Source organism: Amblyomma mixtum, chromosome 1, assembly GCF_055824585.1.
Source record: "Amblyomma mixtum isolate Tamu chromosome 1, ASM5582458v1, whole genome shotgun sequence".
Classification (NCBI taxonomy): domain Eukaryota; kingdom Metazoa; phylum Arthropoda; class Arachnida; order Ixodida; family Ixodidae; genus Amblyomma; species Amblyomma mixtum.
The window spans coordinates 255,209,111-255,353,289 of NC_143012.1; the positions used below are offsets into that span (position 1 = coordinate 255,209,111).

General features: G+C 48.9%; 2 protein-coding genes and 1 non-coding gene across 5 annotated transcripts; 1 reads left to right on the plus strand and 2 right to left on the minus strand.

Annotated features, from left to right (window-relative positions):
* Positions 1–1,741: 1,741 nt before the first annotated feature.
* On the minus strand, positions 1,742–100,038 carry LOC149371500 (ankyrin repeat and BTB/POZ domain-containing protein 2). Of its 3 annotated transcripts, none has more exons than XM_089565745.1 (21): positions 98,775–100,038; positions 36,177–36,445; positions 34,127–34,501; positions 32,742–32,945; positions 31,883–32,124; positions 30,418–30,871; positions 29,744–30,165; positions 22,424–22,621; positions 21,862–22,042; positions 21,116–21,268; positions 19,266–19,569; positions 18,647–18,748; positions 18,384–18,477; positions 16,839–17,122; positions 16,194–16,356; positions 13,208–13,386; positions 12,921–13,026; positions 11,008–11,195; positions 9,004–9,072; positions 7,136–7,556; positions 1,742–6,490 (listed from the first exon to the last, which is right to left on the minus strand). In XM_089565745.1, exons 2-20 carry the CDS (start codon positions 36,323–36,325, stop codon positions 7,185–7,187), a joined length of 4,239 nt encoding a protein of 1,412 aa, XP_089421871.1. In that variant the 5' UTR covers positions 36,326–36,445; positions 98,775–100,038; the 3' UTR covers positions 1,742–6,490; positions 7,136–7,184. The 3 variants fall into 3 exon arrangements, with proteins under 3 accessions (XP_089421871.1, XP_089421872.1, XP_089421873.1); XM_089565746.1 differs by lacking the exon at positions 98,775–100,038 and adding an exon at positions 85,528–85,948; XM_089565747.1 differs by lacking the exon at positions 98,775–100,038 and adding an exon at positions 85,472–85,948.
* On the minus strand, positions 90,892–90,964 carry TRNAR-CCU (transfer RNA arginine (anticodon CCU)). Its single transcript has one exon. It is a non-coding gene; the product is annotated as a tRNA-Arg (tRNA).
* A 1,546-nt stretch (positions 100,039–101,584) lies between the features above and the next one.
* On the plus strand, positions 101,585–103,734 carry LOC149371502 (uncharacterized). Its single transcript, XM_089585191.1, has 2 exons — positions 101,585–102,095; positions 102,189–103,734. The coding sequence occupies exon 2, from the start codon at positions 102,208–102,210 to the stop codon at positions 103,687–103,689; it is 1,482 nt and encodes a 493-aa protein (XP_089441317.1). The 5' UTR covers positions 101,585–102,095; positions 102,189–102,207; the 3' UTR covers positions 103,690–103,734.
* The last annotated feature ends 40,445 nt before the right edge of the window (positions 103,735–144,179 follow it).

The following is a 144,179-nucleotide window of genomic DNA, read 5'->3' on the forward strand; positions in this document are numbered from 1 at the left end:
TTGAAGTTGGCTTGTATCGACAGAATACCAGCTCCTGATTACAAAAACGCCACTCATACTGACAACAAAGCTCTTGTAACGTAGAAAAGAGCAAGAACCAAAATACAGGTATCGCCGCCACAGGCCAAACTCGCAAGTACAAGCGTGGTGACGTCATAGGACAAAGCAGTGTTGCTAGAACCAATGGTTCTAGCAACTCTAGGACCCGAGAAGCCACAAATCCCTGAGGCGCAGCCAATGCATGCGCAAATCTCCTTGACGTCGCCAGATGGCGCCACGTGCCCGCCAGCTACGCGCGCTCCTGAAGCATCGGGACCAATCAGCGCCTGTTTTCCGGCGGTAGGCGGGCTCCCGGTATTCCGCTAGCGGTAACAAGGTACACGGTATGCTAAAGGTGTCTATTTGCGAGAACTTCGTTGACGACTTCGAGAACGAGACCCATCGTAACACTGGCAAAACGCCAGTGCAAACGTAATCGAAGCGACTGTAGCGATGGCCGCAATAGCAGATAGATGCCTTCAACGTGCGGCCGACGGTAGCTTCATTTTCGGCTGCTGCTAGGCCGCACTGCTGGCTGCCAGAAATCACGGAGTCTGCGGTACATCATGCGCACGTCATGTATCGCGTCACTTAGTCCTGTGTCGTCATAGGAGAATCCCAAGTTTGAATCAGAGCGGCGGGAAAAACTTTTTCAACTTCGAATCCAAATTTCTTAGAAATAAATGCATCTTTCGCTGCCGGCCAAGTGGCAACAAAGCCATGACATGCCGAACTATCGGATTTTACTATAAAAAAAATATTAATAGTGCTCTCCTCAGTGTCCCTTTAAGACCAATCTATGGAGGGTGAGGAGGAGGCTCAACTTCTCGCCTGGTTGCCTTGGTAGTCTGAACTAGGCAGCGTAAGTTGCCAATTATACTGCTCAAAATAAGACCCTGTGGCCTGGGAACGTTTGACCAACCATGTACGCACCGCTGATATTGAGGCAAACCGCTGTAGGCACAACTGTTCTCACCGAGTGTCACCGAATTTGTCACTAAAACTCATGTTACAATCGGCAATCGTCCTGCAGTTTTGCCATGACCATCCTGCATTGCAATTTTGATATGACCTTTTTTTGATCTTTCCGTAGTCTTCCATGAACTTTGCGCAGTCTACGTGTTAGTGTATTTTTTGAGTAGCTGCGTTGAACATTTACTTTATTAAGAAGTATCAGTGTAATCAGGTGTTCTTTTTTCTAAAATGGAAAATGACCATCAGATCACTATGACAGTAATGCTGCAGGACAGAGAAAAAGGAAAAGCTATTCTAAATAGGGGAAAAGGAAGTGATAAAAAGGGGTGAGAGAAGTGAAATGAGGCGTGTAGGATAAGGGTGCAACAACAACAGCAAAAACTGCTACCCAAGGGGCCAGCTCACAAAGGTGCTTGCTCGGTTGCCTCCAGCCAATGACAAGGGGGATAGAGCTCGGGCTAACAACCATCCTTACATGTAAACATATTTGTGAATGAGGGCACTGATTAGGTGACGTGAGATGCTGCTTCTGTAATGCAGAGACAGACTTACCTCTGCTCCTGAGCAACACCTGACTCTCAGACGTCTGCTTATACAAATGATTTGGGAAGGGAGCAGAAGTGATATATGGTGGTGTGCTCTGGCAGTAAGTGCGGATTTGATTCGCAACAGCCTTGTGTGCTGCAAAGTAAAAGCTGCCCACTGAGTATGATAAGGAAAGTCGCAATGTGCATGCTGCAAAATTATTTTATTCTTCATTCACAGATGACAGCACTGGTGTTATTCCTGGTGCTTGAATAACGAGTCAGTGACAAAAGAAAAATATACAGAGCCAATGTGCTCCATACATGGCATTCATGGTTATTTCACTTGCTGTTCATTTCAGTGACCTAGCGGACAACTGAAATGCCGTTTGTTGCATGTACCAGTTAAAGATGACACAAGACATGCACCACGAACACACTCAACAACAGACTCAATGTGTGACAACACAGAACCACGTGCACAACAGATAGAACCCTAAAATCAACGCTTTACAGAATCCCCAAATTAACAATTACACGATTATATTCGTGTTGTCCTATCGCGCCTTAGACGCTTATTGTGATACCGTTTGTGTCCAGGCCTGTTACAACACTTAAGGGAAACAAACAGAAACAATGAACTTTTGGCAACAGTGTCTTCATGAAACATGCAAGCCCTTTAACTGTTATCCGTTGGTTGTTCCCATGTCAACTATAGTGCACTGCAGTTCTTCAAAGACATGGGCATGCGACGCATTTGCTTCTTGCAATGCAACACAGAATTCTGCCTTCGGTGGGATTAGACCGTGTCTTATGTACACTATTCGCACATGCTGCGAGTTGTTTGTGCGCATAAAAATAATACAAAAAAAGGCGCGAAAGACACGCACTGAGGTAGCTTGTGAAGGAGGCATTAAAAATGGCAACTACAAGAATGCTAAGGAGCATCCAACGCGAGCAACACAAAGAGGCTTAGGCAGTGTGAGTATTTCTCGTTTGCCTCTATCTTTTTCACATTATTTTGCTCGCATGGCAGCACATGTGGTGATATGCATAATGTGGACAATATGTTAATTAAGAAAGTCTTCTTGGCCACGTGGATGAAAGCATGGATTCGTTCATTGCTGCTGGCTCCAACACGTTAAGTACTGTTGTTATTTTCATGAGGGAACGGACAGGTTACAAATTGAGTTCAAACTCGCAGTTTCCAGAAAGTCTGCTTTTATCACAGTCCCCTATGTGGGGCACAGTGTTGCTGATTACAAGTTCTTTACAATGCATCTGAGCACTTTGTTGCAATGACCAACATAACTCACAAATAAGAATGTTGTGCTGCACATTGATATAGTATTGTACTTTTTCTTTACCGGCAGATTGATACAAAATTAAGTTCACAACAGCTAAGCTTTCAAGACAACTTGTCCACACTCTCCTCAAGAATGCTCAGTTAGAATAGCTGACTGACAAGTTTAATAATTTATTTGCGCATGAAAACATCACTAGATGCTACAAATAAAAGAGAGCAGCTAAGATACTAGCATTATGTAATGAAAGCTGAGTGAATGCTAAATCGGAACATGTGCTACATAATTTAAAAATGCTTATGCCCTCCCCTCCTATTTTTCGCAGTGAATATGTATGCTCAAGTAAAGCAACATGACTTGAATGTGAGAAGCTACACTCTAAACACTCAGAAGCATAGCTATGTTTGGCACAACACCGCAAGTAAATAAATCAAGTGTGGCTATATTACAGCCAAGCAGGCTTAGAATGTATGGCCCCAGATTTCGCTGACTAAAGCTTTGGGAAAGTGTTAAACCTTGGAATGAAAAAAGTGTTTGTCAAAAAATTGATTTTTTCTGTCTGGTCCGACCAATATAGCGTAAATAAAAAACATATTATTGGTCCCATAAGGCTTTCTTGTGCACATAACGTGATCTGGAATGGACAAAAAGTAAATTAAAACTACACACGCTACAAAAGCCAGGCAAAGAGGGAATGGCACTGAGAGAGCACAAGCTTATAAAATGGTAGAAATGTGTGCCATAAATTCAGCATTTGTAATGGGTCGTGGCTTCCATTGACTCAAGAATGAAGTTTGCATCCTCTAGATAGAGAAAAAAACCACAGAAAGACCAGGTTAAACTTCCATCCTTTCATCCTCTATGCTAACAGAAGCAGTGCAAAATATTCATAATATGTGCTTCCGCATAGTGTCGATAAAGTCATTGAAATTTACACTTAGTTTGCAAGTGAGTAACCAGTTACCAGAAAAAAAAAAATAGTTTTTTGGCGACCAATTATAGTCGAATAGTGACACCAGAATTTCCTGTGTTGTGCACATAAATTCACAACAAAAACTGTTTGATTAAAGTGACTTACACACACATCAGCGAGTACACATTTGTGAAAACCTGTGCAAAACATCACAGCAGAGAACCAAGTCAAAAAACCACAACAACACTCTCCCCCTTTCCTATAGATGATTTTTCCAAAAGCACATACCACGGAAAGCTTGAAACAGCCATTTAGTACTCCTTATCTACCAATTCCTTCCCTGACTCCATCCTCTTTTGCTTGCAAAATAGGCAGCTATGTTGCAAGTGCACAAACCTAACCATGGTTTTAGAGAAGCGAAAACTAAATACGGTGCTATCCGCAGCTGTGAAAAAAAGATTAGTTAGAAGTGAACAATTTTGCATGGTTATTAAACAGAGGTGCAAAAATACGAAAAAGCCAGAGTAATCTGGCACCCAAGACTGTAAACGCCACCATGCATCACTATAGGAAGGTGGTCAAATGATACCCGGCACCAGTTTAGCCTTCTCTCTGGTCCCCGGCTGACCAAGAATAAGGGTCACTTTCGGCAATTATAATATGAACAATGCCTTCTGCTTGTTGGAGTACAGAACAGACAATCCGTTACAACCCCTCAACAGAACAAAAACAGAATACGCCTAGCACGGCACACAGCAGAAACAAAGGTCGACATACAAAACAGCGACAAACGAGTATTCGGTCAGGCCTGGGAGTTAATGCGCATGCACATTTTTTAATTATTTATTTTTCTGCGCGTTGTCCTCTTAACTGTATGTACAAACATGAAGCATGGATTAGAATAATTTAGATTAACGATGGCTATTCACCACTGCTGAACACACCATGCATGCCTGCGGCAACACGATATCCACTGCAACCATGCTACACACTGTTTCACAGGTTAGTATGTGCCACAGGTGTTGCAAGCAGCGACAACACTGTGGTAATCTTTACATGGGGAAAACACGATCAAGTATGCAACCAGGGCATCGGAAGCTTCACTGAGCCTGGGACCCAGCAGTGCTAGGCACACTTCTTCTCCCTGGCAGCAAGAAACACTAAGACATTTACATGTAGGAGCCTAAACATCTCTCAACTGGGCTGGCATACGCAGTTACCGTTCTGTATTTTTCTTTACAGTCCTTCAACAGCCAGAATTGTTCAGTGGCTGCTCACTTACTGCACAACACTCAAATGAGACCAAGAAAATATTCAGGTCTCCCAGTATAGGATTCAAGGAAGGGGCATAAGAACAGGGTTGTGGCACTCAATATGTCATGGCCAAGCTACTGACTGAAGCAGCCCAAGTTGAAGGAGGGTAAAAAGAGACGCAAACACGACATTTTACCACCAGGACATGCCACTTCATTACTTAAGAGACATGCAAAGGCTGCGTGATTCAGTTGCAGGGGAGACCTATGCCACATTTTCGAGTGAACACATACTACAGCTTGGCACTATTTCATCAGTTGATTGTTAACCACGGCATTTTCATTGGTCCCAAAGTTTTCTAGTAGTTAACCTATATGTTAAAACAAAACTTGCACCCTGCACACACACTAAGGCAGCGACGCAAGCATTCCCCGATTCGCTCAGTTATCAGTGCAGCTTTACTGCTTCTATAGTCTGGTGGAGTACAAAGGGGCAAATGCTGCTCGAAGGAGGCCCTCCAACCAATGGCGTCAACCAATTCTCATGACGTCATGATTAATCACCTTAGAGAGTGAGGGAAAGGCAATTAACCATGGCTTAATCAGATTAACTGTGTTGTTATGAAAATTGGCCAACCCCATTCGCTGGAGGGTTCTTTTAAAGGCCATCTGCCGCTTTGTTCTCGAGTTGCATCTGACTATAGTGGTTATTTGCTCGGCCTCAGATTTAACATGCAGGTTTCAATTATGCCGAAATGCGCTCTTAGGATGTGGCTCTGTTTTGCTGGATCATCGTGCAGAGTAGCTCGTACACATGAGTAGCCCATTTCTGGTATGTGGCACAAAAGCACTGCCTTAGAGGATTAGTGGGTTCATGAGTTCACTCTATTCGTAAAGACAGTTTCGGTAATAGCCAGGTAAAGAAATGCATGGCGCTACCTATGTAACTGCAGTTCCCGACATGAAAATGATCTCTGGACACACTTTGCATGTTCAGCATTGTTATCAGACGAAACAGAAAAGCACGCAACTTCAATCGGCGTGAAGGATGTCAAGAGGCAGGTGCAGTTGACGATCTTTCTCCATATTAAGGTGCAAGTTAGGTCTTGAGGCTGTCAACATAACCATTAGCCGTAGCATGTCAGCACCACATTGCCAGTCAGTACAGCATTGTTGTATAACGTGGCATGAAGTTGAAGCACTGGGATGAGCACACGGGTTCATCTCTACTTGTGATGCCACTCAAGCTCTTAAGGCACACAGGACAGAAAATGTTACACTCTGGTGCAGACACACACTTTTGTCTACATTTGCCAGGTCAACTGAAGGTCCTAGCGATGCTGTCTGTTGAAGCCAAGATGAGGAACATCACTGTTGCCGCGATGTGCAGGGATGTTATCCCAGTGTTTTGATCTGTGCAACAATGCAGCTTGCGCAGATATGGAGTTATCAGGCATGCAGACTTCCCGTCACAGCTTCTTTCTGCAATCATATCAAGAAAATGCATCTGTCCTTCATTGATGCAGCTAGTACTACGTATTTGTAGCGTGCAGGTAAAAGCGTGAAATGCATAAGCTAATTATAGAACAATGACACCCCGATACCGGCCCAATCAGCACTGACAACAGGATCAAACTAATAGCGTGGCAGCGTGATCAACATAGTGTGCAGATATTTTAGTTGTAGCCTTCAGAGTTTGCGCAGGACAAGGACATTCGCCAGCAACACTACACATCATCCTATGCTTGAGCTAAATGAAACAGATACATGTACTGCATATTTTTCTAAATTTATTTATCAGTGCTCTGCAGTCTCAGTTTCATACTTAGCACTTCCTCTTACAACATTGTTGAAGCCTGCGGACCTATTTAGTGTGTTCTTGATACTAGTGTCCACTTCACTGCACCTTACAGGTTTCACTTATCACTGCCAACGACAGTGGAGCTATCTCTCCAAATTTCTAGAAATCGCAAATAGATTGCCCAACTTCCATTTAACTCGTGTTGTGTCTTCTCTTCTACTTTGGTCCTTGTTTTTGGCGCTAACTTCATCATGAATTCCATTTAACCTTTGCTTTTGCCACAGAACATCTCATTAGAGCCTTAAAAAAAAATCCATGGTTCCCACCTAATTCGTCTTGTCCCTTGTTGAGGATGTGCGGAGGCTGGTACAGCCCCTATTTGTTGGGGCCAACAAGCCTCATCTTGGCGTCGTGGCCTGTGGAAGCTCGCTTGCCAGCCAGGGACTTTGTCATGGCCACCCGCTGCTTTACCCGTGCCTGAAGTGTGAGCAACAGGCCACTGAGAACATCGTGGTTGTGCAGGCGCTTGCCGAACAGCAGTTTGCGCACGCCATCGTCGTAGCTAAGGAGCGCGACGAGGTTCTGCAGCAGGAATCCCTGGCAGTACTCCAGGAGCTGGACAGCATTGTAGACCTTTGCGTGCACATACGTGGCGACCACGTTGTCCAGATCCACACATTTGGAGCAGCGCGCCTCGCAGAAGCGCACGAGACCGTCCAGTTGGAAGAATGTGGCAGCCGTCAGAAGCTGGGCATGAAAGCACTCATTAGGATGTAAATACATGTGATAAATTATGCCTGATACGGGCCCAAGTTCCAGGCTTATTACAATAAGAACACAGCAGTGTAAAAGGTCATAAGTTTGCCTGATGAACCAATTTATCTGCCTAAAGGGCCATAGACACTAATTTTAGTTGCATGTTTTCTGCTTTCGCATGATTCATTAGAGCCATTAAAACACGTGGCTCACCATAAGCTGTTCTACTACAACCACACAGTAATTTATAACTGAATTTCTCCTTGATGTTTTTTTCAGTTTCATCAACCGGACAATGGCTGTGATGTGTAGTTGGTGTTTAGGTCCCCTGAGCCACGAAAACACTGATATGTAGTTTTAATTCACTACAACATTTAAGCCAGCTGCTTCAAGAGCTGGCATGATAATAAACTAGTTCATATAAGCAGCTATATGGTTGTTTTTTTCATGCCCGACATGACCTAAACACCAAGGACACGTCACAACCATCGTTCAGCCGATGAAAACAAAACCGAAACAGCATCAAGAAGAAATTCAAATGTAAGTTATTTAGCAGTCTTAGGTGGACACCACAAGGTGATCCAAGCAAACTAATGTCTAACACATCTTTTGAAAGAAGAAAACACGCAAGCAGAAATTCGGTGTCTATACTCCTTCAAGTTTTCGTTAGGCCGATCCTTGTACAGTGCCAGCTAATTTCAATTTTGATCCAGTGGAGCTCTGATATCGACAATTTGGCAGTTGCCGCACTTTAGCTGCTATACTGCTCTCCTCTTTTTGCTAGCCTTAGACTGCCCATGTACAATCCTTGTAGTGACCACCATAGCTTGCATTTTCAATGACGCAGTCAATATGCAGAGAAAGGTTGTTGCAGAAATGCAGACTTTGATGGACAGCACAACATGAACAATGAGCGGGAGAGAAGCATCAGATCGCTGGCAGACTTTCCTACAAGACGACTTGTCTTCATCTTAAACCAGGCAAAATCTTTCCTCCCCCCCTTTATCCGCTTTGTGTTGTCAAGAATCCCATCTTATCTGCCCTCTCTTTACTGTAGGGTATGATGGAGTAATATACAAGACAACATTACTCTTTGCCCTCAGGAAGTCTTTACAGCAACAAATATAGATGATCTCACAAAGGTAACATTCCGTGACATTAGGGACAATGAAGGATATATGCATGAAGAAAAATTCAGGACATCTGGTGCAAAGTTCTGGTGCACAAAAAATAGCCGAAGCTTGGATTGAAAAAAATAGCGCAGCCTTCTCAGCTTGTGCAATTTCTAGTCTCATTTATACTCTCCGATGATGCCCGGAATGGTGCATATATGCTTCCATAATAGCAACAATAGCACTATAGAATGTGACATATAATCAGGCTGGCGAAGCGTTGAGCCAGACCACATTAAGTAATTAAACGATACTCTTGTACGTACCTCCAGCACATCATTTTGGTCAATGTCAAAGTCTTCACAGCCGCCTTTGTACAGGTATTGCATGACAAGCTGCAGATGGAAAAGAAAATGTGTGTAAGTGCCACAGGCCGACTACGCCTAAAGCTGGAGCCGTCTTCTGTGTGTCAGTAAAAATACTTCTAAAGGACCATCGACGATTTACTTTTTGTCTCTTTGCACTGCTACAAACAGTTACTGTCGTGCTTGGGCATTTTTCCCTTCACTGCTTCTCTTAATTTCCTCATTTCCCACCACTGGTCTAGGTAATGCACAGATGTCATGCAGCAAAACATCTACACAGGGCAACTGCATGCCTTCTGGAATGGGTGCGATGTACTTCTCTTTGCTGTGCTCTTTCCAGTGCAGACCTTTGCCTCATCTAAAAAGGATTGATAACAGAATTTTAAGGACCCAGTAAATTTGGGGTCAATAAAAAGTTTGTATTCAAGGTGTCCAATTCTCTACTGTGCTTTCATTAGAAAGGCACTAGAAGTTTTCTGATGGAGAGTTTTTCAACCAGTAGATGTCCTTGTTTTTATTCATTTCGATGTAGGAAACAATGATTAATGAGTGTGATAGCGACTGCGTGCCAGCAAAAATCAGCAACCGAAAAACTAATCTGGCCCCCGCTGCTAGACAGTAAACAGATACCTGTACAGCACTGCAAAAGCAAATGGCATCTTTATGCATTCATATCAGCTATGGTACACTAACGTATGTCTCCCTGACTACAGTTTTGTGGTTGCTGATAAAGCGACAGACGCAAAAGTCAGATGCAAAAGATGCAGGCATACAGCCAGAAAAATCCTGAATTGCTCAAGACCACAGTGATACTCTGAAGTTTCTCTTTGAAATGTTGAAGAGGCTCGCTTACAGTAGTGACAGTTGAACCTGTACATCTGCTGAAGCACTGGCTACAGCGTACAAACCTGACAACTTAAAACAATTCAACTCATTGATGCAAAGTGAAGAAAGTGCCCCTTTTAAACAAATTTCTTTTTTTACATCGAAAGACGCGTCTGAGAGGGTGCAAACCATGCTAAAATATTACAAACGTTTTTGAAAAAAAGGCATCTCTGCGCATTTAATAACAATGAAACATATTTAACCGAAATTTCATCACAGGATGGAATACACCAATACAGTTGAGCCCATTTGAAATGGCCGCAATTAAATGAACACTCACTTATTACAAACGAGGGCAAAGCTATTGCCGAAATATGAATTGAACGGCGGTGCATTTAAGGCACAATGAACAACTCTAGCCGCACCACTCAGTTATAATGAACGAGCATCAAAAGCGAAGCTGCTGTCCAAGGTCGGAGATCAACCAGCAGGAGTGAATTGAGAAATTCGAATGCCTTATTGGCCCCGCTGGTCAAGCAGTATGGCCTAGTCGGCTCTCCACATTCAGTGCTGCTATCACATGCAGCGCTAAGAGCAAAGAAAGTAGCTAAGATTTGTGGGCGCATGCACTGGTATACCTTCGTCCCTGCTTGGGCCGGTGAACAACAGATGATGCTGTCGAAAACCCACGTGCTCAGACACATACGGATTTGCAGCAAAACGTTGATGCATGGCTAGTCAGATGTCTCCTAGCGTGACTTTGTTAGTGTGGACATCGACATCACAGTGGTGTGATCTAACGAAGCCATTGTACTCGGAGTTCAAGCACTCCCCAACCACTAGGAATCTGATAAAAAGGGCAGACTTGCCACCAGCTGCCGTTAACGCTCCAATTGCGACTAGTGACATAGTGTCCCTAAAGCAGATTATTTGCAGCAAATGTCTCGGTACGAGAACATGATCGTGCTCATGAGCTTAGAAAGTGTAGAGACTGGGCTTCAGCACAGCATATATAGGCGCACGTCTGTTCTAGCTTGACGGCAAACCATCGGCTGGTTGAACCCCAACCATAGATGCCGGTGCGTTGAGGCACTGCGGTTGTTAAAGCCCAGCTGTGGCAGTGGAGGTCCAATGGTATACCTGGAAGATGTCATATCGGATGTCGTTGATCTGGACGACAGGAGTGGTGCCCTCGGCTGACTTGGAAGCCAGCATAGACTTGAAGCGTGGCGAAGCGTTCACCAGAATGATTTTGTGCGCATAGAAGGCACGCCCTTCAACACGGAACTGCACGTCCGACATCTCTGGGTTGTTCACGTACTTGGGATCTGTTCACGGAAGGAGACAAGCGTTGCTGTCATAAGCTCCTTAGCTATGTCTGGTTAATGCCGTTAGTTCCAATCTCAACTAGCTCGAACCAAAATCACACTGTTAGCTATTAGGTGAGTTATGACAAGCTATCTATTGTCTAGTTTTGTGTGCTGCAGAGCTGAAAAAAAAGAAGCAAAACTGAAACATGAATCCTGACTCTGATGCTTCTTTGTTAACCTGTACACTTCTTTTAGTGATGCATGCCTGCAAATCCATTGCATATCAAGGCATAAGATGTTTCCAGATCCATTACCGCATCCAATGCAGAGTGCAGGCAGTAACCTGACATACGTACCCACCTTTCTTAAGTGCGATATAAGTCATATGATCCTAGACAGATGTTGAATGGCACACTAAGCTGAGTGTTTCAAGCCTTCTTCCCCGATTGCAAGGTTCGCCGCCTAGTGCACTCTGAGCTTAACTGAGTGCGCCAAGCACAACTTGTACTAATGACTATGCGGGAAACCTGGCGTTCCTCTGTGCTCACTGCCGTACCCCCAGCGCCGACATGGCACGGGCCCGGACCGCCTACAATTCCTCTGAGCTCTCGAGAAACGAACTGAAGCAGCACTGACGTCGGGTTGCGATGCCGGGCAACCCGGCGTGCGTCGGCGCTTTACGAGCTATGCGCGCTGATGCCTCGGCCGCAGGATACTGTAGCAGCTGCTTTGAGACTGCGTGCACAGTATGGAGTGTCAGTGCAGAAATGATCACGTTTTAAAGGCCACCGCGGCCATCTTCACGGTACAGCGTGGTAGTCATATAGCAGTTTTTTTTTCTTTCAAAGCAGTAGCAGTGGAGCCTCCGCATCGTCCCATGTGAGGAAGCTCCATTGCACTAACTGTGAACAACGCGTGACGAGCGCGCAGTTTCGGAGAACAGGAAGAACGGAAGCGAGGGAAACACGCATTGGCGCTGGAATGGCGATACACCTAAAAAAGAAACATAAAAGTCCAGTGGCACGTCAACCAGCACCAGGAAAGCGAAACCGAAACTATACAGCCAATCTATTTTTCGGCATCGGCGCCCTATGCGCCTGTCAGAGGTGCGCGATATTGACTCTGGGTACGTGGGCGGCCAGTATATTCTAGGCACTATAACTGCACCATGCAATCCGCCTTTTTGACAAGATGGCGTCCTCTGGGAAGTGGCGAAAATTCATCTGCTACTGATCGAAAACAAACGCACGTGGGAGGCGCAGGCACGATCTAATTCCACAAGTAGTCAGCTGCGCCAGCGAAGTGGCGTGTGCTTGACAGCTGCCGCCATCTGTCGCATGCGCCTGTCACTAACACGAACTGCACATGCGCAGTAGGAGCAGGCGGTTTCATTTACAACCAGTGGAGCTGGAGGAGAAGAGGTGTGAAGGCTCAGAGCGGCCTTGTGAAAAATGCGGATTCAGGCTCAGCGATGGCTATTTGCATGATCGCTTGCAGTTTCTGTTACACCTTGACACAGCCCTCAACCGGGAGCACCAGCCCGATTTCACTAGTGTGACCCCCCCCCCCCCCCCTGCCCTTCTGGGTCCGAATTAACGAGCATCCGGCATAATATTCATATATGGGCGTTGGCAGGAACAATGGCGGCAGTCCGAATTATCTGGATTTTCGAACTAACAGGGTCAAACTAACGAGGTTTTACTGCAGTCAGGCTATAACCCGCAAATGGACAAAATTGCTTACCTATTCTGGCACCGCCAGAAAGGGACACATCTCGAATTTCCTTGATGCTATCTTCACCATAGCAGACTGAGAAGATGTCCGCCAAAAGGAGTGTGGTGCCTTCATTCTGAGCAGAAAACAGAAATGATGACGCTTACAAACAACAAAACAACAAAGTTTGGTGCGAGTGTTGTAAACGGGGCACAACAATACATTATATGCATAACGTTGCTTCGAAAACCTTTGGAGCAGACAAATTTAATCTGTTCCACAAAAGGCTTTCCAGTGACCACGGTGGACAGACTGACCTTGCTATGCCTAAAGATGGAGAAGAGAAGGGGTAGGCAGTCCTCCACAAACTGTGTGCTGCAATCCTCAGGCCAAACATGCAGGAAGTCTTGCAGCAATTCGTCGATCGTGTTCTCAAGCTGCTGTTCATGAGCCATCGTCAACGTCTGCATCCAGCAGTGTAATGTCCAAGGAACACCTGTCAAGCAACACAGAAGCAAGAACACTCAGTTCGTTTGGTTCGTTAGTGAAGAAATGTTATTGGTTTTGTTTCTTCCTTCAGTGCATTATTAAAACAGGCAAACGAGTGAGAAAGGCCATCTGACAGTGGCCAAAATAGTTATTTCTAAAATCCAGCCATCACAAAGCGTTGATGTTGTACGACAGCTTGGTCACTCTACATAAATACTTATACCCATTAGAGAGATACCTGGATAGATGTCACGTCCGATGCCTATATTGTATACCTTGGCACATTTTGTGCCTTTCTCCGCCTGGTATCTCCCCACTTCTCTCACCAGCAGCCCCCCTCCCTGACGCTGACCGATAGTTTGGGTGCAAGGATTTCCTCTAGGAGGCGTGGGTGGAAGCCGCACTGCTTCGCAGTTACGATGCGCGCAGCAGACTTCCCCGGCAACCGTACACTCGCCTTACCATGACATCTGAACCATGACCGTAGGACGACAACTGAACACATGAATGAAAGCCATGAGCACGCGGCTGTAGTGGTTTCCGGCACGTCTCTACCACGACACTGCGACAGCGCACTCCGAAGGCCACCATCACATACCCGTAACTCGCGTCCTCACAGCTGCTACGTGAACGCCACGTGATAACAGAGAAAATGTGCCACAAGCGAGGTTGCGGCTTCGCCACTGGTATATGTTTCCTCTTTTTGAATGAACCATATTTTAACGCGACAGCGTTAAAGGCCCCGTTACGCAGAAAATTCGGCATTGGCATTGTGAGCGAAAAATCTCGAGCATGGCTCTGGCAGGTGGTGCCCAGAGAGCAACTGAGGAGGCAGGTGGGCCACCTAAGTCACGTGACCTTGCAACATCATCACAACATGCCCACCGGATAGTGAGCAAACTGCCAACCATGGCAAGTGGTAGCATGAATTAATGATTGGTCGCTCGGGAAGAGCAACCTGGGCCACACAAGGCTCACCATTAGGAGCAGCTGCCAACATAGGGCTCTGGCGCATCAACTGCTGCACCACAAGAGGTGCATGAGGACTCAAGAGGCATCTATGAATGTAAAGCAGCGAATGAGCTGTACATATATAGGAATTAATCCGTTACGCTATCGCGTCGTAAGTGTCTCCTCCAATATTTTTTTTCCCCGGGAGGGATTGATGTCTGCGTTCCAAAATCGAATGCATGAAACGAAACACATCATATCCTAGCGGTGTCAAGCGGGGCACTTGTCCATGGTTTTACAATGCGTTCGAAAAGGCCTGTCGCGTGCCGGTACGCCTCCATTGCAGGTATCCACGCAGAGCAGCGCATCAGACCCTCGTTCCGGTCTGGTTCCCTTTAGTCGAACTCCGTGCAATTCGAGCAAAATTTCAGTCCCTAGTTTTGAGCTGGAATCATGGAGGTTCGACGAAGATGGAAATACGACGACCAATAAACAGTGGCAAATAATTAGCAGTGCAGTTGCCTGAAAGCGATTTTATCACGTCCTTTAGACCGGTTTTGTATGCGGGCTTCCATATAGCAGGCGATGCGGCCTTTTGTATTATATAAGGGAACAAAGAAGCAGAAAGTCCATGCTCTCGTGATACGCTCATACCCAGAAATTCTGGACCAGCGCATTTTTCAATGAGAATTCGTTTACGAACGCATTTTTTATTCATATGTCGTAACATTCCACTACAGTAATCATTATATCCACAGATCTCCCCTTGGCAGGCTTGCATTTTTTTTTCTGTTAACGTTTTTGCTATCGTCGATAATGTTCCCCAATGGTTTTCTACGGCAGGTTTAACTACTTGATGCGAGCGATGGACAAACTTTAAAGGGACACTGAGGAGAAATTGAAGTTGGCTTGTATCGACAGAATACCAGCTCCTGATTACAAAAACGCCACTCATACTGACAACAAAGCTCTTGTGACGTAGAAAAGAGCAAGAACCAAAATACAGGTATTGCCGCCACAGGCCAAACTCGCAAGTACAAGCGTCATGACGTCATATAACAAAACAGTGTTGCTAGAACCATGAAGCACAAATCACTGAGGCGCAGCCAATGCATGCGCAAATCTCCTTGACGTCGCCAGATGGCGCCACGTGCCGGGCAGCTACGCGCTCGCCTGAAGCATCGGGACCAATCAGCGCCTGCTCGCCGGCGTTAGGCGGGCTCCCGGTATTCCGCTAGCGGTATCAAGGTACACGGTATGCTAAAGGTGTCTATTTGCGAGAACTTCGTTGACGACTTCGAGAACGAGATCCATCGTAACGCTCGCAAAACGCCGGTGCAAACGTAAGCGAAGCGACTGTAGCGACGGCCGCAATAGCCGATAGATGCCTTCAACGTGCGGCCGGCGGTAGCTTTCTTTTCGGCTGCTGCTAGGCCGCACTGCTGGCTGCCAGAAATCACGGAGTCTGCATCACGTCATGTCACGTCATGTTTGACGTCACTTAGTCCTCTGTCGTCATAGCCGAATCCCAAGTTTGAATCACAGCGGCGGGAAAAACCTTTTCAACTTCGAATCCAAATTTCTTAGAAATAAATGCATTTTTCGCTGCCGGCCAAGTGACAACAAAGCCATGACATGACGAACTATCGGATTTTGCTATAAAAAATATATTAATAGTGCTCTCCTCAGTGTCCCTTTAAAAGAAAGATTTTGCTACGAAACAGAATAATATACTATTGCCTTCAACATTTCCATAGCAGTACTTTACAGTGGTCCATATTGTCTCTCAGTTAAAATATGATGTCCGAGAATCCTGGACATGTCAGCGCTTCAAGAAAGACTAGATCAAAGATGTGTGCGCACCTATGCTCCGGAGATCCAAGGTGACTTCGAGGTACCCGTTCTCTGCACTCTGGTACATGGCTTCCTGTAGAGCCTTTATGTGAGCTTTGCTCAAGGGCTGGCCTGCCTTTCGCTGCTGCGACTGCTGCCCACTTCCTTCAAGTCCTTCGTCTGGGTTTGAAACCTAGCAGCAACAAGGAGAAAGACAAACAGGGTAAGTTATCGCCTTTGCGAGCTTACTCTGGATGTTTTCAAACGCAGTAACAAACCGTACTGTCTTTATGAAACGCACGTTCTACGGACGGATCACCTGGATTCCGAATTATTCTAAGGTGAATTAAAATGTTTCTTTCCCTAACAAATATAAAATTTCTGCTCAGAACAGGCTACTACGACCACTTAAATATAAATTTGTGACAGGTCCTCACAGAAGGACCCACTGCAGGCATGGCCTGGGGATGCGAGCTAAAGTACACTTCCAGGAGACAGTAATCACTGGTGAACTGGTTGTTACTGTTTCTTTTATTCTAGCTAGCAATCGTGATGGCACCAAAAAATGCGCAATGCTACTGAGTGGCCACGCACAGAATAGCAGGGACTTCTACAGAACATATTTTCTCCCAGGTTCCATGCAAGAGCTGCTTTGCAAAAATAGCACGTCCAGACCTTGCTGCTCTTGATGGTCCTGCGGTCAGTGGTTCCGGGTGTTGCTCCTTCAGCCAAGATCTCATGCAACGACAGCACATCCCCTTGGTCGTCGGCCTCCGGCAGTGCCCGATGCGCCAGCAGCCGCCGAAGGGCGCTGCGACGACCGTGTGCCGCTGCCACCGCCGCCGCGCCATAGCATCCGCGCGGGTGCGCGCCGCCGTAGCTCTGAGCGTCCAGGAATGGTGTGGCGCAGAATGGCTTGGCGCCATACGACAGCAATACTCCGATTAGCTCCAGATGGCCTGCACGGAGGGATCACAAAAATTGGGGGATACTTAAGCTTCGCCTTTAAGAGCTGAACGCGATAGCGCTATCAGGTCCCGTTCGCATCGCCTACTCAGCACTCACAAAATGACCTATAATTCCTAATTCGCATATTCATGATTACTCGTGAACACATCAGTACATGTCTCTAAGACAGTTCACCAAGTCAAAGGCGACAATGCATTCACTAAGTCCACCTTTATTCAGCTTAAACCAACGAACCTTTGTGGCTCATGGCTAGCTGCCCGTTTCGCAATCCGAAGATCCTGGGCTCGATTCCCACCCAAATTAATCCAACTTTCTATTCAGCCCAATTTCCTGTGGTTACAGGAACCTTCCGAATAAATTTGGCGTCAATCCGATCATTATATTTAACTGGTTCCTGAACTTCATTAAATCTTTGCTTTCAACGGGATTGTTCGCTCGCGGCCGACGGCGACTACGGCAATGGCTTTTATGCGACACAGGACCCTTAACACTATCGCGTTAAAATTATCTGCGGCTGCTTCAGATCCCCGAGGAGCAATAAGACTTTCGCCGCTTGAGCGTCTGAATGACCTTCGTGCCATTGACTATAGTCCCATTATTTTAATGCGTTAGCATTAGAACTACTATCAGCGCGAAAAGTGTCCGACGTTGGCGGCGTGTGAAGGCTCAAGGGAGAGGAGGCAAAAAGGACATAGGAGTGAGAAAGAGGGCAGGAGGAAAGTGGAGGGAGGGTGTCAGTGAGAGGCGACAGGTGGCGAGTGGGAAACCGCGGTCGCCAATCAAAATCGACGGCTTAGGAGAGTGGCGCGAGGGAGTATGGCGTGGTACACGGTGATCAACGGATCACGCCACCCGCCACCTTAAGGGGGGAAACACTAATTCTAAGCAGAGTCTACCACATAAATCTCATTGATTGTATGCGGCATTGTGCTCTTCCTTTTTTGAACAAGTGTGCATTTATTCGTTCTCAAAGGTGAATTTCTTTTAGAAGGCAAGAGCTAGCTTTCATATGAATTGTGCGCAAGATTTATTCGTTTTTTTTTTCTTGTTTCTTTCATTCTGCAGTAATTCCAGACTAAGAGGATGGCAGTGACAGAGAAAAAAAAAGAAACCTGGTATCTTCTGGAACCTTTAGTGGTCAAGTGAAGGCTACCATCACGTGCCTTCTTTTTCAAAAAAAATGAGGACAGGTAGGAAACTGGTAAGCGCGAACTGTGCTTGGTCAAGTAAAAACGAAAGACAATTACTTACTGAATGCAACGGCCAACTGAAGTGGTGTTTCCGTCACCTTCTCTTCATTCGGCGCTTCACTACCCTCCACGTTGGCCCCCTTCTCCAGAAGGATCTACGCAGAGGATTACATGAATCAACATTGTGCGAGAACTGCACGTTTAAAAAGTAAAGCACAAGGACACAGTGTGATATAAGTACCAAACAGAATCCTCGAATGGCGTCTTGAAAAACTTACAAGTATCGGCCAAACGACAGCATGTGGAGACGAATGAGCCACTCACCCTGACAGTGGACACCATTCCCTGCGTGGTAGCGAATGTGAGCGCTGTCCAGCCCTGCACCTCCGGGATGGCCAGTGGACACTGAGGCGTGCAGAGTGGCGCCTGCACAAAAGTGATTTACCTTGAGCTGCACACGAAGTAATTGCAGAAAAAAAAAGCCCTACCAAAAACTTGCGATGCATCTCTCCATCGTCTGCAGCTTCTTTCATGTTGCTCTGAGCTTAGCGTAAAGCTTGGAGCAAGTACAGCCTTTATGAAAAGTTCATAGGCTAAGGGATTTGCCTCGCCATGCATTACCTGCGTTTTTAATATCTAAAGATGAGAGGAACTCTCATCACCCCTCTGAAAGTATGCTACCAGAGCCTCACTACACGGCTTAGAAGCGAACCCCTTGGACTCCTTACTTTTGACAACGACTGTACCTTCGAGCACTCTATGACAAGTACCCAAATGTTCAACGATCCGCTTACTGCACTAGCAAGGCAAACTGTTCTCACTTAGATTTTCCACGGCATCTAGACGCCGCAGCGAAGAGGTTGGCGAAGTTCAGCTTGCGAGTATGGGCGATACTGAACGCCGCGAATGAAAGAGGCAGCATTAAACGAGAAAGTGCAAGCACCTCGGCGTGTATGTCAGCTCCTGCTTGGACGAGCAGCCTGGCGGCGGCTTCGTCTCCTCTGGCGCAGGCGAGCATGAGCGGCGTCAATCCGCGCTGGTCCCTCGTGTCCAGTCGCGTCGATGCCGGAAGCAGCGCCAGCGCCTGGGATATGACGCCTGCCCCTGCGCCTGGTTGGCCGCACAGTGACAGCAGCCTGAACGCCAACTCGGTTTGAAGCTGACGAGCCCAGTCTTGGGACTGGATGTCGTCCACGCCTGTTATGGAAGTCGGCCGCCGCAGTAGAAGGCGTTCCTCGTGCAGCTCTCTGCAAGGATGGGCGACACGATATTGCCACGTGCCTCACGTTCGCCGTTCAAGCACGGACCGGTCAGGTTGTTGGGATCGAGCTTCTTGAGCGACCCTAGTGCGCGCCCACTCCTGCCGTTTCGTTCGTTAGGGAGACCCCCTGCGGGGTGTCCGCGAGTGGAATGCAAGAGGCCGCATACTTGTCCTCCCTTCTAAGGGAAACTCTTTCAAGAACTGCAGTAAATTACCCTCCCTTCCGTTCTTCCCGCTTCGATCTCGCATCCTCATTGACTCAATCCGAGTGACATTTGGGAGCGGAGAGGGGGGGGGGGGGGGGGGGGGTGCGTTGTTTCGGCGAGAGGTCCGTCGCGCGTCGGTCGTCACTGCACAATGGCTGGTATATAATGACGGAGAACCAGCCAAATCAGGCCCTCCTGAACCTGGAGCGAGTCAGCGCCGCACCGGTGGGCAACACGACTCCGTCCGGGCCTTAACTCGAGCATGCATACTAGGTGTGCGTGTGTTAAACCACCCGCATTTTTGCTTCCCCGACAAAGGCCAGATCGCCGGGAGCCAACTCTACACACCTTTCGGCTGCCCAAGTCGGTGGATATCTCTCTGTTCATTTCCCTCTCGCGGCATCACGCCGAAACAACGCCCCCCCAAATGTCACTCGGAGTGACCCAATGTGGACACGAGGTCGAAGCGCGAAGAACGGAAGGGAGGGTGATTTACTGCTGTTCTCGAAAGAGCTTCCCTTTGAAAGGAGTACAAGCAATGTGGCCCCCTGTATTCCGTTCGCGGACAAACCACAGACGGAGGAGCGGGCACGCACTCGTGTCGCTCAAGAAGCTCAATCCCCACAAATTGCATCCTAGTGTTTTGAACAAAAGCAGCTTAAATACACAAGATGTTTAAAATGTTATGAAAATTAACTACCCCTAATGACAGTACTATCTCAGTGCATGTTTTAATGCAATAGCAAAAGCATAAGCCGGGAAAAACTGTATCGTCAGTCATAAAATTCGCCCATTAGTTGGATGGAAGCGACGTTAGGCTGGAAGGAAGCGACATCACTAGAACGGATAATTCCCACTGGCTGTAGGGAAGTGACAATCCCAGACAGGAAGTGACGTAACTTCCAGTAAAGGCATCAGTAGCTTCTAATGCTATCGCGTTGCCAACGCATATGATAATTAGGAGTCCTCGTGAATTTTTTTGTCGTGGGTCAATGAAAGGGTTTCGAAACTTTGTCCTTAGCACCTACACACCCTTTCTACCTGGAAGTCACACTACAAACGAGCAAGCCATTGTACTTGCTATTCACTCTAATCGCGCTCAATCAATCATACTTGACTTCCAGCAAGAGGATTCCTGTTTAGAAGAGTGCCTGTGGCCGTTGGTAGAATAAGCATCGTTCACCTCTTGTAGGGAGTGTGAATACTCTTTTCCCAAGATGTATCCACAGATTATATTCAGTAAATCGACGTAACTGGCAAATCCAATGCCTCTCTGAGAGAAAAATGTGAAGGGACTGAAAAGCGTGCTGACGAATGGGGGCTCACCCGATGGCGCGCACGGGGCAGTCAACACCAGGCAGCAGTAGGCGGGCAGCCTGCATAACGTCGTCCTGGTCCACTAGGGACGAACGTCGGTACTCGGCGTGTGCGTGTGCCACCCGCACCCACTCCACCAGGGGAGGAAGCACCTGATATGGCCTGGACGACAAAAGAAAAGCACGCCCTCGACATCACCTGCCTGCGCTAGCAAACTTGCGGTGCAAAGCTCTTAAACATGACTCTTGGAGAACAAGCAACAACTGCGGAGCAGTCAGAAATCAGAAGCTTGTGTAGCCTCTCCATGGAAAAGAACTCTTGCCTCACCCTTCTCAAGAAAATAAGAATGGGGGCTCTCGCCTCCTACATTAAAATTCTCGCCACTAACAAGAAGTCATCGTTAGGACTGATGCTATGGCGAGTTGGTATGCCATGTTCAAGAAGAACAGCGCGAAATGCGCGAAGAACAGTGTCTGTCTGTGTATATCTTCCTTTAGTCCTTGTCTATTTCGTGCTGTTCTTCTTGAAGGAGTTATCGGATAAAATCCACAAATATAGCCTGAAATCCTTGTGTAAGTGCACTAAACTTTCACTTTGGATTCTAGAATTGCAGTAACGTTTAAAGTGCTGCCTAAAGATTACTTATATCACTGCAGCAAGAATTGGGAAAGGGGGATCATGCCGTTAGCTCTATGCGACGAGACCTCGGGACACACACAGGTGTAAATGGGTATCTCACAAGAGGAGCACGTTACCTCTCGTAGATCAGCTCGGGCCCCGCCGAGCGCCTGGACGATCCGTGTTCAGCGTGCTCGAGTTGCGAACAGCGCATGTAGTGGTATAGCGCGTGCACGGCTCCAGGACCCCAGCTGAGCGGGGCCCGCTGGGATCCGGTGCGGCTCCGGTACAGCTGGGTCACTGCTCCTAGCAGCTCACCTGCACACCACCGCGAGAAGAACGCAGGTTCCACAATGTCAGAGTGGTAGGCCTTTCTTGGGTGGCAGCCACGACCAGAATTTCAGAATGTACGACGAGAGCACTAGAGAGTAGCACGAAGTATACAAGGCGCCTTACGCAACCAGCATGCCGCTTGAAGTTTCTAAATTTGTGGCACATTGAAATGACGGAGCGAAGCGTTAATTAGTCACATCTTTCTAAGCTATGGCTATACAGCATGCCTGGTTGCACGCTCTGCGCCATCCATTTTTAGCTTTATGGATAGTGAACGGCACCTTAACATTCGCTCGCGGCCGTGCGGCGGAGCTTAAGGACATGCCCCATTCAGTGCTCTTCTTCCTGGATTGCCCGCAAACTCACTCAGCTCCGCGATGCTCCCGACGCATGTGGTGAGGAAGCTCTGTTCGTGGGCATCGGTGGTGGCCGAAGAGGCGGCCCGGTGGTGGTCATCCTTGGGTGGCTGCTGGCCCGGCTGCTGGTGCTGAGGCTGCTGCGCCTCCGGACCTTGGCCGCGACCGCTGGACGGCTGCTGTGGCCAGCGGGGCATCGACATAGCGCCTGCGCGGAAGCACAGACGCAACAACGCGTGAGCTGTCCGGCTCCTTTGTGGCCCATGAATGTCGGCGGATTCTGACAGCGGATAGGAAAGGGAACGCGGCAGTACCACAGCCCTGCCGTATACGGCAAGGCTTGAACAAACAAACAGTTGTCTTTTAGCATGCTCTTATAAATAGCGTTATATTTCATTGTTCGTATTGCGTGGTGTTCCCCCCTATGTAAAGCCGACGTGGGCCTTTAGGGTAAATGAAAACAATTGCAGCCAAACTTGTCGCCGCCTAAACGCACATAGCATGAACTTTTTGCACAAGAAGCGTGCCGGAAGTCTGTGCAGTCTAAGTTAAGGGACACGCGGCTCCAAGACTGAACGCGTTTTATTGCAACGGAAGATGCCACATATGTGATATCATCCAAAACATCCGGGGTTTATTCCAGAAGCGGAAATCTCAAGTCACCGCCGAAGTACACATAGATCTTTTCTACAGCAATACGACAGTAAAGTTCAGGTTCTCTTCCTTCCTCGCACCAGAGGTGCCCCGCCAGAGACGGTTTGTTTAACTGGAAGACTGAAGCTCTTCTTCGCACCAGGGGTGCCCCGTCAGAGACGGTCTTGCGATGAGTTACAATGCAGGGGTAAGGCGAATACTTGAAGTTTATGTACAGATATTTACATCATATACAAGTTAAGGCACTGGAGACAAATTAAACGGCAAAAAGAGAAAACAACAAAAAGTGGAACTGGCTAACACTAGGGGAGGCCCCTACTCGGCGTAGCCGAAGATGCATAGCACCTGACCTTAGCCCAGAACCCTTTTTCCGGCTCCGGGGCCCGGTTTTAAAGCCCTAAAGGCTCGGCCCACATTTGGCAGCTTCCAGTCATCTTACACTCTTCATATGATTGGTTCATAGAGAGCATCGCCAGCCCTCCAGCTTTCCAGCTTACCGTAGGGTAAATCACCCTCTCCAAATCAAAATAAAAGCAAAACAAACACAAACGCACAGCCGTGCCAGCCAGTGCCAGCATGTGCGGGGTAGAACATTCTATCCCTCCAAAATAAAAGTAAAAACAAACACAAAACACTCGTGCGAGCACGTGACGTCGGTTTCCCCAATGACCCCCCGACCTTGGCGTCGTCTCGGAATTGGGGATTATCAGGCTTAAGCGGGCAATTACCGCTGTAACTGCCACTGCGAGCTTGGACCTGCGTTCCAAGGCGACTTAGCCTTCCCAAGGCTGTTTAGTCGGCGCCTCTCCGGTACCCGTAGCGTCACCCAACGCGGGCCTTCGCTGCTCGCGGCTAGCGGCGCTGTCGCCGGCTATTCCTCATTTCTGTTGCCCCCCCCTCGTCAACGGCGCCCTGACGCCGTTCCGTCCGGCAGTGCTTAATCCTCAGGAATTCTTCAGACTTTTCGAACCAGACGTTCGTCGCGAGCTTGTGTCTCGGCTGGTGTCCGTTGGGACGAGGGGATTAAGAAAAGGAAGGGGGGTGGGGGGGGGGGGGGTCGTCGTGTGGCCGCTCTTCAGCCCCAAGCTGCCACCGCTCTTTTGCCTAGCCGTCGCGAATCGGCCCCAAAGGGCGATGGACGCCCCGAGCGACCCCGGCGCCTTCGCATCGTTCCACGAAAGGTGACACAAAAGGTCGAGCGCACCCCTCCGTCCCCTCCCGCCGGTGGGGGCGGAGGTCCATTGAAGACGGCAGCGGCAGGGTGCTGAGAAAGAATTAGCGGTAGTAATGACCCCGCACGCACTACCGATCCCTTACAACGACCATCAAGCAATTGGTGCCTTTCGCTTGGACATTCGATCGACAAGAGGGCACAGCGACGAATTACCTCACGGCGCTCGAAAGCACGCGCAGTGGTGGCTGAGTGGTTAAGGCGCTCGTCTACTGAGCCGGAGTACCCGGGTTCGAGCCCGACCGCGGCGACCGCGTTTCGATGGATCTGAAACGCAAAATGCACCCGTGTGCTTTGCTATGTCAGTGCACATTAAAGATCGCCAGGTGGTCGAAATTATTCCGGAGACCTCCACTACGGCACCTCTTTCTCTATCTCTTCTTTCACTCCTACCTTCCTTCCTACTTCGTGGTTCAGGTGTCCACCGAGATATGTGAGACAGCTACTGCGTCATTTCCTGTCCTCAAAAACCAATTTTCAATTATCAGTTCTCTAAAGCCTGACACGCAAAACCTTCTACATAGTAAAGCAAAAGAAAAGGATACATTGGCGATGGGCGACTTGTTCTGCATAGGACTTGGCGTCCGGCTGATAACTGGCTAGCCTAGTGCCGTGCCCTTATGAGGGAACCTGCTATAGATCACACGGAATTAAGTGCCGCGCTGTCCTCTGGTTGGATATCTGAAACAACTTAAACGCCCCAAGAGCCCACTGGGGCCGACACAGCACATATGCTCTCCTCTGTTTCAGTAACTGTTGGCTTCCTTCGTATGGGATGGATGAGTTCACTTGAGCAGGAAAAAAAAAAAACTATTTACCGCAACGAAGAAGTCTTAATCAGCTCCTTCTATGCTAAGTACAAAGACAGCTTCTTTATTTCTAAAGAAGTAGGCGCTATTTATCCTCCACAGCTTGCTCCTTCTGGGAGAGAGCAGTTAGTGCACACGCTGTGGAGATAGCAGTCACGCCGCACTTCGCCATTACGTATTCAGTGACCGGCCGTCTTCAGTAGGCGTGGCCCGAACTCGAGTATAACGTGCATGCTTTGTACGCTTGGGAGTGCCCCCGACTACAAGATGCAAATTCCTGCCCGTCGAGTTGAATGCGTAATAAAGTCGCGCAGAATCAGATAGTAGCGACGGGCGGAGCTGAGAGCGGGTTGGTGTCTGCTATCAAGATACCAGCTCCACCACAGCCACGCGGCTCCGAGCCGAGGAGAGCCAAACGTAATCCCCTCAAGCCGTAATTTCTTACCCGCCACTAACAAGCTGCTGCAGCAGCCCTACTTCGCTGTTAGACAGTACGTGTGGTCACCGCAGGGTATCGCCGTGTTTGACGACGGAGAACACGAAACAACGTATACAAAAAGCTGCGCCGCCAGCACGAACGTATACTCATTCGGTCTGGTGCGGAGGGTGCCGTGTAGTACTTCGAGAAATGCGTGCCGCCCCAGCACAGAGCACAACACGAAGAGAATACCGTCTTACGATGAGAAGAGGAAGTTTAAAGAATAAAAAGAAGGAATAAAAACGAAAATAATGCGGTTGAAAAAGAAGAGAAGAAAACTCGAACGTACACATGTTCGCGCTCGTGTATCGCAGCAAATTAGAATTCAGGAGACGAGAGAGCCACTTCTCTCAAGCCCGAAACCAGTTCGCCCTCCAGTCGGGTCCAGATGAAACGCACTCCATACACATATATAGGGGATATAGCCGATGGAGGAGGAGGCCAGATAACACAGGAAAGCCACACCAGACGACGAGTAATGCGAAGTATACAGCAAAGAGAAACAGAAGAAAATTTTGGCCAGATAGAAGCGAACGGGCCGGGTACAAAAAGAGCAGCGCCCTTTCCCTCTCCCCGAAAGGAAACGAGGCAGAGACGCGCCTAAAAGAGAGTGGTGCACCCTTAGCGCCGGCCGTGAAGATTACTCGAGCATGCCGGCGGCGCGGCGGCGGCGGCGGCGGCTTTGGAGACTCCTCAGTCGTAAAGATCAGTTCATGCTGCTGGGCACGTATCTTTATATATACACTACTACGCTGCAGATATGTACGCTTCTTTTTCTAGCCAACCAAGCTCCGGCAGTGAAACCGACCAGAAGCGGGCGCGTGTCGCCGACCCTGTCGGAAGCGGGCGGCGGAGTGGAGAAGGGTGCGGGGGTGGAAAGGGTAAGCTGCGCAGTATTTGATGGCGTGCGCGACGGTCTGGCGACGAACCCGACCACGCTCAAGGCCTTTCGATTTATTTATCTAACGTTCTTTTCCTACTTTGTTTCACTTTTGCTTTTAATTCGACGCCGTCGGCCAATTGATACGGCTACAAGGAAAGGGCTTAGATAAGAGGTTGTTGCGCAATGCAGGACATTGAATCGACGCCCGAGTGGCTCCTCTGAACGAAAAAACAACGCCAGAAATAAACACACAAGCAGAGCAGCGCGTCGCGCTCGTTTATGTGGCTCCAATGGCAGGATATGCGCCGGAAATTAAAGGCAGGAGAAAAGCGTAGACGGCGTGCCACAGGGAAAGGGGTTGTCTTCATATATGCACACGAGTATTCAAGACTAAGGTACGACGCTGAGCAGTTTACATCACCTTTATGATGACACTCGTGCGACAAGCTGCAACGAAGGAGGGAGGAAGAACAATTTGGCGTCGCCATCTTGGGTCAATTCAATGTACTGTCTATGCCTGGACATTTCTGTTGCGCGTCATCTGCCACGCGCTGGCCCGATATTGCGTACCTTGCGGGTTCGCAGTTTACATTTCAGTCGGCACCAATCTAAAAACTCCCGCGTGAGCGTTGTTGAAAAACACACACATTGCTATACTGCCAACGTCGATAGAGCGCGCATCTGCTGCGAAATTACTTGTGCACGGCTTCGAATCTGCGTGTAGGCATTTCACGTGCAAATTTGGCTATGGTTCAATGCTTCTTCCGGACGAGAAGGCCACAATGGGCGAAACGGCAAAGAGCGCGCTGACAAACCCGGAGTGGACGAGATTTCTCAGAGTTCTTTTTGGGGTGTTCAGCGGCAAATTTACGAGATAGAACTGCGGCTGGGACAGCCGATCTGCTAATCAAGCCGCAGGCGTTTGTGAGTATAGGAGATTGTGGTCAGGCCTTCAACCATGTCCTTCAGCCCTTAACAGCTCAACGCTGTGCCTTTTGACTTTAGTAACTTACAGAGCTCTTCAATTTCTATGCGCCATGGCGCACAAAACTTGAAGAGATCTGTATAGGAAGAGATCCGTAGGCATATATGTGTGCACACACATGCGTCAAAAGCAGAGCGGGATGTAGGAACGGATGCTACCTTTTTCACGAAACGAGCAGGTTAACAAGGTGCGCACCTTCTGGAAGACGTACGTAAACTTATAGCACACGAAGACAGCTGTTCCCTCGATCGCCATCTTTCCCAAGTGACCAAGTTACAACCCTCTAGCGTATCGCCTCTTAAAACTTCGGCGTCATCAAGGAGACACGCCTCACTCAATGAAGCCTATAGTGCCCTCAAAGACGGTCACCTTTCTGCAGTTATGATATATGAAGGGGCTAGCAGACGAGCGATGACTAAGCGGTCTTATAGCCGTGTAGCTCATGACTAACTTGCCTACGAATCTATGCATATCTGGCATATCCACACAGCCATTGCCGTCGCTTCGGCGCACGCGGTGGTTGCTACGCGCGTACAATGAACTAAAGGTAGGGGTAATGGAAAACCGGGAGCTTCGGCACATAGGCGGCTAGAAGCCGACAGTGTCACTGGCATTTATCGTATCTGATGTGCTATTACCGAGCAGCTGACACTACGGCGCTGTCACCACTACCGCAACGTCTGTTTCGATGGTCGCGAAACTTCGTGGTCGTTTGCTCGTTTGCGGCTGGGAGTTCGAATTGCCGGGTAATTAGCGATTATCGACTATTAATCGATTATTAATTAGCGAAGATCGACTGCAATGCTTGGTTTCTTATGAAGCGCTGTTGTCTTCAGTGGACTTTTTCAGTTAGAAGAATATGCAGTAATTTGAGCACTAGATATAGCGTTCCTCGCTGCTGCTCAGGAATAGCACATCAGCGTAATTATACATGCATGTTCGGACCACCCTCGGCTGTCGGCACTTCCGGCTGCAAGCCGCAGCAAGTGCTTTCTTGCACCGTTTATTTTCACCTATATTTCTTTTAACTCCTCTGTATTCGCAAGCGGCAGTGATAGTAACCCAGCTGGTGCCAGTCGACCAGGCTCGTGCACTTCTTTATTTCGTTAAAGGAGACCCAACCTCTCGAATACACATCTGCAGAAAGGCGGAACGGGAAATAAAGCAGGAGGCGGGGCGGACATTGAGGGTCGGGTGTACACCAAGACCACCGCATCGATAAAAGCATAACTTTCCAGCTGCATCGCCATACCTGCATCAGCCAATCGCATTTCCGTCCATCTTTTTTTTCCTGCGCGATGTGCTCGGGGCGCATCCGGGCTTTAACCGCGATTTCTGCGCAGGAGGAGGGCGCGCTGGTGGCGCCGCTAGTATATACTAGTGGCGGCACCTGGTGATGCATCGCGGACGGAGACACAAATTACAGTGATTTGTGCCTCTCTCCCCGCCGGCGCGGCGGCGCAGCTCGCGCTCTCGGCAGCGGCGTCGTCGCCCGGCGCCCCCGTAGGGGCGACGTCCGCGGGCGCCTCCGCGCAGCACGTGCGCGACCGCTATCGCAACCGCGGCGGGAAGTCGGAGCGTGAAGTGACCCCCCCCTTGAGGCTGGCCGCACTGAATGTCGCAAGGACACTCCGGCGCGACACCTAGAGATCACGTTCAAACCGGCGGGCTACAAAGCGGGATATGAAGAAGCAACGAGCAGACTCGCGCCTTGTCTCGTGAATCTCTTTTCTCCAACATAAACGTCTATCAGAACAATAAAGTTTACTATCTCTCTCTCTGTTCAAATGGGCACCATGCGTACCTCGAGTGTGTGCTTGCCGGTCAGCGGCGATCCCACACTGGTTAGTGTTCCGCCGCTCACGTGCACATTCAGCTCCCATAGCGAGATCGGACCCAAAATGATTCCAGTCACAGAGTAATCCAAGCCACTGCAGCGCCAGTTCCAAAGAGAACATCTTGAAAGACAGCTGTGAAGGATACTTCATCTGAGAAAAATAGCTTCTGCGTCATAGCATCGCGTAGCTCGTGAGCTAAAGCTTCGGATTTTGCTGCTGGCCAATGAGAACCTTATCGAGGTATAGGCAGAGAAGATTACTGAAAGATTACTGCCTTGGGCGGTTGCAGTCCACACGAACCGGGCATAAGTGGGCGTCCACTAGGTTAGGTAAGGGAGACCTCGGTCACCTATCACTGTTAGTTTCCAGGGGACGAAGGTTATGGGAGCTTTCTTTTTTTTCTCGCGAATAAGTGTCGCCAAGAGAGCCAAGTGATTCCGAAGGCGGCCTACCTGTGGCAGTCCTTCCCGCGTTGAGGTGAGCGAAGGGCTGGAAGAGTCCCCAGAGCTCCCCGCTGCTGGCGATGGCCGCCTCGAGCGCAGCTGCCGTCAGTGTGGCACCGGGTTCCAGGCAACGCAGGACGAGCTCCTCCAGGAGGTTCTCGGCGGCCGCCGTCAGATAGAGGGCGCCGTACTCGTGTACGCAGGGCGCCAGACGGGCGTCGCAGGCCCAGCGCTGGAACCTGCCCACGGGCAGCTGAAGACCTGCGCGGGCGCTCTTGCCGAGCCGCAGCTGGTCGCATGACGAAGAAGTGTACATGGCTGCCGCCCGGTGGCAGGCGCTCACGCAACTCTCGGCCAGCGCGGGAGACAGAACGATGCACAGGGCACCGCTCACCTGCCGCTTGCCGCACACGCCCAGCGGACGGGACAGCCTGCGCAAGCGGAAGAGTGCGTGCTTTAAGGTCTACATTGGAGGCCGCTGGTCTTGGCAGATTCAAATGGTCAAGCGGTTCTGTGCAAAGCGGAAAGCTGTGTTTCAACTGAGCACCAAGGCGCATTAACGGTTATGCACCAGACCCTAAGTGTGCGCGAAGGGGTTCAACAAGCCGCATCAAAGGACAACGGTGCCCAGTTCCTTAATCTGTTGATTTGGTAAGGAGCTCGTGGCCCGTGCGGGAGCGTACCTCTGGGCTTCCCTAGCAACTCGCACCAGGGGCCTCTGCAGGAGGAACGAAAGGCGCGGAACCACCTCCATGGAGATCTTGCGGCGCTGCTCGCGCAGCCGACCACTCTGGAGCACGCGCAGGACGTCGTGGTTGGTCCAGGGTGGCCGCTGCATCTCCACAAGCCGCGACTGCAGGTTGTCCACCCAGACGAACTCCTCGGCACTCGTGATGTTGGTGGCGATGGTTTCGAGGCTCGAGTGCCGCATGAGCCGCCGGACGCCGCTGCCGCCACCCGGCTCGGCGTCCGACGAGTACGTCGACGTCGAGTAGCCGCCACAGCCTCCGCCACCGCTGCTTCCTTGCTGCGTCCGAGCGGCTAGCTGCTCAACTGCCTGCCGGATGTCGTCCAGGTTTGCGGAGGAATTGTCGTGGAGTTCGTAGCCCCCGCTACTACTCCGGTACCCACGGCGGCCTGTACAGAGAAGTAGGCAAGCATAAGCCTGGCATCGTGGAGACATCGCCGTGGAACGTCCAGCAGCTGTGGTCGACAGCAGCACTTTTAGACGTAGGTAGAAGAAAAAAAAGGCGGACCATATGGTAGGCGTGCAGCCCAGATGAAGCTCGACGCAGCATTCATTCTTAGCTTTATCCCTCGTCCATCCTCTTTTGTACATTCAGGTGAACGCAGTCATGTTTGCGAGGCTAGGACCATTTAATCCATTAAGGTACATTGGCAGTTGCGAGTCGCGGACGCTGTGCAGCCGTTGTGATAGAAAAGCGGCAGTCGCAATGATTGTCGCACGCAGCTCGATTTTCCAGTCTTGTAACCCCTGGTCGCAAACTGCTAAACCTATCAGCGACGCCTTGGAATAGAAACTTCCTGTACACATCTGGCTTTAGCTAGTGCGCTAGTTAAACATCGGCATTGTCGAGCCGCTCTTCGGCTGAAAATAGATGCCAGTCGCACGGCCTTCGCGACTCGATGCGCCTTTAGAGTGCCTCCATGGTTCTCTCTGGAAGAAAGGGGGTTCAGCGCACAAGTTTGAGATAATATCGAAACAAATCACGGCGCTGTTCCATTGGAAATGGCGAAATGGCCTGCATCAAACAAGAGTATCCGCCATTATGCGCCATACTTCACATTACTCAAGAGCCAATGGTTCCACAAGGTCACATTGGTCTGCACGTCAAGTGGCTTCGTTCAAGTAACATTGAAACAAGACGGCTACAAAGAGAAAGCCGCCTAGTCCTGTCCGCTATATCTGGAGACCGCGTGAGAGTGTTATACCAGCCGCGACCACTTCGCAAGCTCCGCGGCCGTCTAAGCGACCTTCACTTCAAATAGCAGCTGAAGAGAGGAACTTATTTTACGGCATACTACGCCTCTGATGATGTTTACCCTGAAGAAAGCCCTTATTCCTATGCCTGTCTATATATCTGCTGAACTACTTAAAACAAGTAGAACGTGGCCACCAGAGCTTACCGTGCGATGAGGACGACGACGATGGCTGGGACCGGCGGCAGAGACGTGACGCGGACACCGAGGTGATGGGGACCCGGTCGTCTTCGGGCACCGCTTTGAGATGTCCAGGCACATTGTGCAGGGATTTAGTTAGTGGCGTGGCTGACGGAGTCGCACGCGCGAAGTCCAGGTACGTCGGCGGTGACGTCGAACTCGCGTACGACGACTGACCGCCGTCGCTCATACTGGCGTGGCCTGACGACCTGGTAGAGCAAAAGCGCAGCACGCAGCGTTAGCCCTTGCCGCGTACTGGCCGTACAAGCACGTATATAACGGACATTGAAGGCGTCACAAACAGGTTAATAAAACCCTAGGTGGCCCACCTTGTTATTTTGCGCTCTGCTCGCTAGCATCCGATGAAAACGAAACCAATATGCAGAAGAGCGTCGGCACACTTTCCCACTATCAACGGGTTTAAGCCCTATTATGCGAGGTACCTCATCAGGCATGTGCTTTGTGAAAACTCAGCAAAAATGTCATCACAGAAAACTAAACGTAACCTCCGGCTCAGTCAGAATACTCTTCGTTTACACATGCAACGACAGTCGTTGTTCCTTAATTGTTCATAACGCTTTGATTCCAGAGCTATCGTTCCTGAAGTTGTCACGTTTACGATTTCTCTATTCACATTCATGCAAGCCACTGAAAGACGACTCAGAGCATGCATTTATTTTTTATTCAACAGGTGTTATCCCATGTGGGCATAGGTGACACCATACGGGTAATTCCTGCAAAATAATCGCAACACAGTGAAGATGCACAGCACCCTGGCTGCCTTTCGTGCACAGTTTCACTACGTCTCCTCACATGCAGAACTCACCTGTTCTCATCGGAAGACGAGCCACCGGCGTAGAGGTCGTGGCGGCGTGTCCCTAGCCTTGGGTCTTCCGGGTTAAGCGGGAAGCTGAGGATGTTGCGGCGGCGGGACTTGAGTCGCGCAAGAGGCTTGCGCCTCGACACGACGGGGTCGCCGTCGGACGAGCTCTTGCTCAACGAACCACAGTCCGTGTTTGACGCTGAGTCACTGCAGTACATCGTCAGGCAGATCAGAACGAACGCCTAGCTATGTGGTATTACGTTTTGAAGAACATGTAGTTTTTTTTTTTTTTATCGTGTAAGTAAACTAATACGGCCTCCTAATTCACCGCTCCTGAAGTCAGGAGATTCAGAAGCTCTGGGCATGGAGCGCCAGCAGTACACGGAACGCCCCCAATCGGTAAATACACGTACTTACTTCCCTAAGGCCATCAGGTAAGACCTGTATAACAGACATCAGCGTATGCAAAAGGCCTCATGTGATGCACATGCATATGCTGTCCATTTACACGTTCCACCCTCTAGGAAGTATGCTAGAAGATATGGGGCTTCACGTTGCGTGTACCGAGATACCATCTACTCTGGGAACCTTGCGCCATGCAATATAACATCACTGTGAAGCAGACGTCTTGAAAACTCCAACGCACTTTTATAAAGAGTTCGTTCAGTTCTTGACTCAGTTCTTGGCGCAACACTGACAGGGAGAGATCTATGCCTGTACGAGGAGTAGTCATGGTTGCAAGGTATATGCATCGCCATGGTTGCAAGGTATATGCTAGCATAAACGTTGGTTAGCATCTAAAACTGTTCATATTGTAGCTTTCTAGGAAACTCAACAACCCTTTTCGCTGTCGCATATTTCTTACACCACAGATGCGCTGAAGTCGTTTTATTTGTTGTGCTGGACAGCTCGCACTCGCGGAGAGCCATGGCAGTAAGGGCCATCGCTCAGGAGTCACAACACTGGTACCCTTAGCAGAATACCCATAAATTTCAGTTGATATAGTCAGCGCCCGTGTGTGTCTTTCATTGTTTCTCTCCCTTGTCTTATCCCTGGCGCTGTATATTCACCATGCAGGATTAGTACCCTTAGCAGAACACCCATAAAATTCAGTTGATAGTCAGCGCCCGTGTGTGTCTTTCAATGCTTCTCTCCCTTGTCTCGTTCCTTTCCATTTCATTTCATTTATTTACCTTAAAGGCCCCTTTCGGGGTATTACATAAGGGGTGGGGTAATCAAAAATTGTTACAGTTTTTCACGATGCCATATGAAGTTCAATGTATATTCGCCATGAAGAATTAATTATCCCGTCAACTCGCTCTTGAAGGCATCTCGTCCAAGTGCCAGGCGCACTCTGACGTAGGACGCCGTGTCAAAAGCGCGCTCACCGGTACACGGAGAAGTTGGGGTCGGGCGAGAAGCCCTCGTCCTGCTGCTGGTCCTCCTGTTCGCGCGCCATGCTCGCGTCGGCCAGCGACAGCTTGTGGGCCGGTGAGGCACGGGTGGCCGCCGACAGGGCCAGGGAGCCCGGAGAGGCCCTGCTGCTGGCGCCGCTGCTGCTGCTTAACGCTGGGGTCTCACGCACGGGCGTCGCCCGACTCGACCCGGGTGGCCCGGGCGAAGAAGACGAGGCCGCGGCAGAGAGGCACGGCCGCGGGGACGCCTCGTGGGAGGCGCGTCCCGACGGACTCGGCCACAGGTCGCGCACCGACAGCTTGGTTAGCGAGGGCGCCGAGCCTCCCACTAGGTCACGGTGCGTAGCCCTGCGCGTCGAGGACAGCGCGAAGGGTTTTGCTTGTGGATGTGTGGACAAAGACGGCAAGCAAAACATCTCTTGTCGCAGTTGAAACTGCGCCGCCACGGTGGCTCGGTGGTTATGGTGCTCGGCTGTTGACCCGAAAGACGCGGGTTCGACCCCGGCCGCTGCGATCGAATTTCGATGGAGGCGAAATGCTAGAAGACCGTGTACTGTGCGATGTCAGTTCACGTTAAAGAACCCCAGGTGGTCAAGATTTCCGGAGCCCTTCACTACGGCGTCCCTCATAGCCTGAGTCGCTTTGGGACGTCAAACCCCATAAACCGAACAAACCAACCAGCAGTTGAAACTCCTTCAGAAATGCCGGCCAGGATGGACGACAGCGCTGTTGTGAGTACTGTTCTTATCTTTAGAAATGATGAAACTCGAAACAAGGCTCCCGCATTTTTCAGCACGAAAGTTAATTCATTCAGTAAACAAATCGGGAATTAAGCGCTCAGCTTTCTAAAGGGTTCACCCTTGCTACATTTTAAATGATGTCCAGCGTACGGTGTACTGTACCTTATTACCAATATTCATTTGGGTCATGAGTGATATCAGACTTTTCGGCTTTTATTTTTTTTAAATTTGGTGGACTCTCAGTGTTTATTAAAAAAACGTACATTCCGTTTCTTTTGTTTTTCTGAGAGTATTATTTTCTATGGATGAATTACTGTTATTTTCGGGGATAAAATATCGCACTCCTGTGCTGTCAAAAGTCACTTCAGTTTACCTTGGGTGTTTTGAAAGCCCGAACACTCCACTAATTAACGCACACAGTCATTAAATGCTCGCAGATAACACAAAGGTGTGCTTGTAAAAGGAAATGTCGCCAATAAAAGAAAGAACGGTAGTGAAATTATGCAACCGTTACACAGACACTCAAGTGGAAGTTGCTTGCTAAAGTGTCGGGCATAGTTGGTTGTGCATGATGCCACGTACCATATTATCGTTGGATTGTTGGTTTAGGTTGAGCGAGAGAGCGGGGCATCATGTGGTCTACGAATTGGCGACAGCAATGAAACTGCCGAACTTTCACGGTGACGATACCATGACACTTTTTCGTGACGCTCGTGCATGGTTTCGAGTGTCCCGATATGCAGCGGAGTAACTGCCGTAAGCGGGTAAGGACAATGAACAGTGCTAAGCTAGCAGACGACCCTTGGCGATTAAGCAGAGATTAAGCACTCTGCAGAAGCGTGCTAGGTAACGTGCGCGAAACGCACAACTGCGCTACTTAATTCGAAATGACCGTTGCATGCGCTCATGCGTTCGAATGTAATATGCACTCTCTACTATCGAAAAACAGCGATATTGCAAGGACGAATACATGAATAAACCGGAAGTTCGTATTAACGAGGTTCCACAGTGTCTTTCATATCGTTACCGTTCGAGATCGTTCCGTTGCTTCCCGCACTGTTACGAGTCTCCTATGCCATGGCTGCAAATTTTCGCGATTTAGGCAGGACGCAGCGTCTGGGGAGCAGCACTCTTATAAACCCCCTCTATCAGATACAGCAGCGCTATTCCCACGTCCGACTTGGATGCCTACAAACATTCCCGACTACTGACTAGGTATGGCTGTGTTTAGAAACACATGGCCGATGTAGACGTGACCAAAGTGTGCAATGATGCATGTATACCTGAGCGAGGCGCCCTCCGCGGGCATCCTGGTGTCGTGCGGGCGGTTCAGGTCTCCCAGGCGCCGGGGCTTGGGCCGGATGATCTCGAGGCCGTGCTGCCGGCACTGGTCGGCGTCCCGGAACTCGGGTACCGCGGGCACCGACGCCATGGCCCGCGGCTCCGCTCGCTCGCGCGCCGCCCCGCTAGCTCATGGCGCGCCACGCTGTTCGCGCGGCCGCCCGCGACCAAGACGACAGGGGGGATCACCTCTCACCGCTGGCTACACTCCCTGCAAAAACGAACGAATGAATGAATGAATGAATGAAATAATTAATTCATTAATCTATCAGGTTCTCAAAGTCTGGATTCGACGGGTGCAGGCTTATGGTTTGACCATTAGTTTGACTATGCATGTTTTTAGGCGCATTGCTGAGCATGCATTTGCAATGAAAGCGCGAAGGACTCATTCAGGTCACCCAAAGAGTGAGGTCCACTTTGATTCCAAGAAACCCGGGCACATCGTTCATCATCATCATCAACATCACCAGCCTGACTACTGCAGGGCAAAGGCCTCTCCCATGTCTCTCCAATTAACCCTGTCCTTTGCTATTTGCAGCCGCCGTATCCCCGAAATCTTCTTAACCTCATCCTCCCACCTAACTTTCTGCCACCCCCTGCTACGCTTGCCTTCTCTTTTAATCCACTCCGTTACCCTTCAGGACCGGCGGTTATCTTGTCTTCGCATTACATGCCCGGCATGCCTAAGCCCATTTCTTCCTCTTAATTTCTTCCTCGTCATTAGCCCGCGTTTCTTCCCTCACCTACCCCGCCCGTTCCCTATTAACGCTACACCTATCATTATTGCTTTCCATAGCTCGCTGCGTTGTCCTTAACTTAAGCTGTCTCTACGTTTCTGCCCCATACGTGAGTACCAGTAAGATACAGCCGTTGTATACTTTTCCCTTGAGGAATATTGGTAAACTGCCATTCATGATCTGAGGGAACCTGCCATATGTGCTCCACCCCATTCTTATTCTTCTAGTTATTTCCCTCTCGTGATCCGAATCAGCGGTCACTACCTGCCCTAAGTAGACATATTCCCTTACTACTTCCAGCCCCTCGTCGTCAATTGCAAACTGCTGTTTTCTTGCTAGAATGTTGAGCATTACTTCACTTCGGTTTTCTGCATGTTAATTTTTACACCCACCGTTCTGCTCTACCTGTCTAACTCATTGAGCATGCTTTGCAGCTCATGTACTGAGTGGCACATCGTTATTGAGATATAAAACCATCTGTAGTCTCCGACACACACAGAAGAAAGGTCACCAGCCGAAAGGAAAGAAAGCAGCATGAATTATGCAAACATTGGTATACTGCGTGCTTCCTTTTGAATCAACCGGCAGCCACAGGCGCTCCTCTGCAGCGAAAAAAAAAAGAAAGGGTCGCGTTGGCTATTGTGATGTTTTTACCGTGAACACAGGGTTGTGCACGAAACGTGCAACTATTTCGGAGCATGATAACGGCTACTAAAGGTGTCTGCACTGCCATCGACAAAAGTAAAGAACAACTTTTTTTTTATATAAGTATACCGCTCAGGTGCGGTCGACCTTTCGCTCGTTCAGGGCTGGCAGACAGCATTTGTATGCGCGGCTGTCGTAGTCGCTGGCTTAAGCTGAGTCGTGATGGCGGCATTAAATAGCTTATTATTTATAAACACTGCAGTTCATTCAGTGTGTTGTCGTTCACAGGCACTAGGAGGCGCGCAAAGCACTGCTTCCAAGAAGATGACACATTTGCAGTGTGTGGTAAATCTGCAGAAACAATTGAACAACTTATACCAGAATGTGGCAGTATCCAACCGGACGTCAATGCAGGCACAGTCACCTTCCCTGAGGCTGTAGGAATTGAACATAACAATGGTCGTGTCAATGAATCTGCGATAGAAGTTAGTAAAAGGCGATTGGGACATTGGTTGCTGGACAGCAGGGAGATGACGTAAGGTTACAAATGCAGGATTAAAAATAGTACTTGAAGAAAATGGCGAATTTAGAGACCAGTTTATTGCATCGATAACACCGTGAAGGGAACAAAAATTGGCAGGGAGGTTACCACTGGTTAACGCGAGATTCAGCGGCAACTGTAGAGGTATTTATTCTTTACGACATGTTGTGGTAGAGAATTTGCGAGGGACCTCACATCTGTATAGTTCTAGGGCGCTCTTTCTAGTTTTCCACACATAGTCGTTTTTCGTCTGTCTGCTCTCCAGTCCGCCGCTCTAGAAGCGCAGCGCCCCCGATGATCCTCTACTCGGGCGGCGCGTTTCGCAGAAACTGTTGCAGATTGACCGTGCTACATTCCTCTGCTCTCGCCGTACCCCCCTTCCTCCTTCCTCCTTATATACCGGCCTCCTAAAAGCAACTTCTCAAATTTTGCTTGCTTTCTTGATGAATATCTCCAATGGGTCTCAGATAACAACCTTAACCTAGTATTAGGTGGTAACATTAACATAGATTTTCTTTCACATTCTGCTAACAAACTAGAAGTTGAGTCTATACTGCAATGCAACGGTTTTATTAACGTCATAAATGAACCAACATGATTACAGGCTGCAACGTCAATTGATGTGTTTTTTACTAATTCTCCAGCTGATCATCTTAAATCAGGAATAATTAATGTCCATATCAGTGACCATCTTCCAATATACCTGATTGTTGAGCGTGAAACATCTAGGAAACAATGCGTACCTTCTGCGATAGAATACCGGCGCATTAATAATGAAACACTGAATTTCTTTCGAGGCGCACTTGCAAATGTTGACTGGAACGTTGTGCGAAACAAAAATGCTCCAGAGGATGCCTACAATGCCTTCATCGCCATATTCAGGACTATATATGAGCAAAGCTTTCCTTTTGTCACTTTCAAAAGACCTCGAAAAGCCAGAAAACCATGGATAACTGCAGAATGCCTTAAAATGATAAAAAAAGAAGACGCACCTTTACAACCGCTTCATTCAAACAAAGTTAACCGATGATCTTGTATGATTTAAAACATATCGCAACCAAGTTACGTCTACTCTTCGTCAGGCAAAAAAACAGTACATGGAAAAACTATTCAACCAAGACTTACTAAAAAGGAGCGATCTTGTGTGGCAAAACATTAAAAGAATTTTAAACCGAGGTTCTGCTGCCACTGATGTACTTGAACTTTTTGTTGATAATGAGCCAGTGAGTGGGAAAAAGCTAGCAGATAATTTTAATAATCATTTTGTGTCTCAGGCGGATGGGAATGACGATCTCACGGATGTGAAGTGTCTTGACGTACGGATTGTTTCCAGTGCATTCCTATCGCCAACAGATGTATTGAAATTAAAAATTGCCTCTTGGCTTTACGCAACAGCAAGGCACTTGACATTGATGGTTTCAGAATTTCCCCAGTAAAGTATGTAGCGGATGTAATTAGCCCAGTGTTAGAATATATCTTTAATTGTTGCATTGAACATGCAGTATTCCCCAAAAGAATGCAGATTGCCAGAGTCACGGTTATACATAAAGGCGGAGACAAAAACATTCTGTCAAATTATCGACCAATATCCATTCTTCCTGTTTTTTCAAAGTGTTTTGAAAAAATCCTGTTTAGACGAATATCTGGTTTCTGTGACAAACATAACATAATAACGCCCAGTCAGCATGGTTTCAGAAAACACTTCTCGACGGAAACCGCGCTTCTAACTCAGAAAGAACTAATCTTAGAGTCCTTTGAACAGAAACTTCTCACTCTTGGCATTTTCATTGATTTTTCCGAAGCATTTGACCGCATGAATCACAGAATAATGATAGCTAAGCTCGAGCACTATGGTTTTCGCGGAAAGTTTCTTCAAATAACTCAGTCTTATTTAGGTTCTCGAGTACAACAGGTAAACATACACAATGACTCCTCAGATTTTAGGCATATCACTTCAGGCGTTCCGCAAGGCAGTATCTTGGGACCACTCCTATTCCTCCTTTATGTTAATGACGTCGTCTGCATTAGTAAGCTGCCAACTTTCATTATTTACGCAGGTGACACCACTTTATTTTTTAGAGCCTCACATTTACAAGATCTTCAGCAACAAGCATCACATTGTCTACACTCGCTTTTAGAATGGTCTAAATGTAATTTGTTAAGCATTAACACCCAGAAAACAAAAGCTGTGCTCTTCAGACCACGCAGTAAGCCTATTAACGGATCGCCACTTTCTTTAAGATTGGGCTCGTCACTCATCCAGATTGTTCCAGTCATCAAAAGTTTAGGTGTGATTTTTCATGAGAACTTATTATGGAATGATCATGTCAAAATGGTAATAAACAAACAGTCCAAGGTTGTCGGTATTTTATGTCGACTAAGGTACTTTATGCCGAAGCGTATTAAGCAAATGCTGTATAACGCACTTTTTTCTTCTGTTCTTAACTATTGCTTTTTGGTCTGGGGCACTACGTCTTTTACCAACATTAATCGTTTGCACCTTCTTCAAAAAAAAGCTGTTCGTAGCATTGTGAATGCTCCGCGACTAGAGCATATATAGTGGCCCGATATTTCACGCACTCGGCATCACCCCCCTTCCCCAGTTGTATGAAACGTTGCTCTTAAGACGGTAGGAAACAAGTGTTGTTAAAAACAATTGCTTTATGTTACAGCTGTCTGGACTGAAATACAAAGAGTCTAAATACTCTACTCGAACAGTTTTGAATTGGTTTGTACCTAAGACCCGCACAATTACGGGTATCAAATGCTGAACTTCACTCTCCCACATTTATTAAATAAGAAATCCTTATAAATGTATAGCTAAATAGTGCCAACAACTGTTATATGTCTTGTGTGTTTGTACGTTTTTTTTTTGTTTTTTTTCTCTGAAAGTGTCCTCGTATTGTTTCTTTCGTTTGTTTTGTTAACGTGAACAAGTGTATCACTGCCAAGCTTCTGTAGGGTGCGCCGGCCTCGTCAAGCCTTGCCACTGGCTTTTTGCCGGTGCACCCAACATCGCCATGATGTTAAATAAATATATTCTGATTCTGATTCTGATGATAACCACGTTCCGGACGGTTACCGCGGTACTCCTTCCTACACTCTCGCCATAACGCCCTCCTCTAACCGTACCCTCCTTCTCATCTAGGGTAACTGCCCTCCGGTTGCTTCCAATGGCAGCCACACACTAGTTGCGCCTTCTTACGGTCTCGCCATACCCTCCTCCTTCCACGGTAATCATCCACCGGATGGGAATTTCTCCGCTCTAGCCATACTCTCCTTCTTCCACGGTAACCACCTTCCGGACGGTTACCATTGTTATACCATCCTCTGATTACGCCTTCCTACGCTCTCGGCATAAAGCCTCCTTGTAACCCTTCTCGTGCTTTCAGGCTAACTGCCTTCTGGGTGGTTTCCATAGCAACCGCCGACCAGTTGCGCCTTCTTGCGCTCTCGCCGTACCCACCATCTTCCAGGGTAGCCATCCTCCGATTGGGGATTCCATCTTTCTACCGATCTCCGGAAATTTCGACCACCTGGGGTCCTTCAACGGGCACTGACATCGCACAGTACACGGGCCTCCAGAATTTCGCCTCCATAGAAATTCGACTGCCGCGGCCGGGATCGAATTCCCTGCGTCTTTCGGGTCAGCAGCCGAGCGCCATAGTCACTGAGACACTGCGGCGGCTCGAATGAATCACTTCCTCCTAATGATGGGACAAGGCGTATTGAACGCATCTCTAATAAATGGCTAAAAGAACTTTGAATTCTTCAATGGCAGTCACGGCCCATTATTAGGGATATGCTACGAAATGCATATGACTCGTTAATTTGGTCAGCCCTGGAATGCGCCTCACTAACATGGAATCCTCTTCGTTCTAACCCTTGTGGTTATTTACCGAGTCATAAAGCTGTACATTTTATCACGTTAGTGTTTTTGGCTCTAAAATAAAGCGCTTAATCTCCGCTCATGCTCACGCGCTCACAATTAAACGGTTTATCATCCTTTTACACTCGCTATCACAACGCCGCATTCGCTGGCATCCATATTAATAATGGTTGAGGGTCCTCAACTAGACCACGTCCCCATATAGGTGCAACCAATTCTTGCGCGAACTCGAATTTTTGCACGAATTTCGAAACGCACCTCTTGCATTAGATGACCGAGCGGAATGCGTTACCACTTAGCATAGCCATTTCTTCGGAACCATTCTCAGTTCATTGGGGCACTGACAATGTTTTCAGCAAGTGCGAACGGTTAATCCTTAATCATTAAGTTTTGCAGTGCATCGCTTTACAATCTCATATATATCCGTAGTTTTTAGTAAAGGTTTAGCGATACCCCACTTTCTTATGTCTTTGTATACTCGTATATTTCTTATTCTTTGTAATTTTGTACTGTTTTTGCTATCTGCACATTGTTTCTTCTCTGTTATTTGTTTTTGCCTTTCCCGCTATACAACGCCCACTTTAGGCTCACCAAGTATTAAAAAACACAAATATAAAAGGCAGATGCGCGCGCCACTGCCGTAGGCCAATCGACAGGAATTCGAACTGCTCGCTACCTCTGCTAACGCGAACTGTAAGCGGTTGAATTCAAAAACTGAAGCCACATAAATCAATGGAGTCAAAAAAAGAGCCGCTGACAGCTGAAGGTCGCGGGAGGTCACGCAAAAATACATTGTTGCTTTATGTTCCTCCTACTGGTTCGACCGACCACCCCTGTTGCGGCTTCCACGGCGCCCTGCGAAATTACACGGACGCGGCTTTGTCTCATTTTTTGAGCAGCGTTTAGAAAAGAGGGGTCAGCCCGCCCTTTACATGCCTGGCCGTCCAGCAGTGCTGTACTTTGAATGAAAAACAAAAACAAAAGAAAACATAGTCCGCACGCAAGGCTGGCGCCAGAAGGAGGGGCCCCGTGAGGGGTCGCGCCCTTCCCCGGAATTCGCGAGGTCATCCGTCAGGAGAGCACAAACCGGCCAGAGTAAAACAACCGGTCGAGCGCACGGGGAGGGCCTCCCTGCCAATCATGTTCAACTTTGGGCGCATATTTTGTGCTCGGGATCCCACGGGTGCTCCTCACGCGTTATCGTAGGCCAGTGATGACTATGGCGATGATCGGTGTTGTTTTACTGATTCAAACGGGCGAATACGACGCAAGTATTCTGGCCTACCGTAATCATATTCCAGATTAGAGGAGGTACCGTGTTCTTATTAGGTTACCCTGCTTCGATCTTACAAATTCCATTCAGATTCATTCCGATTATTCCATCCTAGATTTGACTAAGTATTCTATCCTAATGGACGCGCGGACGGACGAACGGACGCATGGATGGACCGACTGACTGACTGACTGACTGACTGACTGACTGACTGACTGACTGACTGACTGACTGGCTGGCTGGTTGATTGATTGATTGATTGATTGATTGATTGATTGATTGATTGATTGATTGATTGATTGATTGATTGATTGATTGATTTCGTTAGCACTTGCTTTGGACGAGGTGGTCGCGAACGCCCTGTTGTCCATAGTCGACTACAAATCAAGAACGAAGAGGCAAATATCCCTCAAAAAAAGCCCTCCAGTCAACGGCGTCGACCGCTTGTCATGACTTAGTGCTCAATCTGTGGTCAGTCCCAACAATAGGTTAATCCCGAGTAAAGCTAGTGTGACAAGGGATTAATCAAGTATCTACCGTGACAATACGAAGATCTGTCGACGCCACTGGCTAAAGAGTCCCGCCCATTGGCCCTTTCTTTCTTGAGTTTCCGAGGAGAGTAAATTTTGGTGCCCTTGTTAATTATTTCGTACTTTGTTTTAAACCTCCGGTCTTATTCTCATTTTTCATCCTAAGCTATTTCCTACCTAGGGTCTTGGTAGCATTATTTTTATTTTTGTGATGTGTCGCGCAGTTCTTCCACTCTCCTTTCAGGCCACGTATAAGTACTAAGTACTGGAGAAGTACTGGAGTGCTGATGTTGCAAGTGTGCGCTCCTCCGGGCGGAAAGCGAACGAACATTGCAGGAAGGTGGAGAAAAAAATACGAAGTTTAGGCCGCGCGTTGCATTATCAACATCTATTGTTGCGCGTAAAGCTTTTTTGTTGACATAGATAAAGCGCTTACACCGCTATACGAGCAAAGGTCGGGGCAGATGTCGCTTTCCTAGGGCATAACAAGGCCTTCCATATTTTGTTGTTTATTTGACAAGTAAACCACTACTGCCAGGTCTGCACTAACTGAGGTGTGTTCTAGAGTTCCAAGAACAAAGCGCAGTAGTAAGCAGAGCGTATGCTTACCAATCTTACGCGACCTTTTTACTGCAAATTTTTAGCTACATTTATGTTGATAAGCACAAAGATTACAATTATCTCCTTGTACAGTCCAGTGCTTCCTTGAGGTTGCGGATCCCTATCGTGTAATACTTTCCAATCGACTTGCATGTAACACGCGTAACTTACACAACTGGAAGTTTCCTATTGTTGCGGATATTAAAAATGAAATTACTCTTTTCTATTTGCACGCTCTGCTAATGGACAGCTATGATTAATGAACAAACCGGTCACGCCTGATCGCGCAGATGATATAAATTGCCTGCTTTAGGGCGAAAAACATGAGTAAACCACTCTGCGAAAATAATGAGATTGAGTGTATTCGTGTGCCACCGGTTTTCACGGACATCTTTTTTTTTTTTTTCCTAGGGCAAACAGTTCCAGCTTGAACTCCAGCCGCAGCCGCGCTAAAGCGCGCTCGAACAAAGTATAAATGGCGGGCTAGGCCTTCGAATAACCGTGTGTTGGCGTTCATACGTCAAATTTGTAAGGCACGCTTGTGTGATCATTACATCCCCGTTGTTTTCAAAGCAACCGCGACTGGTTTTATTTGTGTCTTCGCTACGGACATTGAAGTGCTATTGTTTCCATATTACCCTGTCTAAAATAAGTACATTTAAAACAGCACGGAAAATTTACCACTGTTTATCCGGCGCGAACCCTAGCCAGCTGCAATATATGCGGCTCACATTAAAGCCTCAACCGTTCTAATTTTCATATCGGAAATGCATGCGTCATTCGTCCGCCAGGTTTAATGAGGAGGCTCAAATCTGGCGGTCTACTTAATAAGCCTCATTTCTATTATGCTCTTAAACGCTCTTCGAAACAGAACTGGCAATTAACGGGCTTAAGGAAGGGCTGAGGAGCTCAGCGTGTTCACGGCGGAGCGAAGCGCAAGGCCCATTACCGGAGCACAGTCTCCTGGTCAGTGCCGGCGCGCTACATGCGGAAACGTCACTATTTATTTTTTGTTTCATATAAATCTCTCCAGACCAGCGGTATAGACATCGCATAACGACCGCAGAAAAGAGGAGCCATCGCGAAAGACAGGAAGCATCATATAAAAATGCACCCGTGTGGAACTGGCAGGCGCGGTTCCAGGCCAATGCGCCGAGCTCAGGTCGAGGTCCCAAGGATATACATTTTAAAGACAAAGTTGATCATGTAGTTTCTCGCTACATGATGTTCTGTGCTCTGCCGCTTGGGAGCTCTATTGAACGCTGAGAAAGCGCAGAAGCACTTTGGGCTTTTTCGTGGGCAAACTTGTCAACGTCACTAGTCATTACAAACAAGAGGCATCTAGGGGGTGGGAGGAGGGGGGGGGGGGGGGATTGTATCGTGTGTAGCGCTTAGAGGGGATGCAGCTAGCTACAAAAGGGGCTAGGAGTTATCCATACTCCTGCAGAGCGAGTTTTTGCATATCTTGTCACTTTATCTGCTTTCCTAGTTTCCTGCTTTACAGTCACCGTTCTCCGAAAACTTTTGGTGTATTTATTTTTCCATCAATTCTCCTATCCATAAAAAACTGCGCTTGTTTGTCTGCCTATTCTTAATTCAAGCAGGGCATGAGGATATGAGGTATGGGCAATAGCATCGCGTGCTATTGACCCTATTGACGCCATCCGTCTAGCGAGAACGAAGACTGGCTTTGACACTTGCAAGCGACGCGTGACGTTTCATACGTTTGTGTTCAGTCCGGTTCTCCTACCACATAAGTGCAGTTTACCGTCAGCTTAAGTGAAGTGTAGCAGTCATCGTTGTCTCGATTAACGCTGGCTCTCGTCAGTGCTAAATACCATAATAAAGGAAGGCAGCGAGTGTTTTGAGTCATACCGCCAGAAAAACCAGGAATGCGCTCCCATTCAACTTTCCCATTCAACATTCTCCTGCTGTCTGTACGATGTGCTGAATGGATTCCTTCAGCTGACAGGGGAGAGACGCCATAGTTGTTTTGAATTACGGCGTCTAGTCCACTAGCTGTGTAGTCATAGCGTAGGCACGAATGGAAACTGTCGCAGTTTTTAGTTGTTGAAAACTTACTGCATGCGCTTTTCGGTAAATTGTTAGAAACGTAGGAAATGTTCGACGTCAAAACTGCCTTGAAACGTATCCAGGACAAAACCTCATCCCTGCTCTTTTTTCCACTGCATGGGTTCAGCAGAGTGTACCGCATGTTGTGAGCCTAATCCACATAGTATGTTGTTTATCTCTTTCTTTGTTTAGCTATTTGTTTCCCGAACCTCGAGACGCCGGTAGGAGTAGGAGCATCTTTCCGCGAACTTCTAACACCTCTGCTTACACCTAACCTAACCTTAAGACTTACTCTACCTAACTTAAAGCTAATATAACGTAACTCAATCTAGCTAGCCTAAAACCTAACCTAACCTAATTTGCCGGAATCGGCGGTGTTGAAAAAAGCAAAACAATGGAAAGCCTCGGTGCGGTAAACTTGTGTCCGTAGCCCTATGGAAACAACCCCAGAAGCCAGAGACGAAGACCGTAGTTTATAGAGAATCCCGCGAGACAACGTAAACGCACCATGGACGTTCTGGAAACAGAAGTAAATTTAGAATGAGGTGTCTGTAAACACGCTCCAAAAGGAAACCATCAACAAAACAGAGGTTTGCGGAAAATAATAACAATAAATACAAGCTGCAGATGGGAAACAGAAACGCGCGCGGAGACCGATACCTCAAGAATCTTCTCGAGAGATCTCCCTCTTCCGACATTCCTCGCCGGAACTGCTCTGTGCGACCTGTTTACTGTCGCGGACGACAACAAACAAGAGCTGCGGGAGCCGCCCGAGGAATCTCGCCACGGGAGAAAACAAGAAAAAAGAAAACAGCCATCTTTCTCCATTTACTTCCTTCGCAGGAGAAGCAGAGGGTGGGGGGAATTGCGTCTCTTCGACCACCTGCTTCGGGCTCAAGACCGCCCCGTCCTCGCCAATTTCGCAGGCACATCGACTAGACAGCCAGAGAGGGCCTGGAGCATTCTTCGCCTGTCCTCTCCCCTTGCTGTTTGTTTCTACTCGGTCCTCGAGCGCGTAACGCGGCATCACGGGGCCCCCGGTGGACCATGTGCGCATCGACTCCGTTTTCCACGCTGGATGGAGGATGGAAGAGAGGAATGAAGGCCGGCCTTGACGATGACCTTGTGAGGCGACGCAGCCTCCATCAAACGCTCTTCTCTCGCGGGCAAGCCGGCCTCCTGAGAAAGAAGGTCCAGGAAAGGGAGACGGGCTGCTTGCTTCGCTTCTCCTGGACGCCAGAAGTGCGCCCGCCGGCTGTTATTTCGCCAAGGCCCATGTCAGAAGCACTGCGCGCGCCTCCCCGGCTTCTAGCAAGGAGCAGCAACGACTATGGCCGCGATATGGAGGATCCCTCCTGCTGCTGCCGCCGCCTAGGCCGGGGTCATTAAGGCGCGGACGGAGCGGAGGAGGAGGAGAGAAGCGCGCGCATTCCTCGAACGAAGAGCTCTTCTCTCTGGCCTGTGGCATCAGGAAGGCTGCTGCTGCCCAGCTGTCCCTTCCCTTCCTCCAGCCTCCGTCGACACACCCTCCTCCCCCTCTTTTATGCGTGCCTTCGTTCCCTGGCAAAGCTCTCTCCCCCATGTTCCTTCCCCTACTGCATTAAAAAAGAAAAAAAAAAGGCGTGCGCAACGGGCAGCAGCAGATGTTGGACGACCCATTCTCGCGTTTGGCAACCATGGCCTCCCCTCTTTCCTTTTCTCTAGAGCCCTCGTAACGCTTGAGCCTGTACGGGCGTGCACTGTTCTTCGAAAGCTGCATGCCAGCTCGACGAAGGGCGAAGGCGTGCCCGCAATGGTGTGCCGAAATAGATAGTGGTTTCTAGCGTAACAAAGCAGCAATTTTCGGCGAACCGCCGGGGTTCGCAAGTATGTATTACGGAGTCTCGACATTCTGTGAGCTTTAAAGATGTGAGGTGCTGTAGACGTTCACCGAACGCGTCTGGCGCTCTTTGTCAATCACGTCGCTTAATCGCCCGTATTATCAGCCCCTTGAAATACATCTCTGCTTTTCGCATGTAAGTCGTTCTCAGTGTCGAAAACGGTACCTTCGTCACAGTCTAGCCGCTCCATCTGCCACCAAAATTTACCGCTTCACGCTACGTGGGATAGTCTTTCTGATAAAGAGCATAGCCGGGAGATGTTCCGAACAGTCAATCGCACCGGCAAGCAACCATTCTGGCTTACGTGGTGACGTCTGGTGCTACTCGGTTATCCTTCACGAGGATGATGCAAACAGTGATGAGCCGCAACCTGAGAAGGAAAGCGTTGATGACATCCAGAGTGATAACTCCACGTCTGTGTGGCGCGTACAGTTGTGAGCGCGAAACTTCGTGACGTTAGAAGCGCTCGGGAAATGACTCGCCCGCTCCTTGTTCTCGAAGCAAATGTTTCAGAAACGGCGCTTGAAAACGTTTGCTTGCTTTGGCTACTAGTCGACCATGCGAGCTGCTCATTCTTTCCTGACGGCGGCTTTCTGTTCGATATATCCTGCGTTCCGGTTCGAAGAGTGGTAACGGCAGAAGTACGTAAACTGAGAATAAGCAAAATGCCAACTGTAACTGAGGTTATCGCGGTGGCTTTAGAGCTCTATTGCAGCCGCGGCCGCTGTGCTTTCGGCAGGGGCGGATGCAAGGGTCACTCTCGGAAAGGGCAGTTGGGAGGTGGTTCCAAATGAACCATATATTTCTAGGACTTCTTTTGTAGAAAAAAATGGGGTTCAGCATATTTTTCCTCGTGTACGCATGGGTAGCTACATGAGGAGGAAGGGAAGCTGAAAGGTAGGGGTGGGAGCTCCATCTCCCTCTCCTCCCCCATAAATCCGCCCCTAGGTGTCAGTCTCTCTCATACTGGCTCTCTGGCTTTTATGCGAAGCATACTACTTTAGCTACCACTTCAGCCCTTCACCGCGGTTATGCGCCTCCAAATCACGTGATACATGACGTCACGACAGTGGAGAAACGGGGGCCCACCTCGCGCCGTCGCTGTGGTTGTGCGGCTCCAAATCATGTGATACATGACGTCACACCACGTGACACGATGACGTCACGACAGTGGAGAAACGGGGGCCCACCTCGTGCCGTCGCTGTGGTTGTGCGCCTCCAAATTACGCGACACGATGATGCTTCGCATTCTCCAGGCTTAACCAAGTTAAGCCTCAGCCATTTTTTTTTTTTTTCATTGATGCGATGGCATTAGAGTTCACGGCAGGAGCAAAATCCGCCGTACGAAGTGACGAAATTCACTGGTTCGCCGAGAGATGTCAGGTGACCTTGTGATGTCATCACAAATTTCTTGATAGGCTACCCTGATTGGCCAAGAGGTTACGTGATCCTGTGACGTAATCACAACCTGCCCATACCGTCACGAAATTCACTGGTAGTAGACGGATGAAATCGAAATAAAAAACCAGAAAACAAATGTGATACACGCAAACGTTAGCATCGTGACAGCAAAGCGCACAACTGCTACTGCAGCTAGCAGTCCATATACGGCGGTTGATGGACAGACAAACTACTTTCATTATGCTGCTGCCATGTAAATGGTCTCTTGGGTCACGTGAGGCTTTTTGTGTAGCTTTTAGCTCGAGAGACCATCCAGTTATTTCTAGGGAAAAAAAAAGATGCATTGTATTGTATTTATTGTATTGTAAAAGAAACTGACGGAAACACACGGAGAAGTTGCAACACAAGCTGCGACAAATGAGATATCTATGCTTATATAGTTTTTATCGCGTTATTAAATTGCAGTTTGGAGACCAAAAGCTGCAGCCTTCTAAACTAAAGAAAGCACTGCTCAACGAATAAGAGAGCGACGTCGACAATATGAGTGTAAACTATAGCTACCTCTTCATACAGGCTTAATTCTTACGAACAGCAACGGAAGTCAGCCATTTAAAAACTCCCCTTTCGTTTCGTCGTAAGGCTTTGCTGCCCAACATCGAGCTAAACGTAATAAGCCTGCGCAAGGTCGTTCACCCGACAGCCGACACTCGTTCACCCTCGGCCGCAAACGAAGGCGCGCCCGAGTTGTTCGCTCTTTACACCTGAGCGGCCGTAAAACGCGAGCGCGAAACTGCGAACCACATGCAGTCGCCGCGCAGTGAGTGCCCGCTGTTATCTCGGGCCCGCGGCAAAGTTATTCCTCGCGCGTAAACGCGGGAGCGGAGGTCATGCGGCACGGCGGAGTCGTGCCTGTCGTGAGGCGGCAACACGCAACTGGTGAGAAAGAATTCGGCGACAGCACTGGGCCTTCATCCCTACCGGCGGCCCTCCACTGCCGGGGCCTTGCTTTGTGTTAATTGCCAGCAGCTACTATATGCGGCTGGCTTGGGCACTGATAAGGGCAGGGGTGTCACGAATGGCGAAGTTGGAAAGGCATGTATACTGTCGGCACCAAGTGCGTTGAAAAGGAAAAGAAAACACAAAAAAACGACTTCTAAATTCAGATGAAAAACGCTGCTCGCTATTGGCAAAAATGCATTCCCGCTGACTACCCAAAGCAACTATACAGCGTGTTTCACCTGGCTTTGCACAATTTTTAAAAATAGGGTTTTTGAGTTAGAAGAGTGATTTCTTCGGCATAGCATTGCCAACGGTGTAGTACCGTCTGTTGCAAAAGTTTACAGCCCACCGCGCCATTGAAATAAACGGCACGGTGGGCTGCAAACTTTTGCAACAGACGTAGTACATCAGAATACAGCTAAGACGCGCTAGCGAGCAGGCGAGGTAACTAAAATTCAATAGGCAACTTTTAACTATTACTTCATTAACACCTCTTTTTGGGCTAGTTGGTGCATACTTGAATTAGAGAAAAAATAGCGAGAACCATGCACACCACGAGAAAGGAACGAGGACGAGACACAGGCGCTTGTGTCTTGTCCTCGTTCCTTTCTCGTGGTGTGCATGGTTCTCGCTATTTTTTCTCTAATTTAACTATTACTGGTAGGCTCCGTTATTACTGAGGGCATGTAACACACCCTAAGTAATATCCGTATCAGTTTTTAGACTTTCGAAAACGCGGTTACCCTCGGCGCTGTGGCCCAAGAAAGTTTGGCGATTTCAACGAGGTGCGTGCACTGGAGAGGTTACTTTGCCTGCAAGCTTCTCGAAAGCGCACATATTGTGGCGCGACGCAACAAAAATTTCCTGGGCTACAGCGTCGAGGGTAACCGCGATTTTGAAATTCTAAACACTGATATGGATATTACTTACTGTGGAATTCTAAACACTGATATGGATATTACTTACTGTGGGCTACACGCTTCTTAAGAAGAATGGCCTGAGGGGCGAGTTGGTGCATGACGAAATGAACGGCGGCGCAACAAGGACACTAACAAGAGAGGGGACATGTGGTGCGCATGTGGTGTCTTAATAATAACGCTTCTTAATAATAACGGAGCCTAACAGTAATAGCTAAAAAGTTACCTATTCAATGTTAGTTAACTAGCCTGCTTTTAGCCCGTCGTAGCTGCATTCTGCTCTACTACATCGCTGACAATGGTATGCCGAAGAAAATGCTCTTCTAACTCAAAAATTCAATTTTTAGAAATCCTGTAAAGTCGTAGGTGAAACGCCCTGTATATTATTGAAGCTATCTTCTAAATCGTCTGCTAATGCTTCCTCTTCGTGGAATTCCATTTCTCCGTAGTTTGTTTCGATAACACAGATAACCTAACTTCCTGCATACGTAGTCATGCATACAGCGTTATAGACACTGGTGCACTTCACTTTTATACCAGCAAAATCTGCCGAGCCAACTCAGAATTACTGCCTGAAAGTGCGGACGTAAGAGTCGATAAAAAATAGCATGCAGACCCTTAAATGTAATGCCTTTCTACATTGAAAAAACGTTTTTTATTAACAAGTATTTAAGCGCGAGGCAACGAGAGCAGTGCTGTACAACGCGACAGCTGGAGATATTGGCTTCGTTTTATGCTGCTTGGTGTCAGTACGAAAGATGAAGCGACTCTCGCGACACATTTTTGGTTGTATACAACACTCTCAACACTACTAATTAAGCACCAGAGGCGGCCAGAAGTGTTCACTTTTGGTGTTCTTCCGTCGCTTCCAACTCCAAACCTCAAAATCTACCGACACTCTATGGCCTCACCCTCACTCTCGATGGATTCAATGCAAACAGCGCAGGACACCAATAAATTGACCACGCGCGACTTGCTCATTTATTGAGAGAGTGCACACTGCTCAACAATACAGGATATCGCGAGTGTCTGACGTCAACGTGTCACAGCAATTTCGTATCATCTATGCGCATCATTACTGGAATAAATACACCAGACATCACATGATCTGCAACTGCCCGCAGTCCCTACCCGCGAGGGTCTATTGTTCAGTCTCGACCAGGGGACAGATCAAGCTCCTCCAGCTGGCTGAAGACGCCGCCGCTGCCGAAGGGATAGCGGCCGTCGTTTAAGCGGGTCGCTCCTCTGAATCCGCTGGTAATAAAGTTTCACCATCACCACCACCACAAGACATGTGTCTGTATCAAGGTTTGCGCAACTTAGCGTACACTGAACACTACACTGGCCGCATATTTTTTTCTTTAATCCGAAAAAGAGTTCTTAGTTTGCACCTATTATTAGATGGACATCACAATTAGAGGTGCTGTGCTCTTGCATAGAATAGAGTAAAAAGCCGCAGGTGCAGGCATCAAACGACTAAGTGCTAGCATCTCCAGGCGCACGGCTTGGCTGAGGCAAGAATTTTGTAAGCAAGCCTTCAAACCGCGTTTTGACCGAGTAAACAAGTACACGGCACAAGCTATAAAGCTCACATTGGATTCAGCACTGTTCAGAGCAAAGAGCTCGACTGGTTAAGTTTACCTGATGATCTCGAGGTTCAGTAGCTAACCGAATTTTATGGCTGAGAGAGCTGCATTAATTGACGAATTTGTTACGTCCTACACAGCATGTACTTCGAGAAATACTATTCATGAGGTAGAATACAGCCTGCGAGTGAGACAGCGTGCGGCTAGACATGTCATCGAATCTCTGGATATGTTGTTACGAAGGTTATAACTATATGAGTTGAAGCTTTCGGTTCAAACAAATAAAAACAAATAAATTCGTCTTTTGAAATTACATTTTAGATGAAAAAGGTCAGCATAATTAGGTGATTTCTAGCTACGGAGTAGAAGTTACAATCGATCACAAGTGACAGCTAAATGCGGAAGACAGGAGCGCTGTAAGGTTGCGGGATCGTTGAATTAAGTAGTACAGTTGTATGTTTTGAAGTATTGCTCTGTTACTTTAGACCAGGGGTTCTCAAACTGGGTTCCGCGGAACACAGGGGTTCCGCGGGCTGTCTTCTTGTGTTCCGCGAGAACCCTCACCGGCCCTTACCCGGCAGCTGATATGAGACTGGCTCTGAGTGCTACTGAGCCACGCTTTGACTTGCTCTTAAAAGGGAAGCAGTACCACTCATCACATTAGTATTTGTATTAATCTGTGCAATAAACATTTAACTTTTGCAACTCTCTCTTTGCAAAAATGCACTCGACAACATTGCTGATAAGTGAAAGCAGGGGGGGGGGGGGGGGGGGGGGGGTTCCTTGGAACTTATTGAAGGCTTTTGGGGTTCCTCCAAGCAAAAAAGTTTGAGAACCCCTGCTTTAGACCATGCCGTGCGCAGACCGAGAGGCTACGCTACTTCCGTTTAGTTTCGTCCTCTAGTGTAGCTCCTTCTGTGCACAGGCTGTCATCGCCTTGCCAGAGCCGTCACTTGGTTAAGTAGTTTTTGCACGGTCAAATTAGATGGAAATATGAGTAAGTAAGCGTAATTAACACTTAAGATCCCCGAAAGATGTGTAATTTGGGGATCGATATAGCCACGGGAACGGTGCGACGTCGCATCCACCAGACGTCGTCATGGCATAGTGTCCTCAGCTTTCGCCTCTCAACACTTTAGTTACCAAAGTGCCCTCGCAACTTTTACTCGATTTTATTACTTACTTTACTGATTTAAAACATACTGCAGTCATTGAAGACCAAGTAGGAGGGCAATATAGAACAAAATAATTTAACGCAGCGCTACGATGAGCAAGCAACAAAACGTATAAAACGAACAGCAATGCACTGGAAACACGGGATACGGCAAAAAAATATCAGCAAAAAGTAAAGAGGAAATTCAGCACAGTGCTTTTCGGTTACGTTCTTCAAAAGTAGTTACATCATCAGCGCTGTTTAAGGTGCATTCCACTGGGAGACTGGCTCTGGGCCTGCAGGGTTTGATGAACCACACTTAGACGAATGAACAATCCTGAATGGATACTTAGCGGGTGATTGCAAAGGAGAAACAAGAATCGCAGTCTGGAAAGCATTCTTCTGCTTTCTTATGTCGAAACCTTGTTTGCAGTCATGAGAGGCAACGGTGAATACAGTCTGCGATACGAAACGAATTTAAAACTGACTATTTTGCTCTGGACCATGTCTAGTTTATTTACGTCTTTTTTTTTTTTTTTCGAGTAAGGGTTCCATGCCACGTAGCCATACTGGAGCTTAGGTCTCACAAGTGTACTGGTAGAAATACACTTCTACTCCCGTTTCTGTCTTACGAGCAAATCATTTAGCTTCCACGCTGCTACTCTTTCTTTAGAGCAACAATATGTCAAATCTCAAATTGCAACCCTTGTTCTAATTACGACTATTTGTGCGCTAATTACTTGTGCATATAAACTGACCTTGCTAATAAACATGCCAAGGTAAACTATATGAGACGTTTCAGCGCACAGATATGCCACATAAATCCCAGAAAAAAAAAAACTGCAGTTCTTCCGGGAAAGTCACATTCGCCGCAAAAAAACAGAAAATTGCGTTCTGAAATAAGCGCTAAGTTTTCGAACTGACAAAACAACTCAAAAGTACAACCCCTGCTCAAAAAATTGCGAGGACACTTTGGCAACTAAAGCGTTGAGAGGCGAAAGCCGAGGAAGCCAAGGACACCATGCCGTGACGATTTCCGGTAGATGTGACGTCACACCGTTCCCGTGGCTATATCGACGTTCGCGCTATTTCGACTCAATTTCATCATTTCTGCCTATAATTAATCAACTAATTAATCTACGGTCATCACACTTGGCTTCTAGGTTCATTTTTGTCTCCTCTATCTGAAGAAACCATTGTTTTTCCTCTATCTTTTTTAGTTCCCGAGTTAAACGCGTGTGACACGCTTTGTTAACGGACGGACGACAGTGTGAGCCAATAAAGGCTTTCGCCTTAATATTAACGGACACGACCGCGTTCAGGAATCTGGAAAGCAGAGGAAGAGGACGCGGACGCTGCCGAGGCTTCCTCGCCATTTCTTCCGTCATCAATACGGGCAAGCATCAAGGTCACTGCGCGGCTGGTGGGCGTCCAGGTTTGCTTTCTCTTTCTCCCTGCCTTGGTGACAGCAGAGGAGCGCAGATAATGTCGCGAACTCGTATACATTCGATGGTGAGGTAGCATGCGGGCGTTTTTCGGGAAGACGTATAGGCAAACGACTGAAAGAATGCGGGAAAGGTCGCTCCTGTTCCGTTTCCCCTGAGCAACTCAATAATGGGATAACTTACGAGAGCTGTAATGATAGAATGTTCTCATTCTATTTCTTCTTCTCATTTCCCTGTACCACGCTGACTAATCCTCTTATCTGAGTTTTTCAGGTCCTACAGCGCCTCCCCCCGTCGCAGCCCCTTCAAAGCCTTTGTTCATTACACACCCCCCGGATATAAGTTTTTCCACTATTGCAGCTTAACGAATCAAGGTTCACCTCCCTCCCCTTCCTGACACGCATCCCCTCTCACACCACTTTCCTTCCCCACCCCCGGGGCCTTCCTCCTCGGAGCGAAGGCCCTATTTAATCCCTGCCAATGATGAACGCTTTGCCCCGACGAAGACAAGTCCCCTTGTCAAAACGTTGGCTCTAGCAACCTGAGGTTTTCCCCTCCCTTGTTCATTTTTGTGATGGTATGGTATGGTATGGTATGGTATGGTATGGTATGGTATGGTATGGTATGGTATGGTATGGTATGGTGTGGTATGGTATGGTATGGTATGGTATGGTATGGTATGGTATGGAGTGGTGTGTAGAATGGTATGGTATGGTATGGAGTGGTGTGTAGTATGGTATGGTATGGTATATTATGTTATGGTATGGTATGGTATGGAGTGGTGTGTAGGATGGTATGCTATGGTATGGTACGATATGGTATAGCAAGGTATGGTATGGTATGGTATGGTATGGTATGGTATGGTATGGTATGGTATGGTATGGTATGGTATGGTATGGTATGGTATGGTATGGTATGGTATGGTATGGTATGGTATTGAAGCTATTGATTAATTTCGACCACCTGGGGCTCTTTAGCGCGCACTGACATCCCACAGCTCACGGGCGTTTTTCTACTTCGCCTCCATCGAAACGCGGCCGTCGCGATCGATCCTGCGACCTTAGATTCAGCAGCCGAAAGCCAAATCCACGCCAGCAGCCGAACGGCAAAGTACTGGCAAAGCACTGAAAGCCGTCGCGCGGAGGGCGGCAAAGAGCCGCACAATGCAAAGCTAAAAAAAATAACTACGTTCCCCCCCCCCCCCCCTTTTTTTCTCTTTTTTTTTTTTTGATGGACGGACGGACGGGTGGATGGATGGATAGGAGCGCCCCCTTTGAAACGGGGTGGTGGCAATTGCCACCATGCTCAGCTTTTCTTTCTTTACTATTTTTTTTTTTACTGTGTTGGCAATTCTCATTAAGATTCGCCATCATCTTTACCTACGGTTTCCTACAATTCTAACCTTATGCCACATCTCTGCTTTTCAGCCACCAATCCTCCAATCGCTTTTTGCTAACTTCCGCTGCAGATCTATTTACATGACCATAGTTATCTTTAAACCCTAGGGCCTAAGGAAGAGTGACTGTGCCTGCATCGACATCCGGATGGATACCATTACAGCTGATTATGAGGTGTTCAATTGTTTCCACAGATCTACCACACACTGCACATGTGTCATCTTCTTTGTTAAATTTCTTTTTGTAGCTGCGCGTTCTAGGACATCCTGACCTAGCTTCAAAAAGTAGGGCACTGCCTCTTGAGTTATCATAGAAAAATTCTTTCCTGATCTGCCTTTCCCAGTATCGATATAGTTCTACACTATGTTTCCTTTCCATTGAATTCATCCAATTTTTAACTTCCGCATTTTTAACCTGTCGTTTAATGCTCTTTCTTTCTCCGTCCTAATGACCGGCATACTTACTGGTTAGTTTTCTAGTTTTTTTCGGCCGCTGTGAGTCAACGCTCTTTCTGTACAAATATTTAAATACCTTAGCTGCCCACCTATGGATCGAACACAGTGCTACTCCGAGCTCTTAGGCCGAATTTCTCAGCGTCTCTGAATGCCCGAAAAGGGCGGAGACCAAATATATTGGAGCGGAAGTCGGAGCCCGTCTGGGGGCGGTGACGCTCATTCCCTAGCCCGAGGTACACTACCTCGGAGCAGAGAACCATGTGTTTGGTCTGCAGATGCCATTTTGCTTCACAAGGTTAGCGCATAGACCTGTCGCGTGAACATGAACAGCCAAAATTTTTTGCCTCAAATAGGACATCTATGCTTCATAAGTAAATCCCAACTGCACTGGGCGATCTTGTGGCCCGGACGCTGAGGATGGTATACGTTTCAGAATAATGTAGCCGCGCCCCAAAATTGACAATAATATATGTTTGTGTGTGTGTGTGTGTGTGTGTGTGCGTGCGTGCGTGCGTGTGTGTGTGTGTGTGTGTGTGTGTGTGTGTGTGTGTGTGTGTGTGTGTGTGTGTGTGTGTGTGTGTGTGTGTGTGTGTGTGTGTGTGTGTGTGTGTGTGTGTGTGTGTGTGTGTGTGTGTGTGTGTGTGGCGAAACCGAAAATTAAGGCACTCCAGCCCGAGGCAAGCCGGCACGCGTGACAACCACGCATGCTGACGAGCGACCATGAACGACCATTATAATTCCACAGCATTCGAGTCCAGATTCCGCAGCAGAAATGGCGGCATGCAGTGGGTGGCAGTTGTGCATGCACTTGCCGCTTCGGTGGCTAGACGACGGTGGTTGCGACGCCATCTTTTTGGGGCCATCTCTATAGGCCTCAAACGCCGGTCGCCGACGGAATTCCGTCTCTATTACGGATTTCACCTTAAAACGGCGGGAAAATCTGGTTAGAACCAGTTTTCTGCTGTATGTAGCGACGAATGCCCATCGTCTCCACGACAATTTAAGAAATTCAAGATAATTTAATCACATGAATTATAATCACTGATCTAATAGCAATGCAGCAGCAATTGGCATATCTAATGCTATCAAAGCCGTCGCGGTGGCTCAGTGGTTATGGTGCCGGCTGCTGACGCAAAAGACGCGGGTTCGACCCCGGCCGCGGCGGTCGCATTTCGATGGAGGCGAAATGACAGAGGCCCGTGTGCTGTCCGATGTCAGTGTACGTTAAAGAACCCCAGGTGGTCGAAATTTCCGGAGCCCTCCACTACGGCGTCTCTCATAGCCTCAGTCGCTTTGGGACGTTAAACCCCATAGAATCAAAACCAAACAAAGTACTGTAGGTTCGATGCAAGGGCCTCTGAGGAGCCGGATAACGGCGCCTTGATCGTCGACAGTGAGTTTGCCGGCCTGTCGGTGAGTTTGTGCGGACGCAGGGGAGGCACGTGAGTTCGGAAAATATTTCGGACACGTGGGAAAAATAGTGTTTTGACGAGCATCGAAGACATGCCTTCACGGAAAGGGAAAATATTGGCGTTTCAGAGGTGGTTGGGACGAAGTCTTTCTCTTCCACAAACATCGCTTGGCTTAGTTGTAAAAAGCATGCTACTGAACTAAGCTAATTGGCTATTGTTCATGAAAAGAGCGAGGATCAGAAGGAGTGGCTTTAGCAGGACCCGAGGCTGGTTTTTTCGAAGTTGTTCACTTAATTGTGCATATAATTTTTTCAGCGTCTTCCTGCTTGTAGGAAATAAACTGTACACCTTGATACGAACGTTGTCCTCGAGTAAAGTGACCAGATGTCGTCGTATCCTGTTATCAGTGAACCGCTCACTAACTCGCCTGCCGTATCAAGTGAGTTTGAAAACTCTCACCTGTCCCTCGTTTTCCCACGTCTAGCAAAACTAGAAGAATATTTTGCCGTCATTACGGGCTGTCAAACTTAGAACCATGTATGTATTTCGGGCGCGTACTTTCACTCCAGACAACTCCGCGTCTGACGAATCGCTCAGTAGCATAAACGAATGCTAGGGAAAACTGCACAGACGGACATACAGAATGTCTGGTGAACATGACCTGTGGCAAGCGAAGCCGAAACACGAAACAGAATCAGGCGCTGCGCAGCGCATGGCATGACACACACACACTGGTCCCCGTGAAGTCTTTAAGCGAAAATAAAACGAAAAGCGGACCAGCCCTTTTACTTGTGCTTCAAATAACCCCGGTATCCTAATTTTTTCGGTACATTAGAATGAACGCTTGAAAACAATCGATTTTCTCATGCTCCGAGATTTCCCGATGATACGTTAACGTGTTCTATACTACAAATTCGCTAAAACAATTCAGTAGTCGAAGGCCAGTCTGTCGAATTTCTCCGGAGATTTCCTGAAATTAATACCACGAGGTCGACTCGATGTTTTGAATTTGCCGCCACCGCGGTGGCTCAGCAGTTAGGTGCTCGGCTGCTGACCCGAAGGACACATTTCGATGTAGACGAAATGCCAGAGGCCCGCGTATACTGTGCGATGTCAGTGCAAGTTAAAGAACCCCAGGTGGTCGAAATTTCCAAATCCCTCCTCTAAGGCGTCCCTCGTAGCCTGAACAGCTTTGAGGCGTTAAACCCCATAAACCATACACCGTTTCGAATTTGCAATCAAGCAAATTCGCGCCAATGAAGGTCGCGTATGCGAATAAAGAAAGGAAAACATACGAATTCCCGGCTCTATACACAAGCGAGGCTGTAAAGCCATGTCGATGTGTGACACGGCGGCGATCATTTGGGCCGTAAAATATCCATTTCGGGCTTATCGGTGCTTTCGATCCGCCTTTTTTATCGGAAAACGGAACTACCGTCGCCGCGGCCACTGCGCTATCGGGCGGCGCGCAGCGCGAGAGAAATTCCGTCCGCGCAGCAAGCGGTAGCGACGGCAGCAGACTAGCCCGCGCGGAAACCCGAAGGCCTTCGGCGACTCACTCGCCAATTTGAAGATGCCCCTGAGATAAGAGCACGCGAAGTCGCGAGCCGAGTGGCGCGGTACGAAGGAATTCCCCAGACCTTCATGGAAAGTGTGTTACGAGGCTCTTGGCGCTGTGGGAGAGGGGGAATGAGAAAGAAAGGAGGGCGAGGGACGACACGGTATACAAAAGGAATGCATTACCGCATACTTCATTTGCACACAAGCGTTCTGTGAACCCGCTTCCGTCCATACTGGAATCAGCCGAGCGGAACCCGTTTCGAAGCCATTTCTCTTCGGTGAAACGATGGAGAAAAAAAAACGGAGGGGGTTACAAGCTCGGAGACGTCTGTGCTTTGGAAGAGTTATGATGCGTAGGAAAATTTTTTGCTAACATTTTTCTCGCTAAATCCACAGCTCCTGAATTAGTAACGATTGCACGGGTCTTTACGCATTCTGAAGGACGGCTATGGCGTTCTTTGGGATTCCGAATGTATGGGTGTCAAGGAATTTCGGACCTGGAAAGCAGGTTTGGAGGTTCGATCTTAGGAGACGTGTATAAAAAATTCGGTGAGTGTAACGCGTAATTAATTAACTAGTGTGCAACAGTTATTAATTTCATACGGAGCGTTACAGTTTAATTAGCAAAAACGTGTAATGCGCTATGACGTCACAAGGCGTCCAGTGAACACATCTGGTGGTCACGTGGGCTCGCAAATTCCAGTTCACGAACCGCGGCGCTCTCAAGGTAGCGCTGCGACTTCACTGCAGTGCTCTACAGACCTTTTCGCGACCCCTGGGGGCGGATTGCTGAAAAAAAAAAAACACGTTCGGTTTTGCATAAATATCGTGCTTCCCGTGAACTTGCCCCCAATAAAAGAACTACATAGAATTCCGTGAAGGTTCTTACCACAGGCGGCGGAATTCCGCGCTTTTCCAAAGTAGCAGCTCACGCAACTATGCAGTCCGATTCGATGTCCAGCTCTGTTCCGGCCTGAGACAAACAGCCCGGTATGTATCGCCGTCAGAACGAGACCACCTAAGCGGACAGTGATCGAGCCAGCGATCTGGTGACCATCAGAGCAGAACGTCGCTCGGCAACTACGGTCGGTGCGGACATTTTATACCGCGCGCCACAGCAGAGGCCGTGGCTTCTGGGAATGTTTTAAGATCTCCTCCGTGCTGATTTGCGGAAAGTAGTGAAATAAATAAACAAAAAAACTATGCACTGTGACAGTGGTGCGCTCAGGATAATTCTCCAATTTCAAGAATTCCTGCTTCCTTATAGCGAGCTGAGAGCCTGCGGAATTGGGGTAAGCTTAGCAAATGGGGCATTACAGAGGAAGAAGATTTTTACTCGGTGATATAAACTGCACATCAGTGAATATACAAAAGGAGGTCCCAGAGCACGAAGCACGAAAATGTGTTTAAGGAGTACAGGCACCAAATTTCGGTTGCGTGTTTTCTTCCTTCTATAATAATGCGTTAGACTTAGCAGATACAGGGATCACAGCGAAGCACTTGCCTGCGACCGAAAAATAATTCGTAATTCACTTTTTATCTCATGCTGTTGCGACATAGAAAAGAATTGCGACATAATCTCAATTCTGACGTGTGATTTGCGTCAGAATCACAGGAAAATGCTCAGTAAAAGTTGGCTGGTCTCTTTCGCATGCCGGAAAACACAGCAGTCCTAGAAAAAAAAAAATAATTCAGGCCACAAAGATTTCTTTGAGCCGCGTATATAGTATGGCAGATCCGAAGCTTCATATCTCCAGAGGGGATATCTCGACCTTACCTTCCCGGACTTTTAGAGTGGCAGTGGTGCTGTAAACACCCGACCGTAGTGCCCAGAAGCAAACTCTATATGGCCTGAAGACTTTTCACCAAGGCTGTACACATGACGGGCACATAAAGTACTGTCAAGTGGAAGCGCATTTTGAAGGCTCATATGCATGTCCGCACCATCAATACTGTCCTCAGATCGTCGTCACCTATGCAGCGTCTGAATTATGTAGCCTACGTGTTCCGTTAGCTCTTCAAGCCAGCACGTTTTTGGCCCACTGATCCCAAACGTCGAGGCGAAAACCGAAATGAATCCACGTTTCTTCGCACGGGTTCTGGTAAGACACGGGAAAGATGACCCGCGTTTCAACTCCTACTTCTCCGGTATTTCATTGTTCCGTGCAAGCCATACCGTGAGTCGGAGGAGTGCGCGCCATGTCTTCATAATCAGTCACTGACAGTTCACTCGCACGAAAAAGGTGGCTTCAGATCCATTGCGAAAATCTCGTCTCATATTCCTTCCATTAAGCGCTCAGAATACAATGAAAACAGCTGAGTACGTGCACAGTGTCAGCGCGTGTTTATACACTTTACTCCTCGTCTGTGCTGCCTGTGTCCAGTGCTGTCCTCCCGGAGTGTCCATAGGCACAGCCAGAGGACCAGTTGGCCGAACTTGGTGCTCCATATCACAGACACTTTTAAGAGGTATTCTTTTTTTCATTTATAAAGTGAACTCTCTCTCTCTCTCTCTCTACACGTCTTCTGCGCACTAACTGAAAGGTTGAGGGTGAGAGAGAGAGATGCTCCGGCACGAACGTGCAGCACGTCCTGTTCCCTGGTCCTATACCCCAAATGTGGGTGCTGTACCAACTAGCCCAAATGACCACACTTGTTCACTTTTCTGATGTCCGGCAGTTAATACACATTATATGCGTGCCTCGGCCCTCGCAGTTGTGAAGAAGGCCCGGGCAAAGAGCGCCACTCTATACCAGCGAACGCGCTGTCCACGGCGGCGGAGGGGCCAGCAGCGCGGTGCCGGCGGCGTGCCATGACCCTCGCGCCGGACAAGGGGACGTCCCCCCTGGGCCGCCTGCGGCTCTGCCCGACGGTGGTGACGCAACCCGCGCCGGCGCCGGCCCTGATGGGGGAAGTGGCCTCCAGGACCGGAATAGCGACGCCGCCGCCGCCTGGAATGCGCCATCGGCGGCCGAGAAGCTGCTCCTTCCGCACTGTGCATGGCCCGCACTTGGCATACACGGCCGCCGACGCGGTCAGTGGCTCGCAGGACATGCTGTGCGGCCCTTGTTTCTATACGTACCCCGCTCCACTGTATGCGCATTCTCGACAAGAGATCTCGGGTATGCAACAGCCGGCGTCGTCGGTACCGGACTGTGGGAGATCTCTTCTTGGTAGAAGTTAGGCGAGACCGCAGGCTTTTGAGATTCGGGTAGCGTGGTTGGACACGAAATCGCATGCAAACAAAAGCATTTGCGTCGGCGATTATGGAAGTTGCAGCCAAATGCCAACAGCCGTAACAAAGCATCCGCACGACTGTGGCGGACTTGCGTGCTGCAGACAGGGCTGTTACGTTACGCACTAACGTTACAAACACGTGACTTGGCTTCGGCCAACTACGCCGCCTGGGTGAGATGGAGATATGAGTTCAAAAAGTATAAAAATAAAAAGAACCAGCGGGTTCTGCATGCAAATGCCTGCGAGGACCAGGAGTCGCCCATGAACATCCCAGGAGCCCATTGCGAAGTTTCTGTTACCGTTGAGCACAATGGTTACTGCGTGCGTGGATGCTATTCGTTGGGCGTGCGTTTTCTCAAGCGCCACGTTGGGTTCCACGTTGAACAATGGCGTCCTGGCGTTGTATAGCTCTAACGAATTCACTGCACGTATGCGACCAGACGGCTGGACCAAACGCTAAGCTTTACGGGACTTCGGTGTACGACCGCAAATACGTCCCCAGTGTGCGGCACAATACCACTGCGCTATAGCGAACGGGCTTATGTGCAGCAGCACACCAGAGCAGTGGTGGCGGTACGAACGCTCGTTCCATCCGGGGAAAAATTCGCCATCTATACGATGGCTATTTATTTACGTGTTTTGCAGTACCGGAGCAAAATGTGCTCCATGAGACAAACCTTCGCTCACGAATAATTACTGAACCAGCTATTCAAGAACAATAATAGTAACTTGTTATAAGGAACTGAAAGGCTCAGTAACTGTTTAGGGGTAATGTATACAGAATCGAGCAGCGAGGTAAATGAAGGAGGAGTTGAAAAGAGGAAGAGAGAAAGACTCGTCATAGAGAAAAACTCCGAAGTAATATCGACCACCCGGAGTTGACATGGCACAGCGCGCGGTTTTTTTCTTTTTTGCATTTTCGCCTTCACCTAAATGCGCCTACCACGGCCTGAATTTGGCCTGCGAACTCTCAGCCGAACTCTCTCGGCGGCCGAACTCAGCCACCGAATGCCATATATGTAGCCACTGAGCCAATGCGGCTGGAGGAGCCGCGTTGACTCAGTGAATTATTTTATTTTAAAAAAGTTATTATTATAAAAAGGTTTTAAAACGCCGTTTAAGAAGGAATATACTGCACAGTCACGGCCACTGCCAAGGCAGTATACTATGACATAAGTAAGCAATTGCTTTGCGTGTGTTGAGTTATTGCAAATCTATCGCCGCATATATGTATATATATACATTGGCCCGTTCACATTTGCGGGTATACCGGTGGGCGTGCGACCGGCTGCGACTTTCGGCAGTGGAGTGGGTTAACACTGCCGATGCTCACACTAGCAAGCACGGCGTGCGGGTCGCTTTCCCGAATGACCTCGCTTCGAACGAGAGCTGTGTGCTTTGGCTGTTACCGGCAACGCGAACTCGAATGTATGGCAGGCTTCCGTTCTCTTCCGAGGCACTTCTGATTGGTCTAGCGGTTTGCGACTCCCAGTCGCAATGCTGGAAAATCGAGCAACGTGCGACTGACCTGCTCTTCGACCAATGCGATCATCTGCGGCTTTCTTTTTTTCTTCCAAAACGATCGCAAAACATCAGTAACTCGCAAGTGTGGATTGGCTTTATCTAGTAAACGAGTGTAAACCCACAGCATAAAATTAATGCTAGAGCACGCTGCGCGGCTCAGTAAAAGTCTTCGCTCTGGAAGCTAGCTGACGTTCGCGCGAAGTCAGGACCAGCCTCACAGCTTGCATACGTGCTCAAGCGGCTAGTACTCCAGAGTTGCCAATGCGTGGCAGGTGTAGTGCTTGCGACCTACTGACCGTCACTGTTACGGCCTGGCGGTAGCAGCGTTCAGCGCAAACTTTGAGGGTCCTGCATTCAGGGTAAATGACCTTTTTTCGACCCCATCACCATTGTAGCCTTTTAGAAGGCTTTAGAATAGCAAATATGTGTTATTTGACTTGCTTAATTTCTAGCAACATTGTTATGAATAGAGAAAAAAAAAAGGTTCTTTGTTGGCTTCATTCCCATCACCACGAAACCTGTACCATCGACGCCCTTTCCCGATTCGTAATAAACAATAGTGACGAAGCCTTAATTTATGCTTGCGCTTACAAAGAGGAAAAATGTTACATTCATGAACAGGACGGCAGTTTCTATGGAACAAGCGGCATGCACTGGCCAGGCGCCCGCTATTGTCCCTCCAGAGTAGATGCCTCACCTTCTGTATAAACCTTCGAAATCTGCCGCTCGGGAAGTCCCCGAAAGCCCGCCGCAAACACTCCAGACATTCAGACTCGTCGGAACCACCTTCGCGCTGAGTAAAAAAAAGAAAAAGAAAGGTAGCGCTAAAATGTTTTCTGCAGATTACGAGCGAGCGCCAAGTAGACGGCACCAACGTAGTGCCCGGTCTTGCCAAGAACAGCGATAAGCGGGACAAGCTGAAACCGGCTCAGGAGAATCAGCTCTCGTGTCTCGATCGCGCTTCTTGAAAGTGAAACTGCGATAATCTCTCTCAAAACTTTGTTAGTTGCCTTGGTATCACATAGAGAGTCAATGGTCAAATAATGAATCAACTATAGCATCGAAATGACTGCTTTACTAGTACTGCGCTGTGCGATACTGCTCCGTTGATCAAGTGCGGTGCCTATGCTGTTGAATAACGCCTGGGTGTGTAAGGTCACGTGTCCTAATAACACAGTAGTTAAATCAAGCCAACTGTCTGGCTGTTAGCTCATCCTGAGCTGAAGCGCAAAGTGAGCTCTCAGCCATACATGCCACTGTTTACATTCTTTTTGCAATGGTAGTTAGAGGTTTGGGATAACCAGTGTCCCCGCCGCATATGACACGCCCTGTCTGCTAGTCCATGAGAATGTTATCCAGGTCAAGCAGCCGTAGAGCTGTTATCCAGGTGGAGTTTGGGTGGAGTTGTTATCCCGGTCGAGTCGTACAGTGGCACCGTTATTTATGTAGATATGCGGCGGAATTGTCAAGGTAGAGCTGTTATCCGGTGGAGTGGGGTTGGTTGGGATACAGCTATTGCTCTGACTTGTTCAGTACGCTGGAGTAGCATAGGCTAACAACCAGGCAGAGCTCTCCTGTATTCATTAAAGTCCCTCTCTTGAACAGTCCGGAGAAAGACAAAATTTAGCGACCTTACTGCGTCAGCAGTGTAGCCCATGTTTCTGCAAAGGAGCATTGTTGTGAGCGTGGTAACGAGAGGGTTGTGCAGGCAGACGGCGGAGCGAAGGAGTGCGAGAGAGAAAGGCGAAATGGGGCGGAAGATGCATGCTGCCCCTACCGAAACGCGAAATCGGAAAGGCGCAATTAAAAATGGAAATATTAAAAGGGAATTTAAAAGCACAAAAATTAAAGCCATACTTCATTTAAACTTCCTTTTGGGCGAGTTGATGCATATCGATCTTGAAAAAGTTTTAGCGCAAGCATAGACGACAAGGCAGACGACAAGCGCACGCACGCACGCACGCACGCACACACGCACGCACGCACGCGCGCACACACGCACGCACGCACACACACACACACACACACACACACACACACACACACACACACACACACACACTCTGTGTCTTTCTCATGCTCTGTGTCCGTTTGTGCAAGAACTTTTTTTTATAAAACCATACTAATGACTCAGAAGTGTAGCATCCCGTTGTATGATCGGCTGAAAATTTCTTGTAGTAATTTCTTCTTTTCCATAAATATCCTTTGAGTGGAAATTAGTAGTACAGAAGAGCGCTATTCACAACACAAGAAGTGAAAGGGACTGCTACCCGCTACAGATCCTCACTACAGCACGCATCATTCAGTCACCAGCCGCGGCGGTTGAATTTCTTTGGAGGAGAAATTCTAGAGGCCCGTGTACTCTACGATGTCAGTGCACGTTAAAGAACCCCAGGTGGTCGAAATTTCCGGAGCCCTCCACTACGGCGTCTCTCATAACCTTAGTCGCTTTGGGACGTTAAACCCCATAAACCAAACCAAACCATTCAGTCACCTTCAAGCGCGGTGCTTTCGGGAGAGATTAACTGACGTAACGCCGGACTAAAATACAGTTAGACCCGATTGTGCAGTTGAGAAAGACCTTGGCTGCTTAGTGGCAAGAGGACGGGTATGAACACATGAGAGGGCGTATAGATGGCGCTGCATAGACAAGAGGGAGACGATTGGCAATCTTGCTACACTAAGAGCAGAAAGGGAGACAAGCGATGAAAAGACAAAGCGCGCTCAACCAAAGCCACTTTGGCTCAACCGAAGCTCCACAATGCAACCACAACCGTCGAAACGATCGAGGACGTGATTATAGCTGTGCTCTACTCGCATTTCACAGTTGATGCGCTCCCTCGGATTTTACGACGTCAGTGAACGCTTACGTGGAGATAAGAACAGTATGCACGGAGATAACCAGGGAGAGTTGGTACCAGCAAACCAAACATCTTTCCTATAGCACCTGAAATAATGCAAACAGACGTGCTTGCCGTATGAGCAACATTCGTTGCGAGACCTGAAGTATCATCCATTTGTTTTCGGCATTGAGAAGGAGTGGGGGGGGGGGGGGGGGGGGGGTGAGTCGTGACTGCGCAGTCTTGATTTGGTTGTCCGCAATGCAACATGTTCGCAAATAGGACGCAATCTTATATCGCTGCAACACGACCATTATGCCGTCTAGTTTGATCAGTCTGGCCCGGTGTCACGAGAGCGAGCGAACCACGGCAGCGTGATAGCGAGGACGGCAATAATTTATGTTTTGATACCATCAGGGACTGTAACGCGCAAGAGATACATCCATAACAGGCTATTATTTATAAATAATAATACGGCGGGGACAAACCGCGCGCTTGTTAACGGGACGGTCACGAAGCCAGGAACCAAGCGCGAGGCGGGCAGAATAAGATACAGCTGACCACGTAGGCATGAAACAGCACACGTTACTCCCATGCGTGTAGTGAAGTACTACATGTACAAATTTATACCCCGCGCGCAAAACCTAGCGGCATCATATATCCTCTCTTCTTTTCTATTTTCGTTGTCCTTTCTGCATGCAGTGTAAATTTGTATGTATATGTGCACTTGAACGAGAACTGAACGAGTTGTCAGCATGTGTGAAGCATTGTCACATGGTGAAAACAGCCGCGCACATCGTATAATAATCTTCGGCGAATGGAAGCATAAGTGAGATATACCTTCAGCGTCGAACTTATATACGCCGCGTGAAAGGATCGATGGACCTAATAAGAAAATTTAAGGGCGATCAATTGGATCAATGCGCAGGAAGTGTGCGAGCATTATTCTCTACCTTCTCTTCCTCAGTGCGATAGGTCTGCTGCCTGGCGAACGAACTGCACCACCACGACTACTTCCGCTACTTGTAACTTCCTTTTAAACCAATATGTCGTCACCAGAACCTAATCACTATCACTTGTCACCAAAATGCTAGTGCCGGTGTGTGATCATAACCGGTTTTTCGTCCTAGCCGGTGTTATAGAGGCCGGTGGCAGGTGAGGTCTTCATACAGAAGCCGACGCCGGACATTTTTTGTCATCATGGCCCTCCTAATGCTCTCGCGTTTAAAAAAAATGCGTGGTGAACTGTAAATTTTTTTAAAATCGTGTTTAAAAATTTGTGGCGATTACACCCGTAGTAATGCGGCCGATCAGAGCTATATATCTCTTCCTCCTTGTGTTTTTGCAACAGTTTCATTTTGCACTCATGAGTGAGTGACGACTGGGTTTCTCTTATGGAAAGGCTAGCGCGAGGCATGATGTCCGGACGATGTGCGCGGGTTAGTTAGGCGATCGCTCTCCCGTGCCATCCTCCCCCGTCAGCCACGCTTGCAAGTACGGACGCTCGACGTTCACAACTACACCACGTTTAGGCCGGGCCTTAGCACTGGCGCTGCCAATCTCACTCCGATGACGCAACCTTTTTGAGAGAGATAAAGAAGAAACTTTGTTACGACGCGCTACCAACCGTCGATGATATCCTGCGCATTTTCGAAGTCTTTCGATCCTAAGAGAAACATAACTGCGCACAGCTGCACATAATCTTCTGCCAACAGCCTTTCGTTCTGCAGGTCACAGCTCCAGCGACGCATCGAGCACGTGCCCGAAGTGCAATGTTCGACATGGCGTGCGACTCTTGGACTCTCCAAGCTTCAAATGGGCTCAGAGACGCTGCATGGGGAACTCCGGATTAATTTCGTTTATAGGGCGCCTGTAATCATTTCGGCCACCTGGGATTCGTTCCCGAGCAGTGACATGCAGCTAGAATATACAGCCACTAGAAAAGGATTTCTGATGACTAGGCCGACGCAGGCGACAAGACACAAGGCTATCGTCGTCAAGATTCAACACCATTTCACGGACAAACGCTGCCGACCTTCAGCAGATCCATGTAAACAACTGAACGCCCCGAAACTGATGCGGGCGTCCTATCGAAATAACGTTAAGTACAGCTTGTGTTCGGGATAATTTGTTTTATGAAAACACTATTGTTGTCCTCTTTGTGTCCCTTCTTAACCTGCGTATGTCGTAACTATGCAGAGCCCGCAAGTGCTTCATTTGGTCTTAATCGAAAGTTTACCGTATACATGCATCACTGATGTGCGATGCCGCGTCTGTTTCACTAAACCCTCTGCAAGTATGGTCTCGAGCCATCAGCTAACTGCTTCTGTTCCCGCTAACACGTTTTGGAGACTCTTTCCCGCAATAGGAAATCGTGCTTATGCATTGACAAAGGCAACGACGCAAGTGGATATCATCCACAGGTGAGAAACTGTTTGAATAACGCCGTTGAGGTTACAGTGCGTACTGCAGTCGAGCCCACTTATCACGAACCTGACGGTCGCGCGGATTGCGTTCACTGTATCCGAAGTTCGTAGTAAGTGGACTTTCCATATTACGGCCAAAAATAATAATTCAGACAAAGCTGGTGTGCTTTCTTTTAAACGTCACGCCCGCGATGACGTCGCGATGTCTGCTTCTGCTCTGGAGATCCCTGACGGCGCTTTCCTAGCTGTTCAACAGAGTAACGAATTCCTCACGGAGATCCTTGCTGTCAATAATATGCTGTTCAAGACACTATACAACTAACTGCCGTTGAACTGTACACGGTTGCTATAGTGCTAGGCCAGCCTGCTCGTTACCGCGTTCTTCAGGTTCCATTAGTTGGAAAGTGCTTACACTTCGCGTACAGTGGCATCGTCAGTTCGTGGCTCTGCGATATCGACGTTACCACACGCACAAATGAAGTCACCGCAGCCGGTGATAATATAGCTCAGACCAGTTGTGCATTAACGCCAAAAGCAATTGGAACCGAGGAAGGCATACGGGATTGCTTCCACTTTTCTTCTTTTCTTTTTCTTTACATACTCATCTTACGGAGTGGCTTGAAGCGTGTGGAGGCTCCCAGTGAAGCAGACTCAACCGCACCGCGGCACGAGTAATGCTTTGCGTAATTGCCGCCTTCGCCAGCTGCCACCACATCGTAGCAGGGCACTACGCTGACATCCAGAATTATAGCGCCCACGCAACGAGGGCAAATGCGCGTTAACCTTGGTGCTGACTCTGGTTGGAGAAGCGAGAAAACGGCAATTTTTAAAGCAAGCTACGGCGTCCATTGGGCTGAGAGAGACGCGTCAAATGTGATCTCAGGACTGACGTTTAAGATCCTACCTGGTTAGTCAGCAGCCGCTCTCGCCTACTTGCATAAATTCAGTAAGTACAGGCTGAACAGAAAGGACTAAAAAAGGCAGTAAAATGTCCTCTAACGCATACCCTTTTACAAAAAAGGTGTGCCCTAGACGACAGATTGCTCCCTTTTTATTCCCATATATATGCCTATTCGTATTTAGTGTGTCTCTGCAGGAGGACAGAGAGAGTAGCCCTTTAATGCAAAAAGCAGAGAATTTAGCTGGTGTCTAATAATCGCTTGCATGCTACTCTGCGTGGGGAAGGGAATTTGGGAGATAAAGGCCGAAAGAGAGCGGTGCGGTAAAGGTTAAATAAAACAAAAAGGGTGGAAGATAAAATGCGGCCATTAAGCCCGCATCCATCAACCCGGCGTCTGTCCATCACCAGCAAGGGCCGACTGAAACGACATTTGCAGGTTGACTACCGGGACGGTTGGCATTTCTTAACGGTTAAGTGGACAAATCAAGCCAGAACAACTGACGTCCTGGGACGCGGTCCAACGTGCACGTGCTTTGGTTCATGGCGTCGCAACGTGAAAAATTTGGTAGACACCGCAGAAGACCATATGAGGAATTTTTAGATATTGAGCGACTGACCGGGTGTGGCCGACTGGAGACAGTACCGATCTTTTTTTTTTTTTTTTGTCTGAAAGCTACAGGCCTTCACGGATATTTCTCTGTGGTAACTGTGTCGGTGTTCCGTCAGGTTAAACTTCGCGACAGCACTTTGAAACTTGTGGTCGTGTTTTCACGAAGTCTAACACATGCAGTTATAAAAATATAGTTTAAAGATGTTCAAATATTGATCACAGCAACTCTGAGTGAAGAGCCTCCGTTCTAATTCGATATTGCACTTCCAACACTCGTCGTATACACATCACAAATGGTGCTCTCTCGAAAGTGGTTACTAACCGGACTATGTGTCCTTTATGGTTCAGGCCGGTCGTTTGTCCCGGAGACGAAATTAAGTTCCTCGTGCCCTGCAGAATAAAGCACCCACTGGTTTGAGTAAAAAAAAGAAACCCTCCCTTAAAGGGCCCCTGCCCACCCCCGGGCAGCAGACACTCTCTACCTCTCTTTGAGCGAGCCTCCTCTCCTTCTATTCCCTCCTCGAAATTCTTCTCTCCCGCTCCTCGTCGAGTAGGCTCGGCAAGGCAAAATCACCCCTTCGTTCTCCGACGTAAGCCGGAGGCGTGGTGTCTGTGGAGTGCGTCACAGGGTACGTCATGGCCCCGCCTTCAATAGAATTCTTTTCTTGGTTTTTGCTGCTGGGTCTGTTCGAGGGGAGGGGGGGGGGGCGCTGCGGGCGCGCACACTGAACGATCGAGAGGCGCGATCGGCTCGACCACCTAGACTTGTTAGCGAGCGCATCCTTTCATACACCTGTTTGTCATTCCCAGTTAGCCAGCCACCTTTTCATTTTTTTTAGGCCTCCCCACCGCTTCACGAGCGGAGGGGCGGAGGGGCGGAAGTCGGTTCTGTTCGAAACACACGGGGAAGTGCGGGCCCGGCAACCGCCCGTTTGCTTTTCTTCATGTGTGTTTGTGTTCTGTGTGTTTGTGTCTTTTCTCCGCTCCGAAGCCCATGTCGTTCATTGGAGTCAAGGCGTACGCAAGATGTATGTATGAAGGATAAGCGGTGTCTGTGCGGAGCGGTCAAGTGGGCGAGCGAGGGAAAGGCTCTGCTGCACTACTAATAAAACCTTGTTTTGGGGGGCTTGCATAGAAGAAAAAAAACTGAGAAGGGAGCGCGCACGCAGAGCGTCTCGTGACGTGATCACGGCGGGGGGGGGGGGGGGGGGGGGGGGGGGCGAACCAACTCCCTCAGTTTTACTATTTTTTTACTTTTTATGGCTAGGGTTCAAGGCTGTCGCCGCACGCTCCCTCCGCAGTTTTTTTTTTTTTGTTCCTTCATGCGGGTTTGTAGGTATGAGCCAGAACAGAAAGCGCTGCTGAAAGCGTTGTGCAGACGACGCGACGCCAAGGCTACGCCCAACCTTCTCCCGTCAGTCAGAACGATGCACCAATGGAGTGCCTTTAGCGAAAGTAACCCCCCATGACGTCAACGGGGTTCGAGTAGTGGGGCGGGCCGTTTTTGTTGAAGGAAAGAACGAGCGGGCTTTGATTTGAATTTTCGCAGCTTTTCGGGGCGCGCATGGCTCTAGTATTTTGCAGAGGTTATCTTCGATGCCTCATCTATGCAGTGGGCTTGTTTTTCAAAAATGTCCAAACCCTGGGCAGTGGCCCTTTAAAGAAGAAAAAAAAAACAGTCGTTACGAAATTTTCTTCGCACACCTAACAAGCATTCTTCGTAGCAGTCAAGATTAAAGAACACTGCGTATTCCGTTCCCCGCTCTCTGAACCACGTCAGTCTTACCGCTCAAACGGCCCGCAGGCCCCTCGCTTAAAGTCTGCGGCAAGAAAACACGACTATAAACAATGTTTTCCAACCGGACTTGTTTACGTCGACCAAAGTTGTGCAACACGAACATCGATGATCCAAATGGCCACTTTCGACAGCCAATTTTTTCCGAGGTACGCGCAAGCCTGCCATTCCCGGAAAGAATTAAGAAGCTCGATCGCCCGAAGGTTGCGTGCCATTGCTGCTCCCGAGGATAACCCGCCATTTCACTAAAACCATGCAATATATGGAAGTCCAATTTGTTGGTCCCGACTCCCATCCAATCTGAGGTGAGAACAAGCACGACCTTCGGGCGTTGCAGCCAACTTGAAAGCTGCTTTTTTGTTCGCTCCCCAACCAGACAACGATACCCCCAGCACTGCGCTGCCCTGCTTATATCATGGCTTTGAAGCGGGCTTAAAAGGCGCTGGCCACCACCAATGGCTCACTTCAAAATCCAATGGGGAGCGGCTCTTTCTACCCGCCACTAGTGTCCCTATATGCTCCCTGCGCCAGCATATACAGGAACACTACCCAACTTCATAAATCGCTCGCAGGTCACGCTCAGAAAATAACTGCTATGGCGAAGACTTGCGTGAAGAAGAAAGTTATTACAACAGTAGTATCCTGCCAGCACTCAGCTATGCAGCTGTGTGACGGAGCGGTAAAGCGATGCGCCACTGCCCCGGTAGGTGGCGTTTCAAACACAGCCAACGGTGTGGCTTGTAGGACTCTTCCCGAGCAACCCCTCGCAACCAATAGTTAACTGCCACCCGCCACGGTAGGCAGGTCATCATGACGTCACAAGGCCACGCGACCTAGGTGGCAGGTAAGACACCTGCTTTTCTCGACACGCCGACGAAGCCGGGGTTCCCGCTGCATCCTTATAACGCTATCGCGTTAGTAGGATCCAGCCTATAGCTATGTTACTAAAGCATATAAATGTTTGCCTTAGTACAACACTTAACGACAAAAAAGGAAAACCGCGCTTAAGAAATTACACACAGGTGGGCAAATCGCTGTTGCCAAAAAACGATAGAAAGTAGCACAAAACATTACAAAATGCAGGAATTTCGACGTAGAAAACAATAAAGTAGCTGTAAACTTAAACTGAGTGAAGAGCAGCTGGCTGTGTAAAGGAAAAAGACAGAGGTAACGTTAAGATACAGCAGCGTTGGTCACGCAGCGATATCCCATCTGATATCAAAGAGCAGGAAATGAACTGCGGAGACCAGTTCACCGGTGGTCACTAAGGGTAATGGTGTTACGCTTATAACGATTTCATTTATAAGCGGCCTAATGGTGACGATGACGATGATCCTTGATGCTGCATGGGCCAGTGGTGACAACACATGCACAGTGCAAGAAAACTCAGCCGAGGAAAGAAGTTGCAGAATGCGTGCACATGGGTCACGACGGCACGCAAGTTCCTCCCCGATTCTCGTGAAAGGAAAGGGGTGGCAAATTCGGCGCGCATGCGCGAAGAATTCGGCCCGGAATAACACGGTGTGAACTCTGGCGGCGCGTCCCGATTCGAACGGTGTTCCCTCTTTTTCCGCAGCAATTATCCGTCTTTTATACCGGATTCGCACGCCGCATTGCTGACGTCACGGCCTCTGGTTCTCCGCATCGCAGCAGCTGCGAGCAAATATCCTTGTGCGGAGCCTGTCCCCGTTCACGTCGTGTCCTGAAAGGGTAATGCAACGTGCACGCGCCTACAATCGTTTTGCGTCTCCACTTGCAAAGGCGGATCGGGGCAAATGGGCTTGCATTAGAACGCGAAACAGGCGGCTGTTCGGCACGGGGCAGCGTATTCAGGACGCCGGAAAACAGCTACAGCGCCGGCGGGTGTCTTCTAAACGCTGTGTTGTCCATAGCCTCCTCCTCTATACACCTCGCCAGAAGGACCTGAGCGAACGAAAGAGCTGACGGTCCAACTATGTCGTTCACCCTTATACTGTTTGCACTTGCAGTCGTTATTGATGCAAACATTTTCTTCTCATTTTCAATACGATGGCATTAGAGTTGTCGTCACCGCGGTGGCTCAGTGGCTATGGTGCTCGGCTGCTGGCCCAAAAGACGCGGGTTCGATCCCGGCCGCGGCGGCTAGAATTTCCTTGGAGGAGAAATTCTAGAGGCCCGTGTACTGTGCGATGTCAGTGCACGTTAAAGAACCCCAGGTGGTCGAAATTTCCGGAGCCCTTCACTACGGCGTCTCTCATAGCCTTAGTCGCTTTGGGACGTTAAACCCCACAAAACCAAAACCAAACACCAAAACCCCGCCGATGTGTGGGGCCACGAAATTCACTGATTGGTCAAGAGATGCCACGTGACCTTGTGACGTCACCACAACCTGCCCTGATGATGGGAGGGGGTACCGGAGTTTGTGTAGAGCACGGTGCGATTTTTGGAGGGTAGTCCGCGAGCTCCACGTGTCGTCTGTAACTGGAATACCCGGTTTAGGAGCTCCTGAACAATTGCCGCAGCCGCTACACATGTTCAGTAGCGGTACTTAAGTACCTCCGCGTGAAATGCACTTCTTTCATCCCTTTGTATAAACCGCTGTGTGCAACGAAATCGGATCGTGTCCAATTATACACTCTTCGTTATTTGAAATTTCGTTTTTTTTTTCTCATTAATAGGTGGTCACTCCAGCTTCGGGTTCTATATTTGACGGGATATCGTTAAGGAGTTCACGTCGCAGAAAAGTCAGGGTCGGTGGTACTGTCACGCGAAAATCCTGATTGGTCGATAGGGTCACGATATCTATAAACGTTGGTCACGGCCACATGACCTCGCGCGGGAATTTCAAACCCAGAACGCTCACGTGAAAGGTGAAGTCACGCGGAGTTGACACACGGCATGCGTTTTAAAACACGACATGCAACGCGAACTAAATGTCGCCGCATGTCTCAAATGCTTTAACTTTATAAAATCATTGATATAAAAAAAAAGTTTTGCAGGAATCCCAACCCAAGACATGTCGGTTGTGATCCAGACACATTACCGACTAGGTCACGCAAGGCATGTCTTGCGAGCAAGCGGGAATTTATGTGTACATCGTGTGGTATTTCACATAAAGTGGCATCTTGTGACTATATGCTAATGAGTATAGTATATGTGCAATTACAGAGGACCACAGACCGCTATCGCGTCATACCCGTAAGCTTGAGTGAATCCTAATTCTTTTTTTTTTCCTTTGCTATTGACATTACGCTCTGTTAACATTTGTATGACCATCCTGCTTGGGCCACACCAAAGCCTGCAGTATCGAACAAATAAGCAACAAACAAACAATAAATAATCCTCTTTTTCTCTGCAATCGGTGACTGCCACCATAATTAACATTGTTTTGAAGTGACTGCCCTGCAGTGCAAGGTCTTTCCAGAGAGGGCTAGACAAGGAGGGGTTTTTCCTCCCTTACTGAAAGACGGGAAGGCTGCTTATATATCGTCTCGTAGCGATAGCACTGCAATCAGGTGAACGTTACACATAATTACTACCACGCTAAAAATAAACGCCCTTTTTTTCATTCGTTAATCTATCTTAATTATCGCCCTGCAGTTTAAACGCAGCCATTTCCGCGGTCAGATTATACTAAACGACCGAACCCGACGCCTGTTCAATTTCTTCCCCAAGCCGCCCGGTCCCAGAAGCCGCAGCCTATAGCAGCGCCACACGGCGGGCAGTATCAAGGGCACGCGCAGCGCTCAGACACGTCCACGTGCCCGCTGCCAGGCTTGGGAGCGACTCCGCGGCGTGGCGCATCAAATTGGCTGTTCGCGTGCGCGCGCCTGCCTAATGGCATCTCCATCCCTGGTCAGCCGGGCGCATTGTTGGCGCTCGTGTTCATCCATCGACGGCGTCCTGCAGGCGGGTTCTCAGTCTGCGTGTAATCGCCCGAGAAAGAGCGCCCTGGCTTCCGCCCAGCGCCCAGTCACGCTATGCCACGTGCACAGCCCTCTGCGGGGTCCCTCCGCCGCGGACCGTGCCGATCCTGCCACAGAAGCTGCCCGACGGTCGGCCGATGATGACGCCCGACCGGCCTTGCGGCGCAGGCAGCATCAGCGGTGCGCAGCCTCTCGAGACGCCGCAGGCACAACATTCGCGAATGCTGCGAATACGTTCGCGAACGTTGCGAATGCTGCGCCTCCGGCACATACGAAGGCTGAGCCGGTCACGTGCGCGAAACTCCAGCAGCAGCGGTTGTGCTGCGAGTCAGCGTTTATTTATTTATTTTTCTTTACGTGTGTGCGGCCATGGGTGTAAGGAGCTCACGAACTTGGCGCCCGCCACCAAAGGGCAGACAATGGAACGCTGGCACTTAGCTTGTTTTATTTTTTTTTCGGACTGTCTTGAGCTAGCAGCGAAACCGCCTCCAGGCGCCAATGAAACTACGGTGTAAGCGCGGGCAATTAAATACAAATGCGTTAATGAGGCGGAATGCAAAGTGGGCTTCTTCCGGCATGGAGATTAAAAAAAAAAGCCTTATCTTTCGCCTTTTTTTTTTTTTCATTTGTGTTTGCTTTCTTGAATCAATTAACTTCTCACAGCAATGAGCTGAGGACCGGATGTGTCCGCTGCTTTCTGTGCAAAATTATTTGAAGTCGAAAGAAGTACACGCACTGCTTACTGGCTGCAAATCTATTCATCTAACCTATTCGCCAGCAGGAAAAGAAAGACTGAAGAGTTTTTACGGCCATTCTGTAAGCATATCCGGTCAGCTGGCGCAGAGCTTCTGCATGTCGTCTCTTCGAAGTGTTGCTTTGATGTTGCCCAATACCCCAATCGACAAAGCCAAACTGCCCGATAACTGATTGTGGGGGAGATCATAATCATCAGTCCGGTGACGCCCACTGCAGGACAGAACGGTATCCCACTGATCCTGACTTAAACCTGGCCGGCGCCAGCAGAGGCCCCATATCCCACCCAATGGAAAATTTGCTCGGCTCGGCACCGGGAAACGCGAACATGCACACAAAAACGGAATCACAAGGGCACCAAGCCTGCTTTCAATAAGCATCAGGTGAGAGTATTAGTGGACACTATCCGCCGCAGTGGCTCTGTGGTTAAGGCGTTCGGCTTCTGAGCCGTAGGTCGCAAGATTGAATCCCAGCTGCGAATGACACGTTTCGATGGAGGCGAAGTGAAAAAACGCCCTTGCGGTGTTGTGCCATGCCCGTTGGCGTTAAAGAAAACCAGGTGGTCAAGATTAATTCGAGGACTTCCGCCCCGTACGGCATGCCGTGCTGCCTTAGCGCAATTTCGGGACGTTAAACCCGACGTACCATTAATCGCAATGTTAGGGAGTTTTAGAAAAGGGGGGGTGGGGGGGGGTGCTATCGGTTAGGGGGATATGGGAATATCGAGGCGCCAGTGGGCATGAGTGGAACAGAAATCCGGAAGGGGAGGGGGAGGGGGGGGGTATTGTTCCGCGCATGCGCACTATCGTGCCTTTATTCCGTTATCCCCTTAAAAGACAAGTTCCCCCTATTCTAAATGTCTCTGTTGTGTTGTCGCGAGGTCTACAATAAAGAGGGAAGGGGCTCTAGGAAATAACGCAAAGCACAAATGGAAATAAAAAAATCAGTACAAACGCATATGCGTGTTTAGAAACTGCCGATTGAGACTACATGATCATAAGAGCAAATGAAATTCTACTATTCCACTCGAAGCCTTCCTTTTCCCAGTCCTCCAACATCATCTAGGGAATACAGCGCGCGTTCTATAAAAGAACCGGCGCTACTCCGTACCATTAATTCCTTTTCACGAAACTCAATTCGCAGCCAAGTCACGTTCCCGACGCAACGCGCTACCGTTATTGTTAGTTCCATGTCGGCACCGCTCAGTTCCTCATAGACACGCTGCTTTTTGTAAGAAAGAAAAAGAAAAAGAGGGAAAAAAATTGTGAAAGAAGACGAAAGGGGAGGGGCCGCTTAAGCGGGTCCGACCCGTACGCTATCTAATGATGCGAGCAAACGATACGATGATGACTAATGGCGCAACACAACTGATCCGCTTGTCGAGCAGCTCCTGAATGAAAACAAAGAAACAAACAAGTAGTAAGACGGCGCTCTGTTGGGAAACCATGCAGCGGCGTCGAAAGAGGAGTTCGAACGATGCCCGACCTCTTAGGCAAAGAGAAAAAAAAGAAATGTTCAGCGAAGATGCTGGGAAAAAGGGGAGCTCGGTTTTCCGAGCCGTTACAACCTCGGTCTGCTGAAGAAGTCCGTTCTTGGCTCTCGCAAGTCATGAAAAGCGGCTAGCGTGATTTTGCGTTCATTTCAGCGAAGCAATGCAAGAATCAACGTTCATTCATCCTTATTTGTATGTTTTTATTTATTTGTTCGCTTGCTTGTTTAGATCTCCATGTAAGTTTAGGTTTGGTTTGGTTTATTGGGGTTTAACGTCCCAAAGCAACTCAGGCTATGAGAGACGCCGTAGTGAAGGGCTCCGGAAATTTCGACCACCTGGGGTTCTTTAACGTGCACTGACATCGCACAGCACACGGGCCTCTAGAATTTCGCCTTCATCGAAATTCGGCCGCAGCGGCCGGGATCAAACCCGCGTCTTTCGGGTCAGCAGCCGAGCGCCATAACCGCTGAGCCACCGCGGCGGAGCTTCCATGTAAGTTTAACGGGTTCGAAATTTTATTACCAGTGTACAGTAAAGCATGCCTGCCTCTTTGTGCAGGCGTGTGCACGCTTGTGTGCGTAAGAAATGTTTATGACATCTATTGCTATCATTGGAAAATATATACGTGCAGCTTTTGTCAAAGATACACAGCCCATGGGCTTGGCTTCTATGCTGTGTGTAGCAGAGCTCTTGTAACACCCGTGGCAAGTCCAAGGCTAAAGAGTTGTGGAAGTCACAGCGTACGCGCGATTCCTATATCGAATAATAGAGCGGGCACGAAAAACAACAGACTATAAAGCCGTACGTGTTATGACTCACAACAGCTCAAAAAAAACGCCCAGCGACATAACAGCACGGTGAAAAAACAGCCCCGCGACAAAACAGCACGCCGGAAAACAACAGCACGGTGAGTGAGGAAACAGCACAGCGCAGAACGACGCCGCGTTGCGAACTTCACGAACTCTAATCGAACGGTATAGTGCAAAAAAGCTAACTGGTTCTGTCGCTGCATTGTTTTGTCATTTTGCTGTTTTTTTTTAATCGGCATGCTGTTTCCGGTGTGCTGTTTTACGGCGTGCTCTTTTGAAGTGTGCTGGTGCCGTTTTCTGTGTGTTTTGACACTTGCTATTATATCTTCTGCTGTCCTTGCGTGACGCAAGTCATGGAAAGTTTCACGGAGCAGAGGATCAGGAGTGCGATTTCTGTTTCTCTTCCTCTCAGTACACAAGTTTTCTTAGTAAATTTAAATTCGCCATCATTTTTATTTCATGACACCTTCTGGGGGTGCAAAGGGCAATTGAGCGATTATACGATTTATAAAGCCGGTTTGTATCAAAGCCGCCTTACATCGTACGACGGACTCAAACGCCTAAGGACTGCCCCTGCGTAGCATCAATTTGAACTGTCGGACAGCGCTTCTGAAAAGCAGCGCATCACTCAACACTTGTTAATAAATCGCAAATCAGTCGTGATTGAACCGAATCGCGTTTTATTCTGCGTTTTGAAATTCGACGCCCCAGCTTATCCACGTAAGCTTCTTGCATACTCGACATAATTTGACATCTTTTTCTTTTCGTTTTTTTTTTTACACTTAGCGCGCTAGGGCCTGCCCTAGCCGACCCTGCGGATATGTAAAAAAGGGGCGGGCCTCGTCTAGCCAGGAAATGACATTCAGGAATTCGAAGCGAAGGACGAAGGCGGCGCGCACATTGCTTTCGAAACGCAGCTGCCTTTCTCTTTCAACCCGCTCCGAGTGCTACTTCTTTTTCTTCCTGAAACGCGTTTCTGCGTCAGTTCTGTGCAGCGGTGTGGCAGGCGCAGGGCACGGCTGCACGGGTAAAAAAAAGCCGCGCGCAGCAACCTTGCGAGTCTTGTTGCGAGTTATCCGCAGCCCAAAGCTGGTTTGATTAGCAAGAAGTGTGGGTTATCGCTTCAGTGAGCGCGTAAACAAGCAAGAACAACTCCTCAGCGTTGTATAGGAGCTTCCAGCTTAGCTCCCGCGATGCTGCGGCGAATTAGATACGACACGCGATGCAGCCTGGAAGGGGTCGCAAGGCGTGCACATACGACACTCTCACGCACGTGAACACGCGGTCCTCCATTTGCTTTCAGCAATACCGGAAATCTTCAGACGTTGGCAACCAAGGGAGGCGCGCCACGCAATCCTTTGGCAGAGGGTGCCTCCAACCGTCGTTAGGTCGGCAGACACCATTTTGTTTCGCAAAGTTTCCGTGCACATCCCGTATGGACATCAATCTTTAATAATACTGACATTTGAGCCGGTTGGTACAGCGCCTATGGTGTCTGTTCTTTCTGCGCCCGTCGTCTTTTGCGCTGCTACCCCCCCCCCCCCCCCAAGAATTTTTTAAATAAATTTCTAAATGAAACAGAGCTCCCAACCTGGAAGCTGTTCTGAACGATCTCTGGGCCCGAAGCAACCGAAAATGCGGCCTTTCGGTATAGTAACACTGTGAAGTCACATAAGTGAGCAGGCCTGTTACTCAAAATGGCGTAGTTGACATCACGCTAAACACCGCGCGAAGTTGAACGTCGAAGCAAACTATTTGAACAGCTTAACTTCGCTCCGCCGCCCGCAAACAGATGTGCAAGGAAAGGAGCTTGTCTCAATGTTTTGTTCCTCCAAATCTGAATCACTCAATGCTTTGCGGTGCCCCGTATGTGACGCCTAAATGTACCTCTGGAGATGAACGTGGACGTAATAAACCTCTACTGGCCTTTGCAGCAGAGGATAAATTTGCTTGGTGTTCTTGACATCATCTTCAGCAGCGCGACCAAGCTTTCTCCACCCATTGTGCTTGCTTATTCAAGGTTCTGAGCACGAATAACGTATACCGCTAAAAACTTCCCCGCGTTATCAGCACTGCAAGTGCTAATTTTGCTTCCCCAGAAGATGAACAGAACACGTGGAGGATTGGTCTTAGCAGGAAACATTCGAAGAATGAAAAAAAAAAAAAAGAGGGGTAGGGTGTAAGGGAATAATATGTGGAGAATTGGGGTTAACAGGCAACGGTAGAAGAAAAAAGAGGAGGTGAGGAGGGTGATGTCTTTTCGATTTTTACGGCTGCGTACAAAGCAACGCAGTATTTTCATTTTACGGTTAACAACTGAGCTTTGTAATCACACTGTCGACAATGTGTACAAATTTCCTCTTCGAAAGTGGCCCAGTGTAACTGCGACAAAAGTGCAGCATTTTCGGTCTGTGTAAATACGAACAGCAAGAGGAGCATCTCGACTGTTATTAGGCTGCCCAAACACCGTTAACTGCGAGTTAGTTGCGCGAAAAACAACAAATTTGTACCGCACGGCTATTATAAAACTTAATTAATCGGAGCCTTGGTTGTCTCTTTTAGTCAAAACAAAAAAAAAAAAAAACGGAACTCTCACCCTTCAGCAATTTGCGCCTCGAGGCAAGGAGAATATTTCGCGTCTTTCCGCCAAACCCAACGTAGAAAATGACGAGACTAATGAGATTTCAACTAGAGCTCCATCCACCGTTTTGGGTGCGGTAGGCGGAAAACAAACATTGACAAGTTCACTTCATAGCGCACATGACCCCGTGCACTTTGGTCTTTCCTCCTCTTTACTAGTAATGCCGACGCAGCCAAAACGCATCAATCTAACGTGACCAACGTAAGCCAAGTGGTTAACGCCAAGCACAGGCGCCTTGCAGTTCAGGAAGGAGTTCGGCAGATTTCACAAGCCTACTAGCGGCAACAGAAAATTCAGTCAACTTCGCATACTGCAGCACAAGGCCTCTTCCCGTGACCTCCAATTGACCGTGTACTGCGTTAACTGAGATCTCCCCTACTCGATAACTTCGTAATCTAATCTAACCAAATCTAACCTACGCATCTGACTTTGTACTGAGCGCCCTGCTATATTAACGTCATCTAGTTAAGGGACCGTCAGTTATCAAATCACTATACATGTATGAAAACTGCCTGCAATCGTCATGAGCGAGAAATTTGTAATTAGATGAACACGCCGTGTTTTTCAGCGAACAAAGCGTTAACAATGCGCGGTTTATATGGGAAAGCCCTTCCCAGCCACCCCTTCCATGAATCCTCTCTATAAATCAATGCAACGTCAACAAGCGTCGTCTCGCAGCCCTTCTGCGTGCGTGAAAAGGACTTGGCAACGATGAGCGCTTCCACGTCGTCGAAGAAACTATGTAACGGGCTTCTAAGGGCGTCGTAACGTGATCCCGACGACCGTTAACGAGCACGAGGACAAAAAAAAAATGAAGAAACAAGCATGCGAAGCTAGGCACCGGGTGGGGGGTCTCGATGAAGCGAAAACATGTGCGTCTTCTCAAGATAGCCCTGTCCGCCCGTCAGAGCCGAGTGTCAAGGCCGGCCGGCGAGCAGCAGTCTACTTGATGGGCGGCAGCCTTGACTCCTCCCGCGGCCAGCTAGGAACGCCTTGACGTCAGCTGCGCCAGGCATATATGTATGTATACCCATCACGCCACACTGCTCCCATGACGGAAGGCCGGAGATGTTTTCGCCTCGACATTCCGCGCTGTCGCGCAGATGTTTGGGAACTCTTCAAGACAGAACGCCGGCTACGCACTGTGTCAAGGGGTTGAGAAACAGCGCGAGGACGCGAGCGGACGTAGAAAGTGAAGGAGGTACACGTCGCTCGAGAATGATGGAAAAAGCCAGCAGAGGGCGCTCGAGACAGTCACCATACCACAGTGCAGACGCGGGAAGCATGGGAATGGATGGAGGAGTGGTGGCACAAAAGCAGGAGAGTGATACCAGAAGATGTTTTAAGGACTCGAATTCGATGTAGCTTAAATGCTGTTTGAATTTGAGTTCGCAAGACGGGTGAATTCCGAGACACCATTGGTCAAAGCAAAGCAAAACGTTAACAGTTGAAGAACTCCACGTGGTCGAAATTTCCGGACCCCTTCACTACGACGTCCCTCATGGCCTGAGTCGTTTTGGGACGTTAAACACCCCGAAACCAAACCAGAATGCGGCCGCCGTGGCCGGGTTCGATGCCATGACGTTGTGCTCAGTAGCCGCCCGCTATGGTCAAAGTTCTACTTTATACCTGTTGTAAATCGAGGTCCACAGACCACCCAAGCCTGTCGACCAAGCAATGTCGGTGACTAAGATGCACTTTAGATATAGCTTCGGTGCAGAAAAAAACGACAAAAAATCCAAGTCGTGACGGTGGCGAGTGTCTAACCTAGTTCTACTTAGCAGTGAATACAGGACGTTAGTGAAACATACCTACAATTACAGCATATCGATACAGTGTAGAGCCATACTCAGCTGCAGCCACTCACTGCTTTCGATGTGTCCGCCTTCAGACGTACGCGAAATTCGAGAACAGCACCGACTACTGTACGAAACAGCCGTAACGCTTATCCAGCCTCGAGCACACCCCAAACTTGTAACTCGTCGCAGTAAACAACCGGGTCCCCGTCCAGTCGCCACCCATAACAGCATCATCAGCAGCAGCGAGACCAGCAGCAGCAGCAGCAGCAACGGCTTTCGCTTTTGGAACGTGGACTCCGCGCGGCGTTTAACATTCGTCGCGCGTGTCAAGGCTGGTCTCCTCGGGCGCGCACCTCGCGGGCCCATCAACGAAGAAAAGAAAACAAAACGAAAGACAAGAAAGGCGACCGCGAGTAGAGCACCTGTTGTCGCGCGGGCATTGTTCTCCGCTGCGAATGCCTGCGCGTGCGATCCACGGCCGACTACTCCCCTCACTCTCTCTCCTCTTCCCTTCCCCACTTGGACACTCAGCGGCAGCGGTTGCAGCAGTAACACCATTAGGGCCTGCCTCCGCCACGCGCGAGCTACGCCGTAACACGTCCCCCCCCCCCCCCCCCCCCCCCCCCTTTTTCAGCCACCAGCAGCGCCGCCATCTCCAGCCCGCATCGCCGCCCCAGCAGCCGTTGTTAGCCGAAAGGGAGGGTGTGGGATGCTATTAAAATGCCTGCGCAGCGTGCTCCCGCGAAAGTGCTGTGACCCGCCAGCACGGCGTCGGACTTTCTCGGCGTCCCGCAAGGAGACACAGCGGCGGCTGGCTGGAGGGGAGAGAATGCGATGTGCGCGAGGCGGAGGGAGAAAGAAAAGGAAAACGTATAGTTAAAAGGGGCAGACTTATTGGCGTCCCATTCATCGTTTTGTTACTTTTTTTTTTGCTCTTTCTGTCGCTCCTGCCTTCTTTCCCCGCGGTGTGTTGTTGCCCACAAGGGTCCAAAGAAGCGCGACATTAAAGTGGAGCGATTAAGAATTCCCCGGGTTAAAGGCTACATACGACGACCCCGGCGGAGATAAGGCAGAGGAACGGGGCTGAGCTAGGGGCTTATAGGAGTGACACAGGGACACGATAAGGAAGCGATTACGTGGGTAGCGGCTGTTTTGGCCAGAGACCGCCTGCCCCCCCCCCCTCTCCTTTCACGTTTTCAGAGGAGCACCGCGCTTAGAGTGAGAAAGGAAGAACAAAAACAGACAGAGGGAGAGGGGGAAAAGACTTGAAAAGAAGGTGGGCAGGCGAGGAAGATAGAAAGTGGAAAACGACTCACACAAACTTACTTGTACCGGACGTCGACAGGCATACAAAGGAAATCAGGAAAGCAAGAAGAGCTCACCGAACGAGGTTTTTGTTTATCTTCATCCGCAAGGACTACAACGGACTTGATATAAACTAAAAGCGAACAAAGAAAACCAACCGAAGATAGCTTCAGGGGCCTAGAAATGTCGGCATCACCCTGTAGCTCCAAGTCCGCCGTTACACAACACCATCATTCGCTCGGTCTCACTCGCTCGCTCCCTCCGTCACTAACGATAATGAGCACCAGTGGACACGGGGAATGGTAGGTTCTATCACTTAGATAAAAGATAAAGCGCTGAAAAGTATTCGTTCATAGGGCAAAGAAGCTGAAGCCTCGTGGGCTCAGGAAATGGCACATTCTAGCATAGATGAAGCCAGAAACCATGACACTGGAATGAAAAGTAAGATAGTTTTCGTAAGGAAGAATTCCGTGGTGTGTTGATAAAGTATCGAGAGAGCAGCAGCGGCATCAGCCACAGATTCCCCTGCGACTATGCTGAGCTGTGAGTAGGACGAAGGAAGAGGGAGATAAGAAGGATAAGTCTAGCCACAATGCGAAAGGAACGTCGAACGAAAGTGAACGCAGGCGGGAAGCCGAGGCGGAAAAAGAAGAGTCGCGGAAGTCTGAAGACAAAAGGCAAGAAGAAATGAAAAAGCAAAAGAAGAAGCAGAGGTGGAGAAGAAAAGCGCCGGAAAAGAAGAGAGTAGAGCAAGGCAAGAAAAAGAAAGCGAAACTAGAACTGTCGGAATGAAGGAAGAAAGAAAAAAAAAATAAAGACGAAGGGAAAGAGGAGCAAGAAGAGAGGCTTCGCGCACACGCCAGAGCGCGCGCTTTTTCTTCCCTTTACGCGCGTTTGCGCGCGCATTCCGTTCCGCCAAGCGCGCGGCGCCCCCCGCGTCTCCCGCCGCAGCGCGCGCCGCCTTTATCGTTTCGTGCCATCGGAGGCACGTAATCTTTTTTTACTCCCTGTCCTGTCTGCAGCAGGGGACCCCCTCCCCCCCCTCGGGCAGCAGCAGCTGAGCGCGCGCTCACAGCGAGAATCACCCGCGAACCGCGGACGACGACGCGCCGTTTTTACGTTTTCTGTTTCCGAAGAAAACGAAGCGTTTCCCCCACGGCGAAGACAGACGGAAACCGATACCCAGAAAACTACTAGCCGGTCGCGTGATGCCAAGCTGTGAAACAGCGGGGAAGGCAAAAAATAAAGGAACAGAGAAGCTCCACGCGGGGACAGCTAACCGGCGTGGAATGAGCGCTGGCACGCACGATGGGAACAAGCGGAAAGCATTTCCTTGGCAGCCCTTATGCGTGTGCGCGGAAACCGAAGTGTTTCGCGGGTTTGCTTGAAACCGATGTCGGACTGAGTGCGGTTGCGGCATATTAAGGAATGTGGAGTTGATGTGTATGTAGCCTGTGGAGATATGACGTGAGAGGTAGAGAGAGGTATACGTGCCACACGCGCAATAAAAGCGATTAGGAAAGACGAAAACAGGTTTCCGAACAAAAGAAGCGAGTTTTGTAACACAATTTGCTAGCAGGAACTAAACGTCGCGTAATTCCCGTCGAAGGTCGGCTCAAAAACATCTAGTTGCCCGCAAGCTATCGAGGCTAGCAGACTTTTTTTCTCTTCTGGGTGCGGACGCCAGGAAATGCAACCAAGGGATAATAAACGCACGACAGTGGAGCTGAAGATGCTTCTGCAGTCAGTAAGAGCGCTGATTCCTAGAAGGCAGGTTCACAATTCGCAATGTGCTATTTGACTGGAGACTGGAGGAGTCTTCGTATTGACAGCAATTATGCGGCATTTAATCAAGTTCAGGACTCCACCTACACCGGCAGCATGTCTGACCTTGAACGGTATGCACGAAGCTCAGGACATGAGAAGTGTGTATATATACGACTAAATGAAATTAACAACAGACGGCGCTTTTTGCAATAGTTTAACGCATATCCCACGCCAGCAAGAGTGACACTTGAAGAGGAAAACCTGAGCAACACCATCCCCAAAGCAAAGCCCATGTTTTTATATGGGCTAAGCGGTCACCCAGGTAACAACAATATTTATACTAAACACCAAGGGACACTACCACTGGGCACTACTGTGCGCAATGAAGTTAGTGAGTCTTCGACTACCTAGATGGCATGGATCGTTGCGTTGACACTGCAGAATCCGGTCGCCTAGCGAAAGTAAGAAAAAGAAAAAAGAAAGGACTAAAGTCGACGAAGCAACAGTACTCTTGCCTACCTGGTGCTCAGTGACTTTCCGCGCAGTTTTTTTCTTTCTAATTTTGTTTCGACATCGCAATCTGAGGCAATTTATTTCCCCGCAGTCATGGAACGCATCGCGCCGTCTCCTAGAAATGTAAGGCGAGCACAATAACCCCTACTTGCCACAAGAAGCCGTTCTCACGGGAGCTCAGCTAAGTGCCGGCGATATTCATCTTTACCCCCTCCCCCATGGACTTCTTTCCTCTTTCGAGGTGCAACATCACTGCAGCGATAGTGCCACCAACCCAAATCCCAAGGGCACCACACAGTGCAGCAATAGAAGCCGGGTGCCTCCGTGGTACAGAAGGAAGAAATAAGGTCCGGCTCTTTGTTTTTGTTTTCTTCTTCGCACGCCACAAACGGACGGCCTTGCATTCTCTCCGCGCCCTGAGCGCATTCGGTCGCCTTCGTCGTGACTCGGAAGCGGAGGTGGTGCACGGCACACCGGCGCACTCACGCAACCGGGTGGCACGCCGGCAGTACGGCGCCGGGCAGCTAAGCTACCACATGGGCGAAGAACGGAGGAGGGACGGGGGCCGGTGGCGCGGGAGGCAAGGGGGCCAGAAATTTGTGTTCTACAATGCGGAGGAATTCCACCCTACGCCCTTCTCCCCTCGCGGTGTATAGCATCACTTAAGCCTGCTCTTCCCACCAGCAGAACCTAATACCCCTCACCCTGCCGCCACAGGGGCTGAGGTCCGGCCGGGGCGGAGGATGGGTACTTACATACTACATTCGATGGAATCGTGGAACGCGCATGTAATGCCGACGCATCAGCGTCCGAAGACCTGCGAGCCGGCCTTCTCGCGGGTATGCCACGCGCGCCCCCAACAACACCGGGGGAGAGAGGAGGATGCGGTGGAGGAGGAGGACGGAGGCATTTTATTTCTCGGCGGCGGGTTCGGTTCGACCGGCGGCGCGCGGAGGAGGAGGTCACGACCTTTCCGACGCTTGCGCGCCAGCCGGACGGACCAGCGTGCTTCGACCTCCCCTCCCCCCGCCCTCCTCGGCGGCGCACGCTCCTCAGGAGTGCGGGGGTGCTGCCGCAGTTGCCAAGCCGCAGCGGCGACCCCCGATGACCCGGCGGCCTGATCCCGGATCAGCCGCTGATCGCGGCAGCCGCGCCGACGCGGTGGAGCCGTCGGCGGCGCTGCAGCGATTGCCCCGTGACCGCCGGTCGCGGCAGTACGGCACGCCGAAACGTGCTCGCGCTGTGGACCCTGTGGAAAGCAGCGCGGTTGGAAGACTTTCTTCGATTCGACTCCGAAGGGTTAAGATTTCCGACTCTCGCAAGGCGGCAGTTGGGGTTCAGAAACGAGGATGCGGTTCCGAATGTCTGAAAATCAGCCCGGAAATGAAGCCAGCGCGTCACTCTGCATGCGAGCAAGTGGAATTAAGACTTTTGGGCTCTGTTCTGTGCGAATAAAGTGCAGACAAGGGTAGAGGTGGCGCTTTCATTTTAGGTGTGAACGCACCGAAAGTCTTTAGCAGGCCTTCGCCTGTTTGTTGAAGCGACACGCGGGCTACATTATAATTCCGTCAGAGTGCAGCTTCCCCACTACTATGGCGCTTCAGCTCGCCCAACGCAGTACCAGTCCAGTGTAGGGCAGCATCTACTCCTTGTACGTACATTACGCACACTGTACTATACTTATAATGTGTCTTTTTTGTCGTCTTTTAGGAATGGTGGTATCATATGTTGAGTAATGCGTTCTTCATTTGCGCGGTCAGGACAACGGTGGGAGAGAAAAAAAGTGCAGGAGAAACGCGCTTAAAAGTGACTGACCACCTGCTCAAAAATAAAAACAAAACAAATGATACCCTCGGCGGGATTCGAACCCGCAATCCCCGGTTTAGGAGACCGATGCCTTATCCATTAGGCCACGAGGGCGCCCACTTCGAGAGGCTGATGGAACAATCAATGGCTTCATGGCATGTTACCAGGCCACAACCATATTCCAGAGCCGAGCAGACTTCCCAGCTCTAGTTTAGTTTAGTTTATTGGGGTTTAACGTCCCAAAGCGACTCAGGCGTCCCTCGTAGCCTGGGTCGCTTTGGGACGTTAAACCCCAATAAACTAAACTAAACTAGAGCTGGGAAGTCTGCTTGGTTACGCACAGGCGCCAAATAAAAATTGAAGGGAACACTTAAGCTCCGCCTTAAGGGTATGACGTGTTAGCTCGAAGGGTTAATGCCCATAAGTGCAGAATTGGTCATTCTCTACTTAACATTCATAGATCCGTGGGAGTCCTCATACCACTCCCGGCGCAGTGGTGCAGCGGTTAAGGATGCGCCTACCTGCGATGGCAGGAGCTTGTTACACCCAGGGTGCTCTTGACGAGCAACCTCTAGCGGTCAATCATTAAGTGAAGTGTCACCTGCTACGGTGCGCGGTTTGTGCACAATTCGATGGGCAGGTTGTGATGACGCCGCAAGGTCACGTGACCTAGGTGGCCCACCTGCCTCCTACAGTTTGCTTCTCTGGGCATTTTTCGCGTATTTTTTGCTCGCGGTCAACGACATCGACGACGACGCCAGATTTTGTGCGACACCAGCTCCTTAACGCTCTGGCGTCAAAATCGTTCAGGCTGCTGACCAACGCGTTAAGGGCTCCACTCATGGACCTTACTTTCATATCCAGCACTCTCGGTCACAATTTACTTGAGACCGACGTTGAGGACGTCATCTAGAATTCACCGAGATAACACCTCTTCGGAAGCGCAGCAGTGGTGTAGTGGTTTGAGCATCCGCTTCGCTTGCGAGAGAAGCTCGGGGTTCGGTACTCTCTTTTTCCAATGGGTACAAACAAAAGCTTTCACCTGGCCTGATACTCGGCTTTTCCGCGGTGATGTGCTTTGAGGATATTTGGGGCTTCCGGATTAATTATAAAATCCAGGTGAGTTCTTCGATGATGTTATTGATGTCTCAGCGTAGGAGTTTGTTTGTTTCTGGCCACATCGCAATGCTGTTAAAGCGTGCAAGGGCCGAATACCCATCCCTCACCTTAGATATTACGCGGGCGCCGAGTGCAGTAACGCTTTTTTTTTTTTCCAATTCTCCCTTCGCGGTCTTCTGCAGCTCACTCTCCCATAATCTACCATTTGCTAGTTACAAGCTTTGATGTCACAAGCGCTGCAAAGGCCAGTTCTAGCGGTTCAAAGTTATCATTCGAGGTACGAATCCTTACAAGATAAGCCCCCAGTCTCCTTAACCAAAGAGTGTGGGGCGGGAGGGAAAGAGATAGTTTTAAAAAAATGTGATTGTGCCCGGAAGCACCGGGGAGAGTATGGGGGCTGTATTATACTTTTGGGAGCTCGTCACAAGGCACGAAGAGCATAAATCTTGAAGCACAAGGATTGCAAGCTCTCAAGGAATAATTATGACATAAGCAGTTCCACATGAATGCGGTCGGGTGTTTTGCAGACTTCCATACAAAAATCCGACTGTCGTGCGCAGTCGAAGCTTCGATGACACTGTGTGACGGTACATACGCGTTTCATGCGCATAAGATTAGCTACATTGAATAGAAAGCTATACCGTTTTCTCTGAGCGATACAAAAGATCACTAAGTATTTTCCATGCTATAGTACTTTGTATGCAGACCATGACAGAAGCCAACAGCCACAGAAACCAAGGGGCACAGGGGATTTTTAATTAATTTATTTATTTTGTGGTGTTGATCAATTTATATTACTGAATATGTTATCGCTTAAAGCTAATTGATCAGAAGAAAAAACAACCACATGCCGCCGGTGGGATCCGAACCCACGACCTCCGAATTACGCGTCCGGTGCTCTACCGCTGAGCTACGGCGACGGCTGTCAAACCTTCTGCTTTCGGGGGTATTTATGTTTACAAATAACCTAACCTTGGGAGTGTTCACCAGCGCCACCCACGTTCTTAAGCGGCGGACGTAGCACGTCCTGAGTTACCGCTGATGTGACGTAGAACGTCATCGAACGGCGAGGGTGGAAGCTGTGTGAGAACACTCTTATGCTTCCTAAGGTGTCAAGGCTGCCAGAACCGAGACCCTCGTTAAGCAATTAAGCAGACAAGGAAAGGGGAATGAGGGGCTCGTTATAAATATGACAGAAGCCAACAGCCACAGAAACCAAGGGGCACAGGGGATTTTTAATTAATTTATTTATTTTGTGGTGTTGATCAATTTATATTACTGAATATGTTATCGCTTAAAGCTAATTGATTAGAAAAGCAGAAGAAAAAACAACCACATGCCGCCGGTGGGATCCGAACCCACGACCTCCGAATTACGCGTCCGGTAGTTCACGAAATATATGCATTCATTCTACGGTGCCGGACAGTTGGTTCAGATACCGATGCTTTAAAGGTGTTTCACTGTTCTGACTGGCAAGTCTTTCAGGCTCCAGCTATCTCTTTCAAGATAAGGTTCACAAAAAAAAAAAAGTATTGTTCCCGAACAATTCTACGACATTACAGCGTGTCCACGCCAGCACTTCGAACCCCTACACTAATAGATGGGAGAACACTTACAAAATGCTACCTTTGACAAGAACGTTAATTTTCCCTTGATGCAAGGACCCAGAACTTCATGATCAAAATGCGCACGAATACTGCGAAGACAATGAAATGAAGCAAGTAGTGTTTGTGCGCAACGGGGCGGTAAATTCCGGTGGAGTACCGGTCCCGGTTTACTCCGCTGAGAGGACACTACAGAGTTTTAGCACCGCCGTATGGTAAACACGGTAGGTAACTGCTACCGCACGGAAAATTTGACTAGGCAAGTCAGGCGACGGTGGCAGCAGCAACGCCTCACAGTATTAAGGCGAAATCCTTTAATGCCTTATCGTTGTCGACAGGAGGCTGTCAGCAGAGGTGTCACGCTTTTCTGGACAGACCAGAAAAAAAATCTTTGTGCACGATGGGATTCGAAGCACCATCGTTCCGTTCCGCAGCCGAGCGTGCTAATGGCTACGCTACTTCCTGCCAACGCATATGTAGTTCTCGTTGTCTAGGACTCTGGAGAGTGCTTGCAGAAAGGCGTCGAATCAGACGTATGCCTCCCAGACGCCCTCCAGTGTCTCCAGCATTTAAGATTCACAAACAATTATGCACTTAATTAACATCTTAACCACACATTAGTGACACAAGCAGCAACACCGCGCTAAAGACTGTCGCCTCACCACACTTAAGGTCAACAAAGTGCCCCCTGAATTTTTTTGCCGTACGGAGGTTCGGCTGTGCTAAAGCTCCATAATACCAACACACGCACACACAAAAAAGTACACTCAGTAAGAGGGGCGAGCACGCATTCTCTCTATTCTTAGAGCCTGCCACATGCACACATCCGAGCAGCAAAGCCGGGGAACCACCGTTATCGCGCCAGATCCGGCACGGCTGTCATTGGGGTCACCAGCATGCACAGGGGGGGTCCCCTTCGCGATAAGCCCACGTGGAGGGTGATCTGAGAGAGGAGGCATGCATGCGCTTTCCCCATCCAACGTCTCCTTCTCAAGTTACAACTTCACGGCTGCCTCAGATCACCCGGCCACATCTGCTGGGAGCGAAAACGTAGCCACATGTGTTGAGCGGTTTTAAGGCGAAAGCCTTTAATGGCTCATACTGTCGTTCGTTAATAAAGCGCGTCACACGCGTTTAACTGGGGAACTAAAAGAGATAGAAGGAAACCAAAGGTTGCTTCAGCCAGAGGAGGAAAAAATGAACCTATAGGAGCCAAGTTTGATGACTAGAATAATTCGTTAATTAATTATAGGCAAAAATGTCGAAATAGCGCGGACATCGATATAGCCACGGGAACGGTGTGACGTTACATTCACCGGATGTCGTCACGGCATAGTGAAAATTGTCACAGAATGGTCTGAAAAAACGTCGGATTTGTGTCAGATTAAATGGGAAAATGTGTAAATAAGCGTAATTAACACTTAAGATCGCCGAAGGATGCATAATTTGGGTATCGATATAGCCACGGGAACAGTAACGTCACATCCACTGGAAGACGTCACGGCATAGTGTCCTCGGCTTTCGCCTCTCAACACTTTAATTGCCAAAGTGCGCTTGAAATTTTTGTCGCTTGCTTTAGAAGTGCGCATCTTCGGAAATGAACGCAGGGGTTGTAGCGTTAGTATTTAATACATACAGAACACTGATTGGGCCGTGGAAGCGACGATGCTGGGTACGGGAAGCAAGCTGAGGATTTTGCCATCAGGCGCACGCTTAGCCCTTCATTTGAGTCGTGGGAGTCCAAGATATTTCACTCTGCTGACTTTTGACATGATTCAGCTGTAGCGCTGATTTACAAATGACCGGCGTCTTGAAAATTTTAGAGTCAATGGCGTCGAATTCCGATTAGTTAGGACTATGGTTGCACGAAGCCCGCGGGATAGCAGCGCATGTCTATATGGAAAGTACTGTCAGCAACGCATGAAACGCGAGCAAGAGAGCTGGTGTGCCAACACAAAAACGCCAACAAATCATCTCCTGGAGAGGAAATACAAGCGAGGTTGACTAACACTTCTAGAGGATAGACTTCGCGCCTTCGAAGTAAGTATATAATTACCCTCCTCTAGTATTGAGCTTCACTCGGCTGAGAGTATCCAATTTTGCTGTTCATGGTTCGACTGTTCTGTTCGCGTTGCATTTGTTGGTGACAGCACTATCATTTTAAGGAATTTCCAGTGACGATAGCATGGAATCCACAGTGCTCGAAATTTTGGGGGGAGTAGGGAGTTTCTCCCTTTTCTCTTTAGAGATTTGAAGTGGCATACCTACTACCGCAGTGCGCCTAAAGGGCCCATTAAAAGCCCTACTACCGCAGTGCGCCTAAAGGGCCCATTAAAAACCCCGTGCCCTGGGAACTTTAGATCAGCCCATCCGAGCAATTTAAACCAGCAGCGGCCAATGACGAGGACTTCTGACGCAAGGTCGAGGGTATTGCTGCAATAAATGGTACGCAGTTGAAAGCTTCACACAACAACGCCTAATGACTTAATGATGAGTTGCCGAACTTTACAAACAATGGATCGACGGAAAAGACAAATACGTTCAAAAGGCATCGTCCTATTGTTGGTGAAGTCTGACAGAGGCATGACCATCAAGCACCCTTATAAACTGTCCTTGAGATCAGCGTTTTAAAACGATAAGTTTGTGCAACGGCCCTCGAGGATGGCGATTAGTTGATGGCCCTTCGCGACGCAGAGCTTTCATGCACCACCTTCACAGGAATGACAGTATGTTACGTTAGCATAAGCCATTGATGGCAATTCCAACGTGGTAGAGAAGACCACGGCACACCATTTCACCAGAAGAAATTTCTAAGGTTTTTCCGCGCTTTTAACAAAATTTGAGACGGCGTTTCCCCGAGAGTCGACTTTTTCGATAAAAAAATAATAAAAGATATCTACGCCGAGTAGGGATGCAATACCAGTGACTAAGGGATCGCGCTGCATGAGCACGAGGTCGCCGCATCGAATCCCGGCCACGGCGGCGATCAATGGAGTCGAAATGCAAAAACATCTTTCTGTTTTACATGTCAGTGAAAAAAGTGGGCTGCTTGCTGCATTGCCAGTATGTCATAGAGCAGTCTACGCAGGAATTCGAAATACACGGCATAATAGAGCATAAGTGCATACGAACAAGACGGTACAACTTACAAGACCAGGAAGCAAAAAAAAAAAAAGGCAGTTCTGTCAGTCCGACGTAGGAAACTTGAGGTACGAAAAACACGGTCACAATTCACCAACCGTCACACGGCTGATGTAAACCGAAAATTCGCCTTAATTGTTGCCGATCGATATCATCGCACTATCTACTTCGATTTTTGCGTAAAATGCACATTTACTAGCAGTAACGGTCATGCACGTTGTTTAAATCGATCTCAAAAGGCATGAATGTTTTCGCTTTGTGCAGATTGTCAAGTTTTCTTGCTGCAATTCATGGCGCTCCTACTGTTCGTAATTATTTTTCTGCATATTTTTGTATTGTGTGCGCTGCTTTTATATTGAAAAAAAAAATAAAATGCGCCGAATCTGGCGCAGGGCCAATAGATCTCAAGTCAAGCATCTGAAAAGGCTTTTCGTCGGCACGCAATTTCCTGATGCTCGGCGAATTTTGAATTTCCATTTTGCGTGCCGGTAAAACTCGATTTAAGCCTTACCAGGACGGCCATGTTTTCAACACAACCGTAGAAGAGCTAAACGTGTTGTCGTCGCTGATAAAAAACGCAACTCACTATGACAGCTAATTTTTGTGTGCAGTATGAAATGCCCTTCTTTTTCTCATTATTTTCGCAAACTACACGGAAATGGCAAGTTGTTGAGAGAAAGAACTTTACTAAATTAGATATTTATTTTTCTCTAAATAAGTACGATCATTTCGTCGCGTGCATTCATCGTCTGTGCAAGACTTAACAATAAGATGTGTGGTCACTATGCAGTACCCGTTTCCCTCTCCCTTAAAGCCCTTTTTGAACTTATCCCAAAGTTAAGCCGCGGCACGAATAACAAGGGCTGAAAGAGGTTTAAAAATTATCGCTTCACTGAAACCACTGCTCAGAGTATTCTTGCGCGCTGTTTTCAGCTTCTTGCACTGGAAAAAATACTTTCTCTCAAAGGAATATTTTCGGTTAGAAATCAGATCCAAGACGATTTTAATGAAAACTGTTCAGTGTTTGGTGATTTGTGTAGTACAGCTTATACAGTATTGCACAAATCAGAATGAGAAGCGACTGATTGCAGTGCGCTCACATAGTGGACCATGTACGTAAAGTGACATTTTGGCAATTCCTTGAACAATAAAAAATTGTGCAACGCGACTGATTCACAAAAGCTAAAAGAATATTTCATAGTGTCAACTCCCGAAAGTGTACCACTTCAGTCTTTACGTGAATCTCATTTTTATTTTCTATCTTTATTTTCCCAGAAATATCTGTCCATGATATTGCTCGGACAAGCCTCAGGAAATTTCCTTCCATATTTCCTGGGAAGGATTTTCAGGATATTTATTTCTGGAAGGATATTTCTGGGAAAACGCTTCCGAGAACCGCAACTGAAGAAGAGTCAACTCCCCCAGACTGGTAACAAATCTCATTTAAATGTATTTGGACCTTCAGTCCGTTCCTCACAGGAAATCCGACCGGGCAACCTTCCACCGCCGTGGCGGATTCTCCATATATTTCTTTCGGCCTACAGGATTGGCTCCGGGCCCGCTCGCTCGCGCTACATAGTTACGAACACAGCGTCCATTACAGAATATTTATTGCATAAAAACCGCGACCGGATCGTTTTTCCCGCGAGCTTCGCATGCGCCCACGGCCATGCGTTTTTCTTTTCCCTCTTAATTGTTGGCGCTCGTATCTCCGGCAGATTAAGCTTCGCGTAAACGACGCAGGCTGTTACACAGTCAGTCGCGAATGCTGCCCCCAACACTGGCTCCATTTATTTCGTCGCCACTGCAAGGAGGCAGCCAGGCAGCCTTCGCGCGCGTCCCCCGGTCGTAGAAGGGAAGGCCCCCGAGCTACGACAGCATGAGCAAGCGTCTGCAGAAGGAGCAGCTCTGGAAGCTCCGGGGTGCCCGGCCGCAGACCGGCAGGCGCCCGCACCCAGCTCCGAAGAGCAAGCAAAGACAAGCAAGCCAAAACATGCGAGCACCACTCCCCCAACCCCCCTTACTGCTACGGGACGAGCGGATGAGAAAGAGGAACGCACCTCTGGCGAGCCAGTGCGCTGGTTGTTGCGGTGGTCTTCTCAGCGCTGTGCCGCCCGCGGCGAAGCTGCGTTCCAGGCTGAGGGGAACGGCATGAGGTTGCCGCCGCCGACGAGACGGCGGTCAGCGAGGGCCGTCGTTGCCAGATCGCCGAGCCGCATCCAGCGGCGCCCAGTGGGCGACGAGAGGCACGCAGTCGACGACCACAGTATGCACCGCGCTCACGTGGCCGCTGCTTTCGGGTTGGGGGCCAACACGTATGCCACGAAGGAAGGAGCGAGCAACAACACTTCAAAGGCAGCAAGCGCACGGACACACTCTGCAGCAACGCAGACCTAACGAACACACACACACATGCACGCACGGGACGGCGACACCACGGACGATCGGGCCACAGCGGAGCACTGGAAAACTGTCGCTGCGCGAAACGGCGGGCCGGGTTCCGTCAAGCAGACAGTTTACACGCTCGAGCGGATATATCAGACGGAACAGGCTGACCCCATCCGCAGGACAGAGAGCTCGGAGTTGGCCAAGTACCTCCTGCACTTTTGCCGCGCAAACGCACTACTATCCACTGCTTCGGTAGTGGCTGTTGTCACTGAGAGAAATTTGGCAGAAAAGAAGAAAGAGAAGAATGGATTACGCGCGCGGACCGATACAGCTGGGAGCAGTCGGCTCGTGAGCACGGGACAGCAGCACGCCGGCAGCGCACCGCCGGTTCAGCAACGGCGGACACGGAGTACACCTTCGACAGCAGCAGCACTACCACCAGCGCAGCCGCCTCTGCGCTGCTATGAGGGAAAGCACTTGTTGCTCGCCGCAGCCCCTCGCGCGATCCATTCCAGCGGCGACCACTCCTCTCCAGGGGCCAGAAAACAGCCGCCGTTTCGGCGGCCTGTGGCACAGCGATGTGAGAGAGAGAAAGAGGAAGGCTGTGGTGGAGAGCGCGAGAGGAAGGCAGCGAACGGGCAAAGCGAAGCAGCGGCGGCGGCGTGCCAGCAGCATCGCCAGTAGACGGCCGTTTTGTTTGCTGCTGCTTTGCGGCTGCTGCCGCGCGCACTCGCGAGGTGGGCAAGGCGGAGCCAGTGAACCAGCCGCGCCAGCTCTACCAACCCGCGCCAGAAGAAGACCAACAACCGCGGCAAAAAGCCCGTGGCGACACATGGCGGAAAAATTCTCGTTCTATGCCGTGGACCCGTTCGCGCGCGGGGCCACCGTCGCCCTGCGGCGGGGACTGCTGCTGAGCGCGGTCTTTTCGCTTTGGTTGCCGGTTTTCTCCTTCTCCCGTCCTCTCTCCCCCACTAAAGTCATAGCACCTCCCCTCCTCCTCCCGCCAGCCCCTTCGCCTTCTCTGCCGCCACTTCTTGCTGTGATCCTGCTGGCATGCCCTCAGCTATCAAGGAGGTGCGGCGCCGTCGAGGGGCCCGCTCGGATCGACAGCCCTGTGGAGCGAAACGAAGAACATAACTGCAAGAGGCCGCGGTGGCGCCTTCGGCTTCTCGCGTGGAGGGAGTGTCACGTGCCTTGTCTATTGGTCACTGGCTCCTCACGTGGGCACTGACGACTGCGTCCAGAGTGCTGCGGAGAAGCCATCCTACCAACCAGGTTTTACATTAATCGACGAAAGTAAGATTGGACCAAGAAAGATGGAATAAGCGGGTTGTGCTTCACTAAATTGTGACCGCGGTGATACCGCAAGCGACTGGGGTTAAACATGGGCGGAACATTTGGTTTTAACCAAGTAAGATTGGTTGGTAACGTAACTAGACGATACGCCCTACAGTTCTGCTCATAGTATCAAAACCATGTTCTAAGCTTTAATAAATCTAAATCCACGTTGCACCCATTCAAAGTGGCGATTTAGTCACCTTAATTATTACTCATGTACGAGACACGCTTGATTCAAAGTTTTTACCCCAAATATTCCGAAGGTTAGCAGCTTTGCTCAACGAAATGAATGCCTGTCTAGCTAGCCATGACAGTGGGAATACTGTAATTATACTGTAAACTAAAGAGTACAAAGGAATGATTACTACGGTAAAAATTATCTGCTTAGTAGATAACTGAGCGCATGACTTGACAGCCTTCACTGCCTCCACGGGGGACATTCCAATATCCAAATAAAAAAAAATGTTCTTCACAGGAACGCAGTGAGCAGAAATCGCGGCGTCGTTTGCCGTCCCTAGAGGGGAAAGGAAGGGTTAGAGGAAAGGGTTGAATAAGGGAAGAAAGGCGCGGCAAGAAGAATGGGAGCAAGGGCCGACAAGAACAAGGGGTAGGCTCGAGAAGGGAGAAGCAAATCACGAGGAGATAAGAAGCTAAGAAAAGGGAACGAGCCGCAGGAGAGAGAGAGCTAGTGGCGAGAAGCAGACACACCTCCACAGGACACACCTCCGTTCCGCCGGCTGAAGGTCAAACACGCGCCACATTTGACCTTTGGAGTTTTCCTCGAGCTTTAGAGCTTTTGCTCTAAAAGATTTCAGCTCGCTCTTCCATGCGGCTTCGTTCCGTTCCAAAAGCTGAGAGCAGTACCGCGAAAAAAATAGTTAATTGCAGTATACTTCCCTTTATCGGCGACCCAATAAGAAGCAATTCAAGCGCAGCCTGCACGGAGCGATGCTTGCACGAGAAATAGCTCCGCGTGTGAAACATACGCGGCAGTGCATGCCTCGGAACTTGCACTACCCCGAGTATTGATTGCGCCCGCATCTTGCGCCCCTGATATAGTGCACATTAGGAGGCGCAGCCGCATGCCTTTAACACACGGCGTGTTTTCGAGTGCAAAAAATGCTCCACGTATTCCATGCTTCATCTGTGTATGTACAAGCTTTCGACACGACGGTATAACCCTCTCCACTTGTTTCATGAAAGTGGCCGCCGTGGATGGCCACAAGGAGGGTTTGAGGATATCTGCCACGCGCTCCCGTGTTCCTGTTCATATTGCTCATGATAGTACAGAGCGTTTATCGTTTAGGTCCTGCACAGAGACCCACGAAACGCGCTATCATTTAGCAGTGCGAGGCGCACGCCCTTTCATGGGAACCAACTTCCTTTCTCACGGCCCGGAACGTGGCAAATGCTCGCGTTTTCAAGCACCACAGACGACACTTTTAACTTTTTATCATGTTGTTCATGACGGCCTTTGAATTGGACAAAACTTTTTTTATTTTTACTGGAAATTACGAAGGTGCCCTTCTAGTAATGCTGACACTGCCTTTATGACTAACCAATAGCAGCCGAGCGAATAGCCCTTGACCCCCTATAAAAAGGCTTGTCGGAGGGCACGGCAGCACCAGACCCGGAAAGTGTGTGACAGCAGCAAGGTGCGTGGCTTGGCCGTTCATGTTGAAGCGCTTCATTTTTCTGTGTCAATTTTTTGCAATGGATTAATGTTCTGCTCTGTTGTGTTTTGGCAGGATCAACTGTTCTTATACAATGAAGCCCTTGTCAGTATTGCTGCTGGCCGTCTGCGCACTTGCGGTGGAAGCGCAGAACCTCACGGGCAGAACCTTTGGTTTCGTGCACAGCCATCATGACCACAACCACGGAGCGGTTCACGCAAGCCATTCCCACAACATTCACGCTCATGGCCACCACGACCACGCGCTGCCACCTCACAACTCTCACGGTAATCATGCTCACCAAGTCCATGACCACGGCCACCACCATGGTCAAGGACAAGTCTTACCAGGCCAGCAGCATCACTCCAGCCATGGTCACGAGCATCAGCACCAACCCCACCAGCCGTCGGCGTCCTCTGGTGCAGTTGGGCCAGTCGCAGGCAACGTGAAGATGGTGCCTGTCATAGTTTTCAGCGTCGTCCAAGTTCCCGCCGTGCATGCTACCGCTCCAGGCCCGCCACACTCTGGTTCTTTAGTGCCCAACAATGTCTTGAGCAACATCACTACATCGATTGGGACCACAGCTGGCAAGGTAGTCAGCCCCTTGGTCGCCCTCCTGCACAACGCTTCCGTCTGGCTGAACCGTACCGCCCATTCAAATCAAGGCCACAACGTGCACCACCACCAGCATCATCCCGTAGCCGCCCCTGCCAACGTGGTGGACAAGATATTGGCCCTGAAGAAGCACCAGCCAGTGCCCCCGTCCTCTCCAACAATCGCGGTTGCCACTGCCATGCCTCCGCGCCCTGTAGTCACCGTAACAATTCCGGTTCCGACAACTGCGGAAGCTACTCCTTCCATCCGAGCTACCACAGCGTCTGTACCGGTCCAGGTCCAGACTGGGACTGTTGGCGTCCCGGCTCCCGCCTTCGGCGCCACTGCCCCGCGCTTCCTCTCCTCCACTGACTTGCCTGCATCTTCTGCGGGCACATCTGCTATTCCTGAAGGTAGGACGGACGTTTCCGTTACCAGTGCCCCACTTGCAACCACCGCAAGAGCATTATTCACCGTACAGACTGCGTCGTCTGCTCCTACGTCTGGTACTGCCGTCTCTACTTCGTCTCCTACCGCAGAAGTGTCGGTCGGGTCCAGCACAGTCTTCACGACCACGGACGACACCACAAGCGCCGCTACTCTCTCCGTTGCCCAGTCTGCACATACGTCGGCAAATGCCGCACTTACGGCTTCTCCTTCTGTGCTTCCCACAGAAGTAATCTCAACTCGGGCCGGTACCCTCGTCCCTACAGTTGCGGCTACAAGCGTTAAGCCATTGACGCCTTTTCTGGAGGCCGTCACTGAACCGTCAACTGTTCCTACCACCTCGGTCACTACAACACTGGCGGTTCGCACCACTACTGAAGAAACGGAGGACCCATCTACCAGCGTGACATTTGACGTGGTGTCCCCCACTGCCTCGTCTGCCGTCACTTCGCAGGCTTCCGCGCAGCCCCCACGGCCGTCTACTGCTACGACCCAAGAGTTCCCTGTTGTCCAGCCGACATCTGTGGCGCTTTAGCTTGCTTTAATTGCTTAGCCCCCCGCGCAATGTGGGGCCTTTCTAATGCTTTACATATTTTTAGCGTGCACTTTTTGCGCCTACTTGACCGGTGTCCTGTAAGATCCTGCAATAAACACGGGCTTTTTATGTAGACTACTTTGCACTCTCTTATCGTTACTCGTTCAGGGCAATGCCTTTGCGTGCACAATTCACGCGTGGTCTTGTTCCATCCCAAAAGGTTGTCTGGTTAGCACTACAACCGTTGGGAGGTCGTACTCGCTTTCTCGGCCACATGTCGACCAAGATGGCACGTGCGTGTGTACCTTTTCCATTTGTTAGCCGTCTTCGCCGAGAGCGCTCGCCGCTTGCTTTCCACCAACACCATTCAACTTCGAGCCATAGCTGCGCAGTGCCACGGTGCGCTTTGCATCCAGGGGCCGAGGCAGTGCGCTGTGAATGAGCGGATTCATAGCGCTCTTAAGCCATTCAAAGCAGGGTTGGCACGAGCTATCTCGCTGCGAAGCATGTCCCGTTCAGAAAGCAGGTCACGTTTCCTGCTCAATACTAAATGCGGATGTCCTCATGCTTTGTTCGGAGTCGGAAGAGTTGTTCGACTGATTCAGGGCCGAAGATTAGCGTGCTTTAATCGCCCGGTCTTTCATATCTTCAATAAACTGTTCCACTTCTTCTGCCATTAGCGGTGTTTACGCAGTACCAAGTCCGCCCCCAGGTGGGCGGCATCTTGATTTTAATGATCGGCCGCCGAACGAAGTAAATGCGTACTCCACCATGTGTCCGTTCTGGATTTGCACGCTTAATTGAACCTAAGAAGCGACCATCTCCCTATATTTCGCGATTATCTCCAATTTTGAAGCGAAAAGCTTCACTACGCGGATCAGAGCCGAGATTCGCGTGAGCCGAATTGGCGAGTTATGCGCATGCGCGAAACCGAGTGACGTCACGTGTCGCGCAGGTTGTCGCTCCTCGCCGCTGCCGTCGCCGCCGACGACTCTGTCGCCCGACCTTTCGGCGCAGCCGCGCGCTACTGCGCATGTGCGTCGCCTCCTGGCTGTCGCTACAACTGCGCGCTTCGCCTCCTCGCCCACCGTTTGACTTTTCGCTGCAGCCGCGTAGCCGCGTGTTGCCCGCGTCGCAGCCGGCAACCCTCCTCTCCGCATTCCTGTGGGCAGTTTTAACCGCGCCGATTTCCGTCTCCTCCTCCGCCTCCGTACAGGCAGTGTGTGGACGGCCGTCAAACCAAGCATAACTGAAGCTTTTCGCTTGTATATCCAGGCTTAATCAGAGCTAAGTCACTACCTCATTTTTTAGGTGGGCGCTTGCTCAGTATATTATAGAAAATATATTACTATGTTATGTGTGGGTAAACGTCCCAAAGATGCATATGGATTATTAGAGACGCTTTCGGGGAGGGTTTCAGATTAATTTCCACCACATCAGGTTGTTTAAACAGCACTGACATCTCACGGCACATGGGCGTTATTGTGTTTAGATTATGATGCGCCCGCCGCGGCGTGGATTCGATCCGGCTACCTTGATCACAGAAGGCGAACGTCACAACCACTAAACCGCTGATGGCGGTTACTTTCTACGATCCTCAACACAAAAAGAAAGCGACGTCGTTGACATACGAAGCGCGGCAATCTGTGTCTAGAGAGAAAACAAAAGGCAGTTTCAATACACCTTTTCATCGCAACTTGAAATTCGCTGCCTCCGTTCTAGACGCACATTTCAGCAATCATGCCAGTTTTCTTCCCCGAAGTCCAAAAGTGTCATGGGGGTGCCGCAAACGCCTTTTATAGATGTGAATTTTCTTTTCCTATTGGAGCATAAATTAGACAACTCAGCTTTGATTTAAATAGTGAACTCTGTGATTGAACCTTAAATATAACACGTGACGCACCAAGTTGATGGATAATTTATTTATATGCATCACAGGTATTTTATGTAGAAATTAAGAACTCGAACAAAGACCGTGGCGAAACAAAATGTCTAGAAGTGATGCGCGAAAACTACAATATCATCATCATCATCATAGTCATCGGCCTGACTACATCCAGTGCAGGACAAAGCCCTCTCCCACGTCTCTCTAATTAACCCTCGCATGTGCCAGCCGCGGCCCCGTTATCCATCCGTGTGACTTTCTGACGCCGTCACTACGCTTGCCCTCTCTTGTCATCCATCCCGCTAACTTAAGGGAACATCGGTTCATTTGCCTTCTCTTTACGGGCCCTCCCCGGGCCCATTTCCTCTTTTTGACTGTGACTATAGGATATCATTCGCTTGCCTTTGTTTCTTTATCTATTCTGATATTTTCCTGTCTCTAGCGTTACTCCTATCATTTTCCTTTCCATAGTTGACTGTTCTGTCCTCAATTTAAGTGATACTGGCAAGCAGCCATTTATGACTTGAGAGTGCCTACCAAAGGCACCCAGACCATTCTTATTCTCCTAGTTATTTCACTGTCGTGGTCCGGGTTACGAGTTATTGCCTTCCCTAAGTATACGTATTACCGGACGACTTAAAATGCTTCGCTGTCTATCATATTCTCCTAGTTATTTCACTGTCGTGGTCTGGGTTAAGAGTGATTGCCTGCCTTATAAGAATATATGTATTCCCGCACTACTTAAAATGCTTCGCTGTCTATCATAAAGTGCAGTTTCTTTCCGAGACTGTCGGACATTGCTTTATATGTCTTCAGATTAATTTTTAGACTTTCCATTCCACTTTGCCTGTCTAGGTCTTCGATCATGATTTGCAATTCGACCCTTAGTCTCTTAGCTGTAATAGGCAATGCCATCAGCCAGTTGGATATTGCTAAGGTATTCTCCAGTAGTTTTTATCCATAACTTTTCTCAATCCAACCTCTGAATACATCCTGTAAACACGCGGTGAATAGTACTGGAAAGATCGTGTCTCTCGGGTAGACATCCTTGCTGCTTGGGTCTTGTCAGTTTACTACGGAAAGTATGTGCAAACAGCGAAAACTGCGCACAGCGAACAGCCTTGGACATCACGAAGAACTAAAAATGATTAACCATATCTGCCGCGAAAGGAAATGTGTAAGATCCCGCCTACCGTCAAGGAAGCGTGAAAATAAATTCGTTCGGAGAGTCCGCGCCCAAGACTGCGCGAAGAGGACAGGACAACAAGAGGAGGCACAAGAGGAACACACAAAGCGCCCAACTTCATGCCTTATAGACAACAAATATATTCGGTTCGAAACGCACCGAATATACTTCCAACTCTCCAAATAGACTTCGAGTAATCCGCCTTTTTCTCAAGATTTGCGCCCTCTGGGGAGGTGCGAAAATTCGTTTGCTACCGGTTGAAACCAAACGATCTACCCTGTCCTTTCTCGCTGTCGCTCCCCTCTATACTTCTCCTCACTATCCTCTCCCTTTCCCTTTCGTTTCCGCCGGCTGCGGCTCGGGTGCTTAAGATATTAGATAGCAATTGCCGCGGCCGGCAACACTCTTTTGCTTCACTTTTTATTTTTTTAAATAAACCACTACCACTAGACCAGATTTTTTTACCCTCGCACGTAGGCTGCGGGCGCGCTCCTACTCTCGACACCAGTCGCCATCTGTCGGCGCGCGGGGCCCGAGGGACTGCGGGTCGCGCCGGCGCCGCGCGTAGAACGCATGTTTACGTGTGCGCTTCTTCCGTTGTTGTGCTCCATCAGCTAACGTATGAGGGTGTGTGCTGTGCGTCACTACTCACATTTTTCCTCTTCCAGACAGTACTGCCGTTATCTTGTGCGCAGTTACTCGTTAACGTGACATTCGAGGGTAGTCGACCAGGTAGTGTACAGAATGGAAACGGGCACTTATAAGCAGATTTCTGCGCTGTCGTGTCGTTTTTTGTCGCCTTTTACGTGCGATATCATCGATGATAATTTTATGCATCAGAATGTAGATCTATTGATTTGACTCAGTGGAGTAGTAATGGATAGGCGAGCTGCAGACTGAAGGTTGTCCCCACGGAGCGCGTGTTTTCGATCACCAGTACGTGTTCGGCATCCTTGCGCTGAGCTTGCTCTTGTTCCCATTAAACACATTTCATGCGCAGGATTGTCAGCACGACCGCTACCGATTTCAGCTGCTTTTTCCGCACGCATGTAAGAGGGATTTGGGGGGTAAAGGTTAATCTATAGTATCTTTCTGCTGTTGGTAGACCTACACTATAGTTTGGTTTGGTTTATTGATGTTTTGCGTCCCAAAGCGACTCAGGCTATGAGGGACGCCGTAGTGAAGGACTCCGGAAATTTCGACCACCTGGGGTTCTTTAACGTGCACTGACATCGCACAGTACACGGGCCTCTAGAATTTCTCCTCCATCGAAATTCGGCCGCCGCGGCCGGGATCGAACCCGCGTCTTTTGGGCCAGAGCCGAGAGCCGTAACCACTGAGCCACCGCAGCGGTGCGGTATCTACCTTATTCATAGGAAAATATGCGCGATTTCATTACATTTTCCACACTTAGCCAAACGGCTACGCAACGCTCTCACACGCGGCGAGAGCTCCTGAATAAAATACCGCGACTTCAGACCTCAGAATTAGTGAAAGCTGGATAGCTGCTCATATCTATTCAAGCTTTGATAAATTAAGCGAAAGTACGTTTTTATGCACCAGGTTGCATAAACCATGACAAAATTTGTTTTCTGTTGGCGCTGCGACTCAGTTGAGCTCACAGCGGTAATTTGTTGATAAACTGGCGCGGCGACAAGAAAGCCCTGTTTGTGGAGGGGGGGCTTTATGGCCGGCCGGCAGGAAGGAATAAGAGTGCATGGGAATTGGAACTGCATGCTAGCCGCACACCTAATGCTTGATATTGAACAAAAAGTTTCTTTGCGGTGGAGCACTAAGACGGAATTCGATATAAGCAAGAGCGCGTTCTAAGCGCCGGCACAATTAACGTGAATGTCAAACTAAATGTCATTAAAACGCGTCAGTGTTATCGCTTTGATAACGTAAATACTTCCTGCAACACAGCCACGCAACGGAAGTATGCTCGACAATGTTTTTTTAGCGCCCGAAGCGCGGCTATATGCAGGCGCGGCCGCGGAACTGCCGCAGCCCCGCAGTCCCCAAAGAAACGCCCGCACCGCGGCGCGCCAGTCGGTGCAAAATGGCCGCGCCCGGGCGTGGCCCGGGAGAGGCTCAAAATTCTGGTCTCTACCACCAGACGCAGGCGCGATCTATCGGGTTCTACGAGGAGCCAGCTGCGCTTGCGAAGACGTGTGTGTGTGTGTGTGTGTGTGTGTGTGTGTGTGTGTGTGTGTGTGTGTGTGTGTGTGTGTGTGTGTGTGTGTGTGTGTGTGTGTGTGCGTGTGTGTGTGCGTGTGTGTGCGCGTGTGTGTGCGCGCGTGTGCTTTGACAGCTGCCGCCATCTGTCGAATGTGCCTGTCACTAACATGAATCGCGCATGCGCAGTACGAGCAGGAGATTTCATTTTCAACCAGTGGAGCTGGAGGAGAATGGGACTTCATGCGCAGAGCGGTCTTGTGAAAAAAATTGGCAGTGGCTTAGCTTTGGTTAAGCCCGGATATACAAGCGAAAGGCTGCAGTTATGCTTTGTTTGACGTCATAGCTGTCGCAGTTCGCGCACAATGCAATGGGAGCACCACGATAGCGGTGTAGCGCGCGAACGACGGCGAAGGTCGACCGGCGGAGCCGCGTTCGGCGGCGGCTCCGCCGACCAAGTGCGCCTCTCCAGTGACGTTGCGCGACGAACACGCGCATGCGCCGCTGTGGCTAAAATTGATCACGGCGCACGCCAAACCCGGTGTTGACGAGCCTAGTGAAGCTTTTCGCTTCAAAAGGCGGATTGTCACGAAGTTTGAATCAAGATCGACGTTTCGAAAGCAGGGTCCACTCTGAAGCCGCGGGGCACGTTTCCGCGGTGTTTCTGTACAGAAGAGAGAGCCAGAGTTCAGCGCCATGGCGCCGCTCAATCGTGTGGTGGCGTTCATAATGTTCACACATATGTTCTATGACATTGGGCGATGCGGCGGGATTCATAGTCAAGCTCTGCTTTGATGCCCAATCTCGGACCACAGATCACACATCGTAGCAGTCTCCCGTTTCATTGAATGAGATATGGTGCAGTTGTATTTGCTGTCGTCACAAGTTGCAAAAGGTAATTTTATCATACATATGACACAGCGGTAATCGAGTTAACATACTGACTTCGTGTTGCGTGAACCCTAGTGGAAATCAGTGTTGCATGTTTTGAAAGCCTTAGTTAGAACTCCATATGTTATTGCGAGAACAGACCATAGTCATACCATCAATCAAATGATAGAGAAATGTGCAGAATAGACCCAGCCTTTAAACAGAGCCTTCATAGATTATGAGAAAGCATTTAGCTCAGTTTTAACCTGAGCAGTCACGCAGGCATTACGGAACAATGCTGTAGAAGAGGCGTATGTAAAAGTACTGGAAGATATCTATAGCGGCTGCATAGCGACCATGGCCCTTCGCACGTAGAATGATAAAGTACAAATCAAGAAGGATGTGTCATACAAGGAGACGCGATCTCTCCTGTACTATACACCGCGTGTTGGCTGGCGGTATTCAGAGGACATGGTTGGGAAGGCTTGGGGAAAAAGCTAACGCTAATCTCCGATTGGCTGATGAAATGAACTTGCTAAGCACTCGTAACTCAGGGGCTGAACACCTAGAAAAGCAAAGCAGAACGGAAGGTCTAAAAATTAATCTTAAGACACCTAAAGTAATGTTAAACAGCCTCATAAGGAAACACCAGTTTACGACAGACAGCGAAGCTTTGGAAGTGGCAAAAGAATATGTACATAAAGCAGTTAATGATCGTAGGTCCTGACCAAAAGAATGGGGTGGCGTACATTTGGTAGGCACTCTCAGGTCATAAATAGCTGCTTGCCAGAATCCCTCAAAAAGAAAGCATAAGTTTTATCTTGCCAGCACTTACCTGTGTGGCGGAAACTAGGAGGCTAAAGGGCAAATGCACCACTTTTTGAGAATTTTGCAATAATCAAGGATTCCAATCTATATAGGCTGTAGGTAAAACATGCCAAGTGTTTTTGCACTAGTATTTAAAATAGTGACGTAATCGACGATCGAACTTTGTGCTTCTCCTCAATGCTCCAAAGGAGTGCGGGGAAGTTTAGTGTGACATCACGGAAAGTATGATTTCAAATTACCGCTGTCGTCAGCCACACCTTGCCGTGCCTCTTTGGACGCTGCTAAACAACATTCGGCTGAGTTTGCCTTTGCTGGCTTTGGTTTTTTTTTCCTTGAAAGCAGACGCTTGTGCGTTGGAATTGCACCCTTCGATGACGCCATCATGCGCCCCCACTTGGCCTTGTGCGCTGCGGAGAAGATTGAAAGACGTCGCGATTTTAATCGGCGATTACGTCACTATTTCAAATGCTAGCAAAAAATAATTTCGCATGCTTTACCTGCAAGTTTCACACATTCGACACTTTAAAGATCGTTGATTTCTAAAACCTAGGCACTTTTCCTTAAACTGAGGACACCGCAGTCAGCTATGGAAAGGAAAATGTTAAAATAATGTTGAAGGAAAGGAAGATATCAGAATAGTTCAGGGAAAAAAGCGCGGGTGATTGATATCGTGTGGTCACAATAAAAAAGAAATGGGCATGGGCAGGGTATGTAATGACAAGGCAAAGGAAACGGTAGTCCTTTAAGTTAGCGGGATGGATTGCAAGAAAGGGCAAGCGTAGTACGGACGTCAGAGGGTAACAAGAGCGGATAATTTTAGCAGGTTGGCAGGAATAAGGTGGCCGCAATGGGCTCAGGACGGGATTAATTGGAGGCATATAGGAGAAACCTTCGTGCAGTCCTGGAAGTAGACAGACTGATGATGATATCGCGCCGTACCGCCGCATGGAACTAGCAAAGTCGCACGAATATTCGTTTGCAAATGTTCGCGCAAGCACACAACATTCGGGAAATATTTGATTTGGATTCGATTCGGTTTTGAAAAAGTACTATTCGCACACCCCGCCATATTTTGACTTTTCTGGTCAGCTTTCTTGGTTCAAAGACGTGGGAAAATCTTCCTTGCACAATTCCATCAAATGCGAGGTTCTTGTGACAACCGTGCAGGGCAAACTCAGCTCATTGTCACTCTCCTTATCCGGCATCGGACTGTGACATCGAGTTATACTATTAATGGTTTGGTTTTATGGTTTCAGGGGTTTAACCTCCCAAAGCGATTCAGGATACGAAGTACGCCGTAGTGAAGTGTTCCGGACAATTTCGACCACCTGGGGTTCTTTAACGTGCACTTACACCTCAAAGTACGCGGGCTTCTAGAATTTCACCTCCACCGAAATTGGACCGCCGCGGCCGGGATCTGACCCGAGTCTTTGAGGTCAGCAACCTTACGGTAATAATTAAATTTATCTGCAGAAGCACTGCATCAAATAGAAGCACCGTGCGTCATTCTTTTTGCAATGTATCTTTTATGATCTGCGGTGCCTACCTGCAGCGCTTTCTCGGGCATGTTGCTTAACAGCACAGAAACGCTAAAAAGATGTTTGAAATTAAGGCAATGAGTGAGACCAGTAGTAAAAAAACTGGCGACCGGCAGAGGTGCCATAGCCTTCGAGAGCCTGAATTCATCTCGCAGGCTATTACACAACTGATCAGGATTATGCACAGGGCTTTTATCGCTGCGGTCCTGTACAAAAAAGAACCGAAAAACGTACCATCATTTAGAAGAGTGAGGCGCGCACAGTTTTACAGGAACGCACTTACTTTCTGACAGCCGGGAACGTGACAATTGCTCGCGCTTTGAAGCACCACAGACGGCACTTTTAACTTTTTTTTTAAATCGCCTTGCTCTTGTCTGCCTTTGAATTGTACAAAGAATTTTTTTTATCTTAACTGGAAATTACGACGGCGCGCTTAAAGTGATGCTGACAGTGCCTTTATGACTAACCAATAGAGCTGAGCGAATAGCCCCTGACCCACTATAAAATGGCTTGTCGGAGGGCACTGCAGCACCAGACCCGGAAAGTGTGTGACAGTATCAAGGTGCGTGCGTTCAGTCGTATGCTTGGCCGTCCATGTTGAAGTGCTTCTTTTTCCAGTGTCAATTTTTTGCGATTGACTAATGTTCCGTTCTGTTCTGTTTTCGCAGGACCAACTGTTCTTATACCATGAAGCCCGTGTCAGTATTGATGCTGGCCGTCTGCGCACTTGCGGTGGAAGCGCATAACCTCACAGGCAGAACCTTTGGTTTCGTGCACAGCCATCATGACCACAACCACGGAGCGGTTCACGCAAGCCATTCCCACAACATCCACGCTCATGGCCACCACGACCACGCGCTGCCACCTCACAACTCTCACGGTAATCATGCTCACCAAGTCCATGACCACGGCCACCACCAGGGTCAAGGACAAGTCTTACCAGGCCAGCAGCATCACTCCAGTCATGGTCACGAGCATCAACACCAACCCCACCAGCCGTCGGCGTCCTCTGGTGCAGTTGGGCCAGTCGCAGGCAACGTGAAGACGGTGCCTGTCATGGTTTGCAGCGTCGTCCAAGTTCCCGCCGCTCATGCTACCGCTCCAGGCCCGCCACACTCTGGTTCTTTGGTGCCCAACAATGTATTGAGCAACATCACTACGTCGATTGGGACCGCAGCTGGCAAGGTAGTCAGCCCCTTGGTCGCCCTCCTGCACAACGCTTCCGTCTGGCTGAACCGTACCGCCCATTCAAATCAAGGCCACAATGTGCACCAGCACCAACATCTTCCCGTAGCCGCCCCTGCCGACGTGGTGGACAAGATATTGGCCCTGAAGAAGCACCAGCCAGTGCTCCCGTCCTCTCGAACAATCGCGGTTGCCACTGCCATGCCTCCGCGCCCTGTAGTCACCGTAACAATCCCGGTTCCGACAACTGCGGAAGCTATCCTTCCATCCGAGCTACCACAGCGTCTGTGCCGGTCCAGGTCCAGACTGGGACTGTTGGCGTCCCGGCTCCCGCCTTCGGCGCCACTGCCCCGCGCTTCCTCTCCTCCACTGACTTGCCTGCACCTTCTGCGGGCACACCTGCTATTCCTGAAGGTAGGACGGACGTCTCCGTTACCAGTGCCCCACTTGCAACCACCGCAACAGCATTATTCACCGTACAGACTGCGTCGTCTGCTCCTACGTTTGGTACTGTCGTCTCTACTTCGTCTCCCACCGCAGAAGTGTCGGTCGGGTCCAGCACAGTCTTCACGACCACGGACGACACCACAAGCGCCGCTACTCTCTCCGTTGCCCAGTCTGTACATACGTCGGCAGATGCCGCACTTACGGCTTCTCCTTCTCTGCCTCCCACAGAAGCAATCTCAACTCGGTCCGGTACCCTCGTCCCTACAGTTGCGGTTACAAGCATTAAGACATTGACGCCTTTTCTGGAGGCCGTCACTGAACCGGCAACTGTTCCTACCACCTCGGTCACTACAACACTGGCGGTTCGCACCACTACTGAAGAAACGGAGGACCCATCTACCAGTGTGACTTTTGACGTGGTGTCCCCCACTGCCTCGTCTACGGCCACTTCGCAGGCTTCCGCGAAGCCCCCACGGACGTCTACTGCTACGACCCGAGAGTTCCCTGTGGTCCGGCCGACATCTGTGGCGCTCTAGCATGCTTTAATTGCTTGGCCCCCCCGCGCAGTGTGGGGCCTGTCTAATGCTTTACATATTTTTAGCGTGCACTTTTTGCGCCTACTTGACCGGTGTCCTGGAAGATGCTGCAATAAACACGGGCTTTTTATGTACACTACTTTACACTCTCTTATCGTTACTCGTTCAGGGCAATGCCTTTGCGTGCACAATTAACTCGTGGCGTTGTTCCATCCCAAAAGGTTGTCTGGTTAGCAGTACAACCTTTGGGAGGCCGTACTCGCTTTCTCGGCCACATGTCGACCAAGATGGCACGTGCGTGTGTACCTTTTCCATTTATCAGCTGTCTTCGCCGAGAGCGCTCGCCGCTTGCTTTCCACCAGCACCATTCAACTTCGAGCCATAACTGTGCAGGGCCACGGTGCGCTTTGCATGAAACGGCCGTGGCAGTGCGCTGTGAATGCGCGGATTCATAGCGCTCTTAAGCTGTTCAAAGCAGGGTTGGCACGAGCTATCTCGCTGCGAAACATGTCCCGTTCAGGAAGCAGGGCACGTTTCCTGCTCTATACTAAATGCGGATGTCCTCGTGCTTTGTTCGGAGTCGGAAGAATTGTTCGACTGATTCAGTGACGAAGATTAGCGTGCTTTAATCACCCGGTCTTTAATATCTTCAATGAACGGCTCCACTTCTTCTGCCATTAGCGGTGTTTACGCAGTACCAAGTCCGCCCCCAGGTGGGCGGCATCTTGATTTTAATGATCGGCCGCCGAACGAAGTAAATGCCTACTCCACCATGTGTTCGTTCTGGATTTTCACGCTTAATTGGATCTAATTAAAAAGCGCCCATCTTTCAATATTTGGCGGTTATCTCCAATTTTGAAGCGCAAAGCTTCACTCGGGTCAGAGAAGAGATTCGCGTGAGCCGAACTGGCGAGTTATACGCTTGCGCGAAACCGAGTGGCGCCTCGTCCCGCGCAGGTGGTCGCTCCTCGCCGCTGCCGCAGCCGTCGCCGCCGCTGAATCCATCGCCTGACCATGCCGCCGCGGTGGCTCAGTGGTTATGGTGCTCGGCTGCGGACCCGAAAGACGCGGGTTCGATCCCGGCCTCGGCGGTTGAATTTCTTTCGATTAGAAATTCTAGAGGCCCGTGTACTGTGCGATGTCAGTGCACGTTAAAGAACCCCAGGTGGTTGAAATTTCCGGAGCCCTCCACTACGACGTCTCTCATAGCCTTAGTCGCTTTGGGACGTCAAACCGCGTAAACCAAAACCATCCATCGCCTGACCTTTCGGCGCAGCCGCGCGCTACTGCGCATGTGCATCGCCTCCTCGCGGTCTCTACAACTGGGCGCTTCGCCTCCTCGCGCACCGTTTGACCTTTCGTTGCAGCTGCGTGTTGCCCGCGTCACAGCCGGCAACCCTCCTCTCCGCATTCCTGCGGGCAGTTTTAACCGCGCCGATTTCCGTCTCCTCCTCCGCCTCCGTACAGGCAGTGTGTGGACGGCCGTCAAACCAAGCATAACTGAAGCTTTTCGCTTGTGTTTTTTAGGTGGTCGCTTGCTCAGTATTTCACTGTAAATGAATTACTATGTTATGTGTGGGTTAACGTCCCAAAGGTGCATATGGATTATTAGAGACGTCTTCGGGGAGGGTTTCAGATTAATTTCCACCACATCAGGTTGTTTAAACAGCGCTGACATCTCACGGCACATGGGCGTTATTGTGTTTAGATTATGATGCGCCCACCGTGGCGTGGATTCGATCCGGCTACCTTGGTCTCAGAAGCCGAACATCACAACCACTAAACCGCTGATGGCGGGTACTTTCTACTATCCTCAACACAAGATGCGCGAAAATAGTACAATATCATCATCATAATCATACTCATCGGCCTGACTACATCCACTGCTGGACAAAGCCCTCTCCCACATCCCTCTAACTGACCATGGCATGTGCCAGCTGCGGCCCCCTTATCCATCCGTGTGACTCTCTGACGCCGTACTACGCTTGCCCTCTCTTGTCATCCATCCCGCTAACTTAAGGGACCATCGGTTCATTTGCCTTCTCTTTACGGGCCCTGCCCGTGCCCATTTTACTATAGGATATCATTCGCTTGCATTTGTTACTTTACCTATTCTGATCTTTTCCTGTCTCTAGCGTTACTCTTATCATTTTCCTTTCCATAGTTGACTGTGGTGTCCTCAATTTAAGTGCGAGCCTTTTCGTTGGCCTCCCAATTTCCGCCCCACAGGTAAGCATACTGGCAAGATAAAACTCTTTTAAGCTTTCTTTTTGAGGGATACTGGCAAGCAGCCATTTATGACTTGAGAGTGCGTACCAAATGAACCCCAGACCATTCTTTTTCTCCTAGTTATTTCACTGTCGTGGTCCGGGTTACAGGTTATTGCCTGCCCTAAGTATATGTATTCCTGGACTACTTAAAATGCTTCGCTGTCTATCATAAAGTGCTGTTTCTTTCCGAGACCGTCGAACATTACTTTATATGTCTTCAGATTAATTTTCAGACTTTCCATTCCGCTTTGCCTGTCTAGGTCTTCGATCATGCATTGCAATTCGACCCTTAGCCACTTAGCTGCAATAGGCAATGCCATCAGCCAGTTGGATAATGCTAAGGTATTCTCCAGTAGTTTTTATCCATAACTTTTCTCAATCCAACCTCTGAATACCTCCTGTGAACACGCGGTGAATAGTACTGGAAAGATCGTGTCTCTCGGGTAGACATCCTTGCTGCTTGGGGTCTTGTCAGTTTTACTAAGGAAAGTATCTGCGAACAGCGAAAACTGTGCACAGCGAACAGCCTTTGACGTCACGAAGAACTAAAAATGATTAACCATATTTATCGCGAAAGGAAATGTGACTGATCCCGTCTATCGTCAAGGAAGCGTGAAAATAAATTCGTTTGGAGAGTCCGCGCCCAAGACATACAACAGAATTTAGTAGCTTGGCTTAACGGTACGCGTCTCAACTAAACCACACACATGCTGTTTACACTGAATGTGCCATTCTAAAGGGAATGAGTTGCTCTATGTGCATCTGTGTTAGGTGACCACCATGATTACGTATCGAGATAGTGTCGAACAAACATTGTTAGCAGAAAGCATTGCGTTCATCTTGCCTTATTTCTATCGGACTTCGTGTATTCTGTTCTATTTGTTCGAAGAAAAAAAAAACTGTAGAAACAACAAATATATTCGATTCGAAAAGAATCGAATATATTTCCAACTCTCCAAATAGTCTTCGAGTAACCCGCCTTTTTCACAAGATCTCCGCCCTCTGGGGAGGTGCGAAAATTCTGGTTGAAAGCAAACGATCGTGGGAGACGCAGGCGCTATCTATCTGGTTCCACGAGGAGCCAGCTGCGCTTGCCAAGAGCAGGGAATATACGGCTCTGGCCAAGAGGTAAGCGTGCGTGTGTGCTTGACAGCTGCCGCCATCTGTTGAATGCGCCTGTCACTAACACGAACTGCGCATGCGCAGTACGAGCAGGCGATTTCATTTTCAACCAGTGGAGCTGGAGGAGAAGAGGTGCACATGCGCAGAGCGGCCTTGTGAAAAAGGCGCATTGTCACGAAGCTTGAATCAAGATCGACGTTTCGAAAACAGGGTCCACTCTGACGCCGCGGAGCACGTTTCCGCAGTGTTTCTGTGAGAGAGCGAGAGTTCAGCGCCGTGACGCCGTTCAGTCGTGTGGCGGTGTTCATAATGCTCAGACATAGGGGCTGTGATATTGGGCGATGCGGCGGGATTCATAGTTGAGCAAGCCCTGCCTCGATGCCCGATCTCGGAACACAGATCACTCATACATAGCTGTCTCCCGTTTCCATTTGTTTCGTCCCCCTTCCAGTGTCTTTCGTCCCTCCGCGCTGAATTTCCGCCGGAATGAACTACACCCAACTCGCCCAACTCACCATACTTCATCAAATGAGATATGATGCAGTTTTATTTGCTGTCCCCACAACTAGCAAAGGATAATTTTCTCATACGTATGAAATAACGATAATAGAGTTCATATACTGACTTCGTGTTGCGTGAACCCTATAGTGGAAATCAGTGTTGCATGTTTTGACAGCCTTAGTTAGAACTCCATATGTTATTGCGAGAACAGACCATAGTCACACCATCAATCAAATGATAGAGAAATGCGCAGAATAGACCCAGCCTTTAAACAGAGCCTTCACAGATTATGAAAAAGCATTTGGCTCAGTTTAAACCTGAGCAGTCATGCAGGCATTACGGAACAACGCTGTAGAAGAGGCGTATGTAAAAGTACTGGAAGGTATCTATAGCGGCTGCCTAGCGACCATGGCCCTTCGCAGGTAGAATGATCAGTACAAATCAAGAAGGAAGTGTCATACAAGGAGGCGCGATCTCTCCTGTACTACACACCTCGTGTTGGCTGGCGGTATTCAGAGGCCATGGTTGGGAAGGGTTAGGTAAAAATCTAACGCCAATCTCCCACTGGCTGATGAAATCAACTTGCTAAGCACTCAGCGGAGCCCTGGACTATGGGAACCGACCCTGATGATAAGATGGAAGACTCCATCTGAAGCCGCAAAAAAAAAATATTGTAAAATAGAGCAATTAAACTTTTTCCACCACCACCACTCGTAACTCAGGGGCTGAACACCTAGAAAGGCAAAGCAGAACGGAAGCTCTAAAAATTAATCTTAAGACACCTAAAGTAATGTTAAACAGTCTCAGAAGGGAACACCAGTTTACGACAGGCAGCGAAGCTTTGGAAGTGGCAAAAGAATATGTGCAGTCTTAGCCAAAAGTAAGCGGGCAACGGTGGTTTGTTTGTTAGCCACGTAGCGAATTACTTACGGCAGGCCTTAACCTCTGAATCTGGGTAAAGTAAGGTGAATCCTTGTTCTAGCGTTTTGACACATTTCGGCCTCTAGCAAGGGCGTCCGCAGAATTTTTTGCAGGGGGGGGGCCCATTGGTTTTTGGCGCCGGAGGGGGGGGGGGGTATGTTCGTAGCAAAAAGGCACTATTTGCGGAGTAAATTTATTTATTTATATACAAATAAAATAAATAAGTAAAATACACACATGAAAGAAAAATTACAAACAGCAAATTAAAGCGAGGCTAGGAGAGATACATTGGAGTTTATCAACGAAGAAACAATTAAAATTAATAAAAATGCAAAAAGATACTATCACTTCGTGGAGAAGAGTGCTCAGTCTTGCTGCATACGGGTTCTCGACACACCCGGATTGATGACCAGCACACAGCACAATATGTTCACAAACACGCAACGACAGTCACTCAGTCAGTCTTCCTTGAACAGAAACTGTAGACGCCTCGGATTTTTCTGGGCGAATTGCGTGATGACACTGGTGATAAATTCATTTCTGTGCTTCATTACACGCTCTCGGTGCACACTCATCATACAAAGGCCGTCCAGTCTGTCGTTTGTCATCGTTGAGCGTAGCCACGTTTTCACTCTCCTCATTGTACTGAAGGAGCGTTCGACCGTACAGGTAGTAACTGGCAAAGCCAGAGCCACCTCAATGGCTTTTGCAACACCAGGGAAGAATGTCTTGGCCTGATGTAGAAGCTCGCAGTAAGTTATTTCTGATGGGTCCCCAGTTTTGTTGCACCACATCTCGTACCAAGAGATGGCCTCTTCCTTGAAGTTGTCGATGCCGTAAAAGCACTGGAGTTCTTCGGCGAGAACAGCGAACTCAACACGGCTCAAGTGCTTCATTTTTGATGGATGCAGCTGGAGAAGTTTGAAGCTCCTCTCATTGCTTTCAGAAAAGCGCCGAGCTAAAGAAGCAGTGAGGGAGTCCAAGTACGGCACATATATTGCCACACGGTAGTATTCCTCTGGCGACTGAATCCCGTAGTTGTCTCGGTGGGCCTGACGAGAGACTTGTCTTGGTACAGATATCACCACATTTAAGTGATTGGCTGCCTCCCTTGCTGCATTCATGATGTTAGAGAACTCCTCTACAGCGTTTGTCCGGTGGCCGCGAAAAATACGTTGTAGCTCAGTGATGTGGCCATGCACAGAATGGAAGTCCATGGATACACCTTGCAGAATGTTCGTAGCTGGTTCGAGCCGAGCGCTGTACTTCGCTACAATATGCAAGCAGACGATGAAAGATGAGCTTGTTGTTGCGCAGTAGAGGATGTGAGCTCGTTGTCTAGTTGCAGCGTTCGAGCATGATTCCGTGGACGCGAGCTGCTCGAGTGCTTCGACTATGGCCACGTAATGCTGAGAGAAGATCCTAATAGACTTGTACTTTTCAGACCATCTTGTCTCACACAGCATCGGAATGTTGGGCACCAATTTTCTCCGGAGCACGCTCTCGCGGAAGAAGTTTATGGTTTGTTTGATTATCCCAATTGTGTTTCGAATTTCAGAGACGTCGTTCAAATCGTTGATGACGAGATTTAGTTTGTGACTTGCACAGTGGAAAAATAGTGCCTTCGGGAACTGTTTTTGTATAATTTTGTTCACTCCAGCTTCTTTTCCAGCCATTGTAGAGCATCCATCGTACCCCTGTCCAACGAGGTTCGAAAGAATCAGTCCGACATTCGTCAAAAGCTTCAAGATTGCCGCGGCGATGCAAGCGGAGTTTAATTGCTCCAGCTCTACAAATCCCAAAAACTGCTCTCGAACGCACACTTCGACTTCCGCCTTGTCAATAAAGCGAACGCCTATAGACATCTGCTCTTTTCCTGAAATATCTGCAGTTTCGTCAGCAATAACGGAAAAAGCAAACGCTTTGTTAGTTTCGGTAACTATCTGCTCTCTCAGGATGTCGCCACAGATTGTGATGATCTCGTTCTGGACGCGGACAGAAGTGTACTTGGCATTGCCAGCAGAAGAAGCGAAGTGCTCCTGAAGTAGAGTATCTCCAGCTTCTACACGAAAGTCAAGCAGATCATTGAAGACTCCACTATCGGACTGCTTGCCGCGAATCGGCAAGTCATGCGTCGCGCAAAAGACAATGGTGGAAACTATTGGAAATAGTTTCTCACGGTTCCTTTCAACTTGCGCGTGCAGTGCTCTGTTCAGCTGCTGTACAACGGGTAGCTGCTTGCCTTTCATCACATCCATAAAGTTCTGTGAGGCCGTCATTGCCTCCTGGTGCCATTGGGATTTTACGTGATCCCTGCACGCCTCGTGCATTTTTCTGTAGTTACTGAAAGCGCGCACGATAAAACTACCTTGAGTACCCCGGTGAACACGCGGAGGAAAAATGACGCAAAAACGACAAAAGGCGCCTTTCGCTGTCGCTGAGTACGCAAGCCAGGGGGCGTAATCTCCCAGCCACTGATGTCGAAAAGGCCTCTTTCCAGGTGTTACATCCTTCTTAAAATCATATGTGACATTTGGCGACCATGGCTTAGTAAGAAGACGTAACTTCAAAAAGTCCGGTATGCCAGTGAGTTTAGCTTTGCCTAGAAACTCTCCTAAGTCATATTCTTGAGGCAAGTTATTTGTTTTCTTGATGTTGTCTCCGGACTTCGATCCCAAGCAAGGAGAAAGGGAATCGTTTCGGCTTACTGCGTGACCGGAGCTCGCTGGTGGAGTTCCTTCCATGGAGACGACGACGCCGGCTACTGTCCGGTGATGAAAGGTTGCATCGCTCTGGTCAAATCCGGACTTGAATCCCAAGAAAGGAGAAATGGAATCATCTCGGCCTGCTGCATCACCTGAACTCACTGTTGACAGAGTCCCTTCCATGGAGTCGACGACATCAGCTACTGTCCGGTGATAGAAGCTTGCATCACTCTGTTCAAATGCTACACCGTTGTCACATGTCACACCAGAATCTGCAGGGGCGCATTTGGATAATGCTTCGTCAGACAACCGCTGACGCTTGAAGAAGCGTCGAATATCCATCATTCGGGACCGCGCGAGACAAAGCTGGCTATGGAGTTCCTCGGGGTTGGTAGTGTTAAAAATATATACACATTGATTGGAAAAACGGTTGAATGCGTACGTTGAAAACAAAAAATGACTATGTATGCAGCGAAAACTTATTTACAAGATAAATGCACGCTCGCAGCTTCATACACCTCGCTCCATCTTGCTCGCGCAACCGCACAGTCGAGTATTTGCACACACACTACTCGCCGCTCGTCGTTTTCTCGCCCGCTGTCTTGGTTGTTCTCAGCTTCGTTGACAACCGGCCACTAAAAACACCGAAGCACAAACAAAGAGGCGCGCACACGCAAGGAACGCCGCGCGACTTCCGAGGGGAAGGGACACTCGCCACTCCGGTCGGAAAATTTGTTTTGTGTGTTTTTATGAGGTTCAGAGCCCCAAAACGACTCAGGCTATGAGGGACGGACGGTCTCTTTACCATGCACTGACATCGCACAGTACATGGGCGCTGTTGGGATTTGAGGCCCAGCCAGAGGTGACAGGCGAGCCAGGCAGGCGCCATCGGGCTGCCTTGACCAAAGGCGCTGGTTTCCGGAGAAGACGCAAGGAACGCTGGTGTGGGGGCGCCTCTGGAGACTGCGTCGCCGTGAACAAAAGCAGCTAATCCCCTTTGCCGAAAATTCTGAAAGCGGCGCTTGTACCGAACTGCGCTCTCCCGTGGATCGGAGGAGACAGCGAGCGGCGGCGGCGCCAACTCATCGCCCGCTTGCCCCTGAGCAGTCCGACAAAGCGGGGATGGACACGGCTGATTTGTCCCTCCCTCCTGAAGAATTCATCGGTGGCCGGGGTGTGCACTGTCTGCCTCCGTGTCGCTATCTCTCTAGAGATCAAAGAAACAGGCACACATCTCAAGACGGCTCGAAACACATGCTCGCCGGTGCCGCTGTATGTCTGCAACGACGCGTCCCCGGACGCGGCACTTTGCAGATGTGACCCAAAGCGTGGAAGCAGGGCCGCTTTTTACTCTTTTGGCTGAGCGCACCGCCGCCCCTGACGTGCGGCCATCACTCACGGTTCGAGTGAGTGATTTTCCAGGGGGGTGCAGCCGCCCCCCCTTGCCCCCCCCCCCTCCGGACGCCCATGGCCTCTAGGGGTGCCATAAAGGCTCCTTTATATGGTTGAGAAGCAAAAACCTGTTGCTTGGTTACTTTCGGCAAAGGGGTACATAGAGCAGTTAATGATCGTAGGCCCTGACCAAGGAGGTTATATAACCTCCTTGGTCCTGACCAAAAGAACGGGGTGGCGTGCATTTGGCAGGCACTGTCAGGTCATAAATAGCTGCTTGCCAGAATCCCTCAAAAAGGAAGCATAAAAGAGTTTTATCTTGCCAGCACTGACCTGTGTGGCAGAAACTGGGAGGCTAACGAAAAGGCTCGCACTTAAAGGGCAAACGCAGCACTTTTTGAGAATTTTGCAATAATCAAGGATTCAAATCTATATAGGCTGTATGTAAAGCATGCCAAGTGTTTTTGCACTAGCATTTAAAAAAGTGACGTAATCGAGGATTGAACTTTGTGCTTCACCTCAATGCACCAAAGGAGTGCGGGGTAGTTTAGTGTGACATCATGGAAAGTATAATTTCAAATTACCGCTGTTGTCAGCCACACCTTGCCGTGCCTCTTTGGGCGCTGCTAAACAACATTCGGCGGGGTTTGCCTTTGCTGGCTTCGGTTTTTTTCCTTGAAAGCAGGCATTTATGCGTTGGAATTGCAGCGATACCTTCGATGACGTCATCATGCGCCCCCCACTTGGCCCTGTGCGCTGCGGAGAAGATTGAAAGACGTGGGGGTTTTAATCGGCGATTACGTCACTATTTCAAATGCTAGCCCAAAATAATTTCGCATGCTTTACCTGCAAGTTTCACACATTCGACACTTTTAAGCTCGTTGATTTCTAAAACATATGCACTTTTCCTGAGGACACCGCAGTCAGCTATGGAAAGGAAAATGTTAAAAGTAATGTTAAGGGAAAGGAAGATACCAGAATAGTTCAGGGAAAAAAGCGTGGGTGATTGATATCCTGTGGTCACAATAAAAAATTGGCGGGGACTTAGCTTTGTTTAAGCCTGGTAGGTTGCGAAAGTGAGCGCAGCGCCTCTAACGGAAGGAACGCGGCGCGCCGCGTCTAAAGAAGGAGCGCAGTGCGCCGCGTCTACAGGTCACGCGTGGCTACCGGCCGCCGCTGCGCTACGACTCGACTTGGTAGCCCATCTCTCACCCTGGTATGACTTCACGCTATGACGTCACTAGGGATGGCATGGCGTCAGAGGTCATTCTAAATGTCACGCGTGGCTACCGGCCGCCGCTGCACGACGACTCGACTTGGTAGCCCATCTCTCCCCGTGGTATGACGTCAGAGGTCATTCTAAAGTCAAACGTGGCTACCGGCCGCCGCTACACGAAAGGCCGCTCATGAGCGTAATATTGCTTTCGCAATAAAAAGAAATGGGCATGGGCAGGGTATGTAATGACAAGGCAAAGGAACCGGTGGTTCCTTAAGTTAGCGGGATGGATTGCAAGAGAGGGCAAGCGTAGTACGGACATCAGAGGGTAACAAGAGCGGATAATTTTAGCAAGTTGGCAGGAATAAGGTGGCCGCAGTGGGCTCAGGACGGGATTAATTGGAGGCATATAGGAGAAACCTTCGTGCAGTCCTGGTCGTAGACAGACTGATGATGATGATATCGCGCCGTATACCGCCGCATGGAACTAGCGATGTCGCACGGATATTTGTTTGCAAATGTTCGCGCAAGTACACAATATTCGGGAAATATTTGATTTGGATTCGATTCGGTTTTGAAAAAGTACTATTCGCACACCCCGACATATTTTGACTTTCCTGGTCAGCTTTCTTGGTTCAAAGACGTGGGAAAATCTTCCTTGCACAATTCCATCAAGTGCGAGGTTCTTGTGACAACCGTTCAGGGTAAACTCAGCTCATTGTCACTCTCCTTATCCGGCACCGGACTTGTGACATTGAGTCATACTATTAATGGTTTGGATTTATGGTTTCAGGGGTTTAACCTCCCAGAGCGATTCAGGATATACGAAGTACGCAGTAGTGGAGTGGTCCGGAAAATTTCGACCACCTGGGGTTCCTTAACGTGACACCGCAAAGTACGCGGGCCTCTAGAATTTCACCTCCACCGAAATTGGACCGCCGCGGCCGGCATCTAATCCGCGTCTATGAGGTCAGCAACCTTACGGTAATAATTAAATTTATCTGCAGAAGCACTGCATCAAATAGAAGCACCGTGCGTCCTTCTATTTGCAATGTATCTTTTATGACCTGCGGTGCCTACCTGTAGCACTTTCTCGCGCATGTTTTTGAACAGCACAGAAACGCTAAAAAGATGTTTGAAATTAAGGCAATGAATTAGACCAGTGACTACGTTTAAGCATCGGTAGTCTAAGGCTGGCGAGCGGCAGAGGTGCCATAGCCTTCGAAAGCCTGAATTCATCTCGCAGGTTATTACACAACTAATCAGGATTATGCACAGGGTTTTATCGCTGCGGTCCTGTAAAAAAAAATAACCGAAAAACGTACCATCATTTAGCAGAGTGACGCGGGCACCCTTTTAAAGGAATGCACTTACTTTCTCACAGCCGGGAACGTGACAATTGCTCACGGTTTGAAGCACCACAAACGGCACTTTTAACTTTTTTTTTATCGTCTTGTTCTTGTCTGCCTTGCAATTGTACAAAGATTTTTTTTATCTTAACTGGAAATTACGACGTCGCGCTTCCAGTGATGCTGACATTGCCTTTATGACTAACCAATAGAGCTGAGCGAACAGCCCTTGACCCCCTATAAAAAGGCTTGTGGAGGGCGCGGCAGCACCAGACCCGGAAAGTGTGTGAAAGCATCAAGGTGCGTGCGTTCAGTCGTATGCCTGGCCGTTCATGTTGAAGTGCTTCTTTTTCTTGTGTCAATTTTTTTCGATTGACTAATGTTCTGTTCTGCCGTGTTTTCGCAGGATCAACCATCCATATACCATGAAGCCCGTGTCAGTATTGCTGCTGGTCGTCTGCGCAATTGCGGTGGAAGCAAAGAACCTCACAGGCCGAACCTTTAGTTTTGCGCAAAGCCATCATGATCACAACCATGGAGCAGTCTACGACAGCCACTCCGTGAACTTCCAGGCTCATGGACACCACCACCACGTACCATCCCACACCGCTCACGGCAATCATGCTCACCAAGTCCATGACCACGGCCACCACCAGGGTCAAGGACAAGTGTTACCAGGCCAGCAGCATCACTCCAGCCATGATCACGAGCACCAACACCAGCCCCACCAGCCATCGCCGTCCTCTGGTGCAGTTGGGCCAGTCGTAGGCAACGTGAAAATGGTGCCTGTCATGGTTTGCAGCGTCGTCCAAGTTCCTGCCGCTCATGCTACCGCTCCAGTCCCGTCCCACTCCGATTCTCTCGTGCCCAACAATGTCTTGAGCAACATCACTACGTCGATCGGGGCCGCGGCTGGTAAGGTAGTCAGCCCCTTGGTCGCCCTCCTGCACAACGCTTCTGTCTGGCTCAACCGTACCGCTCATTCAAATCACGGCCACAACGTGCACCACCACCACCACCAGCATCACCCCGTAGCCTTCCCTGCCAACGTGGTGCACAAGATATTGCCCCTGAAGAAGCACCAGCCAGTGCCCCCGACCTCTCGGCCAACCACGGTTGCCACCGCCATGTCTCCGCGCCCTGCAGTCACCGTAACAATCCCGATCCCGACAGCTGCTGAAGCTACTCCTTCCATCCGAGCTACCACAGCTTCTGTGCCGGTCCAGACTGGGACAGTTGGTGTACCGGCTCCTGCCCTCGGCGCCACTGCCCTGCGCTTCCTCTCCTCCAGTGACTTGCCTGTATCTTCTGCGGACACACCCGCCATTCCTGAAGGTAGGGCGGGCGCATTCTTTACCAGTGTTCCGCTTGCAACCACCGCAACAGCGATGTTCAGCGTACAGACTGCGTCGTCTGCTTCTACGTTTGGTACTGCCGTCCCTACTTCGTCTCCCACCGAGGAAGTGTCGATAAAGTCTGGCACGGTGTTCACGACCGCGGACGACACCAGAAGCGCCGCTACTCTCTCCGTTGCCCAGTCTACGTCTCCGTCCGTAAATGCCGCACTTACGGCTTCTCCTTCTCTGCCTCCCACAGAAGCAATCTCAACTCGGTCTGGTACCCTCGCCTCAACCATTGCGGTCACAACAGCTAACACCTTGACGCCTATTGTGAAGGCCGTCACTGCACCGGTAACTGTTCCTACCACCGCGGTCACTTCGTCAACATTGTTGGTTCTTGCACCTCTACCTAAGAAACGGAGCACCCATCTGCCATCGTAATCTCTGACGTCGTATCCTCCACTACCTCATCTACCGTCACATCGCAGGCATCCGCGCAATCCCCACGGCTGTCTACTGTTACGACCCGAGAGCTCCCTGTTGTTCGTACGACAGCCGTAGCGCTGCAGCGTGCTTTAATTGCTTAGCCTCCACACGGTATAGGGCCTCTCGAATGTTTTAGATATTTTTAACGCGCACTTTTTGCACTTACCTGGCGGTGCTCTGTCAGATCCTGCAATAAACACGGTTTTTTATCTCAGCCACTTTGCTGCTGTTCCTTCTTATTGTTACTTCGCGGCAATGTCTTTAGTGCATTAGCGCGTGACATTCTTCCATCCCACGAGGATTGTCTGGCTGACAATACAACAGAGCGGCGATGGTATTCGCTTTCTAGGGCCAAGATCGTACAAACGTGTGTATATACCTACTCCCTTTGCCAGTAGTCTTCATTGAGTGCGCGCGCCGCTTGCTTTCCATCGGCGCAGCTGAACTTCGTGCCTTAACAGTCAGGTCAGCTGTGAATGCGCAGATTCACTGCTAGTTTAACCCTTTGAAAGCAGGGTTGACACGCGCTATATCGCTGCGACGCATGTCATGTGTCCTGCTCAAGTCACAGAACAGACAATTCAATTTAAGCAGAGCTGGCTTGATTCTACGCGCTTGAAAGTGAATATTTCTCGTCAAGACACCAAGGACGCTCGAGCAGCGTTTCACGCTGGTATAGCTGGTTTTTTGCTAACGTAAGAGATCGCAGATGAGAGTGCTTTGTCATGCGTTTTATCGTGGGGTCGTCTTGTGATACGTTGAAAGAAAGGCACTGGCAGGCCACCGAACGAAAGGTATACGTACAGCACAACATTAAGAAAAACAGTGGTGTGCTCGGAGGCAGTAATGCGTACTTTTCATTATAAAAGAAGCCTTCGTTGAAACCTTCTTCCCATGATCTTCTATGGTTAACTCCGCTTGGCAAGCGAATTTCAACATTGATGTGTATGTAGAAAAGGCATATCCAGTGATCAGATGGTGCCTAGTCATATTTCAGAGGCGTGCAGTTTCTACAATAAATGACCCTTGCGGAATTCCCTTTGAACTTGCTTTCAGTATCCATGTTTTCCGGTGCAGGACTTATAGGTTATTGTATGGGAGGTTTAACACCACGAAGCGACCCTGCCCGCGTCAGACGATGTAATGTAGGGCTCCGAATCCTTTCATTAAGAAGTCATCAAATTGTACGCGAGAGAGTAAAACAGTAGGTGAAAGGAACGCATTTTTCGTTCTCATTCGGTGGAGCTATGTGCAATCCTATCGACGCCTTCGTATCACTGACGCCTTCGTGTCACATTTCCGGGGTATTGCTCAGTCGCTCCTTTTAGTTGATCGCGATGTCATTTCCGCGCACCCATTTTTAGCAGGCTTACCGCAGGTTGCCACTGAACCCCATGACGGCCTTATGGCTCTGCCAACAACAGATGAAACCAAGGAGGCGTTGGACTCCATGAAACGAGGCTCAGCGCCTGGGCCAGATGGCCTTCCTGTGGAGTTCTATTTACGATTCTGGGATATTGCAGGGCTCATTTTCTGGGAAGTGCTAAAAATATGCTTCACTCAGCACGTCTTTACTGAATAATTCAAAAGAAGCCGCATGGTCCTTATTCCTAAAAAGTCTCCTTTGTCGGCATGTCCGGCAGATTGGCGCCCTAACCCTACTAAATTCAGATTACAAAGTATTAGCAAAATTACTCGTTCGTCGCCTACGGGCTCTCCTCCCGTCCCTCATTTCCTGCCACCAGGTTTGCCCCATCCCAGGTCGTGAAGTACAGTTTATCTTCTGTAACGCGAGACATCCTAGCGTATACTTTACGGCGGTGTGCACAGGGTATTCTTGTTTCTCTTGATCAAGAGAAGGCGTTTGACTTTTTAGAGCACGAATATATTTACGGTACGCTGGATGCTTTCGGTTTCCCACCTTCTTTCGTGCTTACAGACATATACAGGGATATTTCAAGCACTCGCCGGGAAAGTACCGCCTTTGATTAGCAGCCCCTGCTTTTGGCAGTCAATCGCCACTCCTTTATTAGAGGTCTGGCTTTGCCAGGCAGCGAAGCGGTACGCATCATTGCTTATGCAGATGACATCACTCTGTACATAGCTGATGAACGCAGCCTGCCTGAAACTTCGTGAATACTTCCTTGTCTGGGGCTGCTCTTAATTACTCGAAGAGTCGATACTTTTTTGTGGGTTCTCCCCAGACTCGTATTACATCTGCAATACCTTTGCAGTGGTGCATGCAGATGCGCATTTTAGGTGTGACCTACGACGGTGCTGGAATATGGGATGGTGTGTGGTCTTCGGTTGTCGAAGGCATTACAGCTCGTGAGCGAAGGGCGCAGACATTTGACCTGCCTCTGCTTGAGAGGAGCTACCTGGTTTAGTCCGTCATGCTCGGTGCCTTCTGGTACCTCTGCTACATTGTTAAACCAGCCCTCCGTGTCATAACGCGGGTGCAGACTACAGTTTTTTCTTCTTTTTTTTGTCAGGCGGAACCAACCTTGTGGCTCGTGCTTTCTTGGACAACCACGGGAAAGAGGAGGTTTTGCCTTTCCAAATTTGTCCGTCACGTCCTCGCTGTTAGCTTTGAAGGGTATTTTGCGTATCCTGCCAGGAAACGCGTCTTCGACGCGAACCCTAACTTGGTGCTTTTTGGGCCCTTCTTTACGCTTTTGGGATCCCGCGGCTCCTGTTAATCATGGACCTCAGTCAGAGCAGCCTACCGCGTTCTATGATTCATCAGTGGCCTTTTACAGGCATGTAAGAGCAGTAGCACCTGATGTCAACATCGTCACAGACCGTGTGGTGGACATTATGGGCTCGCTATTGTTGTCTGTTGTGCCGGCGGCTCACCGCTCACCTATGCGCACAGTCCAGTGGGCGCGCTTAGCGTCGACACCTCTCCCAGACCATCTACGCGACTTTGTCTGGAGACTTGGCTGGGCAGTGCTCCGTTCTTGTGATCGGTTAGAGCGGTGGGGTGTGTTACGCTCCAGTACCTGTCCGAATTGCCCGCTCCCGGAATCTAATCGCCACGCTACAGTCACCTGCGTGGTAGCGCGTCTTTTGGCGCGCGGTTCATGCGGGATTCTGTGGGCAGGGCATTTCGAGCTTCGTCTCCCGCGGCCGCTTCCCAAGCGGCCGTTTTGCTCGCCTGTTAATTGTAGTGGGTCTTTTTAGTTTATGGCGCAGTCGATGCGCCGCTGTCGCTGGTGGAAGTTCGACGCCGCGCTGTGTGTCCAATTCTCGGCCGTCTCCGACGGGACCTGATCAGTTTTTTGTCCGAGGAACTCTTTTTCTTGGGTGTGGAAGAGTTTCTCCGGCAATGGTCATGCCCATTCATTTCTGTGAACAACGATCGTCTTGTTCTCGTTTTTACGCCAAACTGGCGCTAAGATCTCCTTTTCAGTGTTTCAGTGTCAAATTATTGCCTTTTGACTCCTCTGTCAATAGGTATGCTATCCTGTTTTACATCGCCCACCAGCAATTCCTGTTACTTAAAGATGTTTATGGTACCTCTGTAATTCGCTCGCCTTACATGCTTAGTGTCATGTGTTCTTGTAAATGTCAATGTATCTGGTAACCTTGACATGTGTACATATGTAAATAAATTTTTTTCTAAACGCCAATGACGAAAAAAAAATTGTGGGGTACACTTACACCCCTGTCACACGGGAAAGTTCAGCGACACTTTTATGAAGGGCACTTAATTGCCTTGAACACATGACCCTTTCGGGGCGCGCTGTCGCATGGCAAAAAGACGTGTCATTTGGAAATGACGCTAGCAGCGATGGATGTTACAGCACCTTGTGGAATTAATTTATTTTGGTGTGAGTCTTAGAGTATATAAATTTGTCGCAAATCTAATTACTCCAAGTTAATTTTAAGTCTTATTTCCACGTCTGAATGTATGTTCATAACTGCAAAAAGGATTGGCTGGCGGTTTAGCATTGCTAAGCACGAAATATTGTGCGAAAACACAGTTTTTTGCAGATGGACATCACCGCCACGTATCTGAAAACGCGATTGAGGTGTCCACTGACCCAGGGAGCCAGGTATGCGCGCCTTCAACTCTTTCATCGTCAGTGGCAATTCACCCAATGTGCGCCGGCATCCTATGCTCCAGTGTCGCGTTCCTGCAGCAGTGCTGTCAATGCCAACGAGTATTGCTCTAGCGCCGTGTTTCTGCCGCAACGTTGCACACGCCAACGCATGCAGCACACATCTTTTTGTCAGTACCACCATATAGCTCAAAGCGTGAATATTCGTTTGATAGAGGCATTAATTGATGAAGATGTGCAGTGCACAGCGCGATAGTGTGTTGCAGTTGAACGCGAGGCGCGACTGACTGCGGCGATAGCCTCGTGCAGTGGCCAGCGAAGCTGATCTGTTCGCACTGACGCGGGTGCGAATATCAGTCGCGGCAATATTTGTTTTATTTATTTATATTTTCACCACGGTCACCCTCAAGGTCAAGCATCACACAAGCCGGTGAGCCGGTTTGACATCATGAAGTAGTCCTTTCGTACTAAATGCATCACGATCTGAGACAATTAGTGATAACTCTACAACACGGGCGTTTCGAGTGCCTCCCAACCGAATGTCATTTCGACTCGACTGCTGCCTTGTGATACTGCAAGAATTTTCGAACGGCATTCGGTTGAGATACATCCAAGTCAGCGGAGCTCTGCGAAGACATGGTCGATCGTCTCTGGTTGGCCACACAGGCGACAGTTCACAGACCATGGCACAAAGTTCTCGTTGGCTCGAAGCCAGGCCTTGATGGGTAGAGTAGAAGTGCGCAGCTTAAAAAAAGGTATTTGCTGATGATTGAATATATAATCGCGGAATTCGCTTCAATACACTAAAATCCATAAAAACAAGGCATCCCGATACATCGCCACAGGGAACAGAGATTCTATTAGTACTTTTGTTGACAGGCCGAATAAATATTGTAACGAAAAGCGAACAGTCAGGAAATCAAAGGTATCAGCAATCTCCTTCAGGAAACACCAGAAATGTCCTTCACGGCCATGACCAGTCGAAGGAAGCAGATAAGGCAGACAACTAAGTCACCTTCTAAGCGCCGTTATCGGAAAGGTTGGCTTGCAGTTTTGAGGAAGAAAAACCGTGAAACAAGCTGGTGAACAAACAAGTGAACAAGGCCAACTCCTCCAGACTCGAGAGAAAGAAACAAAATTGTTCTGTGTATAGGCTCGCGGTGAGAGCACCAAACAAAGGTTGCGAATATTCTGTGCAGCGCTTGTACCTTCTACCTCGCACAGTGCATCACTTGCAACGCACAGGCAAGCTTTGCAACCAAGAAGATGTTGCAAACTTGTGCCCGAACAAAAATCGAGAGCTCCCGGCCCATCCACGTCTGCGTTTGGCGACTCACAGAGAGAATTTGTGACTCCAAAAAAGATCCACTATTCCGGGCCTGATGAGGGGAACTCCAAGATATTGTACGGAATCAGAGTCTCAGGTAATGCCACCAAAGCGATTATATTTCGTAACCCAGTAACCAAACCAGAATCCTTTAGATTTTTCTAGATTTAGAGTCGCACCAGACACGTCACTGAACTGCGCTGTTAAATACAAAGCTTCAAGCACACTCTTTCTATCAGAGCAGAAAAGGGCGAAGTGATTAGCATTGGCTAAAATCCTAATTTCCGACTGATTAAGTAAGAATCCTCGAATAGCTTGGGATCCGATGATACTAAGGCATAAGGGTTCGAGATATAAAGCAAATAACAGAGCTGGTAATGTGACAACCTTGCCGTACACAACAGATTAGTGGAATTGGTTTGTTAAGTTCATGATTACCAATCAACCTTGTATGCGACTGTTTGTAGCGAATAGTCTAATGCCCATAAGTAATACAACCCCACTGTTTGCATGCTCCAAGACTGCAACCAAGAACTCACGACGCACCTTATCAAAGGACTTCGCAAGATTAATCTGAATTTGAGCAACCTGACCGGCCTCATCTGTTACTGACTCCGACACCGAACGTGCAATATATATATAAGTCTGGGTACTGCGGCCGCGAATGCCACATGCCTGATGTAAGCCAATTAAATCCAGCGCAACAATCTGCAAGCGGGAAGAAAGTATTTTTGCAAATGTTTTATAGTCTACTTTACACTATGAAATGGGACGGTACCCTTCGACAGTCCTTAGCCGGCTCTTATCTATGCTTTCGGAATGAGTATGGTATGACCAGCATAAAAAGTGGGAGGTGTAAAAACAACATCGTAAGCAACTCTGAAAACTTCCAACAAGACAGGCGCCAAGCAAGGCGAAAACGCTTTGTAGAATTTGCTACTCAAGCCATCCGGACCAGGAGATTTCTGTCCCTGCAGAGTGGAAATAGCCAATTTGACTTCGTCCAAGCAGGGAGCACCTTCGATTATACCTCACTGCTCTTCGCCAAGTGGAGGAAACGCATCATAGAAGCTACTGAAGTCTGACCTACAAGTCTGGCTACGACCACCTCCAAAGAGACGCGCATAATAGTAATAAAAAGCTCCGAGAATTTCCGGGGTGTCACTATAAGTATTTCTATCATACTGAATCTCTAATACCTCCTTTGCAAGAACAGCCTGCCTATCATCACTTAACGCCCGTTAAGATGGTTGTTCTTCAAGGCACCTACGCGTCGGAGATCTAATTAAGGCCCCCTGATATTTTTGTGCGGGTAATTTGTTGAATCTGTGCTTTAATATTGTTTATGTCATCCACATAAGCCCTGGATTAAATCTTTCTAGCTCGTGCAGGTCATTTAAGGTTAGTCCAAGCTCACGAAGGTGATGACCCTTCAGAAATGCTATTCATGCTGACATTTCGATTGTCAGATCTTTAGCCTATGCTTTAATAGATCCTCCTTCTGAAAGACCGAAAGATCACCATGGGCCCATGTATCTTTTAATCAAGAAGTGACAGCCCACTGATAAATTTCATCTGTCAGGAGACAATTATTCAGCCTCCAGAACACCCACTGAGGCGGGAGAATGCGGTGGCTGTGCCTTCCTATCTGAGCAGACACCGTGCATTAATCAGTAAAGAAAATCGACCGTACCCAGTAGCCATGCACATTAGATAACAGTCCAGCAGAAACGTAGATCCTCTCTAGCCGAGTGATGCGTAAAATGAACACTATAGCATTTTTGTCGCTCAATGTCAACAAAGTTGTGTTCAAATAGTTAAAAAAGCAGAACTAGGGTCATTACGCACACATAGAACTGATCAGTCCTCATCATTGCAAGCCCAATTGAAATCACCTAGAAATATCATTTTGCGATCTGTGCGCAGAGCGTTATCAAACGAGATAAACAAAAACCCTCTTTCTCGTTGATTAACAGGCGCATATACACACAAATCACCCGCCATCTGCAATAGCAAGATCGCAGCATCAGGGGCGTAGCCAGGGAGGGGGGAGAGGAGGGCTTATGGGGTTCAGCCCCCCTTCCCCCTGAAATTTTTTCCAACTGTCACCGACCGCAGCATGGCCCAGGTACATATCGCGACTTCTGCTATTATAGCTTTGTTCTTGCCTGGATCGTCTGTCTTTCCGTGTGTACAGTTTACTATCTGTAATTGCGCAAGATGTTCATTTGCCTTGTTCGACGCATTACATGGAGACACGTAGATGTAATGGTGGCATCCGGGTATTTAAATATCTTGTTGCGAGGTTTTGTGTATACATACAGTGACTTTGTTTCCACCCACACTTTTTTGTCCTTTGCCAAGTTGTTCAGTCAGGCATGTTGCCGGGCTAGCTGGTTTAGCATCTTGAAATTTGGAATAAAACCACCTTTGCGCAAATAACTTCACAATTTCCTCGTCTTTTTGACCTTGTGAAATTATTTGCGCCAAGGTGGTTTTATTCAAAATTTCAAGTCGTCAAGTTGTATCTTCGCCATTCTAATACTCCATTTTATCTTCGCACTTCTAATGCACACTTTGCAGAACTCCTTGTTTGTTAATGTGCTCGCTGTTGCGACTAAAATTTCGGTGTAATTACTCGCAATACATGACCGGTGACAGCTGCTGCTGCGCAGTGCACTGGAACGAAGGACAGCGTCATTCAGATTTTTCACTGGCCCGTTGCATATGTACGAAAATGTAAAGGCTCTTGAACGACAAAGATTCGTTAAAATATTTGTCCTCTACTTGCTCATTTCATTGCCTTTACGTTTTTCATATCAGTGGCATGCACTGCTTTGTTCGTTTTGTACTGATATAGTTGTAGACTTCGTGGGATATTTTCTTTACTTAGCAAATACGCAAAAACATGGAACCAGTTAAGTCTGCCACGATTTTTAAGACATACGAATATATTCTTTTATTTTAAAAAATACATAGTTCACTTGTCTAGACAGCGCGTAGCGTTATCTAATACGCAGTGGCATTGTCAATGGCAATGCAGTTATTCTTGCGTTTGATTCCTCCACAAATCTATGGGAGGCCGCGCAAATGTTTTCAGTTCACCTGCCAAGCAGCTGGAAGCATAAATTTCAATGCCAAGGGTTTGAACAAGTCCTTGTTTGAAAGTGTGCATTAGAACTGCTTTCAAGCACAGCACTATTTTCTGAATGCTGCCGTTCGTTTCTTTCGATGATCTCAAAACGCCTTTCTTTTATCGTGTGACAAGACTAGAGATGTAAAATTTCAAGAAATTTTGAATGGCATGAAAAAAACCGTTTTCTTTCAGGGTTTTTTTCATGAAAAATTGGAAATTTTGCAAAATGTGACAAAAACAGATTTATTTTTAACAGCACAACGATCAATGATAATGCTCCGAAGTTCAGTCGAATATGCAGTTGTAGATGTCATATTTTGAAACAAACTTCTTCATTTCATTTCCTCTTTATTTCCTTTCTTTTCGAAAAGGTAGGAGCCGGGACTAAAAGCTGTAAAAACAGCTTGACAGGGGCCCCGGCCCCCTACACGGTGGCACTGCAGCGTGTCGGAAACAACATCAACATAACAAACGAAAAATAAATACAGATACATATTACACAGGCAGTATAGTTCAAGCGCAAGAAATAAATACAAATTCAACATTGCAAGGCAACAACAGTTTGTAACGCTTCGGGCACAGAAAAAAAGAAAACAAAGAAAAAAAAACAGAGTACAATGTGTTGGACATTCTGGACACAGCATGTAACAAATTGAAGCGACAGTAAATTTCTACAAGGGACTTGTGTACAATAATTACAGCACAGAAAACGCCTCACATTACAATATCTAAGAAATCTATAATAATTTCTGCCGACAGAACAGACTGATGGTATGTTTAGGTTCGTATGCTGGATCGAAATTTGACGACTCTAAACTATTGAGTAACGTGGGAGTAATATATTTCACAGATTGCGTTTGTTATGAGGTGCGAGGTGTAGGTACAAGCCAATTTTCCTTCTGCCTCGTAAGGCGAGGTCTGGCGTTTTCTTGTAGTTTCTTGCAGTTCTTGTTCTATTGAACCGAGAAGATAAAAAATGATTTGCACTTCAGGCGAATATGGAGATATAAATATCATATTTGTCGAACGAACTTCTTGTTCTATTGCACCGAGAAAGGGAACATGAAAACTGATCTATTAGTCACTCCGTATCGGACTCAGAGGCACTGTCGCTTGATGCGGCACTATGCGCAGCAGAACCGCTTACGTGCACAGCAGCCTATGTTATTTATGCCGTGTGTGTCGGGCTGTAGAATCTGTAGCCATTTTGTTCTACTTCAGCCGCGAGTTCAAGTATTAGTGTGTTTTTAAGTCAAGCCTGGATCTTATATGTGACCTAGCCTTCAAACCGCGTACTCGCAGCACGAACGTTTTAAAAGCACTACCTGGCACGAGCGATGACCACTTCTCTCTAATCGTCCAACGATGCGCGCTGTAATGGTTTTTAAAGCAAAAACAAAAATCTAAACTAAAAGCAAGCAATCATGAAACCTCGAAATTGCATTGTGAAATTTTCGATGTTTTTTCCATTTTTTTCTCATCTCATAAAAAAAAAAACCGGTTTTTTCCAAAATTGCAGTGTTTTTTTCAGGCCTTCACATCTCTAGACAAGACTTGAACCTCCCGACAAAACACTCTGCATCTCTCTAGTCTGTTGCACTGCTCGAAGAAACAGACCAACTAGAGCAGCACATTTTACTCTACTGCCGATACATACTAAGTCGTCATCGCCTTAACAGGCCGTAATCACTTTTCAGCGTAAAGAAAAAACAACTGTGCTGAAAAGCAACATATGTATTGAACACTCAGTTCGACACATGGCATGCTTCGCAACGAGGTAGCCTGTGAATCGGCAGTAATGTGACAACCCGTGACGCCCTATGTTGAACTGAGCCAAGGGAAAGCATGCCGTGCGCGTGCTCAGTGAAGACTGCTGACGAAAGGAATAGGCACGCACGTTCGTACGATATCAGTCGGCGTGTGGCCGAGACAGGGAATACGCCATTCGAGAGTTTGTATTGGAAAGCATGCAGTGCTCATGGGGCGGAACCACGCCGCGAGTTACTGCGCCCATAAAGGCACTGCTGCGAACATGCAACAAGGGATGGAATGGAGCCAAGGGGGCTGAGATAAAAAGTCCGTGTTTATTGCAAGTCCTTATATTACAGGACACCGGTCACATGGGCACAAAAATGCATGCTAAAAATGTATAAAGCATTCAACAGGCCCCTCACCGCGCGGGGGCTAAGAAGTCAATGTGCCACACTACAGCGCCAGAGCTCGGGGCCGGACACCAGAGATCAGCTAGTTAGCAGTAACAGTAGACGGCCGTGGGGACTGTGTCGTAGCCTGCGAAGAGACGGGAGACGGGGTCGTGGAGGATACCACGTCGGTGGTCGCAGCCACAGATCGGTCTTCAGGTTCCTCGGTACTGGTGGGAACTGCCGATGTTAAAGGAGTGACCGAAGTGGCAAGGGAAGTTGCCGGTGTGGTGATGGGCTCCAGGGGCCGTACACTAGAGATCAGCTGGTTAGCAGCAACAGTAGACGGCCGTTGGTACTGCATGGTAGCCTGCGAATAGATGTTTGACAGGGTCGTGGAGAATACCTTGCCGAAGGTTGCGGCGGCAGATCGGTCTTCAGGTTCTTCGCTATTGGTGGGAACCGCCGATGGTGAAAGAGTGATTGAGGTGGCAGGAGTACTTGCCGATGTCTTGACGGGCTCCGGAACAGGCGGGAAGGTCTCAGTGCGCATAACTGCCACAGAAGAGGCGGCGGTCCCAGGGCGAATGAAGACTACTTCGGTAGGATGCAGAGGAGAAGTAATTTCACCACTTGAGGACGATACTGTGGAGACAATTTCAGCGTTCGTGGTAGCACTGTCCGTAGTCGTGAAAAGGATACCAGACCTGGTTGACAGAGGATCGGCGGTTCCGGATGTTGGCTCAGACCGCGGAACTGACCAAGTGAACGATGCAGCAGCGGCACTTGTGCGGCCGGAAGCAGCAGGAGCCGTGGCGTCCGCCACCGTGAAGACTGTGGTGGACACTTCAGCGGGAGGGATTGCAGGAACTCCAGTGGCAGACGTAGTAATAGACGTAGTCTCTATCGTGAAGACTGCGGTTACGTCATTTGCAAGAGAGACAGGGGTGACAATGCCGGCCGTCCTACCTTCAGGAAAAGCGGGAGCGTCCGCAGAAGAGGCAGGCAAGGTCGTGGAGCGGGAGCGCGGGGCCGTGGCGCCCAGGGCAGGGGCCGGTGCCCCAACAGTCCCAGTCTGGACCTGGACCGGCACAGAAGCTGTGGTAGCTCGGATGGAAGGAGCTGTCGGAATCGGTATTGTGACGGTGACTGCAGGGCGCGGAGGCATGGTGGTGGCAACCATGGTTGGCCGAGAGGTAGGGGGCACAGGCTGGTGCTTCGTCAGGGCCAATATCTTGTGCACCACGTTGGCAGGGGAGGCTACGGGATGCTGGTGGTGGTGCACGTTGTGGCCTTGATTTGAATGGGCGGTACGGTTGAGCCAGACGGAAGCGTTGTGCAGGAGGGCGACCAAGGGGCTGACTACCTTGCCAGCGGCGGTTCCAATCGACGTAGTGATGTTGCTCAAGACGTTGTTGGGCACGACAGAACCAGAGTGTGGCGGGCCTGAAGCGGTAGCATGAGCGGCAGGAACTTGGACGACGCTGCAAACCATGACAGGCACCATCTTCACGTTGCTTGCGACTGGCCCAACTGCACCAGAGGACGCCGACGGTTGGTGGGGCTGGTGTTGGTGCTCGTGACCATGGCTGGAGTGATGCTGCTGGCCTGGTAAGACATGTCCTTGACCCTGGTGGTGGCCGTGGTCATGGTTTTGGTGAGCATGGCTACCGTGAGAGTTGTGAGGTGGTAGTGCGTGGTTGCCATGAGCCTGGAAGTTGTGGGAGTGGCCTGCGTGGACTGCTCCGTGGTTGTGGTCATGATGGCTGTGCGCAAAACCAAATGTTCGGCCTGTGAGGTTCTGCGCTTCCACCGCAAGTACGCAGACGGCCAGCAGCAATACTGACACGGGCTTCATGGTATAAGAACGGTCGATCCTGCGAAAACACAACAAAAGCGAACATTAGTCCATAATAAAAATGGAAGAAAGTAAAGATGGCCTCAAAGTCAAACAGCAACCCACGGCTAAATGTACGCACCTTGCAACTGCCACGCACTTTTCAGGACTGGTGCTTCTTGCCTTCCCACTGGTCATTTTATAGTGGGGCACTGGCTAATCGCTGAGCTCCTATTGGTGGATGACAAACGCTGTGTCAGCATTAGTAGAAGCGAGCCGTCGCAGTTTCCAGTCAAGATAAAAAAAAGTGAGTCGCACCAAATTCAAAGGCAAGCACGAACATTGCGATAAAAAAATCTAAAAAGTTCCATCTGCGTAACCACGTCTTCGCTTTTCTGAAAGGAAGTTCAGGCCTATGAAGGCGATGTACGTGTCGCAGTGCCAAATGGCAACCTGTTTTTCAGATTTTTCTGTGCTAGGCTGCAGCGATAGGCGCCCTGTACATAGCTAGGGGTGATTAGTTGTGGAAGAGCCTGATATATGACGTCACGATCACGTAGGCTGTGGGCTGTGGCACATCAATCGCTCACCAGTTTTACACAATAGATGCTTAAACGTGGTCACATTGGTCCCACTCATTGCCTTGCTTTGGAGCATCTTCTCAGCGTTTCCTGAACGTACAACAGCATGCCCGAGAATATGCTATAGCTAGACATCACAGTTCATGGAACGCACTTACATTTCAAAATGAATGAGAGGAGATGCTTCTATCTCACGCCGTGCTTGTACTGATAAATTTCATTATCTCTATAACTTGACGCTAAAAAAAAGTTTGGTGTCGTAAAAGGTGAGCGACAGGTGATTTTGTCCTGTACAACACTGTGTCAAGAGCTTAGCCCTTAACGATTTCCTGCGAAGTGATTCGCCCACGTCGTCCAAGCAGGAGATATTATCAGAAAAGTCAAAATATGTAATGGTATGCAAATATAGAAATTAATGCCAATAACGAGGCTACAAGCCGAACTGTTTACGAATCGAAATGTGATGGAGCCGAATCGAACAGAAATTCAATTACGCATATTCAGTACTTGCGCGAACATTGGAGAAATGCATAATCGTGTGACACGTTAAGCACTATAGCTGTGGCGTTGCGTTAGAGCGCTATAACCTATGGAGTTATAATTAAAGCTTTAGCCGCCGTGGTGGCTCAGGGGTTGTGGCCTTCGGCTGCTGACCCGAAAGACGCGGGTTCGATCCCGGCCACGGAGGCAATATGGAGCAGCCATGTGGCTACAAAGGAAGGCTGTTCAGTTTTTATTGAAACTTCGTACATGAAAAATAATTCGTCGCGGTCCGGAATTCGAACCCGGGACCACGACCTTATCGGAGCAGTAGCTTTACCAACTCAGCTAACCGTGACGACTATCATATAGTGGGGCTAGAAAACTGATCACCAATTCGGAATGGAAGTGTTGTTGGTCCAATATTTCAGGGGAATCTCCACTTTCAAAAATTTCTTTTGACCGTCTATAGACCGTCCATACACATTTTTCTGAGAAGTCTACAGACAGTTTATAGACAAATCCTTAGACTAGTCGATAGGCAATACAAATTCTGTGGACAGTCTATGGACTATGAATAGACAAACAGAAATATCTATAGGAAGGCAATAGAGTCTATAAAAAGTCTATAGACAGTCTATCGACCAGCTTCATAGGGGTCCAAACGTGGAGTTGCTACTCCTCAATACATTCGACAAACAGTGTTCCTGCTTCGAGTTTATCGATTGGGCCTTGACCTGCTATCTGCTATGCTAGCAGTCTAGGTTAGCTCAGTTGGTAGATCGATTGCCCCGTGAGCCCATGATGCAGGGTTCGAATCCCGGACCAAGACGAATTCTTCACCTACAAAGCTTCTGCAGAAGCTACTTTCTTTTATAGCCGTACGGCTGTGCTTGGATGTATTCTAATGAATAATTACTCCAATATTACAGCCCTACACCTTCTTGGGGTATTCCCTTAAAACAATGTACCAGGTCTCCCATTCTTTTCTCGAAGTTATTTCGTTCTCTTGGTCAGGGTCACATGCTATTATTGCCTGCCCTATGTATCTCTGTCTAGCAAACTTTTGTGCTCTCCCAAACCTTGAACATTACTTTTGATTTCTTCTAATCAATATTTAGGCCCACCATTCTATTTTGCCCGTCTTCGTCCTTGATCATGATTTGCAGTTCGTCCCGTAAGTTGCTTACGAAGGCAATGTCATAACCGGAACTGTACAGTCGGGGACAAAAGTCTCCGGACCACGTGTCCCTCTAACGAAGCCGATAGCTCTGCTATTAATCGGCGGCTGGAGACCCCACTTGTAGAGGTAAAAGTTAAATTTTTGTTCTTTCATCTCCACAAGTGCGGTCTCCAGCCGCTGTCTGACAGTAGAGCTATAAGCTTCGTTTGAGGAACACGTGGTCCGGAGACTTTTGCCCCCGACTGCAGGGCCGGATTAGGAAAAATGGGGGCCCTGGGCTAATGCGCATGTAGGCCCCCTTTCCCTCTACTGACTCCCCTTCCCCTTGCTTCACTACTGGAATAATTCACATGTTTCACTGTAATTCCACCAAATTAAATAAAAAGAATGAAGTGTGATCAAGGGGATTCATGCAACAGTAACGCATTAGCATCAGTTTTACAGCGCACAAAACACAACAAGGCTCTTGGGACGCGCTACACATGTCCGTCTGTGGCCGAGCGCCTAACGCCATGGAAGAGCCACGTGGGCCGACCGAAAGCTTGCGGGGCATGCAGCGCGCGCCGCCTCTACGCGAGCCGACAGACGCGTTTTCGTTCGCAGCACTGTTCTGATGCTAACGCATTGAAGAAAAGCAGGCTGAGCTAGCTTCCTACAGTTGAGGTTGGTACTCCGGCAGCGACTAGGAAATAGAAACACTCGTTAATTGGTGCGCCGAGAGGGTATTATTAAAATTTATTGAAATTAATTTCATTACACGATGAACATTTACTACTGCCCTCGTGGGCACATCTGAATAGCACTGGTTCAGTGGTTATCATGCTCGGCGCTGAGCCGAGTACTTGGCTTCAAACCCAGCCACACGGCGGCCGCGTTTTGATGGAGGCGAAATGCAAAAAGGTGCCCGTGTGCTGTGCGATTTCAGAGCACGTTAAAGATCCGCAGGTGGTCGAAATTATTCCTGAGCCCTTCACAACAGCTGCTCCATCTCTCCTTTCATTCACACCTTCCTCCCTTCCCTCAACCCACGTCCACCTAGAAGTGAGCTAGGCAGTTACTGTGCCTTCTATTTCCTCAAAAATTAAAATTCACCTGGCTCTACAAAACCAATGCCGAGAAAAAAAGAACGGCCGCGGCGGTCGCATTTCCCTAGAGGCGAAATGCTACGAGGCCCGTGCACTATGCCATATCAGTGCACTTTAAAGAACCCGAGGTGGTCGAAATTATCCGGAGCCTTCCACTATGGCGTACCGCATAGCCGGACTTGATTTCGGACGTCAAAGCCTATAAACCTAAACATAAAGCGATAAACGATTGTTTCGCTTTCCTAGTGGCCGCCGGAGCACAAAGTGAAACTGTGGGACTCCCAAGAAGCGAGCACAGTCTGATTTGTTTTTCAGTTTGGTAACGCTATAGAAGAAAACCTGGTGTTGAATAAAACATTCTCACGACAAAATGTCATATCTGTGCGATATTCGAACTCGAACAATCGACTTGTGTAGCTGAGAGAAGCATTCTACTGCGCGCGTTTATTTTCTCAACAGTCTGTATATGATACTTGCACAAGTAGACGCCGCTTCAAATTCCGCTGCGCATTTTGGTTTCGTTTTTGCCTGCCCTGCTCTAATGATACTTGTGACGCTAAAGCGTTGCATTTCCTTACATTTGTAAGCCATGCAGAGCGCGCAAAACAACTATTTTTTACATCTAGCACGCACTGCATATTAGCGAGGCGGGAGTCTCGCCTCGCCGCTCTGTAAAAACGGATGTTATGCCGACGCCAGGACTC

What these genes read in the sequence shown, in the direction of transcription:
- LOC149371502 (XM_089585191.1), top strand. Translation starts at nt 102,208, where the DNA reads ATGAAGCCCTTGTCAGTATTGCTGCTGGCCGTCTGCGCACTTGCGGTG.
- LOC149371500 (XM_089565745.1), bottom strand. Translation starts at nt 36,325, where the DNA reads ATGGCGTCGGTGCCCGCGGTACCCGAGTTCCGGGACGCCGACCAGTGC. An exon ending in CGGGAGCATCGCGGAGCTGA is followed by an intron (nt 22,043 to 22,423) that starts GTGAGTTTGCGG and finishes GGTGGTGTGCAG; the next exon opens with GTGAGCTGCTAGGAGCAGTG. An exon ending in ACCAAAATGATGTGCTGGAG is followed by an intron (nt 7,557 to 9,003) that starts GTACGTACAAGA and finishes TTTCATGCCCAG; the next exon opens with CTTCTGACGGCTGCCACATT.